This window comes from Sorex araneus, chromosome 1 (genome assembly GCF_027595985.1).
Source record: "Sorex araneus isolate mSorAra2 chromosome 1, mSorAra2.pri, whole genome shotgun sequence".
NCBI lineage: Eukaryota > Metazoa > Chordata > Mammalia > Eulipotyphla > Soricidae > Sorex > Sorex araneus.
In genome coordinates, this window is record NC_073302.1 from 246,580,619 (window position 1) to 246,724,797 (window position 144,179).

The 144,179-nt window shown below is 43.3% G+C and overlaps 2 protein-coding genes, 2 non-coding genes and 1 pseudogene across 4 annotated transcripts; 3 read left to right on the plus strand and 2 right to left on the minus strand.

The window, feature by feature from the left end:
- Positions 1–9,991: 9,991 nt before the first annotated feature.
- On the minus strand, positions 9,992–41,075 carry GPALPP1 (GPALPP motifs containing 1). Its single transcript, XM_055118790.1, has 9 exons — positions 40,888–41,075; positions 37,249–37,381; positions 36,762–36,869; positions 33,479–33,587; positions 29,756–29,890; positions 29,105–29,269; positions 23,766–23,864; positions 15,553–15,771; positions 9,992–13,574 (listed from the first exon to the last, which is right to left on the minus strand). Exons 1-8 carry the CDS (start codon positions 40,973–40,975, stop codon positions 15,553–15,555), a joined length of 1,056 nt encoding a protein of 351 aa, XP_054974765.1. The 5' UTR covers positions 40,976–41,075; the 3' UTR covers positions 9,992–13,574.
- Positions 30,451–30,557, plus strand: LOC129401276 (U6 spliceosomal RNA). Its single transcript, XR_008628207.1, has one exon. It is a non-coding gene; the product is annotated as a U6 spliceosomal RNA (small nuclear RNA).
- A 109-nt stretch (positions 41,076–41,184) lies between the features above and the next one.
- On the plus strand, positions 41,185–76,223 carry NUFIP1 (nuclear FMR1 interacting protein 1). The gene is made up of 10 exons (XM_004604665.2): positions 41,185–41,599; positions 42,632–42,714; positions 45,047–45,145; positions 46,692–46,754; positions 47,333–47,409; positions 58,890–58,982; positions 61,797–61,990; positions 69,056–69,172; positions 72,249–72,487; positions 73,864–76,223. Exons 1-10 carry the CDS (start codon positions 41,197–41,199, stop codon positions 74,017–74,019), a joined length of 1,524 nt encoding a protein of 507 aa, XP_004604722.2. The 5' UTR covers positions 41,185–41,196; the 3' UTR covers positions 74,020–76,223.
- A 20,335-nt stretch (positions 76,224–96,558) lies between these two features.
- TRNAE-UUC (transfer RNA glutamic acid (anticodon UUC)) lies at positions 96,559–96,630 on the plus strand. The gene has a single exon. It is a non-coding gene; the product is annotated as a tRNA-Glu (tRNA).
- Positions 96,631–140,554: 43,924 nt separating this feature from the next.
- The window catches only part of LOC101551904 (60S ribosomal protein L5-like), a 5,669-nt pseudogene continuing 2,044 nt past the window's right edge, over positions 140,555–144,179 (minus strand).

Consider the following 144,179-nt stretch of genomic DNA (forward strand, 5'->3'; position numbering starts at 1 on the left):
AGTTTTTAGGAAACAAGAGTCTTTCTCTGTGGCTATTCCTGCATACATACCTTCATGAGTTCTGAATCACTAATCCCTCAACCCTCCCCCCTCATTGTACTGAGCATTCTAGTAAAGTTCAATAAGAATACCACACATATTTATGAGAGAAATGTTTCTTAGCATTTCACCTAGGTATTGAACTAGCATTGATAATAGTAAAACTGAAGGAAGGATCTTCACATACTCACAAGCAGGTATGGGGCGAGGCCAAGACAAGTGACAGGCACAAGCGAGCAGCTCTGAGATGCACAAAGGACCACCTGGGAGAAAGGCAGGGGCAGGGAGTCACCAACAGGGCTGACAGAGGAAGCCATCGCGCTGGAAGGCAGTTTTGCTTTGCTTTCATTTTGTTTTTGGTCTAATTCCAGCAGTGCCCAGGCTTTCTGCTGCCCCTATGTTGCTGGGGTGCATGGAGGGGAGACCAGGTGGAATTAGTTGCCAGGGGTGAGTCAGGGGGGTCTCTCATACGCAAAGCCTGAGTTCAATCTCTCGTCCCTAAAAGAAATGTTCAGGCTGGACATTCAAGGGCCGTATCCCTCAGGATTTGCAGGATGGAATGATGACGACATTTCATCAGTGAGCAGATTCTGACATCCAAATACGCTGTGGTAGGAATGTCGGACTCCCTACCTGGGTGCTGAGACCCCTCTGTGAGAGCTGCTCTGTGACCAGCAGCAGACATAGAGCCTTAGAGCCGGGCAGGAGATGCCCAGAGCAAGGTGGCAGCCTCTCCTGGCATTCCCAGCACCTGGGGCAGTGACAGGCACCCTCTGGGAGACTATGGTCCAGCGGAGAGTGGGGTGTGTCTGTGAACAGAGGACCCCTCCCCACTCTCCAGCGGGGGGTTAGGGAGGTTGGGGCACACCTTGGGAGGGAGGCACTTGGATCTGAAGGTCAGAATGGCTGACAGGGTTTCTGGAGGGGAGGACACAACCAATTCTATGATAAAGCTCATTTTTGTGATAGTTGATTCTCTCCTAAGCTCAGGAAGGACTCCAGGGCTCTGGCCTGGGGGAGGGCTTCACTGATGGTGGGGCCTACTTGCAGAAAGGGGGGCGGGGGAAGCTGGATCATGGCAGCCCCCGAGACTAGCGTCCTGCATGCTCTCCCAGAGATATTCTTGGCTTCTGTAGCCATTTTTAGATGTCAGACAAATAATGCAAATAATGCTGTCTATTTTGGTTATATTGCTGACGTGCCTGTGGCACATATAATGGAGCAAGCTGGCAGTAGGGACTTTGAAAAAAATTATTAAAAAAAAAGTGGTGTCCTTAGCTATTTGTGGCGATCCAGAGGAAAAGGAAGATCTGAGGAGATGAGCACCATGGAAGGGAAGACAAGCTGGAAGGGCAGCTGTGGAGAAGAGGAGGTGGACAGCGTGGGGCCCACGGACGAGAACACGTGGTCTGACTGTCCATTGCTACTCCTAGAACTGCCAGCCACCGTGGCCAGGAAGGGGATGATGTTTCACTTGGGACTGATGACTTCAACCCAGCCCAACCTGCTGTGTGGCTCCTAAAACAAGCCAAGATGCATCCCTTGCGTTCCAGACACAGTTCATGGACGCGTGGTGGGCAGCCAACCTAAGCCCAGAGCCAGTCCATTCTTCCCGAGAACTTTTATTTTCTACTTGCTTAGTTTTGGAAGGCTTCCCAGGCACTGCTTAGGAAGTATGGAACCCTGTCTCAGTCACTGTAGGACACCAGGCCAGTGGTTCAATGTAAGGCTCCAAGGAGGCAGTTCTGGAAATAACCTCACACCCCTGGCAGGGGGTGGGGGGGCCTCCAAGTCCCTACATGTCCATGTCACCAGCCTCCACAAGATGATTTTTATTTAAAAGTTTTGTGTTTGCTTTGGGGTATACCCAGCTGTGTTCAGGTTCTATACCCAGGGACCACTCCTGGTGGACTCTGGGGACAATATGAGATATAGGGGATTGAACCAGGGCCCCCCTGTGTGCAAGGTAAGCTCCTTAACCCCTGAACTATCTCTATGATTGTGCAATGATAAACTTTTGTTTATTTATGTATTTATTTGCTTTGGCCGCACCCAGTGATGCTTAAGGGTTACTCCTGGCTTTGCACTCAGGAATTAGTCCTGGCAGTGCTCAGGGGTGATGATATGGGGTGCCAGGAATTGAACCAAGTTCAATTGCATGAAAGGCAAGCTCCCTACTTTCTGTACTATAGCTCCGGCTGAATTAATAATAAGCTTTTAAAGAAAGAACATGCGGGGCTGGAGTGATAGCACAGTGGGTAGGGTGTTTGCCTTGCATGCAGCCGACCCAGGTTCAAATCCCAGCATCCCATATGGTCCCCTGAGCACCACCAGGAGTAATTCCTGAGTGCAGAGCCAGGAGTGATTCCTGAGTGCAGAGCCAGGAGTAACCCCTGTGCCTTGCCAGGTGTGACCCAAAAAGCAAAAAAAATTAAATAAATAAAAAAATAAAGAACATGCTTAAAATTTTTACTGCACAGCTATAGCATGCATATACTATAGCATGCTGGGCCTAGAGGGGGGATGGGCTTTGCTTTCTTAGACTGCAAGGAGGAGATGAATGACTGAGTCAGCCTTCGATCCTAGCAGATTCTCTGAAGGCCCTGTTCCTGCTCTAAGTATCAACTTTCCAATATCAGGGCTCACACTACTGCAGAGATGCTTCCAGAGCAGCTCCCAGGAAGCCAGGCCTGCTGGTTGTCGGTTCCTGTCCTTCCAGCCTGAGGCTCTTCACTGGGGCCCAGCACACAGGGTCGTGAGTGAGCCCCAGAATGCATTCCTTTCTCCAGATCCTATGATCCCACTCTCCTAGGCTGCGTGCAAACCTTCTTCTGAGATTAGACCCAGAGGTGCTATGAATAAACCTGGGCGTATAGTTCAAAGCCAGCTGGGAGGGTAGGGCTGGAAGCTCGAAGTGGCAGGGCATGGCCGAGAAGTCCCACCTGTCCACCGCTGCATCTCCTGAAGCACATGCTGGTAGAAGGCCACACTGCAGACGTGAGTCCAGTCACGAACCAAACTGATTCATGGGTCCAACTGAGCATAGCTGAAGCGTGCCCCTCACTAGGGGTTGAGGGGGTGAGGCGCCCATAGAACTGTAGAAGGGCCAGAAGATCCTCCCTGGGTTTTTTGCCAAAACAGAGAAGCCGAGCCTGGCTTCTGGGCAGCTGAAGCTGAGAGAAATGTGTAAAAATGATTCATTCTAGCCTCCAAAAGGTTATTGGAAACCTTTAAGGACACCTTCCATTTACTGATTAGCAAGGCCAAATGGAAGGCTTGCTTTTTAACATTGTGTGGGCATTCCCAGCTTCCTGTGATTATCTATAATGGCTACAGGAGTTTCTTTTCGTTAAATTCAGATGTTTTTTAAATTACTAAGTGAAAAAGGTAGGAAAAAGCATGCCGTGAAAAATCAAGTCTACCTCCCTGGAAGACAAGGGCTTTCTCGAAGATCATCCATCTAAGGCTCTCTGTGTCTGTTTCTTTCTCTTCCCTTCCTCTCTCTCTTGCTCTCTTCCTCTATCTTTTATTTATTTTCCTTTAGGTAGCACACCATTCTGTGCTACCTAAATTTTATTTTATTTATTTTATTTATTCATTTTATTTATTTTCCTTTAGGTAGCACACCATTCTGTACTTCAGTATTTACTGTACCTTGGAAATGACTTCATATCAGAATCTAGAAAACTGAGTTCCTCAGACACCTGTGGCAGTATGTGACATAGACGTGACCCTGCGCTCAGTTCCCTACTGAGGAGCCTGAAGGCTGTTTCCAATCTCTTGCTGTAGCAGGGCCACTTTACAATGACACATTCTGCACCTTGCAAGTAGCACTGCACTGTCGCACTGTCATCTCGTTGTTCATCGATTTGCTCGAGTGGGCACCAGTAATGTCTCCATTGTGAGAACTGTTGCTACTGTTTTTGGCATATTGAATACACCACGGGTAGCTTGCCAGGCTCTGCCATGTGGGCAGGATACTCTTGGTAGCTTGCTGGGCTCTCTGAGAGGGATGAGGAATAAACCCGGGTCGGCCTAGTGCAGGCATACGCCCTACTCGCTGTGCTATCGCTCCAGTCTGCACCTTGCAAGTAGCCTTGTAAATTCTTAGCAGATGGATGGCAGTTCGGTGGTATGTAATGTTAATGGGTACCAGCAAATGGCCCTTCAGAATTCATGTCCATGGACACGGGGGCTTTTCCAATTGCTCTGGTTGACAAAGGGTGTTTATTTTATTTTTACTTCTGCTAATCAAGCAGGTAAAAAGTAATTTCTCACTCTAGTTTTAATTTGCATTTTTATGAGTAAGGCTGAACTTCTTTACACATATTTAAGAACTACTTCATTTCTGGGAATTGTGTGTTCCTATCCTTTGCCCACTTATCTATCGGTGTGCTCATTTTCTTTCCCTGTTGAATTTTTCATATTGGCCTTTATCAGCCATTCAAATGCTAAGGAAATTAGGCTTTGGCTTATGATGTGAGCTGCAAATATTTGACTCTCAATTGTGCAAATTTTATGCAACATTTTTTCTTTAATAGCGTCCAATTATCAATGCTTTTTATTTTAGGGCTTCTGGATGCTACATTATCCTTAGGCAGTCATTGCCCATTCTGAGATTTTTTATAATCCTCCCACGTTCTCTTTTATTTTTACAGCTTTATTTTTTTTTAACATTCAAAAATACTTCATCTATCTGGAGTTCATGTTGAGCTAGCGCATTAGACAGTGATGGAACCTATTTCCCCTCACATCTACGAAGCAGTCTCAACACCAGAGAGTAACACAAGCAGCCCCCCACCTAGACGAACCACCTTCTTTGTATTTGTGTCACAGAACTTCCTGTGACAGATGAGCTTTAATCCAGTTCCAGATCTTGTTTTTGGAGATGGGTTCCTTATTGCTTTTGGTTGGTTTTTAAATGTGAGAAAGATTTGAGCTGTCTGTGTGAAGAGGAAGACCAGAGGTGAAGGAGCTGTGCTCAGAGAGTGGGGCACCCAGGGCTTTGCTGGGGACATAGGTTAGGACTCTGGACAGATGCGAAGTGCTAAGTGGTGTACCTGCAAAGTGCTACTTGTGTCTGCAAGGAGGTGCCAGCTCTGAATTGTTCAAGGCTTTTGAAAAAAATCTGAGTAGCTTCCCTTTTAGTTATCAGTGCTCTCTCTTCAGTTTGTCCATTTACATCGGCTTGTCTTCTTCCTCATCCTCTGGCATCTGTGGATCAGGCTCTATCCTGGGCATCCACTTGTCCACAGTTAAGCCTTCCAGGCTGGATCAGTCCTGTGACTCACTGACCTTGTTAGCCTCCTCAAAGGCCCTCTGTGTTTATTCCAAACACCTCTGAGCCTCTGACCTTATCAGAAATCCATGACTAGGTTTGAGTTTGAGAATCTGAAATTATTTGAAAATGTTTGGGTAATGTGCATTCTTATATTTATATATCTATTTTTTGGGGGGTTCCCAAGCTGTTCTCAGGGTAGCCGGAGACCATCAGGTGCCATGTGGGAGGACACAGGTCACAGGAAGGGATTGAACCCCAGTCTTGTGCCTGCAATGTATGTATTCCAGCTCTTCGCTCCCTTGTTCCAATGTACATTCTTGACGAGACAAGCAGAGTTTCATTAGAGCCTCAACATCCCAAAACATTGAGGAAAAAATCATTTCTATATCAGCAAATTGACGATGCCAGGTACAATTCCCCTCAACTTTTTGGCCACTCTACCTAAAACCTTAACTGTAACTATAACCATCTACGCTTTCTTACTTCTACTAAAAGGTGTGGAAATTTCTCATCCTGGCTATTCAGGTTCACTCTTCCATCATCCTTTAATTCCAGCCTTCCGACTAGATTATTTTCTCTCCATCATTCCAGCTCCTCTACTCTTTCTTTCCTATTGGTCTTTCTCAGTCCTAAACCCCCACAAGGCGGCCACTTTGCTAGCTGATCTTCCTTGTGCCCTCTGCTTTGTTCTCAGTTTTCCCTCAGGTGGCCTTATGCCCTGCTGGGCGAGCTCATGCTGTCCCATCCTCATCCTGTGCTGCCACACCATGTTCTTGTAGCTCCTTCTGGGCCTCTGTCATTCCCATTCAGGCGGGAGGTTGAGGGCCCCGTCTTATCTATTCTTACATCCCTAAATCACCTTCTTACATCCCTAAACCACCGTCCCATTCACGGTGGGAACTCAATACTTCTTTGCAGACAGGTGTTAATTCATTTATTTTTCCTTCTGTAAACCTTCTGCTCTACTAGGTTGTTCCTTCCTAAAGTAATGAGTGTCAGAGAGATAGCATCAGGGTTAAGGAACTTGCCTTTCATGCCATCTGACCTCATTCCACCCCTGGCACCACTTATAGTGCCCCAAGAACCTCTAGGAGTTGTCCCTGGGCACAGAGCCAGAAGCTATCTTTGAGCAGAGCTGACTGTGCCCCTCTTCTTGCATAAAAGAAGGGGGCTAGGGAGATAGTACAGCGGTTAGAGCATTTGTCTTGCACACCACAGACCTGTTCGAATCCTGGCACCCCACATGGTCTCAAAGTGATTCCAAAGCACAGTCAGGAGAAAGCTCTGAGCAATGCCAGGTGTAGCCAATGACCCCACCCCCAATGACAAAAACAAAAAATAAAGACAAAATTTTCTAGGTAGACACAGCAGAGGTTTGTTCAAATGCGGCCTAACAAAGTACCTTTGCATCTCTTTTATATCTCCTATTGCCTGATACTCTACTAGATTTTTTTTTTTGCTATAACCACATATGGAATTGGTTTCCTGAAGCCTCATCTGCATTAAAATAGAACATTATAGCAAGTATAATTTGTGTTACTAAGATCTCAGCTAAAGGCGGCACCACCCAGGGCAGTGCCATTGCTTGTCTGCAGCACAGACCTATTCAGGAAGGTGCCTTCAAAAAGGAGGGAAAACATATTGACATTCTTTCCAAGGATACAGTGATCTGACCTCCAGGGATGGGAGGGCATCAGCAAACAAAGTAGATGGCTAATTTTCAACAACTTAGTCAAGAACAACCCCCACAAGATACCATTTTAAAATCCATTTCTAGCTACTTCATGTCAAGCCTTCAGCTGACTGCAGTTTTTTTTAAAAAAATTATTTTTATTTTAAAAAATTTATTATTTTTTTATTAATGAATCACCGTGAGGGTACAGTTACAGATTTACATATTTTCATGCTTGTGATTCAGTCATACAATGCTCGTTTACCCATCCCTCTACTAGTGCCCATTCTCCACCACTGATGATGCCAGTATCCCACCCCCCCCACCCTGCCTCTGTGGCAGGGCATTCCCTTTTGTTCTCTCTCTCCTTTTGGGTGTTGTGGTTTGCAACAGAGGTATTGAGTGGCCATCGTGTTCAATCTATAGTCTAATTTCAGCACGCATCTCCCATCCCGAGCGGGTCCTCCAACCACACTTTACCCTGTGTTCCCTTCTCTGAGCTGCCTTTTCCTCCAGTATGTGAGGCCACTTCCAAGCCATGGAGCAAACCTCCTTGTACTTATTTCTACTATTCTTGAGTGTTAGTCTCCCATTCTGTTATTTTATATTCCACAAATGAGTGCAATCTTTCTATGTCTCTCTCTTTCTGACTCATTTCACTTAGCATGATACTACACAGCTGTTAGAAAAGATGAAGTCATGAACTTTTCATATAAGTGGATCAACATGGAAAGTATCATGTTAAGTGACTGCAGTGTCTTGTTTCCAATTTTTGTCTGTATTTATGTCTGCCCCAAATACCTATCTTTTGTTAACAGCAATTAAGTTCCTTTGGGAAAGGCAAGAGACCTGCCAAACCACCGTCTACTTCTTTGTAGACAGAAGTTAATCCTCTTAGTCTTGCTTCTTGTAGACCTGCTCTACTAGGTGACTCAACAGCACCCTCCATCAATGAAGACCAGCAACTACAAATTGCCAACACAGCCCCTTCTTGGGCTTGAAGGTGGTGGTGAAACTGGCTGTGAGCTTGTATTTGAGTCCTCGAGTGGCTGACAAAAAACAAAACAAAACAAACAAAAAATCTGCCATGAGCTTGGTAGATTAAAACAGCAGGAACCCTCACTGTGGTGGGCAGAAGTTCCAATCAGAATGTCAGCAGGGTCATGTTCCAGTTAAGGCTCTAGAAGATAGTCCTGCCATGTCCCTTCTGGTGTCTGAAGTTTCCTGGTATGTGGCCAGGTAACTGTTTCCAATGTTCTGAGGCACTTCTTCCCCAGTCATCTATCTGAAATCTTCCTTTCCCTTCTCTTATGGGATACAGCCATGGGATGTAAGACCTACCCAATCAGCTCACCTTGACATCCTTACTTGCACTTACTGAGACCCTCATTCCAAGTAAGCTCACATTCGGAGAGATGGGGTGGACGTGTCTTTTCAGAGGCCCTGGAACACCTCCTCTAGACCTTGATCTCCTGGTGCTCAGGAAATGAAATTGAGAAGCCTCTATCCAAAGGAAAGCCAGTGAAGTGATAGGTCAGAATTTGGGGCACAGAAGTCAGGGAAGACACAGATCTCATTTTGCCTAAAACTAGGCTAGCTTTTAGACTTTTCATTTCATGAGTGAATTGGTTTTTTTCTTAAATCAGTTTGGTAGGTTTCTATTTACTGCCCAAAAGTCCTGATAAAAATAGAAATTTTCTGAGGTCAGAAGAAAGGAGAGTCTACAGAAGTTATGACTGGATTGACTATTCATGGTGTGATGATCATGATAGTCAACACATGTGGCCAGGTTGTGCGATAACTGCTTTAGTGTGTTATCTCATGTAATCCTCATCAACACCCTGTGACTACTGTATAGTCCGCATTTTTGAGACAAATTAACAGTGAGATTGAGAAATGTCTTAGGTTTATATAGCCGTCGGTAGAGAATTGGTTCCAGAACCCCTGCTGTCTCCAAAGTATACCTTCCTTCTATTACTGAGGGCTTATACAAAGGAAGTTCTCACTTGCTAGTTGTATATAACAGACACTGCGTTGCTCCTTTAAAGAGACACTACACCAGTCTTCCAGATGGCAGTTCACCCTGAGGATGTTAGGGGATGGGGGCCCAAGTGACATCACAGCCACTCTAAGATGATTCTGGCAATACCTGTTTCTTCACTTTTCTTGGACTTCCAAACCAACATGAGCACATCTCATTAACATCACCCAAGCCATACATATGTGCACTCTATCAGCCAGAGCCTGGGAAGGTGAGTTTTTCTCTTCCTTTGAATCAAGAGGCTAAGTGGTCATGGTATGAGGCAACTTGACATTTTTGATTCTACAAGTGTGAATATGCCATGTTTGGGATAGACAGTTCAGTTCTCACATTTTAATTTTTTTGTTTGTTTTTGGGTCTCACCCAGTGGTGCTCAGGGCTTACTCCTGGTTCTGTGCTCAGGGATCACTCCTGGTGCTCACCAACATGTAGTATTGGTGAGAGAACCAGAGTTAGCCACACGGAAGGCACTGCTTAAGTCCTATATTATCTCTCCAGCCCTTTAGTTCTCACTTTTTGGAGTGGATTATTAAGTTGTCTGGGTCATGCTAACAAAAGGCAACCTCTCTCTATATAAAGAACTTGGGAAGTACAGAAAGCAGATGAACAAGGAAACCTTAATTTATAATCAAATAATCCAGAAACTTTCCATCCATTGTTCCATAACTCCATGAGTTATGGAACAATGGCATCTTGATTATAAACCTCATATGCCATGGTGCTCTTATAAACATTCCAATTTGTTTGTCTTATGTTTTTAAATAAGTAGGTCATACTCAAAGTTATATAAGAATTAATGAAAATTTGGCAAGTGAGTTGGAGCAGAAGACATTCCCCAAAAGTAGCCCACAATGATCTGGTTTGCTAGCATCAATCCTTCTAAAACATACTTCTTGCCAATGCTGCTTGCTTCATATAAGCCAATAGATTTTAAAATTACAAAAAAAAAGACCACAACTCGCATACAAAGACAACTTTATTTACACATAAAAAATAAATGCTTCAGAATTTTTTTTCTGAAAACAGTCTTTTAACTTCAAATTTCAAAAGAAAAAATTGAAAGGGCAGTTGATAGCTTTTATACTTTGAACAATGTCACATTTAAACTTTTTTTGTAAGCTGCACAAAACATACCTCTCCTGTAGTGGGAAATGCATGACCTTTTGTAACTGCAGGCTTAAATCTTATGATGGCACAAAAAATAAATGAAAAATAAAACAATATTTCAAAATTGAAAATGTGGCTTTTATCTGACATGGTTTTTATCTTGAATACCTCTCTGCATGTTAATACTTCTTAGGAATAACCCAAAGCAGAATATTTTTTCCCTGATAATACTTATCATTACCATTTAAAAAAAGTGATAAAAGAAAGCTCTTGTAGGTCACCTAACAACTATCTTCTGTGATCATAAATTTCTGAGTAAGAGTATTAGCCTTATCTTATGTAAGAAAAGAAAGTAGCCTCATATTTTAGGATCAAATTTACTCTGGAGCATGCCAGTCTCAGTGCTATGTAAGAAATCTCTCCTTAAAAAAAATAGGTAACTGAAGGAACCACATAATTCAAATGGCAAATATCAAATGGTTAACACATCAAACAAGATGAAAAAATATTTGTATAAGATTATGACCTTTCTTTCTCTCTATCTCTCTCTCCCTCCCCCATCCCTCCCCTCTTGCTTCCCCTTTCCCTCTCTTTGAAAGCAGGGCTTAATTTGTAATGCTTTGCTCAATACAAGAAGAACTCAATCTACCTGGTAAAACCGTATATAATGGGTGTAAATACCATTTTTCATCTCCTACCCCCAGACAGGGATTCCTAAAGTCATCATTTATTTACCAGTAACATGGTGACTATTTAAGGCATCTATATTTCAGGTGACAACCTGATGTTCAACAAAATCAGGTAACTTGTAGGTATGATGAACATCACCTTGAATACTAAAGAACATTAAAGAATGCTCTATCTTGGGTAACTTATTTTTTTTTCACCTTGAAGTTTCAAAAGAGGTCAGAATTCTGGACCAAGAAAGGTAAGAAATTAAGAAGATGACATACTAGAAAATGCCAACCTCTCCAGTCTTTGGACAGCAGGAAGGTGCCTGAGTTAAAACAAGCCTTCAGCAGTGCTGGAAGAGGGGAAGGGAGGAAACCAAGAACATGCTTCCATTCTGTACAAATAGTTTGATTCTTCTCATTATCTGTGATGTTGCATTGGGTTAAATGCTTTACGGATCCAAAAAATGTTTGGATTGGCCTTATGTGTTGTTAAAATTCTTCTCAGGGTGCACGAGAATCCAAGGTGCCATCCAGTACTGTGGTAAAACCTGCGGAAAATACTAGGCACAAAGAGGAGGCTTTTTTTCCTTTTTAGTAAGGTCACAGATAGTCCAGAAGGAAATAAAAAAGTTGAAAAGGTAATTCAGAAAAATCCCAGTTCCCCTCAAGAGAGTATAGCAAAGCAAAAGTAAGGTGACCTTTTTACTCTAAAGCATTAAATTTCCCCAAAATACAGGTTAGGATCTTACAATAAGAATGAAGAATAAGGAAACATTTGTTCCGTTCACTGCGGAGGGCTGGGTGGTGGCGGAAAGCAACAACTATAACACAACTGAATGAAAGCAATGGATAGACTTGATCAATTTGTGCTCATGATTTATTACTCACTAAAGATGCCACTGTTATTGAAAAGGCAGTTCTGTTCAATTCTTCTTAGACAGGAAGTTTTAAAAATTTGCTCTTTAGAAGAATACATCATCTCTAGGATGGGGTTGATAGCCCAGTGGGTAGGGTGCTTGCCTTGCATGCAGCCAACCTGGGTTGGACCCCCAGGATCCATTATGGTCCCCTAAGCCCTCCAGGTATGATCCCTGAGTGCAGAGCCAGGAGTAAGCCCTGAGCATCGCTGGGTGCGGTCCAAACATACATTTTCTCTTTAATAGCATCACTCCACAAGTTTAAACCAATGTCATGGAAAATATCCTTGTACTATTATGTTTTGGTCTGTTTTTTTTTGTCCTCTTTTGGCCACACTTGGAGATGCTGGGGGGCTGCTTCTGGTATGGTGCTTCGGGGTCACTCCAGGCAGTGCTCATGGGATAAACACTCCACAGCACAGCAGGGGTTCTGCCCTCTGAGCTAATCTCCTGGCCCCTCCACACTGCTCTGATTCAAAGAATATTTTGTATCATGATTTGAACAATTTACTCATAAAGCTTAAGTCAGTTAAGACTCAGAATCTTTCCCCACTAAAACCTTGTGCTTTATCAAAACAAGAACAGCAAGCAGCAGAACAACTGTGCCTTATTTGTAAGAAACTGTAACCTACGAATCTGAATTTAGGATTTAACTACTTAAGACTTTTTTCTATTCTACATCTTACACAAGGTAGTACTCAAAAGCATGGCAAACTTGTAATACCTTAATTAGGAAGCTTGTGAATACAGGGGCCCTATTCATATTTCTGTATGCATAAACTATTGTCTACTTTTTAAAAGGCTAATTCATAGTTAATATAAAAATCAGTCCTTAATAAATTAGCTAAAAACTATCAAATATAAATAGGCAAAATGAGATCACCCTACAGCAAAGTTGAAAGACTTAGAAGACCTTGGCTGAGGTCCTAAAAGTTTGAATCTCAGGTTTGCCACAGCTACTGGGTAACAACTTCTCTTGTCCCTCTGACTGACTCCCCTAGAAACACCAATTGACGCGGGAAAAATCAAAAGTTTTTCTAAGCTTAACACACAAGTTAACACAGAGATCACTCTTTCCGACTTAAACCAAAGTCCCAAACAACACAAAAGCCCTGAGTGTTCAAGCAAGCAAACTGATGAACAGAATAGACAAAATGCCCACATTCCCTTTATTCAAGTAAGTGTACACTGAATGCTTGTAGTTCAGAAAGGAAAAATCATATCAGCAATTCTGACTTCATGAACTAACTGCTATGTCCGGGAGCAGATACTCAGGGCAAGTTAGCAACACTTGATGAGGACATTCAGGTTGCAGACAGTCAAGGGCTACTCCTGTCCAGATGTATGAGGTTACTTATGAGACACTGGAAGAATGAGGGATGGTGTGTGGGTGGGGGAGCGAGAGGGGAGGTGCCACAGAAATCATCAAAATAGTTTGGAAAATGGACCATGCTTCCTTAGAAGCAAAACAGAAAAGTCTATTCTACATAAGGAATATTGATTTTACATTTCCATAAGACTTAACAAGGGGTGTTCTTATGGTTTTTGAGATGGAAGTAATCTTTAACCTTAAAAAACTCAAATCAGAGGCTGGAACAATAGTACAGCAGGTAGGGCACTTGCCTTGCACACAGCCGACCTGGATTCGATCCCCGGCATCTCATCAAGTCCCCCTGAGTGCAGAGACAGGAGTAACCCTTGAGCACTCAGGGTGTGGCCCCCAAACAAAACAAATAAACACACAAAAAAACAAAGTAAAGAAATACATATATTTTAAAAAAGGAAACATATCATAGGAATATGAGTATTCTTCACGTTTTCTTCATTAGATAGGGAAGTCCCCCTGAAGTAAGAATAAGAAAATTCAGTAAGCTGGAAAATATTTCTAATTTTAACTGTATTTCCCCTTCACACCACAATTTAAAATGGATACAAGTTCCATATAATTAGAAACCGTACAGAGGGACAGAGTGGTAGAACAGAGGGTAGGGTGTCTACTTTGCAGGCAGCCGACCTGACTTTGATTCCTGGCATTCCAGATGATCTCTGAGCACTCCCAGGAGTAATTCCTGAGCACAGAGTTAGGAGTAACTCCTGAGAATCACTGAGTATGGCCCAAAAACTAAAAAAAAATTTTAAACTGTCATCCTATATTAAAAAAAAAACCATACAAATAACAAGCAGCAATCTCAGCCTTTTTCTTTTGTCTTGGGATCACTCCCAGTGAAGCTCAGGGCTTACTCCTGGCTCTGTGCTTAGGAATCACTCCCAGTGGGGCTCAAGGGACCATACAGGATGCCAGGGATGGAACCTGGGTTGGCTATGTGCAATGCAAATGCCTTATGGGCTGTACCATCGCACCAGCCCACAACTTCACTTTTAAGTACTATTCTTCCTGGCCACCACTATGAAGTACTATGACCGGTGTGAAGTCAGACTGGGCTGGAGCCGAATGATTTAACTTACAGAGAGTCCTGCAAAGCAACGATTCTCTTCCTTTCCTTCTACCCTGGTGCCAGGTATGAAGCCCAGGGCTTCAGCAATCCATGGCAGACAATCTACTTCTAAGCCATACCCTGGCGCAACAAATGTTTTCTCTTTCAATATAAAATATACCCCCAAATTGTGTATTTTGTGTTATTTTATATTAATGGCCACTAGAAAAATTTCATTAAGAATATTTTGCAAAGCATGCCTATTTAACCAACCTTTAAACGAAGTTATTTTGAATAAACTGAACTTTTATTTGCAGATTAAATAATTGTGATCATTATTTTTTTTTATGGGCTGGGATGATGGCTGAAAGGACTAGAGCACATGCTTCTCATGTTGGCGCCCTGGGTTTAATTCCCTGCATGACATGACACCCTGATGTGGCTGGGAACAAGCCCAGACAGAGCATCAAAGTGGGTGGGAGTAAGGCCCAAGCACTCCGATGTGGTCAGAATTTTTCTTTTTTTTTCAAGTCTCATACTCAGTGATACTAGGAGCCCCTGGGGGCAGTTGTTTGGATGTTCAGTCTGGCCCATGCTGCAGTACTGGGGGGCCACTGTTGAGGGCTGTGGTGTTGGGGCCAAATCAGGGCAGAGCACATGCGCTCATTCTTGAGCTGTCTCCCCAGTTCCCACATTCGAATTCTGAATGGCAGTGCCCTGCTTCATCACTGAAAAGGGGACTGCACTGTAGCACTGTAGCACTGTCCTCCTATTGTTCATCTATTTGCTCGAGCGGGCACCAGTAATGTCTCCATTGTGAGACTTGTTGTTACTGTTTTTGGCATATTGAATACGCCATGGGTAGCTTGCCAGGCTCTGCCGTGCAGGCGAGATACTCTTGGTAGCTTGCCGGGCTCTCTGAGAGGAACAGAGGAATCAAACCCGGGTCGGACTTGTGCAAGGCAAACGCCCTACCCGCTGTGCTATCACAGCAGTTTGAAAAGGGGACAAAACTCTTTTTTTTTTACTTCCCTAAGGAACCAATTTTTACTCATATAAGTTAAAAAAAATCAGTTTAGGAGCTGGAGCAATAGCACATCATGTAGGGTGTTTGCCTTGCACGCGGCTGACCCAGGTTTGATTCCCAGCATCCCATATGGTCACTTGAGCAACACTAGGGGTAATTCCTGAGTGCATGAACCAGGAGTAACCCCTGTGCATCACCGGGTGTGATCCAAAAAGAAAAAAAAATCAGTTTACATATAAAAAGATGTGTAAGCTAGTAATCTACTTTATTAGGAAAGGAAATAGATTTTATAATTATGAGTATTTTGAAAAGTTCAAATTCATTAGTATGAAAATATATCTCAGTGAAATAATACTTACTTATAAAAACATATTGTCTTTGCCATGTGAAAATCTGCTGTTTAGTTCTCTAGATTTCTTTATCAGAGCTTTTTTCTGTGCTTCATCAAACCGATTAACTTTGAGGTCCTTATCACGGTCAAATGGTATTCTTTCTTGGGGCTTATTTTTCTCTTCAGCAGCCTTATTCTTTAATTTTTTATGATGAATGTCCATAAGAGACTCTGACCTTTTTAACTCCTGGAGAGAGTAAGAAAACATACATTAAAAAAAACAATTTATCACATACAGATTATTGACAGCCAATAATCAGGGAACATTTAAGTATTTAACATTTAAGTACAGAACACAAAGGAGGGCTCTTTACAAGCCCAGTTACAAATCCAAGACAGCATCTGTGAAGAAAATTATGCATCAGAGATGAATTCAATTTCATGAAAATGAAAGGAGCTACCAGTTACTGATCATACAATTTTTGAAAAGACAGAGGAGAAACCATACTTAAAAAGCCTCAGGAAAAGCGCAGTAGGATGTGTCAGACTCGATGAGAGGAAGAGCAACAACGCTGTCACTTGGGAGCTGGTTAAAATGCCCTGGATGTGCCGTGACACCCGGATGGGTGAGTAGGAGGGAAAGAGTACTTGCTAGGCTGAATCAAAACTCAGAATATAAATCAGAAATATAATGGCATAGAGGAGATAGCATTCAAGGCCCGTGAAGGGGCTACTGGCATACGCCCGTGGGGAGAGGCCCTTCACTCCTACCAGTTTTCTATCCTTCTCACTCCCTCCCTCAGCTTCTTTCAGTCGGGTTACCTTTGTCCCTTTATATCTCTGAGTCCCGCCTATAAGAGAGATCAATCTGTACATGTTTCTAATGTGTTTCCTGGTTTTTTGGTCACGCCCGGAAATGCTTGGGGATTGCTCATGGTGGTACTTCGGGCACCAAGAAGTGCCAGGGCCCAAGCCCAGGCAACCCATAAACAAAGCGTACGCTCAGCCTCTGGAACTATCTCTCCGGTCTGTTAAAGTCTTTTTGGGGGGCTGGAACAATAGCACAGCGGGTAGGGAATTTGTCTTGCACGAGGCTAACTCGGGTTTGATTCCCAGCATCCCATATGGTCCCCTGAGCACCGCCAGGGGTAATTTCTGAGTGCATGAGCCAGGAGTAACCCCTGTGCACTGCTGGGTGTGACCCAAAAAGAAAAAAAAAAGTCTTTTTGGAACTGATTTACAAGTCAAGTGACTCCTTATTCTTCATTTTCCACAAATTTGAAGGATTTGAGAATTTATAAATTATTGTTTAAAGTAATCTATCCATACATTTAGTACGGGAGGATGGTAAGGAACTTAAGTTCTAAATTCAGAAAAGTCTGGATTGCAATGATGGTTCTGCTGCTTTCAACACTGGCAATGTGGGGCAAATAATTTTCTTTCTCAGCAACAGATTCACTGTCACTGTCATTGTCATCCCACTGCTCATCGATTTGCTCGAGTGGGCACCAGTAATGTCTCCATTGTGAGACTTGTTACTGTTTTTGGCATATCAAATACACCATGGGTAGCTTGCTAGGCTCTGACGTGCGGGTGGGATACTCTCGGTAGCTTGCCGAGCTCTCTGAGAGGGTTGGAAGAATCAAACTTGAGTTGGCCGCGTGCAATGCAAGGCAAATGCCCTACCTGCTGTGCTATCGCTCCAGTCCCAGCAACAAAATGATAGCAATAATATCTAGATGTTTGGGTAAGTGAGGAGTTAAATATTCTACCAAATACCAAGAATTTAGTACTGTGCTGGGTACATAAGAATCACTCAACTAAGTATTAAATTCACTGAGCACTTGCTACAACATAACCCTGATAATATCTCTGTAAATTAATATTATACAAATTTGAAAAGAATGAGAAAATAAATCGAACCAATGTGAAAAAAAAAACCCAAAGAGATTTCAATTTCACAGTTGAAAGATACATATATATATGAGTCTCTTGCCCGCACGCCTGGCTATCTTCCCCGGGGCCCCTCGGAGTGGATGGGCTCCAGCTTCCCTCCCCACCCCGAGCAGAGCTCCCGGCGGCCAAAGACCACCGAAACTTAGCTACAGCCATGCTTGAGGCCCCTCTCCACACGTTCGGACAGGCCTCACACATGAATGTACCAGCAGAGGAACCCAGGTGTGTCTAATTCCATCAATGGTCAGCACCCAGAGACTTAAAAGCGAGCTCCCAGAATTGCACTGCCACGAAGCGGCCACATGATATCTTGTAGCCTACTTCTCCCTCTGGGAGAAACTGGCAAGCTTCTGAGAGTTTCCTGCCCACATGGGACAGCCTTGCAAGCTTCCCATGGTGTATTCATATGCTAAATCCAGTAACAAGCTGGATCTCATTCCCCTGACCCTGAAAGAGTCTCCAGTGCGACATTGTTGAGAGGGCCAAGCTGAGAGAGACTTCTAAAATCTCAGGAAAAGGATGAATGGATAGGTTACTGAGCCCACTTGAGAAATTGACGATTAACAGGGATTTCGTGATATATAGATATATCTATATATCTATCTATAGATATATAGAGAGAGTATTCAATTTTGGGCCACGCCTAGTGGTGCTTAGTGCTCAGGGACTACCATATGCAGTGGCAGGGATCAAACCAGGGTTGGCAGCAAGCATGGGAAGTGCCTTAGCCCCTCCTCTGTATTTCAAGTGCAATTTTTGTTAACAGATCTCATGAGGTTTAAGTAAATAACTCAAAAATTATTTAAAGGTCGCTCACAAATAGCCTCTCTGGCTCCTGATCAAGTTGCTTAACGGCCATGCTCCCAGAGACTCAGAAACAAATCTTGGAACCCAGCATCTTTTGGCAGAAATGCATCCGGACTTTGCATTAGGTTTTTGGCACCGGGCCACCCCAGATGGGAAAAGGTGCCGATCCACCCCTTTTCCCCCTGATGACTTGGGGGCTGCCATCTTCCAGAGGCAGATGGACAGACAGGTTTGGGCCCGCTGTGACGAGGCACGTAGGGCTTCATGGGATGGGGGTGGGGCTGGCCCTTTCCTCCCCAGCCCCAATGAGACCTCAAGTCGCCGCCCACGAACAGCCTCTGGCTTCTGATCGAGTTGCTTAAAGGCCATGATCCCAGAGAGTCAGAAACAAATCTTGGAACCCAGTGGCTTTTGGCAGAAATCCCTCCAGATTTAATTATTGAAATTCCAGAATTCCAAAATTGCGTGGTTGCTAACGTGGCCACGTGACAACATATGCTATTCATAATCAGCAATAGAAAACAAAGTGTCTAATATTGCCTTTTCAGCAGATCTAAGTGTTGGGGAAAAATCTCAATTAACAATGGTGGGTCTGGTGTCGAAATATTGAATGTAATCAAAGTAGAGAGAGAGTAATGTGGAAATCATCTGCCATACAGTTAGGGAGAGGGTAAAGGATGAGAGGTATACTGGGATTTTTGGTGGTGGAAAATGTGCACTGGTGAAGGGACGGGTGTTTCATCATTGTATGACCGAGACTTAAAACCAAAAGCTTTGGAACAGCTCTCACGGTGATTCAATAAATAAATTTGAAAAAAAAAATTGTTTAAAGAACTGAATGACATCACTACCAAGTTCTCACCCACTTCTCTGTATAAACATTGTTTCTTAACTCATTCACTCTAAAAGCACACTAACAAAAGAACAGTTATGACATCTATATTATTTTTTAAGTTTTATTTTAATGAATCACTAAGAGATATAGTTACAGACTTACAAACTTTCATGATTATATTTCAGTCAAACAATGATGGAGTACACATCCCTCCACTAGTGCTCATTCTCCATCACCAATGTTCCCAGTATCCCTCCCGCCACCCCCCACCCCTTACCATCCTCTGCCTCTGTGGCAGGCACATTCCCTCTTTCTTTCTCCTTTTGGGTGTTATGACACCTATATTATTAAGAACATCCAAGCCCAGGAATTAGTTGGGGAAAAACAAGTCTTCATTTGAAGATTAAATTAATAATTTGCTTTATATTACTAATTATAAAAATTCACATATATATTTATAATCTGTATACAGGTAAAATTTAATATTGTTTAATGAACTGAAGTTACAACTTAGTCCAGAGGGGAAAAACTACATTTAAAGATGCAGGCAAATAAAGTATTTTCAATATCAATTTATGTGCATAATCTGGTTGCAGTGAAAGATGACATCAAATATAATCATAAAAGACTTTCAAGCATAAAAGTGAATTCCATTAGGATAAATTTCTGTAGCAGGGGAGAAATGTAGCTATGAATTCAAGGAGAAAAAGAGATGAAATACTACTTCCAACTGTTAAGGAAGTGCCTTTTATATTCTTAATGGGTAATAAGAGATACTGAGTTGCTATGGCATTTATGCTCCATTTGAAATATTTAATAAAAAGGCAAATAATATGCTATAAATTACATCTTTGGTAACTTTTGAAATTTATAAGAGATTTTGGATTAGCAAATGAAATATTTCTTTTAGGGGAAACCAAGAAAGAATACTCGAAGACCCCTGGTTTCCACCCCGACCAGTTGAAAAGAAATATAGATTTCTGAGTCCCAACCTAGATTTACTGAAAACAAACAAACCAACCAACCAACCAACAGAAAAAAACCCAAACAAACAACAACAACCTGTCAATTGTGTATGTGTATGTGGGGTGGGGGGAATCTTAGGGTAGGGGGCAGAAACCTTGGCTTTAATTTTTTTTTTAATTTTTAATTTTTTTTTTTGTTTTTTGGGGTCACACCTGGCGATGCACAGGGGTTACTCCTGGCTCTGCACTCAGGAATTACTCCTGGCAGTGCTCAGGGGACCATATGGGATGCTGGGAATCGAACCCGGTCGGCTGTGTGCAAGGCAAATGCCCTACCCACTGTACTTTCACTCCAACCCCAGCTTGGCTTTTAAAAACCACTACTTTCTTATATAGGGGACTTATAGGATAAGGAATGCACTATGTAAGTCATTCTTCTTGATAGTTTGGTATTAATAGAGAAAATAAAATATGACACAAGGAGGAATGTAGTACAGGTTAATTTTAAGATGGAGAAACATAATTAATACAGATAAGATTACATAAGAACATATAGATACAAAAAGGCTACAGTATAGAAATCTGATTTATTTTCTCATTTTTTTGGTTTTGGGGGCCACACCCAGCAATGCTCAGGGGTTACTCCTGGCTCTGCACTCAGGAATTGTTCCCGACTGGTTCGAGGACCATATGGGGCATGATGGATTGAACCCAAGTCAGCTGCATGCAATAGTACCCACTGTACTATTGTTCTGGCCTGAACCTGGTAAAACAACATTTTCTGTATTCCTTGCTTTCTCTGCTAATGAGTTACTATAACTCATTAGTAAAGTTTTAATGATGAAGGCATACATGCTATTAACAAGGAGTTCTGAAGATAAAAGAAAGAGCTGGGCAAAACAGAGACCAAAGTTTGGAGGCGATACATAAAGATGTGAAAAAGAAATTACAGTGTCCTAGTTTTCTTAAAGCCACTGTCAAAGAAAGTGACACTCCAGAGCAAAATGCACAAAAGTAACAAAAAGCAAATGAATAAATAAAGATGAGGAGTTCTAATATACCAATTTCCTATATTAACCAAGCAAGTAACAGTGAAGATGGAAAAAAATACATGAAACCACTGGGTTACTTTAGCAGTCAAGCACTCAGACTTGTAACGGTAAGAGAAACTGTTTTATCTATTGTTCTAGGTGTACCCTGGTCTGTCTGGTTTCAAATAATGTGTACACTGCATGACCAAACTAATGCTAAAACTTTTAAAGTTGAAATACCTAAAGTTGTCAAGTCACTAAAATTCCTATCTTGAAAGTAAATTCACACAGAGACCAATATGCTAAATAACCAATTTGTTTTTGTTTTTTGTTTTTTGATTTTTTGGTTCATAACCAGCAAAGCACAAGGGTTACTTCTGGCTCTGCTCAGGAATTACTCCTGGCTGTGCTCAGGGGACCATATGGGATGCTGGGAATCGAACCCAGGTCAGCCCCATGCAAGGCAAACGCCCTACCCGCTGTACTATCGGTCCAGCCCCTAAATAACCAATTTTTAAATTGAAGTATTTAATAGAAAAGTACACTTTTGTAATAATTTATAAAATCTATGTGATTTGTTCAGGATGGAATGGTCTGTTACTAGTTTTGAAAATTCACGCTAAAATTTGAGTTGTTTGAATTTTATCTTCATGATCCTAGTTTTAACTTGAGCTGGAGATATAGTATGGACAAGAGGGTGCTAGTGACCATATGGGATGCCAGTGATTGAACTAGCATTAGCTGCGAGCAAGGCAAGCATCTTACCCGCTGCACTCTCTCTGGGCCCTATTCTTTTCTAACATAACTGTAATGGCTATAAATGTTGGTCTGATCCTGGCATCACAGATGTCCCCCGGGCACCAGCAGGAGTGACTCCTGAGCACTGCTGAGTGTGGCTCAAATCCTTCCACCAATTTTTCAGTTCATCAAACTAAAAGTTATATAATGGCTTAGTCTTCAGACTATACATATCATTATATTAAAAGCAAATCTTAGAAGCAACCAAAGTTTTCATATAAGATCAGGTCCACTGTATGCCCCACACTCCGGGAAGCCACCAGTTTTCACTGAGTTTATGAGTTAGTTCTGTTGTTTCTGTTTGTTCTGCCAGTTTGTTGGCTTCAGTCACATCTGAGTGAAACTATCTGATAATTGATTTCTCTTATTTCACTAGTCAGACTCACTCAAAATCCAGAGATAAATGTATATTCACTGAGTGTTGTAATTCAGATTCTTAGCAAGATGAGGAATATTCTATCACCCCCTAAAGTTCTTTAGGCCGCCCTTCCTAGTGAATCTTCTCTCTCAAACACTAAATTGTTTCCTCACCAGGTTTATTCTGTATGCTACAGTACTTATAAATGGTATAAAATGGTATCTGTATAGTGTAATGTATATAAGAGTAATCCTAAGAATGCATTGCTGGTATGAAGCCTCTTTCACTCAACCTACTCTAACTATGTAAGCATCCATGAACATTTTTCATACAAGTCTTTTGAAGGTCAGTTGCTTGGAGGTCATTTCCAGTGGTGCTCAGGGGACCACAAGATAATGGGGATTGAACCCAGCCAAAAGCATGCACTTAACCCTCTGAGTTACCTCTCCAGCCCTAAGTTTTGTAAGAAATGCCCACTTGGAAAAGGCACAATGTATTCTGCTTCAGCTATTCTTTTCACTCTCTCTTTTTGTTTTTGTTTTTGGGCCACACCTGGCAATGCTCAGGGTTTACTCCTAACTCTGTACTCAGGAATTACTCCTGGCAGTTCTAGATGATCATATGGAATGCCAGGGATTGAATTCGATTTAGTTTCAAGCAAGGCAAGTGCCTTACCTGCTGCACTCTCTCTGGCTCCTAGTCTTTTCTAACATAACTGATTATGGTTATAAATTTTGGCTCTAAGAATGCTTTATATAACATTATACTGCTTCTTATCTTTCTTCCTTCCTTCGCTGCTTCCTTCCCTCCCTCCCTGCCTCCCTCCACTCTTCCCTCTTTCCCTCTCTCCCACTCTCCCGTTTTTACAAAATCCAACGATAGAAGCTGGGGCTCATATATTGTAAGCATGTTCTCTGCCACTGAACTGTATACCTGACATATATTCCACTTTTGTTATCATTAAGGTTGGAGTTTTTTGTTTTGTTTTTTTCCTATTTGGGGGCCATACCTGGCTGTGCTCAGGGCTTACCCCTGGTTCTGTGCCCAGTGATCTCTCCTGGCAGGGGCTCAGGGGACCATATGGAAGCTGGGGATTGAACCTGGTTGGCTATGTGTAAGGCAAGTGACCTACCTGCTGTATTATCTCTCTAGGCCCCAGATTTAAATCTTTTTATAAAAAACTTCCCAATCTGTTTGTGATTTATAAACTAGTCAACTAAAGACCTCTAGGACTTGGCAAAGCTCTTAATTTCTGACTTTTAGGAAATAAATTTTTGATATATGACATTTAGTAAAATAGAAACTAAAAATATTATATGAATGCATCAAAATACTCTACACTAAAGGATTTTATATAAAACATACACAACAGAAATGAGTATTTTAAAAGAAGATGTATAGAAAAAGACTGAGGTAAAGAGGAAGACAAAAAAAAGAAAGTAAAAGAAGAAAATGAGATCATTAAGTCATATATTCTGTTCTCTTACTTACATTGTACGAGGACACCTGCTCAGCCAATCTCTTCTCCCTTCCTGACAAGACGTGTTCTTCATCCTTCTTATTAAACAACTTCCTTGCTTCTTGTGTCTCCTGAGAAATGAACACAGATAATACATTACTGAACCATATAATTAAGAGAAAATAAAAAGAAGCCCCACGACTTTTCTCCTTGAGTAATGAGATGAAATTAAGCCATGCTTGTTGCATCAATCTCCTCCCATTCAAAATGATTTTCCTGAAAATAAGAAAAATGACCTAACCAACTAGTTGGAAGAAATTACCCTATTTATCAAACCCAGACATGATGAAATGTTGGAGAGATAAGACTTGAAAAGAAATCCTTCATTGTCTGTTATCAAAAGTTGTAAAATTACTGCTAAGGGGCAGAAATAATGACTTATGAAAAGGTGAGCAGATTGGAAAGGAACAAATAATACTATCTTAATTCACAGATGACTATATAAAATTTCAAAGAATCCGTGTGTGTGTGTGTGTGTGTGTGTGTGTGTGTGTGTGTGTGTGTCTATAAAATCCTGGAACTGAAAAGGAAGTATGGCAAAGGTAAAGATACGAGTTAATGAATATAAAACTAATCAGCCACAAAGAACTGGGACTTGAAACTGGACAATGATGAAGCCGGGGTCGAGGCGCTGCCTCCCATCACCAGAACGCCTGCCTCTGTCCAGTCGGCGGCGTGTGATCCTGTCTGCTGTCTGGACTCCGAATGCCTCTGGTGATTTCCAACCACAGAACAGCTGGGTGTGTATGAGCACTGCAACTAAAAAGATTGTGTGGGCACCCTAGCCAGGTCTATAGGACTCCAAGTCCAGGGAGGGCATGTGTGAAACCCACTGCCACGTCGAGCGAGCACTACAACCAGAAAGTGTGCACAGACCACAAGTAAAGACTGTGGCCTCAACCAGACTACTTTTGGTTCCAGAAACTGCTTACAGCCATGTCCCTAGACTGTGAACTAAGCCATAGCCCCACGCCGGCTGAGGACGGAAAATATCCTTTTTTCTTGCTGGGCGGCGTGGAGTCAACCAGATTATGAGGACTATTTATTAAGCAGGCATGAACTTGGTGACGTGGGAAAGAGGAAGAAAAAAAAATTATGTACTTGAAACAGCGGGACTTCATATCTCCCATTCTCAGCAACGGAAAACTAATTATCAAATGCTTCCTTGGCGGTAGGGCTGTCTTTCCTGGGGGGAAACTCCAACAATAGTGAGTTTTATGTTGAAATATGGAATGTAGTCAAGGTAAAGAGAAAATGAAGTGAAATTTATCAATTACGCAGGTGGGGATGGGGGGTGGGGGAGGCAGGGGCTGGGAGGCGATTTTGGGGGGTGGAATATGGGCACTGGTAAAGGGATGGGTGTTTGAGTATTGTATAACTGAGACATAAGCCTGAGAACCTTGTAACTTTCCACATGGTTATTCAATAAAATAAATGTTTAATAAATAAATAAATAACAAAAAAACAAACAAAAAAAAGTAAAGAGTGTGGCCTCTGGTGGGTACAGCAAAGTGATGTGTGAATATCCCTTAAGTCACTTCAACATCGTCAAAAGAGGGAAAGGAAAGGGGCTGTGAAGAGATGACAACAACCTTCCCAGAACAATTGAAAGTCAACCCCTATTTTTATCCTGCTGCATTTGCAACAGAGAAACCAGTACAACCTCACCTTATACAACTTTGATCTAAAGAATGGTGGAAAGTAACAATGAATGCAGTCAAGTTTTTTGGCTTCAATAAACTAATGCTCTGGGGGCTGGAGCGATAGCACAGAGGGTAGGGTGTTTGCCTTGCATGTGGCCGACCTGGGTTCGATTCCCAGCATCCTGTATGGTCCCCTGAGCACCGCCAGTAGTAATTCCTGAGTGCATGTGCCAAGAGTAACCCCTGTGCATCGCTGGGTGTGGCCCAAAAAGAACAAACAAACAAACAAAAAAAAAAAACAACTAATACTCTGATATGAGAATTAGATTTAGTCAACTTGATGAAATGAGGTCATAACATCTCCATCAGCTTTTGATATATCTAAAGCTTCCATTTCCTTCTGCAGGGGAATCTTACTTCCCTCAAGTCACATGGCCACGGTGAATGGGAGAATGCTAACAGTGTGAGAGAAATAAATATGCTAGGATAGAGAGAACCTATTAACAGGAAACCTGGCTAAGATTGTCAGAAAAATTAGTCACTAACTTTACAGAGGATCAAAGACACCAGAAAACAAATAGCTCTATGATACTTTGTCTGTGCCACAAAGGAAAATCTATGATATGTTAATACAGAATAATATGACATTCATGGATATAAAGAATCCCTTTTTGGGGTCAGAGAGAAAATACAGTGGGCAGGGCATTTGCCTCAACCTGATTCAATCCCTGGCATCCCATGTGGTCCCTGAACCTGCCAGGGCTGGCCTCCAAACAACAACAAAAAATCCGTTTTTAAGTTCACGTGAGAGGCAAATCCATACAATGGTGCTGTGGGCTTACTTCTGGCTCTCTGTTCATCAGTCACTTCTGGCAACACTCAGGGAACCTCTGTGATGCCAGGGATCAAGCTGGGGTTGGCTGCATGCAAGGCAAGCCCCTTTCCCACTTGTAACTGCACCTTGTAACTGCAAAAACTCTAAACAAAACATTTCCAGCACTGAAATTAATGACCAGTACTAAAGAGTACAATCACAGGATCTCATTTGACTTAAGTTCAAACTGTACTGCCTAGTTTCTATTTGTTCTTTTTTCCATGGTATTTTCCCCTTGAAGAAGACTGACTCTGCCAAGAAGGGAAAGGAGCACAGGGAAATGTAGGCACCAATAAAAACAACCATGTAAGTAAAGGAACTAAGATCTTCTGAAGACCATCTTAAAGGCTTAATGATAAGAAGGCTAATGCACTCACTGCATAAAGTATCAGTGAAGAACGAGGAGTCGGGCATTCCAACACTAGTGTTTCCAGGTACATGGTTTGCTTTTATACCACATCTGCTGTTCTTTGCCCACGTGTGGGTTCACCTTACCTTTCACATCTCAGATTTCCTTTAATCTTCAGGGCAAAGACAGCTGATAATTACCAGGCATACTCAGGATATGGTGCCAAAATGTGGAGACTTCAACATACATCCACGTTTTAAGAACAGCTTTATCTTACAGCTCTTCTCTGCTTAAAAAATAAGCTCCCCCGAGCCAGGAATTGTAGCTTAACATTAGAGTATTTGCCTTGCATGGGTGAGGGCCTGACTTTGATCCCTTGCAGTGAAAACACAAACACACACAGTGCCTCAAAATCTCCTTCTCTTTAATTTTTTATTGTGGGGGATGGGGTTAGGCCATACTTAGGGGGTGCTCAGGGCTTACTCCTGTCTGGCTCTGTGCTCAGGGGTCACTGCTGGGGGTATTCAAGAGACTTTATGTGTTATCAGATATGCCACATGCTAGGCAAATGCCTTAACCTCTGTGCTCCTTTCCTGTGTAGGGATTAAGACACTTGCCTAGCACACCCTCTTTCCTCTTTCTAAGAGAGAAAACCAAACAAAATGCCTATTCAAGCAGGTACAAATTTTGCACTTAGACAATGAGAACAAAAATCCTTCATAGGTTAGGTACTGAAGAAAAAGAGTTAAAGGAACTACTTATTTCACAGACATGATTTGCAAAATGTTTACGTCAAAACTCAAAACTATCAACTAAGGTACCACTCAGTCAAGCATTTTAATTTGACATCGAAGAGAACTGAAATCTGAGTGTATAAATTTACAGAATGGAGCTAGTGACATAGGCTTATTTCCTAATATACAATGGAGTACTTCGGGCTAGGCCACATCTAGGGGTGCTCAAGGCTTACTCCTGGCTCTGTGCTCAGGGGTCACTGCTGGTGGTATTCAAAAGACTGTATGCGTTACCAGATATGCCACATGCTAGACATGTGCCCTAACCCCTGTACTATTACCTTGTGTAGGGGTTAAGGCATAATGTATACACGTTAGGTGAGGAAGCAGCTCTGATAGAGAAGGGATCACCAAGCAAAGGGTGCTAGGCGGGACCACTAGGGATGGGAGATACAGGCTGAAAAATAGACTATAGACCAAACAAGATGCCTACTTAATACCTCTGTAGCAAACCACAACACCCAAAAAGAGAGAGTGAGCAAATGGGAATGCCCTGCCACAGAGGCAGGGTGGGGTGAAGGGGACAGGGTGGGGTGGTGGGAGGGATGCTAGGACCACTGGTGGTGGAAAATGGGCACTGGTGGAGGGATGGGCACTCGATCATTGTATGACTGAAACGTAAGCATGAAAACCTGTAAGTCTGTAACTCTGTCTCATGATGATTCACTAATAATAATAAAAAAAGAGGCATAATGTATATAGTATGGGATAACTTTTGTAACATTTTTCAATTAATGAAAATACTTCTTACCTATTTGGCAGTAACACAAAGCTCAGTGTTCCTCAGATATGGTCATTTTCCTGAGCATAAATCATTTAACTCGCTAGTTTAATTTGTGGTTTTGTCTCCTTCAAGATATTTTAAGGACAGGGGATATTGTTTAGTCAAATAAAGAGAATTTTCCTTGCATGTGTGACACCCTGGGCCTGATTCCTTGATTGCATGATCTCCCAAGCACCAATGGGAGCGATCCCTAAACACAAGCCAGGTGTGGCCCCCAAACAACACAAAACAAAATGTATTTTGAGAGGTATGCATTCGCTGAAGATTGTATGATGTCATATAAAGATAAAGACCAGGGAATTGGGAGTTAGGTATAACATGGAAATACTGCATCTACTTACCAGTACTATGCTTTCAGGAAAGTTGATCCCATAGAGGCTAGTTTCACCTGCTTTGATTTCTTGAGTTAAATGCGATGACTGAATGGGATATGAACTGGTATCACCCCCCCAGTTTATTGAGGATTTCAAGAAATAAATATAAGAACTTTCAATAAATAAACTTTAATGGGGACTTTCTTGAGTTAAATGAGATAACTGATTGGGAAATAAACTGGTATCACACCCCCTATCCTGAAAATTTTCCTTCAAGGAATCAGGATTTTACAGCAGCACCTGGGCAGAGCGACATCTCCTGGCTCGAGTGCATGTTTTACATGCAGGGGGCTCTGCTCCGGTGCCCCACACTGCAGGGTCCCCAGAGCTGTGAGCAGCCCCTGAGCACTGCTGGCTGCGGCCCCAAAACAGAACCAACACAATACCCTTAAGTCACTTTGTCTTCTATCTTTTCAAAACAAAGCCAGTATGACCAAACAAACAAACAAACAAACAAACAAAAAATCATGAGCAAAGAATTCAAGTGTCTCACCTTGGCCTTCCGCTCCCTGTCAGCCGGGGTGTCTGTCCAGACTGACCGGTCTCCAGATTTGTCGTCAGCTTTTCTTTTAAATGTCCTGGGCCCCAAACCAAAGTCTTTCATTTCTGGAGGAAGCTCAGTCATCCACGATTCTCTCACAAATGGTTTAGATGAATCCTTTAAGAGGCATAAAAAATTAAAATAAAAACGTAGTCTAGAAAAACATAAAATACTAAAGCACATGACAAAATGCTCAACACCACCAATTATCAGGAAAATCAAAACTACAATGAGGTATCATCTGACACTGGTGGTAAAGGGCTATATGTACATTTTAAAACATTTAATTTAAATTTTTGTTTTATTCTGTTTTGGGGCCACACCTGGCAATGCTCAGGGATTACTCTTGGCAGTGTTTGGGGGACCATATGGGATGCCAGGGATCAAACCCAGGTCAGCCACATGAAAGGCACAAGGCCTACCTGCTCTCCTATTGCTCCAGCTCCTAGAAATCTTTAAGTAGGTAACTTGGCCAGTGTTTTCCTCACTACCCAGCTCCTAAATCTGTTTACATGCCTACACATAAATGTATTAATATAAATTTTTTAAACTAGCAGTTTAAATCGGGTCTACTTCTCAGAGTAAAACTTGTTTTAAACTTACGTCATCCCCCTTGGTAAGCTTTTCTTTCATTCTCTGGGCCCTCTTTTCAAACTCGGCCGTTACGCTGTAGTTGACTGGTCCCTTTGCCGGCATTGGGCCCACGATGTCCTCCTCTTCGCTGCTATCTGTTTCCTTCTGCAACAAGACATTACCTTCAAACCAAGAGCTGCAGCTTATTGGAAATGATCCCAAGTTCCAAATTTTAGCCCAAACCAATGACCAGACAAACTCACAAAAGGAAGAGCGTGTTGCTGGAGAATCCAGCAATGACCCCTTACCCCTTTCCCCACCTCCCTGCAGTACATGGAGCAAAGATGACAAACCCATGCAAGGCCCGACCTACCGCCCCTCCCGAGCCCTCAACTACTTCAGCTCTCTTCCTGATAAACACAACCTCACCATTCTTTGACTGTGACATTCCAGGTAATTATTAGAGGTTGGCAGGAGATGACACATGAAGGGCACTCTACTTCCTGGTAATTTAAACACCCTCTGGAATAAGAAGAGCTATTGCAAGGAATTCTTGGAAGCTGTCATGATTCAGGCTAGTCCACTGAGATGAAAATTCTATGTAATAGCTTACAAATACTGGCCAAATGGGTTCATTTGGTTCTCAAAAATGTCATACTTCCCCCACAGATTAGTGTTGCTTTACGAGAATGCTGTTTGCTCAATTTAAAAATCATTTTAAAACAGTGCTCACTTCGGCAGTACATATACTAAAATTGGAACGACACAGAGAAGATTAGCATGCCCCCTGCACAAGGATGACATGGAAATTCGTGAAGCATTCCATATTTTTTGGTTCTTCATAACAGATAACACAAAATACATTATTTCAGTTGCGCTTTGGGACAGGGATCGGTGCTTGAGATGGAAACATGCCAAATTTAGTGATGGAAAGGTATAACGTGAGGATTGGTGTTTGAATATTAAATGTAATTAAATATTGTAAACTACCTTATAGAATAAAAAAAAATTTTAAATCATTTTAAAACACATTTTCATCCAAGATTCTGTGTTATCTGTTAACAGTGAAAGGCTCAAAAACCCAAATCCAATTTTGGTATTAAATCATTTTGTTGTTCTGGGTATTTATTCTTTTACATATTTAGTTGGAGTCCATTCCTTATGGTGCTCAGGGCTTACTCCTAGCTCTGCACTTAGGGATGACTCCTGGTAGGCTCAGGGAACCATATAGGTTGCCAGGGATCAAACCTGAGTTGGCAATGTGGAAGGTAAGTACTTGCCACTCTACTCTTGCTCCAGACCTATAAATATTTTTTCATTTTGTTTTGGGGCCACATCCAGTGGTGCTCAGGACTTCTTTCTGGCTTTGCACTCAGGAATTACTCCTGGCCGGGCTCAGGGGACCATATGGGATACCAGGGATCAAACCTGGGTGGTTTACCATCCCATGCACGGTAAACTCCCTACCTGTTGTATTACCACTCTGGCCCCAGATATTTTATTATTATTTTTTAAGAAGACTTATTTTACCCAAAAATATAACAGAAATTATGTTCTCTAAAACTTTATATTTTGGGATGCAGTTAAAATTTAGTTTCAAGGGCTGGCGTGATAGCACAGCAGGTAGGGCGTTTGCCTTGCATGCAGCCAGCCCGGGTTCGATTCCCAGCATCCCATATGGTCCCCTGAGCTCCGCCAGGAGTGATTCCTGAGTGCAAAGCCACTAGTAACCCCTGAGCATCACCGGGTGTGACCCAAAAACCAAAAAAAAAAAACCAAAAAAAATACAAAACCAAAAATTAAGTTTCAAGACAACTCACCACTCTTAGCCTATGAATGCAAGCATGTTTTTTAATCTTTCTGGACGTGGGTTTATCTTTACAATTCCAATCAGGAATTATATCACTAACTAGTCCGTTACTGAGACAATCCTGGGTTTTCTGGGTTTTACCCATTCTCTTTGGAACAAGTCCCTTTTAGGAAACTGAGACAACCTTCTCTGATCAGTGGGGGAAATGTTGATAATTCTAAGCTGACCACTTTCGTCTCCTTATTCCTGTCTAACTGGTGAGTTTAGGCTGGGCATAGGATACGTTTTGGCCAAAGAAATTCTTATTTTTCTTCCTCGTATGACAGGTGACAGGACATATCTTGGTTTCACTGGGCCCCTCAAGCTGCTTTATTGAAAGATGTAGTAGAGGAACAAGGGCTAAAGCAAACAGAACAAGTGAAGTAGTAGAAACCTGGTGATGCCTTGGGCCAGGGTGGGAGTGAAAGTGGTGGAAGTCAGGATGGCTACTAATGGGAGGAACAAGAGAATTTGTTAATTCATTTCTGTGATAGCATGTGATATACTGCAGGTACTCTCTAAGTATCTGCTGAAGGAAAGAGTAAATGACTGAAATTTATGATCTTAACCAGTGATCACATTTCATTTAGGAATGACTTCAATAGAAACGCAGATCTCAGTGAAGAGGTACAGGAGTCTCTTGCTTTCATCAAGCCACATACAAAAAGGACTTGCAGAAAAATGAACTGAACAGGTGGGTTGAAGTCCTAAAAACTAGATTTGGCTTGATAAGTGTAGATTATTTGATCTTGAGTCAGTTCCCCAATTTTGTAAGGTCAGGAAAAATTATATTATTCTACGGGGGAAATGCATTGTAAACTATTAAAGTACTGTACTATATAATCTGTAGAATATAAAGTAACAGAGTGGGAGACTAACACCCAAGAGTAGTAGAGATAAGGACCAGGAGGTCTATCCCACAGCCTGGAAACTAGCCTCACATGCTGGGGGAAAAGGTGGCTGAGATAGAGAAGGGAACACCAAGTAGAGGATGTTGGGAGAACCCATTCGGGTTGAAATATGTGTGCCAAAAGTAGACTAGACCGAAAACGATGGCCACTTAATACCTCTATTACAAACTACAACACCCAAAAGGAGAGAAAACAAAAGGGAATGCCCTGCCGTAGAGGCAGGGTGGGGTGGCGGGGGTTAGGGTGGTGGTAGCGGGAGGGACACTGGGAACATTGGTGGAGGAGAATGGGCACTGGTGGAGGTATGGTAAACAATCACTGTATGACTGAAATGCAAACACGAAAGTTCATAAGTTTGTAACTGTACTTCACGGTGATTCACTAATAAAAAATTTAAAAAAGAAAAGAAAAAAAGTAATTGAAAACTAGGAGTGGTAGTTTTAAAACTAGTTTTAAAACTAGTGGTAGTTTTAAAAGATATAAACAAACAAAAAAAGTACTGTACAAATCTCATCTGTTGCTAAAAAAACCAGGCCTCTATCAAGAAAACAGCCTTTACATTTATTATCTATCTTGTCCAAAAGTCATGTATCCTTCAGTGCTTTGTTACAGACAGGCCCCACAGTTGGCTAGAAGAGAATTCATTTCCAGAAGAAGATAAGAGCCATCAAGTTCCTCTGTTTTCTTTTGTCCAGATCACATCAAATGATTCCTTCAACTTTTCATCATATTCTATTTGCTAGCCTTTAGCGATTCCCTTTGGTAATGAGGACTATTAATATGTTATACCATGTTTGAATATCAACTACCTTGTTATTTTTCTAATGAAATTTCAGATCTGTGATAAACTTTTGATTTCACTGAACCTAAGTTAGAATCTTAATCTGAACAGGGCTGAACTTTTCATTACATGTGAATCAAAGGAATACCATCATCACTACATAAAGTTCTGAGTTTGCTACTTATTATCCTATAATCAAGATCCACCCAAACCTCAGAGTTGAGATGTGATGATAATTGTTGTCCAGGATCTTCTCTGCTTTTCTCACTTTTCTGTGTAGATTTAATAAAACCAGGAGGTAGTGCAGGACCAATTATAGGCCTGAAAAATAAAATGTATCTTTATCATTCTCTTTGACTTTTTTTTTTTTTGAGTTATTATCTTTTTTTTTTTTTTATTGAATCACCATGTGGAAAGTTACAAAGCTTTCAGGTTTAAGTCTCAGTTATACAATGCTCGAACAACCCATCTCTTCACCAGTGCACATATTCCACCACGAAGAATCACAGTATACCTCCCCCCACCCCCTCATTTCTCTGACTTTAAAAAGCAGTTTTCAAAATATGAATATATGAAAATAATCAAAAGTCACATAACAAATCAAGCTTTTATTTAACATGTTATTTTTGCTAAATACTTTGGTATTTTTCACTGTCTGAAAAAGACTAATGTTTCCCTTTTTTTTTTTTTTTTTTTTGCTTTTCAGGTCACACCTGGTGATGCACAGGGGTTACTCCTGGCTCTGCACTCAGGAATTACTCCTGTCAGTGCTGGGGGATGATATGGGATGCTGAACTCGAACCCAAGTTGGCCGTGTGAAAGGCAAACGTCCTACCTGCTGTGCTATCACTTCAGTCTCTAATGTTTGCATTTTAACTTTCTACTTGTTATTAAATAATCAGATACTAGTCAGCAATTCTCAGGCTTTGTGGCATTGGCCTGTACTAATCTCCTCAAAGAACAATGCTAAATAGAAATTATCATGTTTAAAATAATGAAAACCCTGAGAGCAGGGCTGAGATGTGCAGAAAGAGGAGAGGCTGAGAGTGCTACATCATTAAACACCAAGCATGCAGGATTCAACACAGAGACATCGGCACAGCTGACTCCGTGGAGCCTCAGTGAGAAAGCCTGCTGGAGCAGCCAGCCCCATCTGCAGAGATTCCTATAGTGGAACATGAAGCCTGGCTCATTCCAGAGCTAAGGAGCCAGAGCCCAGGGTCTGGGAGGGGCAAAGCAGTTTAGAAAGCCTGGCACTTTGCTCTGGTGAGCTGAAGATGGACAGTGGATGGAAATCTCCTCTGCCCAACCTCAGAAAGCAGTAAGGCCAGCAAGATATTCATGGCTCTCTGCAGGCCTTGGAAGCTGGTTCTGAACCATTTTATTTCATTTAAAATTTCCTTTAAATTTTATTTTTTTTATAAGGTTGTTCACAATAGTTCATTAGAGATAATATTCAAACACCAATCTCACCACTGTGCACTTTCCCACCACCATCAGAGGAAAGTGTGTGAAGATTGTTGTATTTCATCCTGGAGCCATTAAGCCCTTGTATAACAGATTATAAGCATGTATGTTAAACCCACATAAATGTGTGCTACTTTTGGCATATCAGTGGGCTAGAGTATAAGAGATCCTATGTCTGCAAATATGGCCTGTGCTCTAGGCAGTTCTATGTTGCTCTCTGTCAGGAGCTTTACTTTATAGTCTCTGGATCTTGGCTCTGGATAAGATTATATGGCGCTAGAGGCAGTTTGTGGGTGTGACTGCCAAGCTACTGGAAAACTGGGGAGCTGGGGGGAGGAGGGCCAGTCCCATTCCAATCCTGCTTAAGGATCTCAGCCACGGGTCCTGCACACCTGGGTTTTCCTGCAGGTTCCCCCATAGGTGAGGTTCATCTGAGACTGTGGGGAGCGGCCTAAAGCATGACTGTGCAGTTGGGTTCTGGAGGTTTTCAGCTACCGGGGTTCTGCTGGGGGGGAACTCAACCCGCCCCCCTCCAAGTTGCCCCAGTGAAGAGAGCCTGGTCTGAACTTTTAGAGTAGCCAGAAGATAGATGGAAAATTCTTCTACTCTTAATATTTTAGAAGAACATGTTCTTTTAGACAAACTATCCCTTAATCTCCCAAAGCAAAAAAAAAAAAAAAAAAAAAGAGCCACAAACTAACCTCAACCTTTGTTAGTTTGAGAAAGTCTGAGCCCACAGCTGAAGGAATTTGGGCAGTGGATTGAAAGGAGATGCTCCACAGACACTAGGGGAAGGTGGCAGCAGACCTACCTCTGCCTGGGAAGTCCCCTTTTGGCAGAGCCCAAAGCAGGTCAAATTTAGGGTGATAGCTCATGACTTCCCCAGGCGGGCACGATTTTGAAAATACAGTATACTAGGTGCCAGCAAACACCAATACCCTAATTAATAGCAGAGCCACAGGGTAACAGGTGCTGTACCACTGACCCGCCCAATTACAGGGAAAATGGTAATATTAGCTGTTATACTTGGCTGAAAACTCTTAGCAGCATTGAAGCTGTGGTAGGTCACTTACTTTCTGTGCAATCTCTTCTGGTTTTAACACCATTTCAACTAATTCTTTAAAGACTTAAGAGACACCTCTTGCAATATTTAGAAAAGAACGACCTGCAGAATTTCTCCCAGACCCCAGGCACCTTGAAAGTGGGGTGAGTGACCCCAATGCCCACCCAAACAGAGCCCTGGCAGCCCAAACCCTCCACAGTCTACAATCACCACCATACTCCCAGCTGGACTCCACTGCTTGGACGAGCCTCATCCAGAAATTAATCTGTTAAAAAACTCAGGTATGCGGGTTTTGTGACTTAAATTTCCAGGCTTTCATGGAGTCAGAATGGGCTACCTCCTCCCATTTCCCTGTACTTCTGGAAACCCAGCAGTCATATACATGCCTTAAGTCACTACCCAGTTAATAATTTTACTCCAGCTGTATCACCCCGTTAAAAATTCTGGACTTTGTGGAACAACATCTCCACCTCTACAACACTCATATACCTGGAGCAGCACACCAGATTCGATGAGATATAATGTAGAAAGCAACCAATCTTGATTAACAAAATATAAACACAAAAGGCTTAACCTGTAATAATATTTTAGTATTGTTATAATAGTATCTTGTACCAGGATTTAATGGCTCCAGGGTGAGATACAACAGTCTTGATTAACTTTCTTCTAAGGAAGCATTTTTTATCATAATTTTAGCAAACCATTTATAACAATATTTAAAAAATGTTGAGGGCCTGCTATGGAGGCAGGCATAAGGGGTGGCTGGGAAAATTGGAAATAATGGTGGTGGGAAGGTGCAATGGTGGTGGGATAGGTGTTGGAATATTGAATGTCTGTAAAAAATTATCGTCAACAACTTCATAAACCACAGTGTTTATATAAAGTATAAGGGGAAAATAAAATTTAAAAAAAAAGAAAGAAAGAAAGGAAAGCAAAGAATGGCCTGAAATAATATACATTATTACCTTGGAGGAGAATCATCCTGCTTTTTAAATCCAGGAGGAAGGGCTGGTCCAAAAAACCCTTCATCGTCGTCATCATCATCGTCACCACCATGATTTCTCTTCTGTTTTCTGGGGAGAGGGAAAGTAGGAAGGTAAAATACCCCATAGTGTGACTTTATGCATGTGCATCAGAAATCTTTCCATAGGAAAATTTTGATCTTTTAAAAATAGGATATATTATTTTGTTTGTTTTGTGTTTGAGTGCCACACCCAGCCACTATTCACTGAGCTCACTTCTAGAAGTGAGTTCTCAAGCACCGCACTGGGAGCAGTCCCTGAGCACTGCCAAGTGTGGCCTCAAAACAAAACAAAAAAGATACAGGAAGTGCTCTCTGAAACGACTGCTCCCCATACTGTACACACGCAAAAAGGATACCTCCTGACTAGTGATCAGTTCTGGCCAGTGTGTTCTGAATTTGAAACTTGGTTCACTGTTTGAAAGACTGACCTGGGAGTTGGGCCACTGTCATCTTCCTCGGATTCTTGATTTCCGTCTTCAGATAGAGAGCTGCTGTCTTCATCACTGTCTGATGATTCTGAACTACTTCTTTTGTAATTAGGGGGAAGGGCTGGTCCTGCAACTAAAGAATTTTTGAACTGTTATAATTAGCCACTGTTTCAATGAAGGGCCGAGCCTGCATTTTATGCTTTCTTTGCTGAAATTCACAGCCCTGGTTGTCTATCATTATTATGGACTTTATATTTCATCACGGTGGTGGTGGTGGTGGTGGTGTGCTACGGGAAGGGGACCCTGCACTTGCTGTTGTGCTTGTACACTTGCTTATGATCTACTGGGGGCTGAACACCTGGTTGCATTATACTGAGGACTGCACTCAGCGATGTGGTGGCAGTGCAAGGGGTCAGCTTGTGGCCTCTCACATGAGGCAGGTGCTCTACCATTGAGCTCCAGCTCCAGCCCCTACTATGGACTTTAATATCATTTAATATCAGTCCTGTTGCATGAACAGTGGTTTTATCTTTACAACTTCAGGTAGGCAGGAACAATGTCTTACCCAGGATGAAAGTGACAAAGACTTGAATAGTTACAATTATAACAATAACATGCAATTTCCCTGACATCATGCAAATTTTACACGGCTTGCAAATTTGGTTTTGCAACTGCTAAAACTTTTTTTCTTTCTTTTTTGGGCCATTCCTGGCTGTGCTTAGGGCTTACTCTGGCTCTGTGCTCAGAGATCACTCCTGGCTGGCCTGGGGAAAACCACATAGGGTGCTGGGGATTGAACCCAGGTTGGTTGCATGTAAGGAAAGTGACTTTCTGTTGTACTATATCGCTCTGGCCTCGAAAACAGATTTTTCCCCCCCTTTATAGGCAGAATTTATGTGAGTCAACCAAACAACAAATTCATTACTCCATGCTGGAAGATTTCTAATTTCACATGTAAAAAAACTTTAAAAGTCTATTCTGGTTCCTAAGAGTCACCACTTAATGGTATCTTCATAGTTATCTTTTTAAGCTGGAACAAAATGTCAGCCTAAGTTATACTGCTTACTATTAGAGTTACTATAGAGGTGAATATGGCTACAGAGGGATGGATGAAAGGGGCCAGGGTTTTCTAGGTCACTAACCAGAGTGACTTGTACTCATTTTATATTTCAGCAAAATAATTTCAGATATAATTATCTACGCTGATACGAGCACAGATGTTCAAATCTGCTGCCACAGTCCCCAAGCATGGATGCTCAAACTGCCAAAATATTGAAAATAAATAAATAAAAGAATCCTGAGGGAACTGGGGATACCTTAGTGGCAAAGCACTGAAGCTTGTAAAACTGATCTTTGATGCATTTAGGGAAATGCTTATTCTTTAGCTGAATGAAGGTTAGAGGGGGAGGTTGTGAGTAGAAGATGCCAACAAAGGGTATTTCTTTGCTGTGATATAGTGAATCTCAAGATATTGGTACTGACAAACTTTTTAAAAATCCAATTAGAAGAATGATGAGATAAAACATATCTCAAGATTTTTTTTTTTGCCAAGTACTTAAGACCATCTATCTAGGAGGTTATTATAAGAATGGGTTTATGTGTTTTTCTTTTTTAAAATAAGTCATTCATGAGATACTATGCTTACTGAAGAGGCAGTCATTCACCAAAACCCTACCAAGGATCTTTATGTGCTGGGCAAGCTGGATCAAAACTTGGTCAACGCAGAGAAGGAAACACACAGGTACAGTGTTAATTGCTGAGGGTGAGCAAACGCACAAAAGGAACAAACAAAAGAGAATGGAGAGATAAAGGAGCATGTAAAGTAAATGCCAGTAGACAATGAAAGCTATCATAGTTGCTCAGAAGCACTGGTGGGGTCCCCCAACGTCTTGAACACTACTGGAGAGCCTGCCACAGTAAAATAAAATACTGGGGGCAGAGAGTTGGTACATCATGTAGGTCATTTATTTTGTACATGGCCAACTCAGGTTTGATCATCAGCACCCCATATAGTCTCCAAGCCCCACTAGGAGAGATCCAGGAGCACAGAGTCACGAGTAAACTCTGAGCACCAATGGGTGTTGTCCCAAGACAGAAACAAAATAAAGAATAAAAATAAAATTATCTGGTTAGAGAGAGAGAGTACAATGGCCAGGGTGCTTTCCTTGCACAAGGCTGAACTGGGTTTGATCTCTGGCACCCCATATGGTCTCTCTCAACACCCCCTACTTCCGAACCCCATCAGGAGTCATCTCTGGGGCAGAGCCAGTAATAAGCCCTGAGTTGAGCCAGGTGTGGCCAGAAAAACAAACAAACAAACAAACCCCAAAAGTGGTAAACCAAAAACAACACATTCACAGGATCTCAACTTAAAAAACAATAATAATAAAAGAAAGGACATTTGCTGGGAAGGTGGATGCCATATTAACCAGTCAAAGAATGAAAAAAAAACTTTCAGAAGTGGGAGTGTTAATTACTCTTTCAGTTTCACATTTTTCTAACTTGCCTCACTTCAAACTTGAAACCTCCTGCTCCAGAGCCAGGCGGTCTTCACCAGGGCCACCCTGGAGCAGGGTGGGTTGAGCTTCCCTCTCTGCCCCAAGCAGAGCCCCGGCAGCCGAAAACCTCCAGAACCCAGCCGCAGCCATGCTCAAGACCACCCTCCACAAGCTCAGGAGCCTCAAGCATGAAGGAACCAACACATATGTGGGACCTGTTGCTGAGATCTCCAAGCCTGCTCAGATCGGGACTGATCCACGCAGATCCCCCATTTTCCAGTAGCTTGGCAGTCACACCCACAAACTGCCTCTGGTGCCATGTAATCTCATCAATGGCCAAGACCCAGAGACTATAAAACGAAGCTCTTGGAAGAGTCTTGCAGAATCTCGCACAGCAGAGCCTGGCAAGCACCCGTGGCGTATTCGATATATCAAAAACCGTAACAATAATGGGCCTCAGTCCCCTGACCCTGAACCCTACAGGGACGAATGGAGACGTTACTGGCGCCCCCTAGAGCAAATGATGAGCAACCGGAGGACAGTGATACAGTGTCACTTGTAGTCTACAAAGTAGTACAAACATTAAAGCATAGCAATGCTTGAAGTGCTTGGAAAGGCCTTCATGAAGTGACATTTAAATTCTTATTTAAATCTAATATAAATATTAGCGTCCTTCAACCTTTTTACCTCTGTGGACCGGCATCTGTCCTGTATTTACCAGTCCACAGACCAGCAGTTATCATCAAGGCGGCGGACCAGGGGTTTTCCACCTCACTACACCTGCTGCTGACCCGCCCTTGTCCGTGGACGGAGGGAGTTGAAGACCACCGTCTTAGACAGTTGCTGGAATAACTATGGATCGGATCGATCGTTGACCACAACGTGCAACTGAGGTTACATCATTATAGGATAACCAAGCCTAAACTCATTGACGAGTCCCCCACCCCCACACGATGGTCCCCTCCCTACAGGCACGTTCGCAAAAAGAAAAAAAAAAAAAAAAAAACTGGCTCCGGCCAGGCCGCGCCTTCTCCCCCACGCTGCAGGCCACCCGGGCCTGGGCCCTTTATAGAAAGCGAGCAGGGCAGGGCCAGAAAAGGAGTGGGCGGGTCTAGCGGTTGGCAGAGACGCCGCTGCTCACCCGGGCTGGGGTCCCGCTCTTCGTCCTCCGCTGTCCCGTGGGTCTTGAAGCCGGGGGGCAGGGCCGGCCCGATCAGATCCCTCGCCATCTGCGGCGCGGGACAACGGTCACGTATATGATCGATAAAAGCCGATAAAAGCCAAGTGTAAGCAACCCAAAAGGAACCACCGCAAAGGCTGGGAGTTTTGTTCCGGCGCCAACTGATGACGCATCAGCCTCTGATTGGCCGAGTCGTCTGACCCCAGAGAGGAAGTGACGTCACTGGTGTGTTCCGCAGTCGCACGCTGCGTTCCCTTGCTGGCGGGAGGCATGGGTGAGCCGGCTGGGGGATTTGTGACTTCCACGCCGTGGTTTCCCACCCCGGAGATGACCCCTACGTTGAGACCTCGAAATGACACAGCCGCGCTGACGGGCAATTGTGTGTTCTGGGCCATGAAGTCGCCGCCGCCGCCTTCGTCGTCGCCTTCGGCTGCCGGCTCAGCTTCCAAGGCGCAGCCCTCCTCGGAGGCCCGTCTTCTCCCAGAGGCGCCGCCACCCTTCGATACCCAGCTTCTTGCCGGGGCACAGCCCCCCTTTGACGCTAAGTCCCCCTTGGACACTCAGCCTCAACTCGGTGGCCATCCTCCCTGGAATTTCCAGGCTTCGACCTCATGGTACTGGGGACGCTCTCCTGGTGTTTTCCCGCAGCATCCGAAGTCGCACAATTCTCGGGGTAGGTTGTTTGTACTTCTCGGGGTTGCTTCCCCCGCTCCTCTCCCATCTCCCCCTCTTTGTGTCTAATTTTACTCTTGGAATCAGGTCACTGATGTCTCATAATTTTATCGGCAGATCTGTTTTCCTTGCGAGAGCTTGGGAACATAACCGAGCAGAATGCACAAAGTCTTCATTTTCGCCTGGGGCTTAACATGTGGTGTAGGAGGACAGTCAATAAGCAAATAGGCAAAGAACAATGATAGTGCAGTTTCAAATGTCGATGTCAGTCTTAAGCTGAAAGCAAAAGATTTGAGCCTGGTGTGAGAATCAGAGGAGTGGATACATCTTGGGTAATAACAATACAGGCAAATGCAAAGACCTTGTGGCCGAAGCTGTCGGCCAAATGGAATCCCAGTGATTACAGAGCACTGAGCCAGGAGTGGAATTGTAGAAGTTTGTGGGGAAGATGGGAGACCTTTTAGGGCCTGGGAGATCATGGGATTTTGACTTTGATGTGGCAGAGGCAGTGCAGGAGAGTGCCTGGATTTGATTTATGGATTTACGGAATAATTTGGAACCTTGGGAATTAGCTAGAAGGAAAGTCTGATAGGAATTGTGTTACAGTTACAGGTAAGAGAGGTGGGGGACTTAGACCAGGGTGGAGGGCAGGAGGTGATGAGTTTCTGGATAAGTTGTGGAGTTTTGGTGGGGCTAACAGGATTTGCAAGTTTCTGTTTTGCTGATAATAACTGGTGTTGGAAGAGCTTTATTAGGGATTTTATAGCTTACATTTCTAATGCTTGTAAGAACAAGCAATATAATCAGGTTAACTTTTTCATTCCTTTACCTAGATGCCTAGGGCATCATGGGCACATAATCTTAGCAGTAAGTATAATTTAACAAATATATATTTAGTAGTCATTTATCTATGTTAATATGTTTGAATTACTAATCTTTCCTAAGTAATTTACCATTGTCTTTACTCAAATACTGTAATATGTCATAGCAAATAAAAATTTAATTGTATAATTGCAAACATTTTGTTTTTCAGTTAAACACTCTAATTTTCAAAAAAATTATGAAGCACAGTCAACTGACTACAACTTCCCAGCAAATAGAAAACAGAAAAAAAAGGTATCTTTAAAGTTTTTTTTTTGTTTGGTTTTATCTTGGAGCCACACCTGTTGGTGCTCAGGGCTTACTCCTGACTCTGTGGTCACTCCTGGCACACTTGGGAGACCACTATATGGTGTCAGGAATCGAACCTGGGCCAGCTGTATCCAAGGCAAATGCCTTATGCACTATATAACTCTCCTGCCCCTGAAGTTATTTTTGAATGTGACCCTTTGATTCTGTGTCATCATTCCTTATGTTGAGTTCAGTCATAAGTGAATCCGTGCTGGGCTGGAGAGATAGTACAGCAGGTAGGGCATTTGCCTTGCATATAGCAAACCCAGGTTCAATCCCTGGCATTCCATGTGGTCCTCCGAGCACCAGGTGTGATTCCTGAGTGCAGAGCCAGTAGTTAATCCTGAGCACCGCCAGATGTGGACCAAAAACAACCGTGATTCATTGCTTCATGTCCATTTCTGCCACAGAAGAACCTTGCAGAATAGGGTTTTTTTTTTTGCTTTTTGGGTCACACCCAGCGATGCTCAGGGGTTACTCCTGGATTTGCACTCAGGAATTACTCCTGGCGGTGCTTGGGGGACCATATGGGATGCCGGGGATCGAACCCAGGTCGGCCGAGTGTAAGGCAAACGCCTTACCCGCTGTGCTATCGCTCCAGCCCCGTAGAATAGGTTATTTAAGGGTAACCTATATAACAGAAATACTTCAAACATCATCTTTTTTTGAGAGATAAATAGAGAAATTGTAGAAAAAGAAACATTGACTCCATTTACTATAGTAGCAGAAGTAAATATATTGATTATTGATACAAGCCAGTGCTCTCTTTAGTCTTGTGGAGTTAAAAAAAAGTGTGTGCAGCCAGGAAAAATGGGCTAAGAGGACTGATCAGTGGTTGGAATCAACCACAAGTGTGTGTGGGGTGGAGAGTAGATAAGCTAGAAAAGGGACCTGTTGACAATAATGCTGGAAGTGATCACACTGGACAAGAACTGAGTGTTGAAAGTAGGTAAAGGGATATACCTGGTAACTTTTCAGTATCAGTATGCAAACCACAGTGGCCAAAAGTGGGGAGTGGGGAGAGAGAAGAGAAAAGGGGAGAGGGGAGAGAGACAGAGACAGAGAGAGAGCCTTTTGTAAGGGTCTATGTCAGTGATTCAATAAAAGATCTTTTAAAAAAAAATACAGGCTTTCAGAAATTGTTAGTGTAATAAATAGTGTGTTTATATGTGTGTGTGTGTCTAAATAACTGACAATCATGAAAAGGCTTCCTTTAATATAGTTTACAAATCTCTGATCTTTCCACTTGAAGATTTGTTAATGTTACTCATTTAGAATGAGGTGAGGAATGTTTACAGTGTAAAATTTGTAGCTTTCATTTTGGCATGAAAACTATGTAGCTAATATATGTTGAACAGTGGAATATAATCACTGTCATTCCGTTGCTCATCAATTTGTTCGAGCAGGCACCAGTAATGTCTCTCAATGAGAGACTTATTGTTACTGTTTTTGGCATATCCAATATGCATGGGTAGCCTTGCCAGGGTCTGCCATGTGGGCTCGATACTCTCTCGGTAGCTTGCCGGGCTCTCCGAGAGAGGCGGAGGAATCTAACTCGGGTCAGTCGCGTGAAAGGCGAACACCCAACAGATGTGCTATCGCTCCAGCCCTGGAATATAATAACATCAAACAATCTGAAGTTTTTTGTTTGTGTTTTGTTGTTGTTGTTTGGTTTTTTTGTTTTTGTTTTTTTTGCTTTTTGGGTCACACCCGGCGATGCACAGGGGTTACTCCTGGCTCTGAACTCAGGAATTACCCCCGGTGGTGCTCAGGGGACCACATGGGATGCTGGGAATCGAACCCGGGTTGGCTGTGTGCAAAACAAATGCCCTGCCTGCTGTGCCATTGCTCCAGCCCTCTTTTTTTGTTTTATGTTTCAGTATGAAAGTTGCAAATTTAGATTAAAAATAGTTCATTTTGATAATCGGCTTTCCTAGGTCTTTATTAGCTTACTAGTGTAGACTTCTACTTGAAGTTTATGTTAGGTCTGTTTAGATGTTTGGTGCCTGGGGTAAAGCCCATGTGTGAGGCATGCCTCTGCTGCTGAGTCGAATCACTGGCCATGCAGATTGAATTTTTATCACATCCCTTTTCCTAATACCTTTGCTAAAATAAAAGGAAAAAAAATTGTTCTTGCACTAGAAGTGTATTCACAAGTTTCTTTTGTATGTAAAGGTATTGTGAAAGATCAGAAGTATATATTGCTAGAAGGATAGTTCTATCTTTGTTATTAAAGGTTTTTCACCATAAGACTAATGCCTGTTGTTTTTGTTTGCAGAGAAGGAAGGAACCAGTTTTTCACCATTTTTGTGATACCTGTGATCGTGGTTTTAAAAATCAAGAAAAGTATGATCAACACATGTCTGAACACACAAAAGTATGTTTGTTTGTTGGTTGGTTGGTTGGTTATCCCAGTGTTTATTTGCTAATGCAAAAATGCTTATATATTTTAGAAATTCTCAAATTTGTTTTCTGAAAACTGTTCGGTTTTCACAGAAATATTACTTGATGACTTGACAAATAGGAATGGTGGCCCTCTGGTTTGAAGTTTGAGGGTGGTGAGAGCTCTGCTTTGGTTGCTAATCTGAGGTCAGGCCGCTGTGTGGTATGTGTGTCTCCTCTGCTTCCTAAGGATTGCTCCTCCCCAGTTGCCTTAATTATGTAAATACCACACTGGAATTTGACATGACTTTCACCTTCAGAAGATGAATAGGACCTTAGATATGTGGTATAAAAAGAAGCCAGAATTTTCTTTTTTTTTGGGGGGGGGGGTTTACACCTGGTGGTGCTCAGGACTTAACTTTTGACTCTGCTTAGGGTACCATATGTGGTGCTGGAGAGGATTGAATCAGGGTTGGCTGCGTGTAATGCAGGTACCTTACTATCTCCAGGCCAAACCAGAATGTTCTTTTTATTTATTTAATTAATTTATTATTGAATCTCCATGAGCTACACTTAAAAGCTTTCATGTTTGAGTTTCAGTCATGAAATTGAATCTACCAGTGCACATTTCCCCCACCAAGGTCCATAGTATCCCTCCCCAGCTCCTACCCTTCCCCCTGCCTCTATGGCAAACAGCTTCCCTCTTACTCTCTCTCTACATATGGGCATTATGGTTTGCAATGCAGATACTGGGAGGCCATCATGTTTGGTCCTTTATCTACTTTCAGCACACATCTCCCATCCTGAGTGATCCCTCCAACCATCATTGACTTGGTGATCCCTTCTCTATTCCAGCTGCCTTCTCCCCAGCTCATAAGGCAGGCTTCCAACCAAGGAGCAATCTTCCTGACTCTTGTCTCTACTGTTCTTGGGTGTTAGTCTCATATTATGATATTTTATATTCCACAAATGAGTGCAGTCATTCTGTGTCTATCCCTCTCTTTCTGACTCATTTCACTTAGCATGGTACTCTCCATGATCATCCACTAATAAGCACATTTCATGACTTTATCTTTCCTTAACAGCTGCATATTATTCCATTTTGTAGATGTAGTTGGGTTGTTTCCAGATTCTGTCTATTGTGGACAGTGCTGCAATGAACATACAGGTGCAAATGTCATTTCTACTGTGCTTTTTTTTTTTTGCACCCTTGGGATATATTCCCAGAAGTCAAATCAGAATTTTCTTAAATTGAAAAGCATTTATCAGAGCATTCCTTAGCTTTATAGGAACTAACATTTTTCAACATATTGATACCACGTATTCTTGTAAGTGGTGAAGTAAATGTATGTGTATAGAGATTGTCATTCACCAGTTTTAGAATGATGTTTCACTTTTGACATCAGTGTGCAGTGATCACACCCATACCACATGAATGAGATAGCTATGAAACATAATCGGAAAGTGTCTGTATTTGTTCTAAAAGTGAATTTTAATATAGCGATGTTACATAATTTTCTCATTACAAAAAACTCTTACAGTGCCCTGAAGCTGATTGCTCTTTTAGTGCACATGAGAAGATTGTCCAGTTTCATTGGAAAAATGTAAGTTTGTGGGTTTTTTGATACATCATGTTTTTATCTCATTAATCTGTTACATGCAGTGTTAGATTAAATATGCTAATAATGTTTATAAAATGTTTGTACATTTTTTTAAACATTTCATTTAGTTTACCCTTAAGATACATGTGAAGTTGATAAATATCAAATTTGTTTAACAGATAAAGCACATTATTTGCATCAGACATTAGAACTGAGTCAACTTGCCCTTGAATTTCTTGAATAACTTCTGTGTAATTTTATAACACTGTGCTACTTTAAATCATTATGTCCATTTGCTTCTTTAGCTTCTGCTTTCAACTTTGATTGGAAAATCACTCATTTGGTTATTTAAAATTCAATACAAAATTACTGATATCTACTTTTTTTCTTATTTATAGCACTTACCTAAGTAGCTGAAAAATTAACCCTTTTTTCCTTTAAAAGCCATAGTAAGACTGGATATAATTTTTAGTTTTAAATGATGTCTATTAGTAAATTACCAGGAACCTTTCTTCATAATGTTTAAGATTTAGTCAAAAGCATATTATACACTATCTGATATGCAGCACATTTTCTTATAGATGCATGCTCCTGGAATGAAGAAGATCAAGTTAGACACTCCTGAGGAGATTGCAAGGTGGAGGGAAGAAAGAAGAAAGTGAGTAAAGAGTGAAGTAGTAAAATCGCTTTCTTATTTATTTCTTATTACTATTTTTTAGTTTACTTGGGCCATACCCAGCAGTGTTCAGGGCTTACTTGTGGCTCTGTACTCAGGTATTCCTTCTGGCAGTGCTTAGGGAACCATACATAGTGCCAGGGATTGAACCAGGACCCGGGTTGACCACATGCAAGGCAAGCACCTTAACCCCAGTACTATAGGACTGAATACTTCAAAAATAGTACTGTTACAATCATAGTGAATAATTTTTGAAAGAATATTTGATCTTTTATAATGCTGCAGTACTCAAAATGATTCACTATATCACTGTCATCCAGTTCATAGATTTACTCCAGAGGGCACTGTTATGCTCTGTTACACTCAGTCTCTGCTATACTCAGCCCTGAGATTTTAGCAGCCTCTCCTTTACTCCTCTTTCCCAATGATTGGAGGCTCTTTCAGGGTCAGGAATGAGACCTATCATTACTGTTTTGGGCATATCGAATAAGCCACAGGTAGCTTGCCAGGCTCTGCCGTGTGGGCGGGATACTCTCTCGGTAGCTTGCCGGGCTCTCCGAGAGGTATGTATATATCTTTTACTGTATTTGGGATATGAATATACCATGGGGAGCTTGCCAGGCTCTGCTGTGCGGGCAATAGACTCTCGGTAGCTGGTCAAGTTCTCCAAGAGGAAGAATAAGGCTATTAGATGTCGAGTGGCCTGGACAAGAGACTCTGCATTGCTCTCTTCCGGGAGTATGGTTTTATAGTTGGTTTATATTGGTTTCAAAATGATTAATTTTAATTATTTTCTTCAGCACTGCATCCTGAATTTAGTAAGTAGTGCATAAATATTTGACTGAATTAAGGTTTCATGGTGTAATATATGGAAGCCCTCATCTTAGCATCGATCAAGAGGCTGTAACCAAGTACAGGGTCAAATTTGAAAGTAAAGGAGTTGGGTCCATAAAGAGGTCTTACTTGAATTTTATACTGTATGTAAACTTCCTGCCTCTTGGTATCTTCTATACAGATTCAGGTTTTTCTCCTTACAATTCTACTCCCTGAGTATTGGGTTTTTTTGTTTGTTTCTCTTGCTTTTTTCCCCTTTTCTCCCCCTCTCTCTACTTCCTCCCTCCCCCAAACTCCCACCGATTAAACTTTTTTTATTATTATTATTTTACTGTTTTACACAGAGAAGTAATCAAGTAAGAAAAGTTGAGATCACTTTATTTCATGTTACATAAGAGCTGACGGAGATGGTATCGAAGACCAGCCAGCAATATGGAGTGGGAATGGGCTAACTGCTAAGTCACTGGTTTTACTCAAGGACAGAATGAAGGCTTTTTCCCATCTCTGGAAGTCAGTAGAGCTCACTAGTGCCAACCCCATTGACAAATTGTTTGATTCCTTTGAAGAGAATGGTGGTTACTAGCCAACAGTGATTATAAAGCAACTAAGAAGTTAACTGAATATACTTAGTTGTTGACTGTTTCAAGTTTAGAGTTGACTCCAGGCAATAGGAAAGGTCTGAAATGAGTTCATGATTTGCCAGCTTTGGTTCTTCATCTCCAGCGAGCGTGTAAGTTAAATGTTGCCTACGCTCCTGAGCAGTTGAAGTCACTATAAGTGAGGGATAGCTGTCTTCAGCATTTCTGCTCTGCTGTTTCTGTGGCTGTTTCACTGCCCTTCCTAGCACATCAGAAAGAACTCTTCTAATCGAGAGGAGCTGGGTGCTCCTTAAAGCTGGAAGTCCATGCTCAATTCAGGCCTAAGTGAGAAAAATAAGGGGAGACGTGGATTAGTGTCTGAGTAGACGTGCCTCTACAGGCATGACAGACATGTTCAAGGAACTTGAGTTCTAAGAACTGAGGAGACAATAGGAGCTTTCTCAAAAGTTCAACTTTATAATCATTCAGTTACCAAAAAGTGTTCATTTATATCTTCTAAATGCCCAGTATCAGCTTAAGTTACATTCCCACTACTGCCATCATTTTCTTTTACAGGGGTCGGCCTCCTGGGTAATGCTCAGGGGCTACTCCTGGAGGTGCTTGAGGAACCCTATCAGTGCCAGGGGTTTGAACTGGGGTTGGCAGGACGAAAGAAAGGCCTTAAGACCTCTACACCCACTCCCATTCCCACTGCCATCTTTAAAAAGCTTCTGGCAGGCTCAGTGGACTGTATGGGTACTGGGGATCAAACCCAGTTGGACACGTACAAGGCAAACACCCTACCTACTGTACTATTGCTCTGGCCCCGAAGGTGGTTCTTCTCAAATCATGAAAGCATGGATGTTGAGCACACAGCCACAGAAAGAGGGTAGAGTAAAGAGGGAAGATAAGCTAACAGTGGAGCTAGAGACTTTGAAGAAAGCTAACATACATATATAGAAGCCAGTGAAGGAGAATTTACAAAGAATTGATTAGCAGTACAGATTGCTTTAGACAGGTCAAATAAAACAGGAACAGATAGTGACTGTTAGGTTTTGTGTCATCTGGGCCCTCTTTGGTACAGGTTCCAGATGAATCTTTCTCTGCACTTTTCCTGTGAGTTCCTGCCATCTGTCTGCACAGTTCTCAGCTCCCACACTCCAGTGATCCTAAAGAGACACACTGAGGTTATCTTTGCCACTTGCTCGTAGCATGTTAGATACACCAGCTGAAGCATGTGTACTTTGAATTTCCTTGACTCTTGAGACACAGTGTGAATGGTTCATTCAGTGGTTTACATTCACATTCTCAGTGCAGTGGGAACCATTTCTTTCCATACCCCGGGTCTTCTGGACTTTGTGTCCCATTTCTTTTTTCCTCCTTTGTGTATATCAGAACTCTCATTTTTGTTTTTGGGCCACACCCAGTGGTGCTTAGGGGATTACTCCTGGCTCTGCACTCAGGGATTATTCTTGGCAGGCTCAGGGACCATATAGAAGCTGGGGATCAAGCCTGGTTGACTGCAGGCAAGGCAAATGACCTACTTGCTGTATACTAATGCTCTGGCCCTATACCATGACTTTTTTTTTTTTTTTTTTTTTGATCACACTTGGCGATGCACAGGGGTTACTCCTGGCTTTGCACTCAGGAATTACCCCTGGTGGTGCTCAGGGGACCATATGGGATGCTGGGATTTGAACCCGGGTCGGCCGCGTGCAAGGCAAACGCCCTACCCGCTGTGCTATTGCTCCAGCCCCCATGACTTTTTTTTACGATCCATTTATGTCATTGGTCATTGGGTTGATTCCATATCCTAGGCTATTACCCCAGAACTCATAAATTTGGTGGGCATGTTCCTCTTTAGTCATAACTTGTGTCCCATTTAGTTCTTGCATGGTCTCCTCTGCCCAGTATTGAGCTAGTTGAGATCTCCAGTCCCTGAATTCCAATGCCTTCTTTTTCTGTCATTCCCCTTATATTGTCACTTTCCCACCCAGTTCACATCATGTCAACCCCTTTTAATAGCTTGAGTCCTTTGTTCCTTCAGCCTTTGTTGCATCCATCTGGCAAAATCATCTCCAACTCAGTTACTGCCTGCTCTTTGGGAAACCACATAGTGGAAATGTACCCTGCAAGGGAACAGTTAGTGCTGTCACAGTTAACCAACTTGTGTAATAAGGTTAGGCTAATATTTTTGTTGTTCTTCTGTTGTGCAGTCTTTAGTTTTTGATACACGTGTCTCTTAGGTTGGTAGATGACTATGTAGAAAAAAATGTACAACAAAATTTTCAACTGGTTTTAATTTGCTAAGCAGAAATGCCAGTGAAAACAGTACCTTAGAACTGGCGATCAGGATTCTGTAGGTGGCTTACCATATCGCTTCTGAATATTCCCCCATAACTTGCTTCTAGGAGCTTTTTGTCGTTTCTAAATTTATGGTAGATCATATCCAAACAAGCTTTTTGAGCATTCAACCTCAGTTTTTAAAGCATCTTTAAATTTTTCTCATCTTTGAAGTTCTGCTCATTGCTTTAGTCTAAGTTGAAATCCTACTTTGATAATATTTTTCATTACCTGTTTATTTGTGGGAGGATATTACTTTGCCCTGTTTTAATCTTCCCTGCTTTTTTTTTAAGCATAGATGTGCCTCATTATGAAAGATTATGTTGTTTTTGCATTCATGTCTTTTTAAAATTGCAAGCATCACAAACAAAAGAATCATCTTCATAAGGCTGCTTATATCCTCTGGGTCCTTAGAGAAAAGGGATACTGGCAAGTGTTGATGTTTGTAAATGAAGCTTGAAAATGTTTTTATAGTAGTTATAATTCGGTTTTGGTACACATTAGAAAGTGGTTGAAAAAATCTTCTTAAAACTAATTTTTAATTCATGCTGTCCGTACCATTGCTTTTAAAGAAATTGGAAAGAAATGTGATGATCTGATTAAAAACTATGGTTAGAATCAGAATATAACTAATAGTACTTGAGCTATTGTGGTTTGAAGCATTAAGTTCTTTTTTTTTTTACATTTTTTTAATTAATTTATTTTTTTAATTAGTGAGTCACCATGAGGGTACAGTTACAAATTTACCCATCTTCGTGCTTGTGTTTCCCTCATACAATGTTTGAGAACCCATCCCTCCACCAGTGTCCATTCTCCACCACCAATGAACCCAGTATCCCTCCCACCCTCCAATCCCGTCCCCCCCACCCCATCCCACCTCTGTGGCAGGGTATTCCATTTTGTTCTCTCTCTCTCCTTTTGGGTGTTGTGGTTTGCAATAGGGGTATTGAGTAACCATCATGTTCAGTCTCTAGTCTACTTTCAGCATGCATCTCCCTTCCCGCTCGGGAAGCATTAAGTTCTTACCACACAGAATAGACTATCATCCCCAAGACAAGCCAAACCCAAAGATATTTAAATGTGTTGATTTCTAACTGACTTTTCTTGTAGCAATGTGTACTATGCCCCCTTGAGATTTTTGTACAAGTCCTCTTTTTCTTTTTGGGTTATAGCCATCGATGCACAGGGTTACTCCTGGCTCTGCACTCAGGAATTACTCCTGGCAGTGCTCTGGGAACCATATGGGATGCTGGGAATTGAACCTGGGTCAGCCACATGCAAGGCAAATGCCCTACCCACTGTGCTATCACTCCAGCCCCTGTAGAGGTACTTTACAGGGGAAAATTCCCCTAGCTAGTGGAATTTAAGATGCAAATTTGAAGAAGCTTGAAGATGCAAAGTAGCATCTTAGGTAGTGTTCATATAGAGGACCTAATAGTTCAATTTTCACTTGATAGAATTGTCAGCAGCCGTGGATTTAAGTGAATGTAGCATTGTAGCACTGTCATGCCATTGTCATTGATTTGCTCGAGAGGGCACCAGTAACGTCTCCATTGTGAGACTTGTTACTGTTCTTGGCATATTGAATACGCCACAGGTAGCTTGCCAGGCTCTGCCATGTAGGCAGAGATAATCAGTAGCTTGCCATGCTCTCAGAGAGGGACAGAGGGATCGTTTCTGGGTTGGCCGCGTGCAAAACAAACACCCTACCCGCTGTGCTATTGCTTCAGCCCTAAGTGTGGTATATGTAGAATCCATGTTCACATGTATGTGAAAAAGCACTTTGAATAAGTTCTTTTTGGAGGGGGCAGCACACCCGGCAGTGCTCAAGGGTTATTCCTGGCTCTGCACTCAGGGATCACTTCTGGTTCTGTTCAGGGAACCATATGTGGTGCCGGGATTGAACTGGGGAAGCTATGTGCAGAGCAAGTGCTCTCTCTGCTGTATTACCATTTAGGCTCCATTTTTTTAAATAATCTTATGAAAATGTATTTACTTCCTTGATATTCTCTTTTGGGGGGTAGGTAATACCTCTTGAGCAGTGCTCAGGGAGACCATTTGCAGTGACTCTTGGGCTGACCGAGTCAGCCAAATGGGTCTGTACACAGCCCCCAAGTGCGGTGCTTTTCACTGAGGTGCTGAGGATGGAACTTAGGGCCTTACATGTGGCCAGTCCCTAGAATCACATTTGCAATTTGGTTTTGTTTCTTTGTTTTTATTGTGGGGCCACACCTGACAATGCTCAGGAATTACTCCTGCTGATGCTCAGAGATTGAACCTGGCTCAGCAGTATACAAGGTATGCCCTACCCTTTGTACTTTCACTCCAGCCCCTCATTCTCAATTTTTAAAAAATCTTATTTGAACTCCTAAAAAGTGTACATTTCACACTGATAAAGCAGAAAACTTGAATTTGATCTTTACTGTGAATGTAACAGTCTTCTGAAAAGCTGCCACTGCGTTCTGTGACTTGCAGATAAAATAAAGCCATTGTGTAATTGTTAGAAAATGTAATAAAAAATTTTCACTCAGTAAATTGGAGAGCCAAAGGAAAGTTCTTTAAAAAAAAGAACAAAAAACCTAACTAAAGTAAGCTTAAAAGGGAAGCAGAGAGATTTTTCAGGATTTAAGGTACTTGATTTGCATTTGGTTGACCCTAGTTTGATCCCCAGCACCTCATGGGCTCCTGAGCACCACTAGAATTAGCAGAGAGCCAAGAAGAGCCTCCAAGAACCACAAGATGTGGCCCACTCCCACCCTGACTCCTCCAAAAATTTACTTGACCTATTGCTCTCCTTTATCCTTAAAGAAAGTGCATCATAGGATGGCTCGGAAGGACCGTGATTAAGACTGCTGCCTGGCATACAGCTGGCTCAGTTTAATGCCTGGCAACACATATGGCTGCCTAAGCACTGCCAGGTCTAAGCCCTGAACACAGCTGCATATGGCCTTAAAGATTAAAGAAATGGTATTCACTCTGTGATAAATAAAAAAAAAATAAGACTTCCATTGATTTTTGTGCAAAAGCCATCAGCCTTCATCTGCCTACAGGTTTTCTTTCTTAGTTCCTCATAGCGTCTCAATGCTGTGTGATTGATTGACTTTAGGGAAACTAATGCTAGAGGTCAGCTTGCAAAATCTCTTCTTCAGAATCTTTGAGGCCTATTTCAACAACAGACTAGACACCCACTAGGTGGCGCAGTTTTGTGACATTTGTTTCAGTTGTTACTGTGACTAAGGAAATCCCTTTTTTTAAATCAAAAAATATATATATATTTTTGATATTTGGTAACCTGGTTACAGTGGTATGATTTTCATGATATTGATGTGTAAAGTCACCTTCACCACCACCTGGTGCCCAGTGCCCTCCACCACTGTCACTTGGGGTCAGGGAGGAAATCCTTTGAAATTCCAATCCCAGCCCCACACCCCTTTTTGCAGGAGCCTGCACTTTGCAGATGCTGCATCTTCTTGAAGTTCAGGAAAAGTTGGAAGTGAAAATAGAATGGTGTGTCTTGTGCATTGCAGTGCGGGGCGGGGAGTGGGAGAGTGGGGGAAGGGGTTGTTGTTTATGTAGAGATGTGATGGGCTGTAGGGTGAGCATTAGACACACATGCTGTGACCAGGGTGATGGGCGCCTAGATACCACTTGGCCCTGGTTGCCTGCTTGCTTGCTCCCCTGCTGACGGATTGCCAGCAGAGGCTGACCACATGCACTGGGGAAGGCACAGGGAAGCAGAAGGGGAAAGAGGAGAGAGGGAGAGCCGGCACAGGGTCCCCAGGGCCAGGGTCTTTTGGTGGCAGGGAGTATCAGGGAAAGATGGAAATTCACGGAGAAAGCTGGTTTTAGCAGATGAAAATAGAGGAAACTGGTTCCTAACATCTGTTCTCCGACAGTAGATGCTGAATTCAGTTTTATCTGTCTGAGTGGTTTATGTAAGATACATCATGCCTTTCCAAAGCAATTGTCTTGGATTTGTTGTTTCGGGTGCACTTTGGGAACCCAGACTGTACCCTTGTTCAAAGTGCCAGGCGTTCCTCTTCCTTCTATCTGGGGAGGATGTTTCTGGTGCTTTTTGTCTGTTCTCTCGTTTGGGGGACAATTTGCCTTCCAGCACCTATATGTCATCTAGCTTTCTGTCTCTAGATTCTAGGTAAATAAGAATACCATTTGGAAGAGAGAATTTAAAGTTCTCTAGCATTTGTAAACTTCAGAGTTTGGAAGGCTTAATGAAAGCACTCTTGCCTTGAGGGCAGTGACCTGTTTAAAGGGTCTTCCATGAAAGACGTTTCATGTCCTTGATGTCTCACTTAAGGAACTCTTTGTAATATCGAGAAGCACCTGTGTAGCAGCATCTGCCTGCTGGGCCGTGGTGCGTCTCAGCATCAGAGTTGTGTTACTTCACTGAGGGTCTCACTGGGTACGGGGCTGCAGTCCGTAAGCTGGCTGGAAACTGCTCTGCAAAGGAGTGGAAGGCAGCCGTGACTCGGGGAGCTGTGGAGAGTGTTGAGGAGTTGTGAGTTCCGTGCATGGATACTTGCAGGCCTGCGCGTCATCACCTGTGGAGAACAGCTGGCTGCCAGCCTGTAATAGATCATACTGTCGCTTCTTCTCTTTTAAAGGCTGCAAGTAGTCGCCCGTCTTTCTTCTTTTCCCCAGAGGCTTTATTTTATCATCCTTCTAATCATCTTTCAGTCTGTTCTGGATTGTTACAGCTTTTCTTTTTCCTCAGCATGCCTCTTTTGGTGTAGAAGTATAAAACTTGACACAGTACCCTGAGTTTTTGACAGACACTTTTCGAGTATCACGCGAGGGAGATTTCATACTGCTACATGTGCCAAAGTTCATTTCACATAATCTTAGATTATATTTGCTTTCCAAAAGTGTAGTTATACGGTGCTGAGTGACTGTTAGATTTTTATCTGCTGTGACCTTGATCTTTTCCTCTTATGTTTATTTATAGCTTGTACATTCATCATCTTTTATTTATGGGGTTTATTTTTCTTGGCTGGCTAAATTGCTTTGCACTGTCCTCATTGAAATTCGTTGCCTTTTTTTTTCCTGATTGCTTCACCATACCACTTGCTCAATGTCATTTCCATTGTTGTCTTCGAGTGTAACCTATAAACTTCCCATAAGCCCGTAAACTTTAATGCTGTCTATGCCATTTGGGACGATGGTACAGATGTTAGAAAAGTAAAGAAAGGGAGGAAATAAAGTTTGCAAAACATAATTTGTTCATGTTTCTCAAAATTTGCTCTCGTGAGCAGTTAATGGAGTTGTAGAACATTGTGTCTCCGTATAATAGTCCTGAGATCTCTGCCCTCATGCCCTGAGCTTGGTGTCTGTGTCACCATACAACTCTGCCAATAAACAAAGCTTTATCAGGGCAGTTTATCCTGCACACTGCCATGAGATTGAGTCTCGGTCACTGCCTTGTACACTTCCTTTCCCTGCGCACAACTCTTAGTGGCTCCCCACTACTGCTAACTTAAGCAAACACTTTCTGATCTGGCCTTTGAGGCACATTTGCTTTCAGTTTCCATTTTAGTCTGTTTGCCTTATCTGTATCATGTTTTCTACAAAAGAAATCACTTGCCATCCCCTCAATACCTCTCACTTTGAGACTTGGGTTTGTGTGCATTATTTTTCTCTACTTAAAACATTGAAGCTTGTCCACCTTCCTTTCTGAATTTCTCTAGCCAGATCCATGTGCCACTTTCCATCTTATCCTCTTAGCCCTTCTTTTTTTTAAGGTACTTACTATATTTTTTCCCTGCGTTGTAGCAATGAGTGATTCTCCTTAAGCTCCTTTTTTTAAAAAAAAAACTTTTTAAAATTTTTACATGAATCACCATGAGGTACAGTTACAGACTTAGAAACTTTATGTTTACGTCATACAATGATTGAATACCCATCCCTCCACCAGTGCCCATTCTCCACCACTAGTGATCCCAGTATCCCTCCCACCACCCCTACCTCTCCCCCCCACCCCACCCCACCTCTGTGGCAGGGCATTCCCTTTTGCTCTGTCTCTCCTTTTGGGTGTTGTGGTTTGCAATAGGGGTATTTAGTGGCCATCATGTTCAGTCTATAGTCTACTTTCAGCTCTCATCTCCCTTCCCGAGACGGCCCTCCTAGCAACCTTTACTTGGTAGTCCCTTCTCTATCTGAGCTGCCTTTTCGCCCAGCATATGAGGCCGGCTTCCAAGTCGTGAAGCAATCCTCCTGGTATACATCTCTACTATTCTTGGGTGTAAATCTTGCATTCTGTTACTTTATATTCCACAGATGAGTACAATCTTTCTATGTCTGTCTCTCTCTGACTCATTTCACTTAGCATGATACTTTCCATGTTGATCCACTTATATGCAAAGTTCATGACTTCATTTTTTCTAACAGCTGCATAGTATTCCATTGTATAGATATACCAGAGTTTCTTTAACCAGTCATCTGTTCTCGGGCACTCGGGTTTTTTCCAGATTCTGGCTATTGTAAACAGTGCTGCGATGAACATAGAAGTACAGATGTCATTTCTACTATACTTTTTTGCATCTTCAGGGTATATTCCCAGAAGTGGGATTGCTGGGTCAAATGGGAGCTCAGTTTCTAATTTTTTGAGAAGCGTCCATACTGTTTTCCAAAAGGGCTGAACCAGTCGGCATTCCCACCAGCAGTGACGGAGGGACCCTTTCTCTCCACATCCACGCCAACAGTGATTGCTTTTGTTCTTTTGGATGTGGGCCAGTCTTTGTGAGATGATGTGAGATGATATCTCGTTCTTGTTTTGATCCACATCTCCCTGATGATTAGTGATGAAGAGCATTTTATCATGTGCCTTTTGGCCATTTGGATTTCTTCTTTGAGAAAGTTTCTGTTCATTTCATTGCCCCATTTTCTGATGAGGTTGGATGTTTTCTTCTTGTAGAATTCAACCATTGCCTTGTATATCCTTGATATCAGCCCGTTATCAGATGGGTATTGAGTATCCTTTCCCATTCTGCAGATTGTCTTTATATTCTGGTCACGGTATCCATAGAGGTGCAGAAGCTTCTTAGTTTAAGGTAATCCCATTTGTTTATCTCTGTTTCCACTTGTTTGGTCATTGGTGTGTCATCTTTGAAGATACCTTTAATTTTTAAGCTCTTCTTATTCTCCTTGGTAGACATTTTTTAAGTACCGCCTCTTCCTCATGTTAGTAAATATGGCGGTACATAGTCCTTGTACTTGAGTAGTTGCATGATCTTAATTTTTTTTCTAGCAAAGTTTATGGGTATCTACCAGAGCTAGGAATTAGATCAATTTGAGCTTATTACATGATAAATTTAAATTCTACTGTAAGCCCCTTAATTTTATACTTGTAGAAGTTTGTGCCCTGGCAGCTTAGTAATAGGCCATTGTTAATGATCTGTTTTCTTTGCTTAAAAATTTCCTAGAGGTTGGAGCTGGAATGATAGTACAATGGATAAGGTATTTGCCTTGCACGCAGCTGACATGGGTTCAATCCACGGCATCCCATATGGTACCCCAAGCAATAACAGTAGTAATTCCTGAGTGCAGAGCCAGGAGTATACCCTGAGCATCACCAGGTGTGACTCCAAAAGCAAAAAAAAAAAATTCTAGAATCAGTGAAATGTTTATATTTATTTTATTCGTCATTAGTTTCTTATGCTTTTTTTCTAATTTTTAAAAACTATTTTTTCCTAGAAACTACCCAACTCTGGCCAATATTGAAAGGAAGAAAAAATTAAAGCTGGAAAAGGAAAAGAGAGGAGCAGTGTTGACCACAACCCAGTATGGGTAAGTTCTTAAGGTTGTGCCAATCTGAAAACTTGGGGTAGGGGTCTGCATGGGGCCAGCTTCTTCCCAAAGAATGCTCAGCTGCAGTAGCAGTTCCTGCTGGTCTTGGGCCTGGGCTCAGAGAGAAACAAGGCAGATTTTAAATTTATTTGTGTATAATAGAAGTATTGCCCCTGGGATGAGGAAGTTAGCTCAAGTGGTAAACAGGGCCCTGAATTAGATCCCCAGCACTGGATAGTCCGCTGTATACTACTCAGTCTGGCCCCCGTTTCCTGGGGTGAGAGGGATAGTACAACAGGTAGAGCGTTTGCCTTGCATACAGACTTGCACATGTTTGATCCTCAGCATCCATGTTGTCCTCCAGGCACTGCCAGGAGTAATTCCTGAGTGTAGAGCCGGGAGTAACCCCTGAACCTTGACCAGATGTGACCCTAAAAAACAAAATAAAATAATAATAGTAATAATATTAATAAATTGACTACCTTTTTGCTTTGGTTTTTGGGCCATCCCTAATGGTGTTCAGGGTTCTGCAGGCTCCTCTTTACTCTCCTGGGGATGGTTGCCCAGAGGAAAAACGTGTGTATCTTTCTTACCTGTGATGATGCTGTTAAAGTATTTATCACTTGTGGGTGGACATTGGGAATTGCCCCTTGGTTACCAGCAGAATTCAGAGTGTGCATATGTGTGCCTACTGCTGTGGGCACCTGCGTCTTTTGAGGTGGTCTGAATGTCAAGGGGACTGTAAAGGATTTGTTATTTAACTTGTGAGCCCCACCCAGGATCTTAGGGCAGGGGATGGCCCACTGTGTGCTGGGGGGGAGGGGGGTCACTCCTGGCAGTGTTTAGGAGATTTTGTGCAGTGCTGCGGATCAGACCTGTGCAGTGCTTCGGCTCGGACCTGGCTCCTGCATGTGATGCCTGTGCTCTAGCCCACTGGGCGCTCTCCCTGCCCACTATAAAGGAAGGCGGAGACCCAGATGGCTTAGATAACTGACCATGTGCATTTCAAGAATTAGTTGACTCGTGATAATAGCTGCTATGTATTCAGGCTTACCTTGCTCTTTATATTAATCCTATATCTCTGTGAATCCCTTTTTTTTAAAAAAAAAATATTTTTTAATTGAGTCACCGTGAGAACAATTACAGGGCTTTTAGGATCGAGTCTCAGTCATACTATGCTCAAACACCCATCCCTTCACCAGTGCACATGTTCTACCACCAATAACCCCAGCATACCCCTCCTCCCACTCCCCCTTTGCCTGTGTGGCAGATGATTTTCACTTTACTCTTTCCTTACTTTGATTACATTCAATTTTCAACAGGAAACTCACTATCATTATTTGGAGTTTTCCCCCAACAGTCAGACCTGTCGGAATGGCATCATTAGATTATATGTTTTCTATTGTTGGTAACAGAGAGCATAAGATGTTGCACGGTTGCGAAAGTGGCTGCCCGGATTTGGAATTCTGGTATTAAGTCCAGAGGTATTTCTGCCAGCAGTCGCTGCATTCCGAGATTGGTTTCTGTGGCGCTGGGATCATGGCTGTTCAGGAGCGCAGGAGCTGTACGTGGGTGACCGCTCGGGGTCTCATTTGGGCAGGAGGCAGGGCTGGTTCTGCCTCCCCCATCGCAAGATTCCCCATGCATCCCGTCCCATCACTGCAAACTCCTACCTCTCTGTCCAATTGATTCTGAACAGTGGAGGTCACCATGCTGTCCAGGGGGGAAAAGGCCGAGGTACAGAAACCCTTCCCCTCCTGGGGCTACGTGGGGCAGTATCTTAGTTCAGAGTCCGGGAGTATAACTGCCAGCAACCGCTGTGTTCTGAGATTAGTTTCTGTGCCTCTGGGATAATGGATGCTCAGGGGTGGCGGAGCCATTCCTGAGCATGTATTTTGTATATCAGGAAAGGTCAGTTTGGAGATGTCCCAGTCCCGCATACTGGAGCCATGTTAGTAGAAGCTCAGTGTCGCTGGGGCTCCATCTGGAGAAGGCATGCTGGCTGTACCTTCTCCGTCTGGCACCCCAGTGTTGTGGGCCCGGTCTGGGGTCCGGAACAATCTCCAGCTGGCGGTGCCTGCCGGAGCGGCCTAAATTCTTCACTGCTGGTTGTGGCAAGATGGCGCTCAGGGCGGGTCGAGGGCGTGACTTCCGGAGGCCGGGGCGAATTGGAAACTGGGCTGGTGCCGCCCCAAGTGAATCCCTCTTTTATGGGAGAGTAAACAGACTCAAGATACTCATATTGTCCAAGAGACATGGCTCATGTCAGAATTGGCATTTGAGTCCAGATTTCTGATTTCCATATTCCTGACTGTAGCCTCTATTATTAGTGAAAGGATGAAGTAATGTCCGCTGAATACAAAAAAAATTAATGTATTTTTATGAAAACTTGGCATCACCAAAGGATACCTCATATTATAGGGGATATATGTAATGAGCCTTCTAAAAAGTGTCCCTTTTTTTCCTATTTATAATAATATTAGAATATGCTCATATAAATGTTTTATTTCTAAGATAAATAATTACAGCGATTGAGAGGTTTCTAAATTTGAGCTAGCTGTGAAGTTTTATTTGGTTTATGATCTTCGAGTTTATCCTGGAGAGTGAACTATGTCTGTCTAATCTAGTTCAGAGAGTTGTCATGCAGGTTGGAGAAGGCAGCATAGATAGACATGGTCCAGTTGGTCAGTCCTTAAGAAGAGTAGACAGGAGTTTACCTGCTCTATAAAAGCTAAGTTATTCTGTGGATAGAATACAAGTTTCTTGAAAGGGTAGTACTTCTGACACTTATGAGTTGCATTTTTCTTATTTCAGCAAGATGAAGGGGATGTCCAGGCATTCACAGATGACAAAGATCAGAAGCCCCAGCAAACATCAGAAATGGAAAAATCACCAGGCTGGGCAGAGAGCAGCCAATAGATCGGGTGATCTTGGCAGTGATTTAAAACCCTTAGATCCACCTGAAGCGAACTCAGACCCTCTGGGTGTTTTGGTCAATACTGACTCTGGTAAGAAAAACAACCAGTTTCTAAGAGTATCAGTAGCAGTGCTGAAATGTATTATATTTCAGGGTATCTTATTTGAATCTTAAAGTGTGTGTGAGAGGCAAGCAGGCTGTGACTTTTGTTGTATAATTTCCATATGTTGATGTAATCTTGGATATTTTCATTGTTTTTTAACAGACCCTCCCCCCCAAAAAAAAAAACACACCTTAATGTTTAGTGTGATATTACAAGCTGATAGTTCAGTGCTTAGTTCCAGAGGACAGTCCTTGAAGTACAGGGGCGCCGGCAGTTCCCAGGGCCATGCCCAGTGGTTCTTGGGAGACCACAGAGTGCTGGATGATGAGCCCGGCTCCCACATGCCGAGCTTGCACATCAGCCCTCGGAGCCATCTTGTTCTTAAGACTGTCTGAACATACTGAATTTGTAAATTCAGGTTTGCCCAGTGTGTGAATTTTCCAGTATCTATAAAGTGGTACATCCAGCAGGTGCAAGGATATATTTATGCTGGTAATCATGAAGATAATCTCTGAGGAAGTCACCTATTTTTGGTTTTTGGGTCATACCTGGTGGTGTGCTACTCCTGGTGTGGTGCTCAGGGGATGACTCCTGCAGTTTTTGGAGACACACATGGGGGCATGTGGTGCCAGGGATTGAACCCAAATTTATTATATTAGGATGGAAAGGCATCTTGGCATAAAGAAATGTTGGGCTAAGAATGACACCAATCAAAACATCAATGATTAAATTCCATTTGTTTTATTTTATTTTCTATTTAAATTATTGTATTTTTTTCCTGGACGTCTACATTTTCCAGTCTAAGACAATTTAAAACAAATGTCCAAAGCAGCAGAACCGAGAACGGGTCTAGAAAATTGAGCTTATCTTGGTGGGTGGACCTGAAGTGGAATGGGTAGACTAAGTGGGGGACATTGGTGGAGGGTATGGTGTTACGATATTGCATGCATAAAACTCCATCATAGTATTATATAAAGCATGGTGTCTTAAAAGTAAAAAAAAAAAATTGACAGCAACATACTGTTAGTTCTTAAACATTTCACTCAGATAAGGCTACAAAAACCTGTATGTCCCATTTTTTTTTCACCCGCCCATAATATTCATGTCATCTCCAGTCTCTGATGTATCAATCATTTGTTTCAAAGCAACTTCCGTCACTGTAGCCTTGTTTATATTCTCACATATAGTGGACACTCAACACTAAGTTCACTTTCAAAATAAAGATCTCTCAGTTTGCTTGTCCTTGACATTCTTACAGTTTAGAATCTAATCTAGGCATCTGCACTCACATTTTGAACAAAGTAGCGATTATCTTTAAAGATCATCTCCTGTGATAGTGGGTACTGTGAACTCAGCGATTGTGTATATGTTTTAAATCGGGGGGGTTGACATCGTTTCAGAGGGGAAGGCTATCATTTGGAGTCCCCCAGTTTGTCAGTTTTGAGTATGCCAGTCTTTGCCATATTAACTATAACTGAATTTTATTCATTTTGTGCGTGTGTTTGTGTGTCATTAGCTAGAGCCAAGCTAATTTTGTTGCCATTGTTTTAAATAGATAAAACATGTTTTTTGGCTTTCCTGGCCTGTCTGTGATCTTAGTAAGTATTGTCTGAGCAAAAAGAAAAGAAAGGAGCCCGTCAGTCATGTGGCAGCCTGACTGAAATTCCCCAGCATCCACAAAGCTAAAGAGCTAGTTGTTAGTCACTTACTGTAATAAAAATAGAACAATTGTCATAGAGAACACGGGCATCAGCCATTGCTCGTCGGCTTCTGTTGTTTCAAAGTACAAGCAAAAGTAAGAAAATAAGCTGACAAAGCTTATCAGCAATCACAGATTTCTGTTTTTGAGAACTGGAAACTGTAAAGCAAAGTGACTTCTTTTTAGAATGGCTTTTTAAATACCTGGCATCTTCTCTAGGCATCTTTAATTTATAGCTATTCTTGGAGGTAGACCACAGTATTGTGTTTTGTTTTCAATAAAGCCAGTAGGAAAGAGTGGGAGTAAGGAGTGAGGAGAGACAAAGAGACAAGACGAGGAGCGACGCCAGACCGGGGGCTGGAGAGATAGCTGAACGAGCTGGGGCCATGGTTTGCATGTGTGAGGCCTGGCCTTGGCCCTGGCCCTGCCAGCAGTGAGATGAGCACCACTAAGCATGCCGCGCCCCCTGGAAATAAAATACTATAAAAGAGAAAAGAAAGAAACCAGATGGGAAGTTTTTACAACTAACTTTTAGGATTGGGCAAGTTGTCCAAAGTGTTTTTTCTTCTTTTTTCAATTTCAGTAAGACTTTATTAAGATTCTGTATTGTGCTTGCCAGCACCATAATAGAATCCTCTCTGCCTTCAGGGAAGTCTTAACCTAATGATCGTTTGTATCTTTGTTTTGGGGGGGTGGGCTTCCAAGCTGTGCTCAGGAGGCCCAGGGGCTCTTGGCCAGTTGGACTGGCAGTTGGCGGTTCGCTGCCAGGGCCTGGGAATGGGGTGCTGCTAGGACCTCGTAGCACCAGGATTACCCCAGCTGCCCTGGCCGTGCTGGGAGGTTAAGGGCTGCACCCGGTGTTCCTAAGGGAATCATACCGTGCCAAGGATTGAACCTGGGCTGGGTGCATGCTAGGCAACTGCCCTAACTGCTGTCTCCTAGTCCTGGGATTAGAGGTTTTCAAAAGTCTAGGTACCATGTTTTCCAAAGTTATTCATAGTTGAGTTTCAGTCATACAGTCTCCCAGCACCAGTCCTGCCACCAGTGTTAGCTTCCCTCGCCAAAACCTCCAGATTTCTCCCTCCTCCCTACCCTGTCTCTTGGACAGGTACAATTTTTAAGTTTTTGTAGTTTGGGTCACATGCTCTTAATGTTGACTGTGGTTCAGATATAATTGCTATACTGCTCCTCTACACCACCAATGTGCCCGAGGCCCTTAGCCCTGCCCTCCCTTCTCATCTACTGTTTTACATAGGGATTAAACCAGGCAGCTTTCCCACCAGCAGTGGTTTACAGTTCTGTTTTCACCACATCCCTGCCAATACAGATTGTTCCAGTATTTTTGATAAATGCCATTGTCAGTGTTGTGAGATAATCCCTCATTGTTATCTTGATTTGAACTTTCCTAATAATAAGTGATGATGACAGCTCTTTTCTCTGAGGGATGGGGCACACCCACAGTACACAGGGTCTACTCCTGGCTCTATGTTCAGGAATCACTCCCCGGGACACCATATGGGGTATTAGGATTAAACCCAGGTCTGCTGTATGCAAGGCAAGCACCCTACCCACTGTAGTATCTCTCCAGCCCCAGTGATGGGAACCTTTTCCTGTGCCTATTGGCCATCCGTCTGTCTTCAGAAAAGTACCTTTCATTCCTCTTTCCATTTTTTGATAGGGTTTTTGAAGTTTGATGTTCTTTGTGAGTACTTTATATATCCTGGATTTTAACCCTATACCTCTTGTGATGAGTACATGTATTTTCTCCCATTTAGTTGAATGTCTTAATTTTAGCTCATGCTTTTTGGTCATGCAGAAGCTTTTTAATTGATGTAATTCCTTTTGTTTACTTTTGATCCATTAGTAGTTGCCAATGGCATCTTAACTTTTAAGACTCCTTTGAGGCCCGAATCTGGGAGCATTCTGCCTGTATTTTCCTCCATGAACCTTATAGATTTTGGTCTGATCACAAGGTCTTTGACTCACTTTGAATTGGCTTTTATATGAAGTGTGAGATTTGGATTCAGCTTTAATTTTATACATCTAGTTATCTAGTTTGCTCAGCACCATTTGTTGAAGAGGCTACCTACTCCATTTCATGTTCTCAGCCCCTTTGTTGAAATTTTGCTGTCCATAAATACAGGGATTTGTCCTTGGGAACTTGATTTTGATCTATTGGTCAGGGATCCTCTCCTTATTTCAGTACCAGGATGTTCTGATCACTGTAGCTTTGTAATATTGTTTCAAGTTAGGTAATAAGGTATCTCCCAGTTTCTTATTTTTCGTTTTGGTTTTGGCTATTTGGGTTCCTTTATGATTCCTTCCAAACTTTATTACTGACTGTTCTAAGCTGAAAAAAAAAGTCAGAGTTTGGATGGGAATTGAGTTGGATCTCTATAATGAAGTAGGATGATCATTTTTTTTCTTCTCTTTTTGAGTCACACCCGGTAATGCACAGGCCTTACTCCTGACTCTGCACTCAGAAATTACTCCTGGCAATGGTCGGGGAACAATATCGGATGCTGGGAATCAAATTGTGGGTCGGCTGAGTGCAAGGCAAACACCCTACTTGTTGTGCTATCGCTTCAGTCCCAAGACTGATCATTTTGAAGTATTGATTCTTCAATCCATGAGCTTGTAGTACTTTTCCTTTTTTAAGGTCTTCTACTGGAGCGATAGCACAGCGGTAGGGCATTTGTCTTGCACGCGGCCGACCCGGGTTCGATTCCTCCGCCCCCTCAGAAAGCCCAGCAAGGGCTGGAATGATAGCACAGCGGGTAGGGCGTTTGCCTTGCACGCGGCCGACCCGGGTTCGAATTCCAGCATCCCATATGGTCCCCTGAGCACCGCCAGGGGTAATTCCTGAGTGCAGAGCCAGGAGTGACCCCTGTGCATTGCCGGGTGTGACCCAAAAAGCAAAAAAAAAAAAAACAAAAGAAAGCCCAGCAAGCTACCAAGAGTATGTCGCCTGCACGACAGAGCCTGGCATGCTACCCGTGGCATATTCAATATGCCAAAAACAGTAACAACAAGTCTCACGATGGAGACGTTAACTGGTGCCCGCTCAAGCAAATCGATGAGCAACGGGATAACAGTGACAGTGACCTCTTCTTAAGTGATTTCAAGTTTTCCTGGTAGAGATCTCCCATTTCTTTTTAAAGTTGATTTCTAGATGTTTTTGGATACTGTTTTGAGTGAAATAAACTCTAAAAAATTCACTGTATTGTTTGGGTTGATGGGAAATGATGTGCATGTATGAGAGGGGTAAGATTTACTTTGATAAGATTGAGTTGGTATTTTATAAACATGTAACAGTTTGATTTTGTCATCTACATTGCAACTATTGTTTCAGTTAGGGAGATGCCTGGCTGTTTTCATTCAGCACAATGCCTGCAGTGAGTCTTTCCAAAGCAGTGACTGGAAATGTCTGTGGGAGACATGCTAGAGGAATCCAAGGGGCTTTGGGAATAGTTTTGTTGTTGTTGTTTGTTTGTTTTTTTATAAAAATTTGTCATAGAGGATGTGACAGACATGACATTGTGCCCCCAAAATGGTGACCCTTTCAAAGTGTTACTTTAGAAGTGGTGGAGCCCCAGAACAAAACTGGGGGGGGAACAAAATAGGGAAAGAGTTGTCCTACAGATTAGATCGTGTGTGTGTGTGTGTGTGTGTGTGTGTGTGTGTGTGTGTGTGTGTGTGTGTGTGTGTGTGTGTGTGTGTGTGTGTGTGTGTGTGTGTGCGCCCCTGCTAAAGCTCTTCATTCAGTGCCAATGCTGGGACTGAGTGAGCCTGACTCGCCTTTGCGGAGGGAGAGGGTTGCCAGGGTCTCAGCCATGCTATTCCTCCTGGTGATGAGCACACAAGATCCCGGGTTGTGGTCATTGTTGTAAATCCTATTTGTCCCACTAGGAATTCATATATGTAAAGTGGCCTATTTTACTTTCCTTTTACTAATAACAGGGACAATGTTAAAAATTAGCAAGGAGCAGTTTTTAAAGGGTGTGATGTATGCTGAAGTAGTGGTGTAGGTCAGTAAAAGAGGGAGAATTGAGCTTTATCTTCCACAACATGGTAGGTTCATGTCTACATTAAAGCATCTTTGTGTTTCTAACAAACTGGTGGTTTCTTTTTTTCCTCCATCAACGTGGTGAACATTGAGTGCAGTCTTAAGTGGTTTCTATTAGCTGGCATTGAGTTAGTTTATTATACAGACAGGTTACTTAATTCTCTTTATTTTTAAGCCAGATTTTATTTTTATTGGTTGTTTAGAAAAGATGTAAAGGCATATTCAGAGCTGCCAACAATAAATGTAAAGGTGGTGTCTCTTGGCTGCAATTATGCTTTTGGGCCCTGATCAAACACTTTATCTCTGGCAGACTCTCTAGTTAGTACTTGCTAAATACTCATGCTTGGCTTATTTACCTAAGTTCTTAGAAGTCTTAAGTAATAAAAGCTTGGGGATTTCAGCAGAGCTTTTTGACTGAGTCTTTCTAGAATAGTTTAAACATTCATGTTCCCCGAACCATCTCATAGACATAAAAAAGGTGTGTGTGTGTGTGTGTGTGTGTGTGTGTGTGTGTGTGTGTGTGTGTGTGTGTGTGTGTTTGGGTTATACCCAGTGTGCTCACTGAATCCAGGAATTAAACCTGGAGGTGCCCTGGAGACATTACAGGATGCCTGGCATTGAACCTGGGTGGGTGACATTTAAGGCATGCACCCGACCCACAGTGCTGTCACTCTCACCCCAAAGTGAATATTTTTATATTTTATTTATCCTTAAATCTGATTTTCAGAGTTAGTAATCCTTAGTTCAGCTAAATGGTTAATAAACATTTTAGTCTTCCTATAATTTTACTGAAGTTAGGTAGCATCAATAAAAGTATTTTAAATTCATTTCATCTCAAAAAGGCCTAATTTGTGAAGCCTCATAGTCACTGAGTTGTGTGTGACTTCATTTTGCCCCTCTGACTTCTCTTTGAGACAAATAACTTCTGACTATGAAGATTTAGTCCTGAGTGTCCCAGATTTGACTTACTGCCCACTTTGTGAGAAAATAAAACCACTGCTTTTATTTATTTTATTTAAATTGCATCTGAGTCTGCTAACACTTCCTCATCCAGTCCCCATTCCCCCTCATCATTCCATTGCCCCCTGTTATGGGGTGGGGGAATCAGAACGTTACCCAGTTTGAGAAACACCGGTTCAGGATCGCCTGGATCTCATTTGGGGGAGAAGAGAAGATTAAGGAAGTGATTGTATAATCTTTCACTAGCACAGAGAAGTGCGGGGCTGCCAGCTTTCTTTTTTTATAAGGTGAATGTTTTGATACAGTCTTTTTCCCTTTTCTCTTTCAGAGTCTGACAAAGAGGAGAAACCCCAAAGTACTGTCATACCCAAGGAGGTGACGCCAGCCCTGTGCTCTCTTATGAGCAGCTATGGCAACCTGTCCGGGTCCGAGAGTGAGCCAGAAGGTAAGCCTTGGCCTCAGCTGGTAGTTGTTTCCACCCTGTACCTGAGGCCTCAGTAGCATCCATTTGTTTGGTTGTCTTTAACGACAAACTGTGTTGTGCGCTTATTCTTTATTTGATCTTCTCAAGTGGAATTCTCAATGATAATTTTTTTCTGTTTCAGAAATTAATGCAGGTTAGAGGAAAACTAAAAACTGTGGGGAATGTGTTTGGTACTCTGAAGCAAAAGGCAAAGACAATACCATTAAAGTTATAGGAAGGAGGAGGTAATATCCACTAATGGTATTGAAGAATGGAGCGAAGGAATTTAATTTCTTTCCTCCTGTCATGAACCTTTTCCTAACATTTCCTAGCACCTTTTGTAGGCAGAAAAAGAATTCCATCTGTGTAGATCGGGCACAGATCTCTAGGAAGCATATTTGGTGTGTGCTCCATAATGCCGCCATGGGGAGAGTAGCAGCCCTATACTTGTGTTTCCATTAGTCCTTGCGTTTCAAAGATTGGAAGGGATGGAATCCTTCTAAGAATCTTTGGGAGAAGTCAAAAGATTTCAGGTTGCTGGATGATAATTTCATTTGAAGATGCATCACCTTATCTGTAGCACCTCTTAAGACTACTACCAGAGCTGTGAGTAGACTGTTCATCAGTGGCTTGGGCAGTATTTTTTGTTGCTGTTGGTTTGGGGTCATATCTAGCAATGCTCAGGGGTTATTCTTGGCCCTGCACTTAGGAATTGCTTTTGGCAGTGCTCAGGGACCTACCGGATGCCGGGGTTCAAACCTGCAACAACCACATGCAAAGCAAGCACTCTACCCGCTGTACTGTCACTCAGCATGTTTTGTTTTGGTTTTGATGTATATATATATTTCACAAATGAGTGCAGTCCGTCATTGTGGGCAGTTAATTTACTGAATAGACATGTGTTCTACTTTTACAGAGACTTACTTTTCATGGTAATTTATTTAGGTATTACCAGCTGTGAGAAGTTGCTGTGTAGGCACAAGGCATGATGTATGATCACAACAGTGACTGTTCTGCAGAATTTGGGGCTTAAAAATTTTATAACGAAGAGAAGACCTCATGTAACTGGATGACACTGGTAGTACTTTTAGCATTGACAAGCTTCAGAAAATCAGTGTTTATTTTGTTAGGAAAGCTTGGAGGGGTTTGTGAAAAACTTCACATGCTGAAGGGTGTGTTCGAGGGCTCTCTGGGCGGCTCTGTCTCACCACCCTTGTTCGGTGCTCTCGAGCCGCTGTGTATGGGCTGGATGGGGATGGCTGTTGGCCCAGGACAGGCAAGGAAGAATGAGGACCAAGCTGGTTGCTGATTAGTTACTGTTTATTCAGTGTTTGTCTCTCTCATCTCACACACTCGCACTCTACCTAGCTCCTCATTCCCTGCTCTCTGGATTCTGCTCCCTCTTCACTAGTCTCTCCCCCTACTGGTCTCTCTCCACCTTGCCCTCTAGGCTACACACAGTCAGGTAGCAAAATCAACATAAGAAAGCCCTTCCTGACTGCCAGCAGGCAAAATACTCTTAAGGTGTTTTTCTCTTTTCCTCGGTCCAAAAACTCCATCAACATCTTAATACTAGTTATTTTTGTGTGGACACAGTCAGAGATACATTGAGGCTTGTAGGGAAGCTTTCCTGGCAACATTTTGCCTTAGACTCAGACTACAGTGCTCAGGCCAGATTAATCATTCCTAACCCTAGCAGGGTCCAAATCTAGTTATTACTTTTTGGATCATGACAGCATTTGTCCATGACCAAGCTCTTAACTTATAGTTAAGCATTAGGCAGTTTGGCCAGACCCATCTCGATGGTCGGGTAGCACATAACTCACCGCTTGCCCTGGATTCATCCCGTACCTCGTCAGGACCCTGCTTCCGGGGGTGCTAGGAAGTAAGGGCAGCTGAGGCTTGTGTCTAGAGAACAGATGCCCAGGAAGAAATATCATGTAGAGTCAAATGACTCCCAGGTTACAAAAGTATAGCATTCTCTACTGTCTTCCTGTGCCCATACAAAAGGACATGGCTCTGAGTAAACTATGCAGAGGACTCGAGGAGAAGAGAAAAACAAGGTTTACAAGTGAACAGAGCACAAAGAAAGAAGTTACAAATAAACACAGAGGAAAGGGAGCACTGTGGTGGGAGTAACCCAAATAAACCTAAACTACCTGAGGCTGTGTTATCCTACAGGGTTAGTTGAGCTTTTGTATGAAAGATGTTTAGTCTGTAACAGGGTTTTCTAATTTAAAGAAGAAATCTGTGGTGGCTAGTTAAGTATGACTTGAATTTTGAAATACAAACTACTTTGGCTTTATCAGGATTATTACCTGACATGATTGCCTTCATTTTTTTTCTTAGTTAAAAAATAACAGTATTTTTTTTTTTCTTTTTTGGGTCACACCTGGCGATGCACAGGGATTAACTCCTGGCTCTGCACTCAGGAATTACTCCTGGCAGTGCTTAGGGGACCATGTGGGATGCTGGGAATCAACCCAGGTCGGCTGCGTGCAAGGCAGATGCCCAACCTGCTGTGTTATCGCTCCAGCCCCCCAAAAATAACAGTATTTCTTTACTCATATTTCCAATACAGTGATGTGAAGGCGAAGTTTTTAAACACATATGTTTCCTGCTTGTCAGTTGTATTTATGACAGATAATAGCGAAGAAAACTATTATTTGATTATTCTAGCCCATAAAAACAAGCTGTAGAAATGGCCTCTACAGATAACATTTAATACATTTCTACGTATATCTTCATTTCTTGCTTGCAAAACATATACCTAGCCCTACCCTTTGAGCCATTTTCCCCGACCCCTTTTTTCTTAGGTTTAAAATCCAAAACCACATTGTGAATTCTTAGCTTCATTCTGTTACAGTTGTATTTCTCACCTCTTTGCTCCATCACTTCCAGTGTCATCCAATTATGTCAGATCTTCAAAAAGTATTGTAGTACTTGTAAGTGCCTAGTTTTAATCAGTCAGTATTGTGGCCGGGGTAAGGGGTTCTCTTGGAAGTTTCACCCTGTTTTTGTGTGTCATCTTCTTCTTCTTCTTTCAAATCACATTTAGAAGTTCCTATCAAGACTGAAGCGGATGTTCTGGTGGAGAACCAGACTCTTCATAGCAGTGCTCCTCAGAGTCCAGAGCAAGAGGTCCCACAGGCCAGGACTGTTAAGAACGTCTCAGGAACAAAGAAGGAGAGCCCAAAGAAAAGTTTTAAAAAGACAAATGCTAAGAGGAAAAGAAATTGTCCCAACTATAAAACGTTATTCGAACCGAGGACACATCACCCATACCTCCTGGAAATGGTGAGTGATTTTTCTTCTCAAGTGTTTTTTCAAATCTTCTTGTGTCACGAAGATAGAGCTTTGGGGTTGTGCGGGACAGGATGTGTGCATTCATGCATTTTAAGGCTCTTGGGGCTGTATGCTTGATGTCTCAATGCCTTTTTTGTATTGTAACCCTGTGGCTGCTTTGGTACATAGATAGATATAGCTGCTATATAAAGAAGATTAATGATTAGGATAAAATAATCCAAATTTAACTAGTGGAAAGAAAAAATACATATTGAGCTGTATTGACCTTTGGAAGTTTTATGGTAGTCACACGTACAAACTGCCCCCAGTGCCATATAGTCTCATCAATGGCCAAGACCCAGAGACTATAAAATAAAGTTCCTGGAAGAGAGCAACATAGGACGTCCTGTAACTTGTGGCCGCATTTGCAGCCATGTGACCTCTTATACTCTAGTCCACTGATGTGCCAAAAGTAGCACACATTTGTGTGGGTTTAACATACATGCTTGTAATCTCTTATACAAGGGCTTAAATGCCTCCAGGACAAAATACAACAATCTGAGTTGCCCTGGTGAAGACATCCTGGCACAGGGTCAGGAAGTTCTATCTTGTTTTAATTTTTTCCTTTGCCCTTTGTTGTGTTCCAGGCTCAGCAGGGGTCGGGAACTTTAGTTGTGGGCTCAACACACTGGGTTGTGATTTCCTGAAGATCACATGCAGCCGTGATTTGTCACTGGGGATCCTAAACAGCCAAGCCTCTGGGATTATAGAGAGCAGTGCTAGGGATAGAACTCACACTTTCACCCTTTCAAGATAGGTGCTCTACTGCTGACTTTAATGGGCCTTAAAGACCCCCTAATTTGAATTTTAAAATTGTAGCCTTTATTTATTTATTTTGACAGTGGTGGGGCTGCTCCTGTGCAGTGTTGCTGCACTGCATTGGTCCCCCAACCCCCCCTAAGCAGTACTATGCTTGATAATGTATGGGCCTGACAGACGACTCAAAGCTCAGATCAGCAGCATCATGCTGGGGGCGTCTGGGCCAGGCTATACCCTTGGTGTGGCACTAGGGTGTAAGGTTTGTACTTCAACCCTTTTATTGATCACTCTGGCCCCAAGAATTGCAAGCTTTTGAGCCTGTGTTTTCTGTTTCTTATTCCATAAGCTCTTAGAGAATACTCCAAACACGCACATTTGTACTGTCTAAAACAGCTGGTTTGATATAAATTAAAAGAAAATGTTCTTGCATTGTATTTTAACAAAGTAGTAAATTTGTTCTTCAGTGTTACTGTGTTTATATAGGGAGGACACATAATGGTTTTAGATTATGTTTCTTGGATATGTTTCATCTACCACCTAATCTTTTTATTTTATTTTATTTTATTTAGCTTTTAGCTCCGGACATCCGACATGAAAGAAATGTGATTTTGCAGTGTGTTCGGTACATCATCAAAAAAGACTTCTTTGGACTTAATACTAATTCTGTGAAAACTAAGGATGCATTGGTGCCTGATGTTTCAGCACATGAAACTGAAGCAGTGTAATATAGTAATGTCTTCAAGTTGGCGGAGGAAAAGCTTTAAAAAAAAAATAATGGATTAGGAATTAAATAGTAAACCTCAGAAGATATGATGTTGAATTTTAAAGTCTGTCCTATGCAAATAAATATGACTAGTTTTTAAGAATATGTTATCTGGATCATAGGATATTTGCTGGCAGAATTTTTTTATTTGTATTTATTTATTTGTACTGCTGTTATCTGGAAAGTATGCTTTGGTGCCGTATGGAAAATTCTAGTTTAATGACTATGGGGCTGGAGAGAATATAGCAGGTAAGGAACTTGCCTTGAACTTGGCTGACTTGGTTTAGTCCCGGAGCACAGAACCAGGAGTAAGCTCTCAAGCACTGCCAAGAGTGGCCCAAAAGCAAAAAAAAAAAAAAAAAAAAATTCATCTGAGGACGCTGTGTATTGGGGAGAGAAATGTAATCATTTTGTTTTAATGAAGAGAGCCATTCTAAATAGCACAGACCCCTACCTGGCAAGAGGATACAGTGTTTTAAAAAATGATCTAGATCATATATGATCAAGAGGTCTTAAAATTTTCTACATTTATTCCAAAGCATGTATTGAAATTCACCTTTTGGCATTATGATACTTAAATACTGGACGTAGAAATATTAATACAATAGGGTCAGGGATGTGATTTAGTGGTAGATCACATACCTTGAATGTCTGAGGCCCTGGGTTCAATTCCTGACATGGCAAATAAAAATAATGATAATATTTCACTTCTTGAAGTATTAATGTAGGTGTGGCCTCTGTACATGCCACACCTACATTAATTTAGTTGAATTGCTTCTCGGGGCATGGCTTAAAAATGAACTTTTTTATTTTCCTGTGAAAAGTTATGTATAATACTTGATAAAGTTCAAGTACTGATTTTTTTTTTTTAATTGAATCACTGTGAGATGCACATCTACAAAGTTGTTCATGATTGGATTTCAGTCATACAATGTTCCAATACCTGTCCTTCACCAGTGCACATTTCCCACTACCAGTGTCCCCAGTTTCCCTCCCACCACCACCTCCCACACCTACCTCTGGCACATTCTCTCTCTCTCTCTCTGGCACATTCTCTCTCTCTCTCTCCCTCTCTCTCTCTCTCTCTCTCTCTCTCTCTCTCTCTCCTCCCTCCCTCTCCCTCTCCCCCTCTCTTACCCTCTTTCCTGTCTCTCTTCCCCGCCCCCCCACACTCTCTCTCCCTCTCTCCCTCACTTCCCAACAACCATCCTTTGTGGTACAGAACCTGAGGTAATCATATATATCTGTTTACCTCCTTCGAGTACTGATTTTTATAACAGGCAGTAGTAAATTAGTGCTGATTCTTTATTTTTTACAATTAAATAAAAAATTCCTCCTTTAAAGAGCATAATGGAGCCCTTTATAGATAAATAAAAGCTACTGAAATTGTTTCGCTTTCCTGTTAACACCTGAGATTTTAATTTTATGCTCTTGTCACTTATGCTTATGCTAAGAACTCGAGCTTTTATCGCTGTGGTATAGAGCTAAAAGGGAGCTATGTTTTTAAGAAGTTTGTTGTACTCGAAACATTAATTTTCGCTGACACTGTGATTGTTGAAGTCTGTGACTTGCCTGTAAGAAGGATGGGCGTGGCTCTCAGGGCGGACTCTGTTCCTATGGGGAAGATCCTTTCTAGAAGGCTGGAACTCCTGACCAGCACCACTGTTCTATCACAGACCTGGGAGGTGAGTGTTGCCCAGTCTTGTAGTCATTTAAAACACTTTCAATTATGATTTTCTGTGTTCCACCGATGAGGCCTGTATTGGAAAACTACCTGTCCAGTACGTTAATTTGGTTCCTGAAATACTGCCGTGTGCCCACATGGCACTGTTGTGTAGGAATTAAAGATATAAGAGTGAATCATGTCTTGCCTGATGTCAAGAACTCAGATTATTTCTTATACTTTTCAAAGAGGTAACTCTAAGTTCAATTCATTTCATCAGGTTGATGTAACCAATCTTAGACTCTGAGTTGGTTTTCTAAAACGGTTTAGTTTGCAGTTTTATTCCATAGACTTATACACATGTAAATCGAAGATTCTTACTGTTTTCACTATTGGACTATTTGATCTCCAGAGATGGTAATAAGCACCACTATGTAAGGTGTATTGTACAGTTTTATTTTTAATATTTCTTGTTTTTTAATAAATGCATTAGTAAAAATGTTTTTTTGCTGCTGCCTTTGCTGTTTGAGTCTTTAGATGTGGTGACTCGTTTGTTTGTACAATTTAACTAAATAGCTTTTATATTTAACCTAGGAACTATTTAATAAGTGTGTTCAGAATTCCCAAGCAGATAGAATGAAGCCTTTATGTTTTCTAATTTAGAGAATGCATGAATTATTTTTAAAATATTCATTGAGTTTAGGGAGGGTTGCCTGTCTGAGCTTATACAAAGGTTTTTGTATTTAGCTTATTATTCAAACTTCTACATTCTTACCTTATTTTTCATTTAGTAGATTTATTTCTGAGATGTAAAAGTATTATATGAATATTGGTATCATGCCTTTTATAACTCACATACCCTTTTTTGTCCTTGATACTTTATACATTGACTTGTGTTTCCCCCACTTAATGTGGCCAAAACAGCTTTTGACGGTTCAAGCTAAGATACCTGGGGATTTAATCCATTTGTGTTAATTGAAACTGTTGGGGTATTTAGGTTATGCCTGCACCTTATTTTCTATACCTTGCTTTTGTTTATATCAGCATTTCATTTTCTTGAGCATTGTTTTTTCTTCATTTTCCTTCTTGCTTTTTCTTCACAAGCCTATTGTCCTTCCTTGGTGAATACACACTCTGATCAAGAGTTCAGTGGTGTCTATACCTCTAATCTCCCGCTAAAGTCGAGGCCTCCACCTTCTTTACCTTTTTTTATCGACTTCTCTTGGTGTGATGATGTGGCTTTGTTTTGGAGTACTCTGCACTGTTTCCTGTGTGTCTGCGTGTGCTTCGACAGTCACTTAGACTACTGTTGGATTTACTGTTTCCTTTACACTGCTTTTCTTGCACCCCGGATTAGGGTTTCCTCAAATTTGTTTTTCTCTCCAGCCTGTCTTCAAGTAGTCAAATGCTCAATCCTCCATTTGAAATTTTTTAAATTGAGTTTGGGGTGTTAGGTTAAAAACCATTCCTGTCAGGCCTAGAAGTAGGGCATTTACTTTGCACATGAGCAATCCGGGTTCAATTCCTGCTATTCCATATGGTCCTCTGAGCAGGCTGGGAATAATTTCTGAGTGTAGAAATCAGAAGTAAACCCTGAGCGTTGCTGGGTTTGGCCCCAAAACTAAACAAAATATATTTCAGAGTTCTGAAGCTATCAACAGAATTTTTTCTAACATCCGGTATTACTAATTAGAAGTCAGACATCAATCACATTATTTCTTTTCGTTAGTAGTTAAAAGAATGAGCAGGTGCTTGTTTGTGAAAAATAGTCTGGTTTTTATTTTGTTTATGCTTAGAGTCGTAAAATTGTACCATTATGTGTGTGGGTATGTGGGATATTTGTGTTTCATTATGCTCGTCCTGTGGTCCTTCCACACTGAAGAATCACACCATTCTTGAAGTAAGGCAGCTCCTCCCTTTTTCCTTTCTCCTTCCAGCCTCCCTCCCTTCCCACACTGTCTGAGAACCTTGACCAATGCCTCCTCATTCCTCATTACCAACCCCCCTCCCCCGTGCCCCTCCCACCACCCTGCAGTCCTGCCCGTCATCCCCATTTCTGTGATCCAGGGCCAAGGGTTTGCCTTCATTTGATACATGCCACAGATAAGTTAGAGCATCTGGTATTTGTCTTCCCTCTGGCTGACTTCACTAACACAACACCTTCCAGGTCCATCCAGGTTGCATTGAACTTCATGATTCCATAAACTAAGGACAATTTATAAATTGATTTTTTTTAAATGGTATTTTCTATTCCTTAAGTTACTTCTGTTGTGCCTTGTAACTCTAAGCTGCCACACTGGGAAAACTATATTTGGATATATTTTAAGACTCAGCCCATTTGTTATATTTATCATAGATCTCATCCTTGTTTCCCTTAAAACCTAGACTTTTAAATTCTGAAATGCACAATATATTTTTATTTCAATGTGGAAAATGGTATTGCCAGCAAAAAAGCTGCTTCCCAGTGATCGGGCACAGGGAAAGCTCTCTACTTGTAATCTAGACCAGGGAAGTTTTTCTTCTTATGGTTTGATTTGGGGGACATAGTTTGTTTAGGGCCAGAGTATGGATCCCAGGACCTTGCACACTGAGTCCCCTCTCCTGAGCTTCAGTGAGCACCACAGCTGGTTTGATAGTTTTCTTTTCTTTTCTTTTTTCTTTTCTTTTTTTTTTTTACCTGCTACACCCCCGTCTTTGAACCAGTGTTTGAAAGCTTCCTTACAGCAGTGATTTTACTGATCCACTGGATGGAAATGGACTGGATGGTCCCTGGAGAGGAGAATCTGCCTGAACTGGGGAAGCAAGCTTCAGAGGGCCGACGTGCTCCAGAGCAATCTCCCTTTGGCCTCTGGGAAGTGGCAAAGGGAATAGAAGATCGGTGAAAGTGAATAAATGGAGTCAGAGTGAAGACAGATACACCAAGTGTACAGAGAAGAGAAGACGCCAAACTGAGTTGTGTTCTTCACGGCTGTGGCGTAGACCCTGCCCTTCCATGCAGTGCTTCCCGCAGAGCCCCGCTGTGGCTAAACTGGCACGCTTTCGGGGGCCTTCTCATAAGAGATCAACAAACGTCTTCTGCTGATCTTTTTCAGTTGATTCAAATCCATCTTTGTCCACACCCACATCTTCACTTCAGGACTGACCGTGGGCTCTGTGAATACTTTTGCCTTTCTGTGAACAGCAGTCTTATCTCTGGTCGTGAGCAGGGAGTGTGTTTCTTGGGCCCTGCACTTAGTATCTGTTTGACTCATTACTATTTAGGGTTGGTTTTGGAGCCATCCCTGTGCCTGGTAGTACACAGAGACTGCTCCCAGCTCAGTGCTCAGATGACTTATGGCGGTGCTTGGGGCCAGGTGTTGGTGAGCAAACCCAGACTGATTTCACCAGTTTCTTATAAATGTCTTTCTGGTCATTTAATCCAAGATATGACTAATCCTTATGACAGGCATTCAGTCTCTTCTTAATTTGTTTTTTAAGAAGAAATGACAACAGAATTGTGCTCTTTATGAGAATTAATTTTATATAAAATAGGGTTGTTTTGTTCTATCCTTTGTTTTCATATTCCTCAGAGAAAATACAGCCTGGTTTGTATTTTCAGCCTTAAAAAAAAATATCTAGGGGCTGGAGTGATAGCACAGCGGGTAGGGCGTTTGCCTTGCACGCGGCCGACCTGGGTTCGATCCCCAGCATCCCATATGGTCCCCTGAGCACCGCCAGGAGTGATTCCTGAGTGCAGAGCCAGGAGTAACCCCTGTGCATCGCCAGGTGTGACCCAAAAAGCAAAAAAAAAAAAAAAAAAAAAAAAAATATCTAAGCTGCTCATATAGGTTTGTCTTAAATAGAAAAAAATCTACGTATAATGCTTTGCAAATTTTTCACTTTCTCAAATGGATATGTTATGAATATTTGTGTTTGTGTATAATTGTGTGTCTGCATGTATATATGCATATTTGCTTTCTCTTATCAGATCATTTCCCTATGGAGAAATTTGTTTCCAGTGTTTTCTAATATTATGCTACTATAATGAACACTACTGAATAAACAGAAGCATTATCTAAACCTGTGAACAAAAGGCTGAGGATCCAGTGGCCTTTATAAGGCTATGCCGAATTGCTTTTTTTTTCCTTTTTGGGTAAAACCTAGTGATGCTCGGGGGTTACTCCTGGCTCTGCACGTAGGAATTACTCCTAACGGTGCTTGGGGGACTATATAAAATGCCAGGGATTGAGCCTGGGTTGAACCAAGGTAAACGCCCTACCCACTATACTATCGCTCTGGCCCTCCAAATTACATTCTTGTCTAAAATGTTTTAAAACTATCACAGCTTGAAATGAAAATAGATTATCCCATGCCCTTACAAATCTCTCCCTAGAGTTGTGGTTCTCAAAGCCTACCTCTCGGGAGTTCAAGATTTTTGATTTCTGTGAAATCAAAAAGCTATTACCTCATTCTAGGAGATGTTTGCCTTTTTCGGTTGGAAGAGTGCACAGTGGAGTTTTCCCAAAACTGCATCCTCACCACCTTGACAGCTCAGGAGCCATTGGCTTTTCTAAAATTTTTACAGGATAAAGATGAACTGTGAGTTTGCAGAGGTAACTCAGGCTGTTCTCAGTCCTTATATGGTCCCCTTACTATTTTAACAGAGATAATCTCTAAATTCTGTCATTATTGTCAGTAGTTTTTTTGAAATCCCAATATTTGCCATTTCAAATGATGCTACTCCCTAATAATTTTTTACTGGAAAATGACTTAAGAAAAAAGTCAACATATAAATGAGTTTTTAAATGAATCAATATGTTATTTTCCTTTAGTTTCTAGGGATGTGAATAGTAAGAGTTAACTCACATAAACAGAACTTTCGGGTGAACCCCAGCCATTTTTTGTTTTTAATCACACCCAGGGGTGCTCATGAATTACTGCTCCTGGCTGTGCCAGGTTTATCACGTGGGACACAAGGGATTGAATCTGGGTCAGCTGCATGCAAAGCAGACTGACTCTCTCTCCAGGTTCTCCTCACCTCACCCCAGTTGTTTTTAAGGAGTGTGGAGGAGTCTAGACAAATCGCTGACCCACCTGTTGCATGATCATCCCCCTCCTTGGGCTTTGAGATTGACTAGAGTCGCTTTCTGTAAAGCCTGACATTCACTTTTACAATACTGAGAACCTACGGAGGACTTATTTTTTAAATTTGTTAATTTTTTTCTACTGGAAAATGTGTTAGTTTGTCAACCGTGACAGCCATTTTAACATCAGTTTTGCAGTCTTATTCTAGCATTTTTTTTAACTACCCTTTGTCCATATAATATCTGTTATTGATTTGTGTGTAATATGTCATTTGCAACTTTTTTGAAAATTATTCTTTGACAAGTATGTAAGAATTTATTTTCCTTCTTAGCAAAGTGTTGCAAATCTTTTTAACTGGGTTTGTTGATGCATATTTTGTGTAAGAATTACCCAGCTCTTAGTTGTTCTGGTTTAGGCACCACACACAGTAGTGCTCAGAGCTTACTCCTGGCTCTGTTCTCAAGTATCACTCCTAGCGGGGTTCAGGGGACCATAAGTGATACCCAAGATTTAACCAGCGTTGATCATGTGCAAGGCAAGCACCTTAACTCCTTGTTTTTAAAATAAGGTAAACATTTTCCCAGAGTTGCTCTGGGTTTACCCTTCAGGTTGCGAAGGGAGATGTGTGACTGGACAGTAGAGTTTGGTGCCCGGCTTCCCTTCAGAATGCCCCCAGCTTTGTGTGTTGACCCCATCAGCAGCCTCCAGACCAGAACAGCAGTAAGTAAAGGAGCCCCCAGTGCTGAAACTTGCAGAACTTGTTGGTTCTATTAAGATAGAACCCACCATGGAGCCATTCGAAGCAGTGCTCCATGCTGGTGTCTGGTCTGCCCTTTGGGTCACACCCCTGATCTCTCTGTATCCACTGTTTTTCCTTTCATGACTTGGATTTTGTGCCATTCCCAAATAATAGATACTATTTCCTCCTTCTAGTCCTTTTGTGCTTTTATGTTTTGACCGTTAGTCTCTTTGTTATGTGTAGGGATCTTCCTTCCTTCCTTCCTTCCTTCCTTCCTTCCTTCCTTCCTTCCTTCCTTCCTTCCTTCCTTCCTTCCTTCCTTCCTTCCTTCCTTCCTTCCTTCCTTCCTTCCTTCCTTCCTTTCTCTCTCCTTCCTTCCTTCCTTCCTTCCTTCCTTCCTTCCTTCCTTCCTTCCTTCCTTCCTTCCTTCCTTCCTTCCTTCCTTCCTTCCTTCTTTCCTTCCTTCCTTCCTTCCTTCCTTCCTTCCTTCCTTCCTCCCTCCCTCCCTCCCTCCCTCCCTCCCTTCCTTCCTTCCTCGCAGCCAACCTGGGTTCAGTTCCTCTGTCTCTCTCGGAGAGCCCGGCAAGCTACAGGAGTATCCTGCCCACATGGCAGAGCCTGGCCAGCTACCTGTGGCGTATTCAGTATGCCAAAATCAGTAACAAGTCTCACAGTGGAGATGTTACTGGTGCCCATTCGAGCAAATCAATGATTTGCAACGGGACAACAGTGCTACAACAGTGCTACAGTGCTATTGCTATTATGAATGTTATGAGAGGTTGAGCGGCCGCGAAAGCAGCCACATGCTTCTGAAATTCTAAAATTGTAAGTGGTTGAGGTCCAGAGACATCTCTGTAGGGAACTAATCCATTTTGAGATTCATTTGGGAGTTCTGGATCAAGGCCATTGATGCAGTGAGATGGCACCCAGAGGCGATTTGTGGGGTGACAGCCAGGACCCCAAGCTGGTGGGAAGATGGGAAGGGATGCCTGTCTGCTGCCGCCATGTAGTCTGGAGTCTTAGTCCCTGAACCCACATACTTGGGTGTTTCTTCTGGAAGCTTTGTGGCCACCAGGGTTTCATCTGGAGTGGACGGAGAGGGCACACCCACCCCATCTGAGGTGCCCTGGTAGAATTAACTCCATACGGGGTCGGAGAGATCTCAGGTGAGCTGCTGTCTTCCGGGATTCACTGCTGTGTCTCTTTTCCACTTGCTTAACTACTGAAGCTGCTTCCTTGTTTTTGGTGATGGCAGCAGCTACTTAATGGATTTTGGTTTTGCACAATCAAAGCTTGTTGACCTTAACCACTAAATTGAAGATAACCAATAATTGAAGCCTCTTTTGCTCTTCACTGTAAGTGTAGCCTTCTTATATCTTACATCTTGTTTGAGAGTTGAGACATGTAGAATCTTCTATGATAGGCATGCCGATATTTACAGATGTGCTGCATAAGACACAATATAAAAGAACTCTATATTGGGAAAATGCTTGAGAACACTTTGAAAGTAAATCTAGGATAACTTTTCTTGCATCTAGGAGTGTTTTCTGGGTTTTGTTTTTGACTTAATATTGTCTCAGTTCCTCCCATATTTATATGTTTACTTAAAACAGTGCTTAGTCATAACAGAAAATATATTTCCTTGCAGAAACAAAAAAAAAATGTTTCCTGTTGGGGACATACTTGTATGACAAGACTGGATATTTGCCTTTTGGATATTTGGAAACTTAGAGACATTTCCAAGAACAGTTTAAGAACATGATAAAAATATGGCTAAAAGTTGATCTGATATTTTGTGTAAGAATTACCCAGCTCTTAGTTGTTCTGGTTTAGGCACCACACACAGTAGTGCTCAGAGCTTACTCCTGGCTCTGTTCTCAAGTATCACTCCTAGCGGGGTTCAGGGGACCATAAGTGATACCCAAGATTTAACCAGCGTTGATCATGTGCAAGGCAAGCACCTTAACTCCTTGTTTTTAAAATACAAGGAGTTAAGGTGTATTTAATTAGCTATGATAGGGGGCAAGTTCTCTTTTTTTGGAGTGAACTTTAGTCGATGGACTTCAGTTCCAATGGAAAGTTTGCAGTGGGAAGATGTTTGCTTTTCAGGACGACTTGGAGGCAGGACTCAGGAGTTGTGCAGACTGACCCACAGCCCCATTCTCAGCCCTGGTTGCTGGGGATTTGGGCCCATTGCCTTTCAGCCTGGGTGCTTGGTCGAGCGCTCAGCCCCACTCCTCACCAGGCTTCTCGACAAGCAAAATTTGCACTTCTTCATGTCTGCAATATTCTTCCCTTTTCCTTCATGTCCTGTTGTTGCTTCTGTAAATTTAAATCTGCGTGCTTCATCGCTTCCTTGGGAAAACCTTCCTCACCTCCCTGAGTAGGTCAGGTGCTCCATTGCGGGGTACCCTGCACACCGCATACCTGCCCTTGGTGCCTCCGCAGCAGCAGGATAACACTCTGTGTGATGATCTTCCCCTGGATTCTGTGCCTGGAACTTCTGTTATCAACTTAGTCTGTTGTGCTCCAGCTGTTAGCACTGTGCCTGGCATAGAGCTGTCAAATAAATAGAATCTCATTATCCCAAATAGTGATGAGGTCATAGAGTCATTCAGAAATTGGCTGTGTGCCTACCTGTGAGTCTCTAGAAGGCACTCAATATTCTAATAAGTAAATCCCCGTTTAGCACAAGTGTCCTTGTTGGTTTGTGTTATCTGCTAAGATCCCTGGCAGTATGATCAAGTGTTGAATGCTCCTGTGTATATCATCTGCGGTGATCTTATATTTGACAGTGGCTTAGGTATTAATGTACTGATACTTAGGGCATTACCTTTTCTGAGATTCTAAAAGACTATGTACTGTGAAGATAAAACCAGCAGAAATGAGTAATGAGAAGAAAGGCCAGGGGCTGGAGCAATAGCACAGCTGGTAGGTCATTTGCCTTGCACGGGGCCGACCCTGATTTGATTCCCAGCATCCCATATGGTCCCCCGAGCACCACCAGCAGAAAGCAAGTTGATGCTCAGACTACTAGCGATCTTACCGGTTTCTGGGATTGGGTATAGATACAACAAGGAGTGTAAGGTAATTTCCAACTATTTGCAGGTATAACTGCCTTCCCAGTAGAATAAAATCTCATGATGGGTGACAGCTGGAGAATGCACTCAGGTAGTAAAGGATGGTTTATTTATCCACCTAAGACTGTGTAGTATAGGTGTGTACTATATTTAATGACATTCAAAGAAGAAAAAGATCAGCAGCCGTAACTTAGAAAATTAGGCTTCAGAGAGACAAAATGGTACTAAATAAGAAAAGAGGATCTGGCCCAAAGAACTGTCCCAGATCCCGTAGATTGCTTGTGTGAAAATGTAAGCAACTCAGTTATCCAGTTAATCATAATTCTTGCTCTCTGTCTACATTTCTGTTTAAGCTTCAGATGAATTTTGGGAGACCTTTCTTGCAAATATTTGTCCTGTCCTGGACCACCTTTGGGCTATATGAGAATCCTTGAGAAGGGAGTCTCTGGAACATGGAGATGCCACGCTTACCAGAGCTTCAGGTTCCTAAGGTCGGGAGTCTTTCACAACCCACTGCATGTGCACTGTCACCTTAATGTCTTGGGACATGGCTTGAGGAGCCCGTGCAAAGCTAGCCTTCTGGCTGTCTCTATGGCCATGAGCAGGAAAGTCCTTTGTCTCTGTCCAGGCGTTTGTGTCTTTCAGCAGTCAGGAAACTGGCAGGCTAGCCTGTGGTCCTGCTGGCCAGATGTCTCTGTCCTTGGGGCAGTGACATGTGCTTCAGATTGGCTGAGATTTGCTGACAGTCAATTCTGAGTCTACTGAACTTAGAACTGCTCTCTGATTTTGGACCATGAATTAGTCAAAGACTGAAAGAGAGCAAACAGCACCTCTGTTCTTAAGGAATGGTTAACACCAAACCGGGCTGAAATTGGGTTTGATCATTAGAGTCCTGTCAGGAGACAGAAACCACTACAGATCTTTTAGCAAAGAACTAAATGGGGCAAATTATCAGCAAGGGAAGAGAACGGCGAAGAGGAGACCCTGGGGTGTCACAGAGGTAGGAATGATCAGAGGTAGCTGTCACCCCCGTAGCTTGAGAAATGAAAGCCAGGGTCATCTTCCCCTCACATTTCCCCAATAAAAAGGGAGAAAATCTGAGATTTTTTAGAACTTGGGAGCTCAGAGCAAAGCCCTACAAACCAGCTCCGAACTCTGGGCTGGAGGAGATGCTCTGTCTGGTCCTGGCTTCTCAGAAACTTCGTGGAGAGGCTGTAGGCTGGCACTCTGGCCTTTGGAGGCTGGAGACGGGTTGGCGGCTGGTTCTCTGAGCAGGGGGAGGGACTGTGTCTGGAAGTAGTAGAAGCAAGGGCTACTGCCAGAATGGAGGAGTGTGGGGTGACTGTGGCCAAACTTAAGGAAAGATTTCTACACACTACACAGTAGAATGTTACTATTTGGTATGGTTTGGCAGGTTATTTGGGGGCCATGGGAATACCATCACCATTACTTTATGTGAAAAAAATTAACATTCCCAGACCTTGAAAACAACTGACCAAACCATAGGATAGAGTAAATCTATTTCCTCTCTTGGTAGCATGGACAAGCTTTCTTTTTTTGGTGGGTGTGGGCAAAACCATATGGATGCAGCAAAAGCATTCCCATATAACCCAGTTAGATGTGCTCATTGGCATCTATTAAGTTGCATACAATTTTATGCTTTTGTAGAGCTTGTGAAAATCCCCACATGAGCCTCAAACCTGGTAAGGATTGAGATCGTTTAAGAGAGAGAACACCACAAATAGTTCCTATGATCGTACCTACAATTTGTGGTTCACAAGATTTCAGAATATGAGCTGATTTATAAGCTTAGAAGCATGGTACAGATAAGAGCTGCTATTTATTATTTGTCTCCTCTCTGGTCTTTGACCAAGTTCTAGGGAGATGGTGGATTTCTGTATTCAAGGGAGGCTTTCAGAAGAGATAAAGAGATTAGAGTGCAAAAGTTCAGAACTTATTAAATTAACAGCATGGTTTCACACTCTTAAGATTTGGTGTTTAGCACTGGGGAGATGACTCAAAGAGCTTAAATTCATGCTTCTCATGCCAAAGCCCTGAAATTGATCCCTGATACCACATGGCATCCCAGCACTGCTGAAAGTACCCGCATCATAGGACCATGGTCCAGTAACATCAGCCGATACCCCCCAAAAAAGGAACAACAAAAAAGATTTGGTGTTTACAAATAGTTGTCCTCCTGGCCATTCTTTTCAAAGCCAGGATTTGAATCCAGTTGAGGAAGACAAAGATCTTGAGAGTAGTCATTGTTTTAAAATAGCAGTGACTAGCTCTGGTCATAGAAGTATTTGAAAGGTTTATAAGGGCTGTATGTTGTTTCAAGATTGCCTATTTTAATTGTAGTTTAATTTAATGGAAATTATTTACACTCTGGCATAAGAATTTAGACAAGCACATTCCACATCCGGCTTTCTCAGGGATAAGTGAGGAGTGGAACTGTGTCTCCGGAGAGGCATTGTCATGTTGGCAGGCCCTTCTGTCAGCTTTTATTATCTATACCCACTTGGTCCTGTCATTCAGACTGGGGATGCAGAAGGCCTTGTTTCCATATGACTTTAGTTTTGTTTGTGTTGCTTTGTTTTCTCTTGTTTGTGTTGTTTTGGGAGGCCACACCCAGGGGTGTTCAGGGCTTACTCCTGGCTCTGCTCAGGGATCACTCTTGCAGTGCTTGGGGGAAAGCCAGCCTTCTGTAAATTAGACTCATAGGAAATCAGGCAGCTTTCTCTCCTAACTGCCCAGGAAACCAAGGAATAGCTCCTGTGACCAAAAACTCCACCCATAGTGAAGACTCTATTTGGGGTTGGAGGGGGGGGGCAGTTTGGGCCATATCTAGTGATGCTTTACTCCTGGCTCTGGGTTTACTCCTGGCTCTGCGCTCAGGAATCACTCTTAACCGTGCTTAGGGGACCTTATGGGGTGCCAGTGGCCATTTGCACTCTACCTACTATGCTGTCACCCAGGCCCCCAACTTCTCTTCCAAGTAAGGACCCCTCAAGAGAAGGAACCAATCACACAATCACAATTTCTTCTAGTTATTCCATCTTTAGCCTTCTCGTGCCAATAGTCACATAGGTTTTAGTTGGGATTTTTGACTTCTCTTTTGTAGGATGCTAATTGGAAGGTCTGAAAAGTGACATGACCCAGTTTTTTTTCAAGAAGTGTCTAGGGCTGCAGTGTTGAGAGTTGGTTGTGGGCAGGAGTGAGACCATATCAGTAATATAGAGGAGACATAGTATTGGCTTGACCCAGAGAAATGGGTGAAAAATGATCAAATTTGGTGTTTGATCATTTTCAAGAAAGAGTCCATGTTATTTCCTGAGAGACTGGTTGAAGAGTGAGAAGAAAGAAGGAAGTCAAACACTTGCCATAACTATGCTGCTGGACCCACATGAGGCTGTTTCACTCGGGGCACCCCAGAGGGGGGGCGTGAGAGCCCTGCCCTCCCCAAGGGACCCAGCCCCAGTAGCCAAAAATCTCCAGAACCCAACTGCCACCCTGCTCCTGGATGCTCTCCACACACTCGACTGAGCCTCACCCTCGAGTGAACCTATTCCTGGACACTGCATACCACACACCCTACCCATACTCCAAGAGTACTGCACCATATTAGATGGGGTTCAAAGTAAGAGGCAATCATTCTTAGAGGGATTTTTTTTTTTTTACAGATCATCATCATCATCTCATTGATTGTTGATTTTCTCGAGCTGTCTCAGTAATGTCTCCATTCGTTCTAGCCCTGAGATTTTAGAAGCCTCTCTTTACTCGTCCTTCCCAACGGTGTTGCATTGGAGGCTCTTCCAGGGTCAGGGAATGAGACCCATCATTGTTACTGATTTTGGCATATGAATACGCCACGGGGAGCTTGCCAGGCTCTCCCATGCGGGCAGGAAACTTGGTAGCTTGCCAGGTTCTCCGAGAGGGAGAACAAGGCTATAAGAGTCTCTTGCCCCCGAGCCTGGCTGTCTTCACTGGGGCCCCTCGAAGGGGGTAGGTTGAGTTTCCCTCCCCACCCCGAGCAGAGCCCCGGCAGCTGAAGACCTCTGGAACCCAGCCACAGCCATGCTCAAGGCCTCTCTCCACATGTTTGGACGTTCGGAGAAGCCCCTTACATGAAGGAACCAGCAGAGGAATCCAGGTGTGCGGGACCCGGGGCTGAGATCTCCAAGCCTGCTCAGATCGAGACTGGGCCTCTTCTGCCCAGATCCCCCATTTTCCAGTAGCTAGGTGATCACACCCAGAAACTTCCCCTGGTGCCATTTAATTCTGTCAATGGCCAACATCCATAGACTATAAAACCAAGTTATTGATTTTAGAATTTTTAAAAAGTCATTCCTTAAACTATAAATATCTTCAAAACAATAACTGCATTTTTGTTGCATGAATCAAGGTGTCTAATTATAAGAAATTAAGAGAAGGGTACACCTATGAAAGGTCCAACTGCTGTATATGTATCTATTTGAGGAGACTAATAGCTCTGATGGCAGTATCATTATTACTCTGAATCACAACCTAGGTTCAAAGAAAGTACTTATCAACATGAAAGGTAAACTTTAGCTAACCTTTTTAAAGTTTTTTGTTTGGTTTTTGTCTTAGGGTCACACTTGAAAATTGGGAGCAAATCTTTTTGCCTTACACTTCTGTTATTTTGTTCTGAGTTCAAACAGCTTTGTGACACCACAATATATAAAACATGAAAATATGGCTGCTCTGGTGGAAGAGTGGAGGGACCCTAATGAGCCCTGAACATTCAGCTTATTTGGTATCTTACTTGACACCTAATTCAGGGTTCCTAACACTTTGTAAGCTTCTGCTGTAAATCTAAATTTCCTATTTAAGTTTTACTGAGACCCATAATCTTCTCTCACCATTTTTTGGGGGGTGAGTGGGCCCACATCTGTGGTGCTCAAGAGGTACTACTCTTCAAGGTATATATGTATAAAAGCATACAAGGCTCAACTTCTAACAACATGTTAGTGATCTCTATAGAAAGGTTTAAAGGTCCCTGGGTGGAATACAACAATCCTCACCCTCTTTCCTCTAAGAATATTTTTTGTAGCATTTTCAGTGGTTTTTCATAACAAAGAATACAAAATGTATTATTTCATTCTGCTTTGGGGCAGGGATGGGGGTTCAGGATAGAAACACCCGAAATATAGTGGTGGGAAGCTGGAATGGTGGTGGGATTGGTGTTTGAATATTCAATGTAATGAAATATTGTAAACTACTTTATAAAATTAAAAAAAAAGTCAAAGGTGAAAACAGGATTGGGGTTGAGGCACTTGGGAGAAGGGAACTTCCATTAATGTGCATGGGAAAGATGGTGCAGCAGAGTGGGACAGGTTTAAGGCAAAGTTTATTTGTGGTTAAAACATTAGGGGCTTGGGGGCAGCCAAGGACTATTCTCAAGCATCACTCCTGGCAGTGCTTGGGACCATATGTGCTACCAGTATCAAACCAGGCTCAGCATGCAAGACAAATGCCTTAACCTCAGTTGTTCTGTCTCCCTAGCCTCAAGAGCTTAGTTTTAAACATATGGAGCTTGATGTATCATTAATCATCATGTACAGGTGTCACATAGGTTGTAACTTCAGAAGGATAGACTGCTCCTGAATTTTCCATGAATTTTCGTGCCTAGTTTGACTGCATGAATCAATCAACCAACAGAGGAACAAACTCTGTTGTTTTCTAAATGGCGTTAGGAGAAAAGATAGGCTATTTCTAATGCTAGCATGGGTTGGGAGAGGGAAAACAGTAACGTATTTGGGGACAATCATGAAGGACAATTGTGTAATGGGTGACTGAGGAAGAAGAGAACATTGGTGTCTTCTTTGTCTCAAGGTTAGTATCTATGAGTCTTGGGAGGTGAAATGTTTATTGGGAGAGACTTGGATATAGTACAGTGGTTAGAGCACTTGGCTAGCATGAACATGACCTGGGTTTGGTCTCCCAACAACCCCTGGGGGAATCAGGAAGTCCCTGACCCCACAGGCCTGAGCAGGTTTCACCCTCAGGCTCCAGCAGGCTTTGGCTCCTGAGCAGCTTAGCAGGCCTCTCCCAAAGAGAAATATTGTTTTCATTGGCTTTAAGAACAGTCATAATGACAATTCCCTCTCCCCTGGAGATGCTGTCAGACCTCGGGTTAATATATTGCCATTGTGGGTGAGGCATTATCTGTACTTATCATCAATGACAGTCCCCTAGTTTATACAATATGTATAATAGTAGAGACAGTCTGATAATTTTAGCTTAGATTCCAGAGACAAAAATGACAGGCTTTGAATTTCTGATTCTACAACTTATCAATGTTAAGACTCCCACCATACTCTGTGTTTCATTCTTTTATCTGTATAAATGGTCAGAACTTTAGTGCCTGTCTCACTGAGTCACTGTGAGGATGAAATCAATATATTAAGAGGTTTAGAATTTTCTGGCGCAGTGGATTCTACATGTGATAGTTATTATAGCAAATACTGTCAGCTATGTGCTGGGTGCTGCGATGAACATTGAATCTGACATAATCCCTGGCCGCGGACTCACTGATAGTAATTGAGATGGATTATCTCACAGGGAAGGAGGGAAATGGGTTCCGAAAGCTCACTCAACTCTGGACTGCTGATGGGCAGTTCTGAAATGAACAATGAGCCAAAAATATCCCCCCCCCCCATTTTAATCAAGGTAACGGGGTTTATGACAGTTCTCGTGTTATTGTTTAGTACTTGCAATGGGACTTCCCCTCCACCACTAGTAAACCTGCCTGTCTGTCCCGCGGTCCCTTACCCCCTATATGAACTTACTTCTTATTGTTGTCGTTTATTGTGTGTTTTTTTTTTTTTTCTGGCTCACACTCACCTTTGCTCAGGGCTTACTCCTGGCTCTACACTCAGGAATCACTCCTGGCAGGGCTCAAGAGACCATATGTAGTTCCAGGATCAAACCTGGTTCTGTTGCATGTAGGATAAATGCCCTACTCTCTGTATATTGCTCTGGCACTAATGAACTTTAAGACGGGAAAGAATTAGATCTTTTTCCCTTAAGGTGAAAATGAAAACTATATACAGTGAAGGACAGGATTGTTAATTGATAATTCTTCTGAGATGTATTCATTACTGAATAAATGAATAAAGCAATCACTTAAATATTTGCTGAGTATTGCTGATGTGTCAGAGGAGTCCTTCAATACTCATTCACTTTTACCTGGATGAGGAATAATTCCTTATGTAACTGGCATATTTGAGGGGAAAGTTAGCTTTTTATCAGAGGGTTTCCAAAGAAAGATATTTCAGGAACTTAATTCATTCAGTAAATAATCATGGGTGCTGAGTACTGAGCCAGAATCTAGAAACACAAGAGAGTAAGACCCCCGGTTCAATCATCAGGTGGTCGTCTACCCTGCAGAGACACACAGGGGAGTCCATCCATACTCCCAAACTAAGCACTTAACCCAGTTTCGAATAAAGTTGGGCTGTGTTCCCTGAGTCATCGGACGGGTAGGAGCTGCCAGATTCAAGGTAGAGGAGCAGAAGGACAGAGTTCTATGATTTAAACAAGCCCCATGGAAGCCGTCATCCCAGAAGCCTTCTGAGCTCAGAGCCAGTTTTTAGAAACTGGACCTAGTGTTAGTCCACGAAGATGAACTTATCTCAAGTGGTCAGCAGAGGCAAATGCTGTTACCCCAAAATGTTTTGAAGTTCACAGTATAGCAGGCTGGGTCTGTGCTGGCCAGAGCTCTCCCTGGGAGAGTGGGATTCAATGGGCACTTATTTTCAATGCCCTTAGCCAGGGGGACAGTTGGGCCCGTTGAAATGGAAACCATCTACCCCCTACATGAGTGGCAGCCAGGGCCCTGACTCACAGCCATCGCTTTGGCTAATGTGGATGCCCAGCAAGTACAATATGTTTGGGGCTTTTTTCCAGTGTCAAAGAGTGGATGAAGTGGGAACGTTGCCCAGTGAGAATCAGCCTCAGATGCCTGGGAACAGGAATAGCTGTTCCTTGTGTCAACAAGAGGCTTTTTTATGTGTGTGTGGTGGAACTAAAGAAATGCAGCTCACTTACTGGTTTGGCTAAACTTCAAAATTCTGTGCCCCCTTCCCCCCCACCTCTTCCCAGGAACATTTTGTCCATGTTGGTGGCTAAAAGGTGACGGCTTTCACATAGAAGTACAGCAGGAATTATTTAAGTGATATAAAAGGAAGAAGTACTCGGAGAATGATTGAATGCAGGGTGGGATTCCAGTGTAGGGGCTGGGGTGAGGATTATAAGAATCCATTTGGGTTTAGGTGCTGTCCTAGGAAATAGCTGAAATGCCTCATTTTTTTTTTTTTTTCTTTTGAGATCTGTGCTTTGGGATTCAGAAGGAAAGAAGAACCTGAGGCAGCATCAGGGGCCTTGGGTGGGTGAGATGAGAGAAGAAAGGTGAGGGCAGCCCAGAGAGAGATGTGCAGGATTGTGGCAGTGGTGGGGTGGGGGGGTGAGGAAAGTGGAGTGATTTGGAATGAAGCCTCTTTAAGAGGAGTCTCGGGGAGCAGCTTCCTGGAGGAGGGCTAGGCTGTGAAAAACCATGAAGGCTAGGACTGAAAAAGTTAGACTTTCCTCAACAGGCAACCAGAAACCATTTTTTCCCCTAGGTTCCGGAGCCTGGTGTCCTGCTGCAGTGACAGGACATGGCGGTAGAGAGAAGACTCATGGATGGACGTGAGCGTCAGCATTTCCCAAGCTCTGGGAATACTCCGATAGGGTGGCTGGAGAGAGGGGGAATGCTTATAAAAATTCACATCTCTGGGGTCAGAGAGTCCAACGGGTAGTGCTCTTGCCTTGCACACAGCTGGTACCACATAGAGTCCCCGAAGTCCCACAGGGAGTGATCCCTGAGTGCTGAGCCCGGAATAAGCCCTGAGCACTGCTGGGTATGACCTGAAAACAAATAAACAAGAAGATCCAGACCCCCCTCCCCCCAAATCTGCCCCCAGTTGTTTTCCTCTGGAAGATCTGGGGGAGATGGGTAACATAGCCACTAGTAGTTTTTCCCACCAGACTGTGGGACTACACTGGGGATACCTGGCTGGGCCCCTGAGAACATGTGTAAGGGACTGCAAGAGGGAAGCCTGTGTGAAGGACAATAGCTGCAAAGAACCACTGAGAATGTTAGCGCTGTGACACTCTCTCGGGCTCAGGAGACAAGGATGCCAACCCGGCCTGGCAGGGAGAAGACATTTTCTGTGCCCTTTCTTTCTGGTCTGATCTACATCCAAGGTGTGTGTGTTGTGGGGGTGTATGGGTGTGGGAGAAGGGTCGCCAATGCAAGGCAAGTGCTCTGCGGAGGAGCTCTTACCCAGCCCCCTGTTCCCATCCTGAAGGGCTCGAAGCCTGGAGAATCAAAAAGAAACGAAAAGTGGATGGAGGAGAAGAGAAGCGGTTCACAGGCATGAGAAGGGGATCACTATCCCGCACAGCAGACCCTGGCCCACCAAAGTTCCCAGCAGGAAAGCCCAGGGTGCTGGCCACTGGTCTCTGTCCCCTGGCATCACTGAGGACAGTGGGGGGCATGGGGTAGGGACGTCATGTTAGCTGGAAAGACTCCCATGAGTCCTTACCACCCTGCCCTTGAAATTCATGCCTGAGCTGGAACTTGAGCAAGAGTGATTGATAAGGATAAGGAAGATTGAGTGGTTGAGCAGTAGTTTTCTCTACCCACTTAAGATGATCTTCGGGATTCCATACTGTTGAAATTTTTTATTTTATTTTATTTATTTATTTTTTAATTATTTTATTGATTCACCATGTGGAAAGTTACAAAGCTTTCAGGTTAAAGTCTCAGTTATACAATGCTCAAATACCCATCGATACTGTTGAAATTTTATGTAGTGGCAAGAATAGAAAACAAACCAATTTCAGGTTGGGGATAGCAAAAGATAAAAGATGTGCTTTGGTCATGTCCTAAGTAAAGATGGTACCTATTTAACGTATGGATTATATATTGGGCACCTATCTTTGGAGCAGGTAAAGTATATTAAAAAAATAATAATAACAACTACCAATCGGAATAGTTGAAAGTGAACTTGGGCTCCCAAGATGAGAACCGCAGTCATGGGGTAGGGTATCCGGTAGCTGAAGTTTGTTTTGGAGAGTTTTTCTTTAGTGTCCCAAAGCAGATGTCCTCCAAACAGGCGGCAGCGGGTTTCGCTGATTAAAATGAAAACAAAGAAACTGTTCATCATCGGAGCTGACAGTTCAGGGAGAACCACCCAAGATGTAGATCAAAGGCGCCCAGAAATAGGAAGGTGCCTAATACAGATCTGCAGCCAGTGCCTCTCGTGTTGGATTCGATTAGCTACTCAGCGCAATACATTTTTTAAAATTTCATTTTGCTGATGAAAGTCACCCCGGAAGCCCGAGCCAGCCCTGTCCATGCCAGGCGAGTGAGGACCCGGGGGAGCCTCGGGCAGGTGGGGAGCCCCGAGCACGTGGGGCGGGTTCACGAGAACCAGAACCAGCGTGTGGACCGGGCGCCCCGGGCCGGCTACGCGCCACCTGCGCGTCTGCTTGGTTGACGCCGCCGCGAGGACCATCGTCCCCCCGCTCCCGCACGCGCTCCCCGGAGTAACCGATTCTTTGTCCTTAGCTAAAGCCAACAGCCGACGGCCCCCGCCGAGGGATGCAGCTCGGCCGGGACTGGGGTCCGAGGGCCGCGGGGAAGGGCCCTGGGCCAGGGCTTCCCCCCCGCGCTCGCGGCTGCACCGTCGCCCACTCGCAGGGACACACACACCCACGCCTGGGTGCAGGCGCGGCGCCCGCGGGTGCGTCCACGGGTCGCCAACGTCTTGAGAACGTTGTGCCCTCAAGAGGCTCAGACTCAGAAAACAGAAAAGTTGACCGGAAAGTGCAAGAGAAAGAAGCTCCCTGGCCAGGGGAGGAAACTTGGTATCAGGATTAAGTATGGCTCCTTTTGTGGGGATTTTGCAGGAAAACTGGATCTTTGTGTTACTTCTCCAAGAGCCTCAGAGGATTCCCATTTGTTTCCCAGAGGTGCCTTGTTAGTTTAGGGTCCATTTGTGTTGCAAAGACAAGATGAACATCTTGCATTCCCACTTAGGCCTGTGGGGACTGTCCAGTTAAGGCCTTTTACGTGTTAGACTTCAACAAATGCCTAATTATTGCCCCACTGTCTCTTGGTCTCCTGTGCGCCCGAGGTCTGGGAAAGAATTTATGGTCATGGGAAATTGTAAACTTCTCCAGGTTCAGAGACGGGCCCAGAAATTTTGCAGGGAAGTTTACGCTGCAGACGGGGACAGCTAAAATAGAACTGGCAGAAAGGGGGCTTCCTCGCTCACTGCGATGGGCCATTAAGTCAGCAGAACCTGGAAGGTTTCAGCCTTGCAAGCGACCCTCACGCCGCTTGGAGTTTTATGCATGAGAAAGGAAATTTCTGGGGCCGCGGGGAAAGGCGTTACCCGGGCCAGGGTCGGAGGCGCTCGGAGTGACGGCCCGGCTGCCGGTGCATACATAGCTCGGTCGGAGGCCAGGGGCTGCGGCGCCAACCCCATTGTGGCCTCCGCCTGGCTGTCCCCCGAGTCCACCCGACACTTCTTCCTTACTCCGAAGTAAGGAAAAACCCGATCCTTTTCGTGCTCGTGCAGGTATTCCTGGGACGCGATGAGACTAAAGGGCGCAAAACAGTTCTGAAGCTGCTTCGGGGTCGGAAGCTGGCGTCTCAAGATCCGAGGAAGAAGAGGGTGTGTGCAGAAGGGAGCGGCCAGGAATCTCTACTCGGAAAAAGGAAGGAGAGAGGGGAAAAGGCGCGTAGGACCGAAGGGGTTAAACAGCGGCCATTGCGCAGGCGCAGAAGCGGACCTGATGCCGGAAGGCGAACCGGGCGGCGCGGGCGGAAGCCAATGCAAAGGACTCAATTAGCCTAGACTTGCATCTGCTTTCGTCGTCTCCCACATGGTCTAGCGGTTAGGATTCCTGGTTTTCACCCAGGCGGCCCGGGTTCGACTCCCGGTGTGGGAACGCCACACTTTTTAAAAAACTGAATTCCACGGAGGGCTCGGGTAGAAAGGCAAAGACTGATCTCTTTTTATGTTTTGCTTTTTAAATATACTTTAAGCTCGTTGAGAGCACAGAGACCGGGGTTGAAAGGAACTTAAGATCTTCCCCTGCAGCGGGCGTGAGATTCAAGTAGTTCCCCCCAAACTCGGTGCGGCTGAGATGCCACACTAACTGCAGTGGGAATCTAGCGTTTGAAAGAAAGGATTGCAATTTAAAGTGAAATACGAGGAACCCACCTGCCCTAGGCTGATCTGTCCGCAGTAATTGCTCCTTGGCCAAAGTGCCGGCTCTTTGAAAGTTAAATATGCATTGCAGGACTCGATGAGTTGCCTTTTAAGTGGCCTGACACCAGTTATTTGCAAAGGACGACAAGCTTTCCAGAAAAGACATATTCTCGGGAGCAAAGTACTTTGGTGTACAATCAGTCTATTGTGTGCGATTCAAAGAGCTCAAAAAACCAATCGGGGAGAAAGGGGGAGGGGACGGGAAGCAGTTTATGACAAATATCGTGGAGTGAGTAAGGGTTGACAATATTCCCTTCCCACCCCCTCCCACCCCTCCCAAATTCACTTTTTTCTCACCCCCTGCCACTTATTTGACACATTGCGTGGAAGAAAACTTGAAGAATTCATTTTTAGGCTCAACTAGAATTAGATCTCTCTGGACTGATGTATGGCAAGACAGTTTCTAAATGTTACCAAGAACACTGTAATCCCCTACCCGGTACCTTACCTCTGCAAACGCTTGCCGTTAGGCCAAATCTCAAGACGTTTGAGCCACACCAGGTCTTTCCCACGGGTGTGGAACCCTTTGAAACTTCTTCAACTGGCTGCCAAAAACACCAAGAAGGGACTGTGAAAAAGACTTGGCGCCCAGAAGACTGTCTGAAACTTCTTTTCCGTCCCCCTTCCAGGTCCTTCAGGATTTTAAGGGGCACACACACACACACACACACACACACACACACACACACACACACACACACACACACACACAAAAAAAAAAAAACCTGTCATTTTTCATGAGAAAAATTCTAGGCTATTATTAAGAATTATGAATAATGATTATTAAATTATTCAAAAATTCCTAATAAAAAGGTTTTTTTGGGGGGAACCTATGAAATCAGCAGGTAATCGGTTTTTATAAAATCCAGCAAGGCTGAATTAGCAGAAAAAGAAAAAGCGTATTTTAAAAAAATTGGTGATTTGCATTGGGCATGGCACTGCTGAAGCAGATTAAGTGCTCTACACACCTTTCCAAAGTGATCCTTATTTGGTTATTAGATACTATAATGGATCAGTCCAAGGCCTAGTAGGAAATCGCCTACCCTGTCTTAGCAGAGACCTTTCCTGGAAAGAGTAGGGATTATTTAGGGTGGAGGGGAAGGAGGGAGCATTCAGGGGGAAGGCTCCAGTTTTCCCACCTGCCCTTGGGAGGCCGGGAGCCGGTAAAGGGCGGCTGCGGGAAGAGCCGTGTGTCTCTCTCCAATTGCTTTGACATTTATTTTCACACGGTAGGTGAGTTCCATTCATCTGAAGCACCAACCCTACTCATCCTAGCAATCATTAAAAAAAAAAAATTATTAGTGAATTACCGTGGGGTACAGTTACAAACTTATGATCTTTCATGTTTGTATTTAGTTTCTGTTCTTAACAATCATTTTTATAAAATAAATTTTTGGCTTCAAGGATTTGACAAAAGCTTTGTGTTTTATTTTTGGTTTTTGAACTACACCCGCAGGAACATGCTACCCTCTGTCCTATAACTCCAGCCCCCAAATAAGTGAGATATTTGTTTTTGCTTGGGACCACACCCGGCTGTGCTCAGGGCTTACTCTGGGCCCCTGGTGTGGCTCAGGAGAACCTTATGAGGTACTGGAATCAAACCTACCCACAGCCTATCTCTCTGACAACAAAAGCTTTTCTTAAATCTTTACCAAAGATACACAGAACTTCATTCTAGGGACGAGAACTTCATTCTAGGGATGATTACTTAATAAAACGAGAGTTGACCTTTGAGGGGAGATGGTTGCTTTAGTTATGTCAGGCATTTAGTTTAAAGTCTTTTTTTTTTTTTTTTTGGCTTCTTGGGTCACACCTGACGACCCACAGGGGTTACTCCTGACTCTCCAGTCAGAAATCACTCCTGGCGGTGCTCAGGGGATCACAATGGATGCAGGGAATCAAACCCAGTTCAGCTGCGTACAAGGCAACCGCCCTACCCACTGTGCTATTGATCCAGCCCCTTAAGGTCTTCTTTAAAATACTAAAGTAGTATTGTTTCACATCACAAAACATATATTTGACATGTATGCTTTAGGATTACAAGTTTACTTTTTTCCCCTGGAGTTTCTTTTATTTTTCTTTTCTAAACCGAATCACTGTGAAATAGAGCATTACAAAACTGTTCATAACTGCTTTTCAGTCATACAATGTTCCAACACCCATCCCTCTACCAGTGTCATTTTCCAGCATCAGTGTCCCCAGTTTCCCTACCTCCCCACAACACTCCTCCCCCAACTAAATTTACACATTTCCCCATGTGAGTTAACCCCTTCTATCAAAGTGCGAATAACCCTCCCTCCAGTCAGTCCCATCCAGTCCCGTACATCAATCCTCTTCCCCTTCATCCCCTGTGATCTGAGTTCTGATGTCAGTATCCAATAATTTGTTTCCTTTTTGTTTTGACCATTCTTTGCCTTGTCAAAATTTGCCGGGAGGTTGGGGGGAGTCATGTGGGAGGGCATTTGGGCCACACCCAGAGACGTTCAGAGCTTACTCCTGCTCTGAGCTCAGGGATCACTCCTGGCATGCTTGGGGGAACCATGTCAGGTGCTTGGGATGGAAGATGGGGCTGGCCACGTGCAAGGCAACCCCTACTTGCTGTACTATTGCTCCAGCCCTTGCTTTGTTAGTTTATATTTCACATACAAATAAAAATCATCTAGCAGAAGCTCCTTGAGTTCTCATTTCTCGCACAGATTAATAGCCAAGTGATATTCCATTCTGTGTATATAGCCATGTATTTGGGGGCAGGGGGTGGTTCAGGCCATACCTGCTTGTACTCAGGGGACCATAAGCAATGCTGGGCATTCACCTGGGGTTGACCACATACACCTTACTCCTGTGTTGTCTCTCTGGCCCAAGCTTTGCATTTTATTTTTTTTGTGTCACACCCAGCGATGCTCAGGGGTTACTCCTGGCTCTGCACTCAGGAATTACTCCTGGCAGTGCTTAGGGGACCATATGGGATGCCGGGGATCGAATCAGGGTCGGCTGTGTGCAAGGCAATCTCCCTACCCTCTGTGCTATCGCTCCGGTCCCAAGCTTCTCATTTTTAATATTTTTGTTTGCTCTCCCAGGAATCTAGCCAGGGCCTCATACATGCAACACATATGCTCATTGCTACTATAGCCCCAGCTCTTACCTAGCCTTGCATTTTTGCAAAAATATCTAACTGCAATTTTCATTAATCATATTCATAATCAGTATTTAGATTTTTGGGCTGTTTGAGCTGTAAAGGCCCTTAGCAGTCACTTAATCAAGCCTCTCACTTTACCCTTGAAGGGTTGGACTGGGTCAGGATTTTATTCTTTGGAGTCCTTGATTATATCCACCACTACCACAACAGAAAGGAATCTTTGCCTGATGTCCTGAACACATATTATTCCTTATATCCTGGCTTTGAAGAAAAGGGTTGCAGGCAGAGTAGATAAATTTAAACATTTTTGTTGGATTTTTTTTTTTCATTTTGGGTCACACCCGGCAATGCACAGGGGTTACTCCTGGCTCTGCACTCAGGAACCACCCCCGGCAATGCTCAGGGGACCATATGGGATGCTGGGATTCGAACCCGGGTCGGCCGCATGCAAGGCAAACGCCCTACCCGCTGTGCTATTCCTCCAGCCCCCTGGATCTTGCTTTTGGCCAGTTTGCGCATGGACACAGTTGTGATACTTCCTTTTGGTTGAAGGTCTGAGGAATTTTTTTTAACTAGTCACATAAACATTTCTGGCTAGTGATCATCTTTATTGAAATGTTTGGCTTACTCATAGGTTGTCAATATTTTGGGTTAGAACCATAAATCCAGAGGGAGTCTTTATGAGTATCACTTCATACATGTGTATGTATAGTTACATAGATTTGTAGTATGTTCCCTCAGATAGATGTTGCCTAAAAATATTAAACAATCAGAATATTGAAACTTCACATTAGTACAGGAAAGGAAAAGGAAATGGGAATTTTATCCATGTTGTAAAGCTGAATAACTCGGAAAAATACTCAATACTTGGAAAATCACTGGAACAAATAATCAAAAAATCAATTTGCAAATACCTAGAAGACCACAGGGTACTAAGTAATCACCCCACATAGCTTTGTGGAAAACAAAGCTTATCAAATGAATCTAATTTCCTTCTGTCACAGAGGGACAGGAATGGCAGATGGAGAAGCCAAATTACTGATCCTGATTTCAGAAAACTTGTCACTCTGTACTTTGTTATGTACTTGTGAAGAAATATAGTGAAGACCATTGCCCTTTATTTTTATTTAATTATTTTAGGCATTTGGGTCACACTCGGGAATGGTCAGCAATGCCTACATTTTTTTTGGGCATTTGGATTACACCCTAGCAAACTTGGGGAACCACACAGGATTCCAGGGATTGAACCTGAATCAGTCATTCAAGGCAAATGCCCTATCTGCTGTACTCTCTGTCTGGCCCTGGCTACCATCCTTATAGTAGGCGCATATTCAAAACAAAGTGTAAGACTCAGCTTCACCCAACCTGTGTAAATTATGGCGTTTTAAATTGCGTCTTCCCAAGTCTCCACTGCCTCAATTCCTTATTTTAAGTGTCCTTCAGGTTGCTTTACACAAGTCATTTCATCTCCCTTTTACTCACTTTCCCTGTAATAACCCACCTACTTCATAGGCTTGTGAAGACGGGATGAGCTAATGTTTGTGCTAATGTTTTCCCCTGCCTTTGTGCTGGGTCAAATCACATTGCTCCTTAGATCATAACAGTAGGTACTGACTTCTCAACCCCTATATCATAATGCCCTTCTTTTTTGCGGAGGAGGGGAGCGGCATGCCTAGTTGTGCTGTTTACTCCTGGCTCTGTGCTTAGGGGTCCCTCATGATGGTGCTGGGGGACCATATAAGGTGTAGGGATCAAACCAGTGTTGGTTGCATACAAGGCAACCTCCTTAACCCTTGGACTATCTCTCTTTCTACTGCCTCACTTTCTACTGCCTGTCCCAGGCCAGAACTGAGTAAGCTGCTCCCCTAATATAAAAACCTTTCAGGACTTTGAGCTGCCTAACTTTGATTTTTTTTTTTTTTGCAGTCAAATTCCTAATTTTGCAGTCAAATTCCTCCTCCTTCCCACTATTCACCAGATGCCAGTTATTTTTTTAAAATTGTGTCTATTATCTGGTTTTTATTAATTTTTCCTTCTCCCGAAATGCTCTTTCATTCATTTTCTAAATATATGCATTTCATCCATCCCTTAAGACTCAATTCAAATGTCACATTCTTCATAGAACTTCCCCAGCCCCTCATACTTCAGGGAATCTCTGTTGTTCCCTGCGGTGCCCTGTGCACTCCTGATACTTCTCCTCTTTCCCTTCAAGGCTTCAGGGCTGTTTCCTGTCAAGTCGCTCCTTCTGCTCCTGACAGTGAGTGAGATCTCCACATGTTTCCCTCTTGTAGTTGCCACACTTGTCCTGGACCCAATAGTTTACACCCAAGCCAGTGCTCAGAGCAAGTATTTAGTAAATGTGTGTGGACGGGATGTATGAGTGGGACAGGCTTCTACCATCCTAACCTTCTCAGTTACAGAGAGCATTGGGACCAACTTGGACCTGAGAGAATGTCATTAGCTTATAACACTGTGGAAAGTGGGTAGTGGGCGTACCTGCCTTGGGGATCACTGGAACCAAGGTTCCCTTTATCTGTCAGATTAGTTCTCACCTAAATCCAGACCAGCAGTGGATTTGGGCCCTACCAGTTCCCTGCTTCCTCAGATTTTCCTCAAGAAAGAAAGAAGGCCTTTTCTTTTCTTCATTTCTTTTGGAAAGTCATGGGAGGAATGTGATGGAACCTGGGCCCTGGGTCCTTCCAATGTTTGTGTGTCAGGGGAATGGTGATTGACAGCTCTTATTAGGACCACATGGTGGACAGAAAGGAGATACTTAGTTAAAATGAAGTCAGAGACATTAAATCATGGTGAAAGTTGCACCAACTTGGAAACACACTAAAAACTTGGAAATTGTACAAGACTAAATTTTGTCGTCTTTGGATTATATTCTTCCATACACAAAGTGAAAAATGCACAAAATTAAGCCTGAGATAACACCTTTCTGGTAAAAGTAAGCATTTTGATATTCTTTTTATTTGATCTAGTCATAGGTTGAAAAAATTTATAGTAGGCTCATAATATGGCAACTCAGATCTAGACTTCCATTTTCAGTTGAGGGATCCACATACAATGGAAGCACATAAATAAGGCAAGCATGAAGTATATTTCATTTGAAATGATGCAAGTCTCTGATGGTTTAAGAGTAGAACTTAAACCAGCTTATCTGGTCCTTCACTGACTTCATCCCCAGGAAGATGTATTTATTGTTTCCCTTTATTGTTGTGATGACAAGGACAGGGGAGGTAGAGAGAACACACTTGCTTGTTATGTGCAATGTTGTGGCTTCTGGGACTCCACCTAGCACTGCCACTGGGCTTGCACCAACTTGTGGGGGTTGCTAAGGATTCAACTTTCAGTGTCCTGTTTGCAAGGCAGCTGCTTTCATCACTCAGATAACTCTGAGTCCAAAGTGATAATGCACAAAGTCTTATGAGATGGCATCCATAACTAATTTGTAGAACTTGACAACTTTGTCTTAAGATAAATTTCCTGTATATTTGCCTAAAATTGGCCTAAAATTGGGTTTTGGTTTGGTTTTATGTGGTTTTTTTTGGGGGGCTACCCCTGGCGGTGTTCAAGTCTTGCTCCTGGCTCTGTGCTCAGATGGGGCTTAGGAGACCATATGAGGTGTCAAGAGTCAAATGTGGGTTGGCCATGAGAAGGCTAAGGTCCTACCTGCTGTTCTATTTCTCAAGCCCCAAATTGCAATGTTTTAAGGCACAATCCCCAGCACTACCTTTGTTTTGGCGGTGTGTGGGAAGTGGTGGTCTCCAGGTTGGATGCTGAACTCAGAGAACAGGGAAAGAATTCTCAAAGAATGCTCAAAGAAGAAGACTCCTTAAAAATTATGGTACCCAGATACAGTTTATTATAGGAAAGGATGCAGATCAATCAAAGAGAAGAGGCACACAGGGCAGAGCCTGGGAGGGTGCCAAGCTCCAAACTTCTTTTGTCCTGCCCCCATGCCCCTGCCTCACTCTCTTGGAGTAGGAATTCAGTATCTTCCCAGTTTTGATGTGCAGCAACATGCACGGATGGACGGATGGACGGCAACAATCAGAGAAGTTCATCTAAGCTCTTGTTGGGAAGGAGTGGCAGGCCTCTCTGGTCAGGGCTCACTCCTAAAGGTGCTTAGAGGGATCACATGAGGTGGTGAGGCACAAATTAGGCTATGAGCAAGGAAAGCCCCTTACTTATGGAAGTACCTCTCAGTCTCACGTTGGGGTTTTCTGCTTGGGCTCCATTATTAAGTCCCGGTTAACAGCTTAATGACTCATTTGGCGGTTCTTAGTTGCTAGTTGGACCAAGAGCCCAAAACCCCCAGAATTAGTCCCATGGCTGGTCTTTCTGGCACAGCCAGATCCCTCTCTAAGACTAGCAGGTGTGTTGAGTTTTTGCCCTAAATATAAGCAGCCCCAACAGCCATGACAGCGGTGATTGCAAAATAGAAGGTCCCCAAAGTAGAAGGTCAAAACCAGATCCCTTTGGACATGACCAAGTTCTTTATTCAGCACCATTTCCCCTGTTTTCCCTGTTAATGGAGATAGAGGAGATAAGGTTGGTCACTGTCACACACTCTGTACCAAAACCCCGGGCAGGAGCCTGGGGCCACAGTCCATTTAGTGCTGTTCTGTTTCTTTCCTCCAGACATTCCCAGAGGAGGGGCAAAGAGAGGGTTCTGGGGAGTAGCAGAATTTCTCTGAGGCCCATACTCCAGTTGGAATCTCCCAGCCTAATGCTCTGATCTTAAAATGGAAGTGGTGGGCTGATAGGGAGTTTCTGAGGCGTATGGAAGGGGGGTTTCTGCCTCAGGAGAAGTGTGAGTCAGCTGAAAAGATCAGTACTTGCCCTAGGATTTCCGCTAAAAGCACAAAAGCAAAGTTACAGAATTGAGCGCAAAGGAGGCTTTTGATTTTGTCTGAATTTTAAAGCACTTGAGAGGGAACTGGGGGGAGTTCATCTTATCTTTATTTATTGATTGGGTTTAGGGCACACCTGGCTCTAGCTCCGGGCTTACATCTGGCTGTATCCAGTGAAGGCGTTGATTGCATGCAAAGCAAAGGTCTTCCAGGTTGTACTACTTCCAAAGGAGTTCATCTCATCTCTGGGCGTCTTTTTGGGCCATAAGGGCTGTACCTCTGAGGCAACGCAAGTACATTCCCCTGTTTTTTTTTTTTTTTCCTATTTGGGTCATACCCAGCAATTCATAGGGGTTACTCCTGGCTCTGCACTCAGGAATTACCCCTGGCGGTGCTCAGGGGACCATATGGGACGCTGGGATTTGAACCCCGAACCCCGGGTCGGCCGCGTGCAAGGCAAACGCCCTACCTGCTGTGCTATCACTCCAGCCCCACTTTCCCCTTTATTCCCAGGCTCCCTCCTTGTGCCTAAGCAAACCCATCTTCCCAAAGCAGTGACTTCCATTGATAGCCTCTGGTCCTCACTAGCGTTGTTTTCTATTCTCGGCTCTTCTCGGGGTGGGGGGGGCGGTAGAGGGAGCAGGAGTTCAGTGAGTGACCCATGTGCTCATTGAGCTCCTGGTAGGAGCACAGCCTGACAGCGATCAGAAGCGGGAGTAATTTTCCATAACTTGTGCTCGTTAATGTCCTGATTGGGGTTAATGGATTCAGGGGAGGCGGTGTGAACACACACGAAGTGAAGTGAAGGAGGAATCATCAGAATTTGGCAACAGCTCCGAGGTGGGCGTGAGGGGAAGGGATGATTTGTTGACAACCCCAAGATGGTAAGCCTCTCCAGAGAGACAGAGAAGTGGGGCAGAGAGAATGGGATTTGTCTCCTCTGACAGATCCGAGGCACTGCAGGGACATCTAAGTGGAGCAACCTGAGCGTGCAGGACCAGGGGCCGGAACACCTGTGCAAGCACAAAGCACTCACCCAGGGCCACTGTCATTTTCCACAGCTCGGGGGCGGAGGGGTTTTCTCCGGGAGCCGCTCCTGGTGCTGGCAGGCGGAGTGGGCGGTGGAGGGGCAGAGCAGCCAGCGCGCTGTGTGCAGGCACTGCGGGAGGTTGCGGGTATATCCTGCCAGCGGCTCCACAAACACAAAACACACCTGCCACTGACCCTCCTGACCGCTGCGTGGGGCACCCGCTTGCAGGCTCCGCAGAGCTCAAAGGGCCTCCAGGTCCGCTGCACTTGTCACGGGCTATTTTTTTTTTTTTATCATCATCTTCACCTTCTGGCAGGTGGCAGCCAAGTGTCCTAAGGAAGGTGGGGATTTTTCTAATTTGTGCAAAGGTACTATCTGAGCGAGCAGGGGCTCTAGGGTGCTTGCAAGACGTTTTGAAAAATAAGTCGTGGTTAGGACTGGAGAGATAGTCCAGCGGGTAGAGCACTTGCCTTGCATGCATGCAGCCCACCTGGCTTTGAGCCACATCACCCCTGCCCGCCTGTGAGGAGCACACCGCTCCCCTGAACCCTGCCAGAAGTGATCACACATAACCTAGTGGTGCTTATGTTGTGGTGCTCCCTGCGGCTTGGAGTCCTTTAGTCCTGGTGCTCACACTGGTTGAGCATTCCTGGTTTTAGTGCTCAGGAGGAGGTCACTGGGGTGGGGGTGGGGGTGGGGTCTCACACTTCCTGGTCTTGGTGCTTCCCCTCTTGCAGTGTTTGCACTGGCTGTGGTGTGGGGTTCAGTTGTGGGCATAGGGGAGGGGGGTGGTGCTGAGATCACAGACTGCAGAGCCCACAGGATCTCACGCAGCATGTGGGAGGCATGTGGGCATTGATTTAACCTTGTTACAGGTAGGCCACTGAGTGCCCCCCCCCCAGACCCCTCCTCTCTCTGTGCATCTTGTTTTCTTGCTCTCACCCTTGAGACTCAGCATCCTGGGCTAACTGCAGTCATGGCAGGATTGGCAATGGAGGGATGAGGTTGCAGGCCAGCTATGCCACCCATGTGCTCAGTCTTGGATGATGCGGTGCATCTGTCTTGTCCAGAAATGTAACCTATCGACATGGGTCTTGCATGGGAAATGACATTTCAGCTCTCTGTCACAGTCCGTCGGGGAACTGAGGTTGTTTGTCCTTGTTCATCAAAAGTCCTCTGGCGTTGAAAGACTTAAGCATAAGCATGGTGGAGATAGTCCCTTTATTCCTTTCAATGTGCCTCTTGTCAGAGGATTGCCTTTTCTTCTTATTGTGCTTTTGCAAATGAAAATGAAAGTTTTATTTAAAAAAAATTATTCTTTCCAGTTGGAGTTTTGATCCTTAGCTGGATGTGGAAGGCCCTGGGGAGATTGATCAAATTAAAATTTCCGTGTTGAGAATCACAACAATTTGAATCTTTATTTGATGGATAGCAGAAATAACCAGTACTTTGACATGCTGGAAAGAGGCCAATGTCAGCTATGACAAATAAAATAACAGAACGGGAGAATGCGATTTGTTCCGTCTTAGACTTGACACAATAAAAGCATAACAAAAAGCTTGTCTATTTAGAGAGAGCTCTTTACCTTTTAAGTGTGATCTTCCGAGGACATGACATAACTATGCAATTGCATGTAGGCGCATAGAAAACTACACCTTCCAAGTTAATGAATGTCTAGTGGACATCTGGTTCTTATCTAAGTCTTCCTTTCCTCAGGCCTGAGGGTCAAGAACCCTCCACAGATGGCCACAGCCAGGAAGACTACTGTGCCTCCTTCTGGCTATTCATGATGAAGCTTTCCATGCTTTTTGCAATTTCTTGTGGGTCTGTAATTTCAAATAGGAAGTGAAAAGTCATGAAGTGAGAAATAAACATAAGGAGCCCAAGGGCTGTGGACGTTCAGTGCTCAGGGCTTACCCTTCTGCGCCTTCTGCAGTATCTGCTGGGGAGGGGAAGTCAGAGGCTGGTGAATGGGCAGGTTTCTGAAGCGGGAAGGGAAGATGCAGAGCCTAGAAGAGGAAATCCAGGTCGCTCTGCCTCTCTGCCAAAGGAGGCCATAGATATATCTCCTTAAATATTGAATGGGGGTTGCGGTGGAGGGGTGGGAGGCATAGAGATGGGAGAGAGGGGAGCTGTGAGAGCAAGTCCTTGGGCCTGTGTTTATTTTGCTTGGGATGCTCGCTTTTCTTGGAGCCAGGGAGTACCTGTGCCCTGGCCTTGGTGTGGAGATCTGCTGTTCCTTTGCTCGGTCGAGACTGCTCGCTTGCTTAGCTCCATGCCCATTTGGGTCAGATCCATTCAACAACTCATGCTGATGTCCCAGGGTTCAAGTGGCAGCCCATGTAGATTTTTACTGGAGCTTGGGGCATGGATTAATTGTGTCGGTGCTTGGGCCACAAGCCTTAGTGAGTGAATGATCTTAAGGACGGGAGGCTGAGCTGATGGAGCTGCACACTGGCTCTCTGTGTGGGAGTCTGGAGCGACACCCCACTTTCTCTAGGGCAATTCCCAATCAACACAAGGTGTCCCTCCCCCTGCCCCCCCCAAGCCCTCAGCTTAGCAGGTCTGGCCAAAGAATGTTGGCTACTTCCACTAGCCTTTTTGAGCTCCAAAGCTGGTTCAGCCCAGTAAGTGGTTGCCCAGTCCACAGCTCTGAATGGGGCCTTTCGAAAATCCTTTTCACTTTGCCTCGTAACCTGAGCTCATTCTCCCTTTCTGGCAAGGAGGCAGTGGAAAATTCCCGGTCCGTAGAGAGCTGGCTTCATTTCCCAGCAATTCTACGAAGTTCTGTCTTTGTAATGGCACAGAGGAGGCAGCCTGAAGATCTCCAAAGGCCCGATATCTAAAACTCAAAGTACCTGAGGCGCTGATGGCAAAAAGCAGAGTCCTGTTCTTAGTGCTGGGGCTTTAGTTTGGAATACATCTGACTCTGAAGGTTTGGTCACGCCGACGCCTTCAGTTGGGGGCCTGTGGCAACCTTAGCAGGTCTCCAAATATTGTGTTTCTTGACAAAGGTATCTTAGACTGCCTAATTCATCCCTTTAACTTTAATTTTTTCTTTTTTTTTGGTTTTAGGCTATACCGGCAGTGCTCAGGGCTTACTCGTGGCTCTGTGCTCAAGGATCATTCCTGGCAGAGTTGGGGGACCATATCTGGTGCCTGGGATCAAACCAGGTTGACCACGTGCAAGGCAAATGCCCCACTCACTGTACTGTTGTTCTGGTCCCTCTTTATTTTGTTATCTGTAAACATGCCAACAGCTTCTAGCTTGATAAGGGAGTAAAACTAGGAGGAGGAGTAAAACTAGGAGGCACAGAGCCCTGGGGCATGACTTCAGGGTGGTTTTTTTTTTTTTTTTGTAGTTTAGTTTTTTAGTCACACCTGGCAGTACTCAGGGTTTGGTCCTGGCGCAGTGCTCAGGGATCACTCCTGGTGGTGCTTGGCCGACTGGATGCAGTGTTGAGATTTGAACCGGTACTGGTGGTGTGCAAAGCAAGTGACTTAACCCCTTGTCCTATTTCTTCAGCCCCTATAGTTTCAATTTTGACCCTTGGCTTTGGAACCCAAAGGAGAGGGTTTCTGTATTTTCTTCAAATCCCAGCTTTTCATATAAAAAATAGAAATCAGGAACCATGGATTGGTAGGTTGATAGGTTTGAGGACTCTACCTGTGCAGGCAGAGGGCTGGAGACAAGTTAAGTGAAGAAACAGGAAAGGTTTTTGGGGTACGCTCCTGGGCAGGCCATAATTCAGCTCTGGTGAGATTGGGGAAACAACAAGCCTAGGAGAGGCTTAGCAGAGCTTTTTTTTTTTTTTTTGGGTCACACCAGGTGATGCACAGGGGTTACTCCTGGCTCTGCACTCAGAATAGCTCCTGGAGGTGCTCGGAGGACCATATGGGATGCTGGGGATAGAACCCAGGTTTGCCATGTGTAAGGCAAATGCCCTACCCACTGTGCTATTGCTCCAGCCCCAGCAGAGCTTTTTAAAGTCTCTGGTGTGATGGGGAACAAAGTGGTTTCTCTGGCAGAAAAGCGACAAAAGGAAGGTGCGCTCTTTGGTGGGAGGGAGGAGAGGATGGTGTAGTTGGTCTGGCATTCCTTTATCCACAGGAGGCGGATGGAATGCCACCTGGTGGAATGCCCACTTGTCTTCCTTGCACGGGGAAGAGGCAGGGTGATCCCAAGCAAAGCTAGATGAAGCTCAACAGGCAAGTACCTGACTTGCATGTACAAGGCCCTGGGTTTTGTGTGATGTAGGCAGGTAGATTTGGGAAGTGCCACCCCCACCCCTCATGGCAAAGGAATTCCTGGGGTGTAGTAAAACCACCTAGCCCTAAGGCTGTCAGATCTTTACCTGGCACTATCCTGGACCAGAGAAGGCTGAACCTACCCTCCAACAGAAGATCATCATCAGCTTGATCATCATCATCCCGTAGATCGTTGATTTTCTTGAGCAGTTTCAGTAATGTCTCCATTTGTCCTAGCCCTGATATATATATATATATTATATTATATATTACTTTGCACACATTTTACTGTTTTGGATTGTAAGAACAGAAGTACAAATTACTTCTCAGTTCATTTAGTTTAACAAGGAAAATTAATGTCAAAAGTAATGCTTAGGGACAGAGAAAATAGGGCGTGGTTCAGTGGTAAAGTACATGCCTAACATATATTATTCCAAGGATTCTAACACACACAAACACACAAAGCTAAGAGCTAATGTTAAGGTTCACTTATAACTTTCCTTCACTTATGACCATCAGGTTATACATTGAAAAATCCCCCAGGGATACAAAGAAATTGAAGCTTCCATACTCTGCTTTAGATGGAACTCAGTTGCATTGCAGCTATTAATTTTACTATACTAATACCATGATATGCTATATTATATTATTAATATATAGGTAATATGAAGTTCACATTTGTACCAAGTGGCAGGCCCACATCTCCTGCCATTGGCTGTGATAGTCCAAAGCCCACCTCCAGTGCATAGCTATTGGTCTCAGTGGTTCCTCCTGGTTTGCAGGCAACTCTTATCTCACTCCAAATGCTGGAAGTGAGAAAGAACCTATCAATTCCTGTGGCATCTCAAAAACCTCCCTTCACTGCATTGCCACTGGCTCATCTTGCTGCCTATTGGGGACTTCAGCGTAGCACCCAGTGAACTGCTGTGATGACCTGGGGGAGTTAGGTCTCTGGGAAGACCCAGCTAAGCCTGTGTTTTAGTAATGGGTGGCTGAGAGGAAGGTGGTAAGATGGATGCTAAGAGGTGGCATTTCTCCAGTGATGGCAGGACCTGCCAGAGTCTTGGTATTGAAAAATGAGAGTGGCAGCTTCAACACATAGGACTAAGGTGGATTCAAGGTGCCCTTGTCCTGCAATCTCGTTACACATTTTTTGTTGAACTTGAATTCCTGTCATGTTTTCTCCTTTGTCCCTCAAATTAGAAGCCCTGAGATTTTAGCAGCCTCTCTTTACTCGTCCTTCCTAGCAGTGCCGCATTGGAGGCTCTTTCAGGGACAGGGGAATGAGACCCATCATTGTTACTGGTTTTGGCATATGAATACACCATGGGGAGCTTGCCAGGCTCTCCCATGCGAGCAGGAAACCCTCGGTAGCTTGACAGGTTCTCTGGAAGGGAGAACTAGGCTATAAGAAGATCCAGCAGAAACAAAGTTCAAGAAAAGAAATTTTCAAGGAAGACCATCCCAACTCTATCCTCTTTGGCAACCACCCTGGTAACACACTTTTATCTTAAGTAGAAGCCCCACATGGGGCAGCTTGGGAAAAAAAAATCCCATAAAAGCCAACTTAAACAAAGGAAGTGAGTTCATACTCTGTCCGAGCCCAGGTGCTGCTTGTGCCCACGTGGCCGAGCACATGTGCTGCCCCATCTCCCCACTTGAGATGTGTAGTGGGGCTCTCTCTGTCCTTGGAGAAGCCCCTGTTCTCTCTTGAGCATGCTACTCTTACTTTTTTCCTTCTCCTTCCCCTTTCTCAAAACCTTCAAGTAAAATCTGTAGTGTTCTTCACTGCTCGTGTCTCCTCCTGAAATTCTTCTCTGTGAAATAGGACGAGGACCCGAAAGGCCTGCTAAGGCCTAGGACTGGTTCTCCTTTCCTGCAAAAAGCACTTCCTCTTTCCTGAGTCCCCAGGCTCCCTGAGAAATCGGGTGGTGAGGATTAATGAGATCAAGCAGAGACCAAGCGGTCAGGTGTGGCTTGCTGGCCACCTCATGGGGCTGGCGGGCTCTGGTCTGTGCTGTGCAGGGGCTCATCTATAGCCTTTGTCAGACTAGGTCATCTCAGTAGGTCTTGAGGTGGCAGAGGTCCATCAGGAGGAAGTGACCGTCTCCTTTCTCTCCACCTCACATAAGCCACCCTTGGGAGCCCAGCGACTTCACATGCTCTGCACCAAGAAACAAATGAAGAGGCAATTCAGAGTCTCTCTGCTCGGTGGAGGGCAGAATGACTGAGGGAAGCAGCCCTGGTACCACAGACATTCCCTCCCCTCCCCTCCTTTTCTTGCTGCCTGGTTTCTTGATTGAGAATTATAATCCTCAAACAATGTTAACAGCTGGAACTGCTCTCAAAAATCCTACCTGGAGATGTTTGGGTACCCTAACTCAGTCAGGCAACTAAGAGAAAAGCAGAGAGCAACCTTAGTCACTGAGTAGTGGGCCAGAGGTAGTGCTATTGTGAAGAGAACCTAAAACAACTCTGGGGGGGGGGGTGGGCAGAAAGATAGCACAGGGGTTAAGGCGCCTTCACTGACGAGATCAACTCCAGTTCTATCCCTGGTGCCACATATGGCCAGGAGTGATCCCTGAGCACCACAGGTTGTGGCCCCAAAACATATGCCTTTCTCAAATGGAAGTCCTTTCTATTTTTACTCTCAACAAACTTTCATTCCTTTGCAACTTTGAATCCCCTCTGGTACCCAATGTTCAGTGAAGCCACTCTCACCACAGAGACCTGCCAGGTCCCTCTGTATTGACAACCATGTGCCAGAAAGCAGTGGGGTGTTGGTGCCTTCAGCCCTTCCTTGGGCCTTGTGTATTTAACAGCTCTGTCTGGGCTTGTGGAAAAGACAACTGGAATTAAGCCTGTGGGGGCAGGAAGAGGGTCCAGGAGCAAAGCAAAACCCATTTGGCTGAGTCCTGGGCTCCAGCAGGCTGGGCCTCCTTCTCCAGAGACGTCACCCTCAGGAAGAGGCCAGAGGCTGTGGTGGCAGGAAAGGCCCCAGCGCAGCCCCCGCCCCGCCCCCCCTGCATTCAGCCACTCACACTTGAGTTGCCCTGGCCTCGTCTCCTTCTCCTGCTGGCCGCTGTGTCCTCCCCAAAGGGAGCATCCAGAGAATTGGGAGAAGAGGCACATCCCTCCCTGCAGGGAGGAGGAACAGCGAGGCTGAGAAAGGCCTTTGCTCTGCTGATGAGCGTGCGGGCAGCCTGCAGTGCGGCCCTGGGCCGGGAGTTGGAGTGGACAGCCGTGCTTTCAGGATTTGAGTCATCAGTCAGCAGGGCCATTATGCTCTATCTGATGTGTCCTCTTTTTTTTGCTGGGTGGCCTGTGGTTGCCATGGATATGGCTTTGTCACTGGAGGCCCATAACCAAGGAGGATTTAAGTAAATCCCCATGGGTCAATATCTCCATTAAATAAAAGAACGAAAGGAAAGAAAGAAAGAAAGAAAGAAAGAAAGAAAGAAAGAAAGAAAGAAAGAAAGAAAGAAAGAAAGAAAGAAAGAAAGAAAGAAGAAAAAAAGTAGGACTTCCTTAAACAGCTTCAAGAGAGCCTTCAACAGTCATCACCAAGCAGTGACAACTGTCGATTTTCATGCCAGGTCCAAAAAGGGCGCATTTCTTTTTTAAAAAATTTTATTATTTTTATTTAAAAATTTTTTTTATTAGAGAATCACTGTGATGTACAGTTACAAACTTATGAACTTTTGTGCTTGCATTTCACTCATACAGTGATCGTTTATCTATCCCTCCACCAGTGCCCATTCACCTCCACCAATGATCCCAGTATCCCTCTCACCACCCCACCCCATCCTCTGCATCAGGGCATTCCAAAAAGGGCATATATTTTTTAAAAGTTCTCCAGACTTGAAAGCTGGGTTCCAGGAGTGGTTCTTCTGATTGCAGCCAATGAAAACAATAATGCTTCCCAATGTGGTGTCGGGACAATAGAAAATTATGTTGCATTTTCATGCCTGTACTTATTTTTTGGAGTGCTTCTTGATTGACCATGCCTCAGATTGCAGCATGTAAGCAAGCAAACCTGTGTCTAAAGCAAACAAGAGTTGTCTCTGACACGGGCAATTCGGAGGCTGCTGGTAAGGATGGTGGACGATGGAGATGGATGATGGACAGACAGCTTTTGAATAAAGGAAAAGAAGGGAGACTTGGTCCTCCTGCCCAGCAACGAGGGCGCTAATGTCTTTGGGGGTGTCCCCACACCCTCCAGATTTCTCTAAGTCATTGCAGAGGAAGGTTCTGCTGCCTGGCCAAGCAGAGGTCAGAGGTGGAACCTGAGCACAGCCCAGCCACTGGCCTCTGTACCCCATTCCTGGGCTTCTTTGAGGGTCACATTTGATGGGGGGGTAAGAGTGGGGGAGAACTGTGCTGTGCTGGAGATTGAATAAAAATGGGTTGCATACAAGCCAAGCACGATACCTTCTGTGCTGTCTCTCAGGTCCAAGGGCTGCAGGCTCTTGAATGTGAATCTTTTTTTTGTGTATTTTTCCTTGTGTTTCCAGGGAGTCACACATGCCTGGCCAGGGGGGTGAGCTGTGGGTTCCAATGAGCCCAGCTGAGCTGCCCACCATTTGGAAGAGGGTTTCTAGAGCAGTGCTCATGCCAGCATCACCAGGCTCTCTGTCCCCTTAGGGCAACCACACGGGGCTTTGCTGTCCTTCCCACCTGCTTCTTCTCCAGTTGTCATTGGCAGAGCACAGTTGCCCTGAAGACATTATATCTGAGTCGCAGTTAGCCAACAACTTTTTTACTGGAATGGGGAAAAGTGATATTCGTTTCGCAACTGTGTGCTTGAATTCTATATAGTTAAAAAAATTTTAATTATGGCTTAAGTAATGAGGTTATAAGGTTTTTTTTTGTTTTGTTTACACCTGGTGATGCACAGGGGTTGCTCCTGGCTCTGCACTCAGGAATCACTCCTGGCGGTGCTCAGGGGACCATATGGGATGCTGGGAATCGAACCCGGGTCAGCCGCATGCAAGGCAAACGCCCTACCCGCTGTGCTATCGCTCCAGCCCCCTATAAGGTGTTTTAATGTACAGAATTGTTGTACAAAGTTATTGAAGGCTTGGACAACCTCATCCATGAGTGAATCTGCTGAAAAACCCAGCTATTCGAAACTTGTGACTGAAATCTCCAGGCTTGCACAGAGTCGGGAATGGGAAACCTCTCCCCACCTCTCTGTGTTTCCTATAGCCTGGCTGTCATGCTCAGAAACTGTCTCTGATGCCCTCTGATGCCCTCTGGATCATTAACAGCCACGATCCAGAGATACTCATCTAAAGCTCTCAGAAGAGAGCAACACAGAATGATATGCTACAGAGATACCTCTGAACCCCAAAGTCACCATCTTTGGGATTAAAAAAAGAAAAAAGTTAAATTAACCTCAGCTGCATAACAGTATTTAAAATTTTGGATTTCCTAGACATTTTTTATGTTGGTAATCTCTTATATTGCTTATATTGTATTTCACCCTGGCTGCAGGGTGAAATACAATCTTCACAAACTTTCCTCTAAGGAAATTTTTTGGATCATTTTTAGTGGGTTATTCATAACAAGCAATACAAAATAAATTATTTAGGTCCTGCTTTGGGGGCAGGGTTTGGGGGTTGGGTTGGAAACATTTGAAATATGGTGGTGGGTAGGGATAATGGTGGTGGGATTGGTGTTGGAGTATTGTAGCACTGTAGCACTGTTGTCCCATTGTTCATTGATTTGCTCGAGTGGGCACCAGTAACATATCCATTGTGAGACTTGTTACTGTTTTTGGCATATCAAATATGCCACAGGTAGTTTTCCAGGCTCTGCTGTGTGGCCACTCTCGGTAGCTTGCCTGGCTCTTCGAGAGGGACAGAGGAATCAAACCTGGGGCGGCTGCGTGCAAAACAAATGCCCTACCCACTGTGCTATCGCTCCAGTCCATTGGAATATCAAATGTAACAAATTATTGTGAACAACTTTTAAAAATAAAACAAAATAAAAAAAAACAAATCTCTCACAACAACTGTCACCTAACTGCCATGACCCTTTACTTCACCTCTGTCCCCATGACACCTCTAGTCTGACCTTCCTTTTTTCCCCTATACTTCCACTATTTGTTGATTGGCTGTTCTGGTTCTGGGTGCATAGTGTTTTCTCCCTTAGCCACTGACCACGTGGTCCAGCTCCTCTGCTTATGCTCTTGTGTTACTTCTAGCCAACATTAATCTTCCTTCCATTCCTCCCCCAACCTGGTACTCTCAGGTCTGGAAGTCAGTGTCCAAGGTTCATTGCCAGTTGATATTGTCCATGCTCTTGATTTATTTCTCTATATACTACAAATGAGTCAGATTATTCTGTATTTGTCTTTCTGCCTCTGGGTTATCTTGCTCAGCATGATACCCTCTTCTTCTATCTAAGTTGCTCCAAACTGCATGGCTTTATTATTTTTTTATTGTGTCTGAATAGTGTTCCATTGTGTGTGTGTGTGTGTGTGTATATATATACATATCATAATTTCTTTACTCATTCATCTATTATGGACATTCAGATTGTTTCCTCATCTTGGCTACTGTACTAAGAACAGCAATGAATATAGTTGTACAGGTATCTTTTTGAATTAATGTTTCTGTGGTTTCTGTGTTTGGGAAGTGAATACTTAGAAGTAGGAGAGCAGGCCAAAGGGGAGTTCCATTCTTTATTGTTTCTTTTCCAGGCTGAAATGGGTTTATTGAAATGTCCCTGGGTGAGATTCACTCATGGTCTCTGAAAAGGCCAAGTGAAATTATACTGAGAGTTCCATTCTTTATATATGTTTATAATAATTATTATTATCATTAATCTTCATATCGTTTTCTATAGATTGGACCAAATGACAGTTTCACCAACAGTGATGAGAGGGTTTCTTTCTCACCACATTCCTGCAGATGGTTGTTTTTGTTCTTTTTTAATAATATGCCATTTTCATTCTGAGGTGATAGAGACATTTTGGTTTGTGTTTCCCTGATACAAAATGGTAAAGAACAGCTTTTCATATGCTCATTGGCCATCCATATGTCCTCTTGGGGGCTCTCACATGCCTGTTCTTAAACCTTATATTAAATCAGAGCCTCTCAGGAATCTCCCCAAACCCCACTATGATATCACCTGCAACCTGGGCAGCTACCCCACTGCGGGAATTATGACACTCAGTGCCCCGAGCACAACCTTCTGTGATTATAAGCAACAGAAATAGCAGGCTGTTGCCACCCAGGAGCAGTGGTAGCCAGTCTGAAGGATGAAGGGAAGCTTCTGCCTCCCAGACCACATGTGATGTGGTCCCCCATTGGCCCCCCCATCCTGCCAAAGCATTTGGAAGGCTGAGGGGATGTTCTTTCTTTTTTTTTTTTTTTTAAGATTTTATTATTGAATTACTGTGATATTCAAAGGACGCTTAAAAAGCTGTTCATAATTTGGTATCAGTTATACAGTGTTCCTACGCCCATCCCTCCACCAGTGTACATTTCCCAGAACCAGAGTCCCCAGTTTCCCTCCCATTATCTCCCCCTTTCCCAGCCTGCCTCTATTACAATTTCCTTTTCTCTTTCTCTTTCTCTCAGGCATTGTGGTTTGCAATACAAATACTGAAAGGTTATCTGGTATATCCCTTTACCTACTTTTTACACTCAGTTCTTGTCCAGCATGATCACTTCTGGTTAATTGTTATCCTGGTCTTACCTACCCTCTTACCTACCCTCCGCCCCACACACACTTGTGGTTGATTCCAACTATTTTTTTTTCTTTTTCTTTTCGGGTCACATCCAGTGATGCACAGGGGTTATTCCTGGCTCTGCACTCAGGAATTACTCCTGGCGGTGCTGAGGGACCATATGGGATGCTGGGAATCGAACCTGGCCGCGTGCAAGGCAAATGCCCTACCCGCTGTGCTATCACTCCAGTCCCTGGTTCCAACTATTGACCAGTCATTCTGGATCCTGTCTTCCCTGGCCGTGGATATGTCTTCAACTACATATATTATTTTTATACCACAAATGAGTGCAGTCATTCCATATCTGTCCCTTTCTTTTTGACTCATTTCAATCAGCATGATACTCTCCAAGTCCATCCGTTGATAAGCAAATTTCATGACTTCATTTTTCCTAATAGCGGAGTAGTATTCCATTTTATAGATGTGCCATAGTTTCTTTATCCATTGGTCTGTTCTCGGACACTGAGGGGATGTTCTGTTTGAGCATGGACCTAGCCTCTTGGTTTGATGAAGCCCATTGGGAAGTGGGTCTGGGAGGCCTAAAAAATTTTAGGATTTGCAAAGTACCCAGAGCAACAGCCTGAAGTACCATATCAGAAGGGAATGTTGCTGAGCCCAGGGCTTCCAGGGTTAGCTGGTGCCTCTAGGTTCAGCATCAGGCAAGACAAAGTTCCTGGACCCACTGAGGGCTATCCCATCTATTCTGGACACCAGGCTGAGGCAGAGAACTAAGATCAGGATTATAAGGAGTTTTCTGACTTTCCTAGTTGGCAAAATGGAGTTGGGAAACATTTAGGATTTAGAGGAATACTCTGTATTGGGGGAATTCTCTGAAAGACCCAGGACAGTTATGAAACTATAATCGACATCTTGTCTGTGCTATTCCCCAAAAATCACCAGGAAGAAAAGGTGGCATGAGGGAAAGCCATTATAGCTCTGATTTTAAATGAACACAAACAAAAGCTGGAAGGAGGGACACGTAATGAAGGGTGTCACAAAAGAATAGCAGGAATCTGTATATTAGTGTCAGGAAAAGCTGAAGTCCAGAATATGCTAAGACTTGTGAAACAGCAGCTGACATGAGAATAATGCTCCATAGTTTGCAAAGCATTTTCATGTAAATGATCCCATAGATCCTCACAATAATCCTAGGAGGGGGTAGGAGTTATTATCCTGAGTGTGTGGGGACTTCTCAGAGGCAAAGCTGGGATTTGAGCCCAGATCATCTCAGGCCAAATGCTGGGTCTTTCTATCACCCACATCATTTTCAGTGACATTGCTCAAAAGTATATTTAGAGAAAATTATGTGTGTGTGGAAGGGGGGTTAGAGGCTTGGCATGCGTGGGAAGGCAGTACAATGCAAGCCAGAGATAGAAGGAAAAACTAGTTCCCCTTATATTTTCCTCATGCTTCAGCGGAAAGAACAGTCTTCACATGATGGAACTGATTTCTCAAGGTGGATGAGATCTTCACGGAGAGTCTAGTTCTCAGGGCCCAGGCCTGAACATTGCAGATGATTGTTTTCTTTTTGTCTTTTCCTTTTTGGGTCACATCTGGCGATGCACAGGGGTTACTCCTGGCAGTGCTCAGGGGACCATATGGAATGCTGGGATTCGGGTGCGTGCAAGGTAAATGCCCTACCCACTGTGCTATCACTCCAGCCCCGATTGTTTTCAAGAGATCTGGATTTCTTTGTTATGGTTCTCACTCTCTAGAATGATTTGCTTGGTGATATTTTTATTTCTCACTAGATTTTAATGTCTTGAAGACAGGGACCATGCCCTCCTATCTAGCATAGAATCCTTATTGGCCACTCAGTAATGAGTAAATTATTGACCTTAAGCTTGCCAGCAGTCACATTTGTGAAGTTATAAACAAAGGGAAGGATGCCGAAGAGGGGGCAGAAGTCATGATGTATCAGAAAAGATAAAAGATGGGGCTGGAGTAGTAGCACAGTCGGTAAGGCATCTGCCTTGCAAGCAGCCGACCCGGGTTCGATTCCCAGCATTCCATATGGTCCCTGAGCACCACTAGGGGTGATTCCTGAGTGCAGAGCCTGGAGTAACCCCTGTGCATTGCCAGGTGTGACCCAAAAAGCAAAAAGCAAACAACAACAAAGAAAGAAAAGATAAAAGATCAGTCCTAGAATCTATTTACCAACTAGCTGACATTAGTCCCTGAGATACTTAATGGTCATTTCAAAGATACATCAGAGGCCTAAAGATATAAAGTGAATCAAATAAAATCGTCACAGTTCTTCTGGAGCTTCTGGGCCACAGAGGCAGAGATGGGGACATCTGGGCTGCAGTGTCCTAAGTACATGAGAGAAAACAAGATTTCAAGGGAAGAATTTTCTTTCTTATGCCCTAGGCCCTACTTTCAGGATGGGCTACCTTCCATTAATTATTTAGGCTTGGTAGAAGAGGAGATTTTATTTACCGCTTGTGCTACTAATTTTATGGGGGTTGAAAAGAGGATCCATTTAATACTGAAATTTAGCCATCTAATCAATGGTCAATACTGAGTATTTTTAAAGGACACCGAGGTGTACAGAGATGGGATACATATTCAAACAGATTTCCAGAAGGCTCTAACTAATCGAGGATTGTGCTAGCACTCCTGCATTCAAAACGTGCACTCAGCCAGAATATCTTGCTCTCTAAACCCTTCCCCCATTATATTTACTTCATAGCACTTTTATATCACATAAAATGGCTTGAGGGGACGAGTGACAGCTCAGCATCTGGAGCACATGCATTGCTTGTGGGAGACCTGGCACCAAAGGTTGCCACCAAAAGATTTACTTAACTGCTTCTTTTTCTCTCTTCTTCTTTCTCTTTTCCTTCCCACCATTTCTTCTTCCTTCTCTTCCTCACTAATAAGAGGCAGGAATGTTTTCTGTTTTGCTCAGTGATGTACTTTTAGTGTTCAGGAGGATGCTTGGTAGGTATCTGATATGCAAGTTAGCTTACTCTACTTTCTTTCTTGGTCTCCTTCATTTAAAACATGCAGGGACACTGAGATCATCTATTTTTCAATAAACGGCGAATAGGGGCGGGGGCAGGGAAGGTAAATGGAGACCTCTTGAAGGAAGCACTCTGATTTCAAGTATTCATGTTTGAGGGGTCTCTGATAACCTGAAAACAATCCTTAGCCCCAGACTCAGATCACAAGTTCTAGAGACATCTCTCCACTGAAGGAACGGTACCTGCATCTCGGTGCAGTAAGTGAAACCTCGGGGAAAGCTGAGTCAAAGGGCTGGGGCAAATTCCACGTGGGAAGGTAAAAGCAGTGCTGGCAGGGCCTCGGGTCTCTCAAAATATCCTTGCTTCAGATCAAGCTGAACCACCTGATCAGCGCCCCAGGCCAACGTTGGCAGGAGTTGAGAGGAAATCAAGGATGGGCAGTAATGAGAAGCCTGGGTGACAAGGAGACTGAGAAAGCTGTGTCTCAGGAATTGCTGGTTCAGCACTAGCTTTCTGCTGAATATAATAAATGATGTGGGCACCGTCCTCTTTCCCCTGGTTTGGCAATATGTGGGTGGCACTGCTGCCTTTCCTGGAAGACAGGTAGGGCGAGGCTATCAGATCAGCGTTTAGAACAAAATCCTACTCAACAGGCAAAGAAACAAGCCAGAAATTATTTCTTAGTTAAAAAAAAATCAGAGTTGAGGAAATTCAGGGTAACTAGGAGGTCATTGCCCCAATTTCTTTTTGCCTTGTTGTTCTGCTGTCTTTGGACATGGTCAATCCTACCTTTTCCACATGTAAGTCAGAGGAGGGAAAGAAGGGGAAGCACTCACTGAGCTCACCACTAGGATGTTGTTACATATCCACTCCCCAATGGTCAGAACTTTAATCATGGTTGTATCAAAATACTTTGTATTATTATACCAAATATCCCCTCTGTGTGTGTGGGGAGGGGGTATAAAATAAATGAAATGACTCCTCATTGAGAACTAGTCATCTTTTTTAGTTTGTTTGTTTTTGGGCCACACCCTGTGGTGCTCACAAGTTAACTCTTGAATCTGTGCTTAGGAACGACGACCATGGTGTGGTGCTAGGGGACCATATGTGGTGCTAGGAATTTAATCTAGGGTCAGCAGGATGCAAAATAAACGGTGTAACCCCTGTATTTTTCTCTACCCAAGAACCAGTATTATTTATTCATTTCTTGCTGTGATGACTGGTGCTTGTGCACTGAATTGCCGTGCTCACTGGGATTCACACACTCTGGTTGTGTTGCCTCTACACACTTGGCTGAGGTGGCCCTGAAGTGGCTCCCTTAACTGTGGTGCTGGGGTCTCAGTGAATGGGATGTGCAGTGGTGATGGGATGGAACCTTTGGTCCTGTATCTGCAAAGCAGGCACTCAACCTCTGAGCTTTTCCAGGGCCCCACTTGTAGTTATTATTGAGTTTTAAAAACAGAGATGTTTTTACATTTGTGTCCTTAGATTCTGGTCTTTGAGTGTCTTGGTAACTGTGGCACCCCCTTTCACTATGATCATGCGCATATTTGTGGGGAAATTTAAGTGAGTAGAAGGCTATGATTAGCTCTAGTTAGTGAAGATTATTTTGACTATCTTAAGAAAATGGCTGTGGCTGGGTTCTGAAGGTTTTCAGCTGTGGGGCTCTGCTTGGGACGGGGAGGGAAACTCAACCCCACCTCCGAGGTGGGGACCCGTGGCTGAGATCTCCAAGTCTGCTCAGATCGGGACTGGGCCTCCTCCACCCAGATCCCCAGTTTTCCAGTATCATGGCAGTCACACCCACAAACTGCCCCCATGTCATGTAATCTCATCAATGGCCAAGATCTAGAGACTATAAAACAAAGCTCCCGGAATTGAGCGATGCAGAATCTCACACGGCAGAGCCTGGCAAGTTACCCAGGCACTTTTGATAAGCCAAAAACAGTAACAATAATGGGCCCCATTCCCCTGACCCTGAATGTGACAGAGACGAATAGAGATGTTACTGGAGATGTTACACTCGAACAAATCCATGAGCAATGGGACGACAGCGATACAGTGAACTTAAGAAAAACTCATAAAAAGTTTATACAAATAGGTGTTGATTCATGCTAAAAGGAGGCTTTCAAAACCTTCAAAGATCTTTCTGTTTCCCTTCATCCCCTTGCTGCCCCTCTGTTCTTAGCCTGTGCAAGCGTCAGACTAGAGAGTGTGGAGCAGGGCAAGAGCCCTTGTCTGATGAAAAGTGTAAACATGAAATGGGGGGAAAAACTATGGGAGGTGGGTTTGGAAATTTATTTTCTTAATTTTGTGGGAACTTTTGAATTATACCTGGAGACATTCATGGGGCTACTCTTGGCTCTGTGCTCAGGGTCATACCTGGCAGTGCCAAGGATCTGACTGCAGTGGCCCTCAGACAAGGCAAGTGCCTTAACCCCTGTTGACCTTGCTACACCTCAAAATTAATTTTCTTGAACCATATGAATTTAAATTAGGTTTGTTGGTTGGGATAATTTGAGACAATGTTGGAGTGAAGGTGTAATGGTGTGGGATTGGTGTTGGAATATTGAATGCCTGTAAGATATCATCATGAACAATTTTGTAAATCACAGTGTTTATATAAAATGTAAGGGGGGAAATTAGGTTTGTGTGAGCATTCTTTGAGATCAAAGAATATGAACATAAAAATACATCTGTTCACTGCTTCTTTTCTCTTTGTATTTGAAAGATATGTCAAAGAGTTTAGGGAAGTTCAGGGAACATGCTATTTATTTATTTTATTTTTGGGGTTGTTTTCAGGGCACACCTGGTGATGCTCAGGGGTTACTCTTGGCTCTCTACTCAGTAATTACTCCTGGCTGTGCTCAGGGGACCATATGGGATGTCAGGGATCAAAGAACATGTATTAAAAAAAACCCCGATATCTTTTAAGTAGTGTGCTGGGTTAAAAACAAAATTGAAACCAAAACAGGATACTTGGTTAATTAATAAATCCACCCTCCAAATTCATGGGATCTCAGATTTGGAAATAGCCTTGTGTAGAGATCCTGCTGGATTAAATTGAATCCTAAACCCAGTCACCTGTGTCTTTGAAAGAGGAGGTGAAAACATGTCAGAAAGAATGAAGAGGAAGACAAAATTGAAGGGATACAAAATGAACTGTCACACACTCAAAACATTGCCTTGGCTTGCCTGGGGACACAAGAAGCTAGGAAGAAGTAGACAAATCTTTTCTCTAGAAGCTTCCAAAGGAGCCCTTTGTGCACCACCTGGATTTCTAGCCTCCAGAACACATTTCTGTTGTTTTAAGCCAGCGGGGTTGTGGCATTTTGTAGTAATTGCAGCTGTGGGAAACTAATACAAATGGTAATTTTATAATTGCTTTGCTGCATTAAAAAAAATTCAGTGTCACTTGGATTTGCTAGTTTTTGCTTCCTGTTCTTCAGAGTTGGTCTTGGCTAGCTTCAAAGGTTTGTCTTGGGCCCCAGGCTTCCCCACCAGCAGACACAATCACCTACAATTCAGATTGTAGCTATTGCACCACAGAAACCTGAGCATTGCAGAGTATAGCCCCAAACTACAACAAAGTCAAACAAAATCAAAACCACAACAACCGAGGCCTGCCCCCCCCACCTCCTCCACCCCGCCCCAGAATTCTGAGCTGCAGACACGTTTCCTACTGGAAGCCTGTGCTAGACTGGGGACCACCTTTAGACCAAAATCCAACCTGAGAGTGTTGGGCAGCTCTGGGGGTGGGAGGCTCTATGGATGGTGATGGATAACACCCCCCAGTTTCTTTTATTTTTTAAAAATTTTATTAAATTACCATGAGATAGTTACAAGCTTTCATGTTTGGGTTACAATCACACAATGATCAAACACCCATCCCTCCACCAGTGCACATTCCCCACCACCAATATCCCTGGCATATACCCCTTTCCCACCTTCCTCCTGCCTCCATGGCAGATAATATTCCCCATACTCTCTCTCTACTTTTGGGCATTATAGCTTGCAACACAGACACTGAGAGGTTATCATGTTTGGTCCATTATCTACTTTCAGCATGCATCTCCCATCCCGATTGATTCGTCCAGTCATCATTTTCTTAGTGATCCCTTCTCTATTCCATCTGCCTTCTCCCCTTTGCTCATGAAGCAGGCTTCCAGGTATGGTCCCCAGTTTCTTACATAAAGAGTAGTGGCCCTTCAGGGAAGTTGGCACAACCCTAAAGTAGAAGGGGAAGGAGAGGCTTCTGGTCAGATCCAAGAAAACAACACTGGGAGGTGAGTGAGTGGGTCCTGGGTGTGGAAACAGGAGGTGAAGCAAGGGGGTAGAGGCAATGCGGGGAGAGGAGTGGGATGACAGGAGGGGGGATGGGAAGACAGTGAGAGGCAGGACAGCTGACGCCTTTGGGGAGGAGCGGGAAATGATCTTCATTTACCACAGGGAGGACAAAAAAGGAAGATTATGGGCATTTTTAATGGCAGTGTTTCTGTCACTCACCCTGATGGTAGTAATTATGTCTATTATGCAGATTTGGTGGTGAAGGTGCTGTCCGCTGAGTCTTTTCCTGAGGGGATTAATTGGTTTTCATCACCAAATCAAGCCTGGGAGGTCTAAAGTTCTCATTTATAATCTTCCAGATACATAGTTGCTTATAAAATAAGTTCTTTGAATTAATTACGGCAAGCAGGCATTTCTCCTCTAAGCACTGTCCTTTACCACATCTTTCTGTTTAGTTTTCTGCTGAGCGGGGGTGTGGGGGGACATTTGCCTGACTTGGTCTTTAGCCAAACCACATAATTCTCACTTCTTTATTTTCAGAGAGGAAATACGTTAGTATATTGCTTGTTCAGAAATTCATTAAAATTTTAGCAGAGAGTTGGGGATGGTGGTGGTAGGTGGGAACAATTGGTTCCAGGGAAGCCAGGAGCCAACATTTTGGCTGAGGAAATCTTTGCCACATTCAGAAGGATTTGTTCAGCCCCTACTTGTGTGAAGGGATTGGAATAAGGGCTTTAAATGTACAGTTTTTCTTTTCTTTTCTTTCTTTCTACAGTTTTTGGTGGTGGTGGGGGGGATACACACAGCAAGGGTCAGGGTGACTCCTGGGAATGGGGGTGATGGACCTCATGTGGTGCTGGGGACCTCATTAGGGTTGGTCACTTGCAAGGCATGCACCTTAAGCCCTATGCTATCCTCTCTGACCTTACAAATGATTTGTTTAAAAAAGGGTTCTGCGGTTTAGCAGAAATATTGATGATCTAATCATGGTTAGCTATTTCATTAATCATATGTTCATTGAGTCTCTTCTATGTCTCTGTTTTGGCACTTAGGGTGCAAAGGCAAAGAGAACCTAGGTTGAACCCTCTTGTCTGGGTGAAAAAAAAAAGGAAATGTTCCAAAAGGTGATGGTTCATTCCACACAGAATTGTTGACAGTTCTTTGAATACTGACCTTGGTGTTGTTTTTAATTTAAATTTTATGGTAGTCCTCCTCACTGCACTTCCTAACACTCTCATGTGAACTGACACCAGGAACACAGTATTTCACGGAGGATCTTTATGTGTCCATTTTCTTAGTCTGCAGCTACTGTTTTGCAGATTCAGCTGCCTGATGATCCCTGAGTCCCAAGCTTTTCTACTTACCTGTCGGTGTTGGTGACTGACATCTCCCAGATGCCTTGCTTGGTGTAACAAAGCTCTCTTCTTACCCCTCATGCCAATGATGGTTTGCTTAAGTGTCTCCTCATGGTTTGCTTGTGACCAATTCTCCCTGACCAGAGACCAGAGCAGAAACCTGTCCTTAGATTTTGGGAATTGATATTTGTCCAGGACTTCGGTCTAGGGAAGGTCCAGGTGCTTTCCTAGCATTCTTTGCCTCCCATTCTGCCTTGGTTCCCACATATAAGGTGCGAGACGCATGACGCAAGGTGGATGCACGATGCCAGCGCACAGCGGGTAAAACCCGAGGCACGGGCAGGAGGAGGAAAACGTGCCTTATCTTCATCTTGCCTTGATTGCAAGCTTTTCTTCCTGAACCTTTGACTATCTCTTACTACTAAGCTCAGCTGGGCTCCCCTTGGGCCAGTGGGTCTTCATTCCTACGGGTGGGCTCGCTAGGGCGCCCACCTGGCTAACCCTCTCCTATTTTCTGAGCCAGAAATGTGTGGCTGTGGTCTTGTTCCACTTAACTTGATCGTCGTAGGCAGGCGCCGAGGCTGCTGCACCGGAACCCTGGGGAGGGGACACCAGAGCCGGGATCTCTGTTTACAGCTACTCTTGGTGGAGCCTTACTCTTGGCTGGCCCCTCCTCTGTGTTCCTGTCTCTGCACCATCACTAATTCACTAGGGGCCCTCTTCCAGCCCGTGCTTACATTTTTAATGAACTTTTATACCAAGACTCAGGTGGCAAGTCTTGCCCCAAGAAACACAGCTGAAGTCACTTATTCTAAGCAGTGCACTCTGGCTAGGCTTGGTGGGCTCTGGAAACCTTATGGGATGGTGGGGGTGGGGGGATCCTGGGTCTACAGCGTGCAAGGCAAGTGTCCTACCCGCTGTACTATCTCCACAGCCCCAATCCAGGTGTTCTGGGTCATAAATGACGTCGTATCTAAGAGAAATTGGTGAATGCATAAAGTGAATCTCAAAAATGACTTCATATCTAAGAGAAATTGTGATGTATGATCATTTGAGAATGAGCCATAGTTACTGTTCTTGGTTTTTAAATTTATTATTTTTTTTAAATTTTAGATTGTTGTAATAGATTCCTCCATCCCTCTTGGAGAGCCTGGCAAGCTACCGTGAGTATCTCGTCTGCACTGCAGAGCTGGCAAGCTACCTGTGGCATATTCGATACGCCAAAAATTGTAACAACAAGTCTCAAAAGAAAATGGAGACGTTACTGGTGCCCACTCTAGCAAATTGATGAGCAACGGGATGACAGTGACAGTGACAGTAATAGATTAAAATCTCAAAGCAGAAACCAAGAGTGTAAAGAAAAGAATGGGAGTAAATGTGAAACACTTAAAGGAAAGGAACCTGGAATAGAAATCCTAAGTTGCAGTGGCAGCTTGGAGGCAGACGGTCACTACAAGCTGGAAAGGCAGAGGCCCTGGAATGTATGAAGAAGTGTGTGGGGACTCTGGAGTCTCAACGGGCAGAGCTGTAGCCAGCAGCTTTAGCATTTGCTGAGAAAAGGCAGTAACGGCTTGCATTCTGCAGGCACTCAGTGAGCGGCGAGCCTTGGGATTATGTTTGAGTTTAGAGGAGACTCTCCAGCAGAGTTCTGAGTGGGACTGGAAGATTTCCCCTAATGTCCAGTACCCCAAATTCCTGACCAGATCCCAACTGTGCAGGTCCCAAGATGACAAGAGGAGCAATGCTCAGCAGAAGATGGGAAAAAGTAGCTTGACTTTATTTAGTTTGTATTGAATGATGACTTAAGAAAATTATTAATGACACTTCTATTGAAACCTGTGGAGTTCTTCTAGGCTCTGGTTTGGTCCTTTAATGGATGTCTTTGCCTCCTCCCACTGGTCATTGGTTTTGATTATCCTTGAAAAACTCAGCATTCTTCTCTATCAGAGCTATCTTCAGGTGTGAGAATAGGGGTCGTGCACTGCCTGCCCATTGCAATTTTTTTCTTTTTGGGTCACACCTGGTGATGCACAGGGGTTACTCCTGGTTTTGCACTCAGGAATTACTCAGGAATTATATGGGATGCTGGGAATCGAACTTGGGTCGGCCGCGTGCAAGGCAAATGCCCGACCCGCTGTGCTATCAGTCCAGCCCCCATTGCAATTGGTATGGAGTTGACTACAGACCAGTTAAAACCAGGAGAGCTGTGATTCCAGATCTTTGGCACATTCTGGGCAGACACTGGCATTCCTCTGGCTGCACTGAGAGGAGATGATACCTGCCTCAAGAAGTAGGAAGGCATCTTGCCGTGATGACTGGGTGATCCACAATAATGGTGGTGGCCTGCAGGGAAAACTGACCATGGAAACAGAGAGGAAATGAACTCCAATAATATCTATCATTTACGTCTTGAATCTAAACAGGCTTGCACGTTATTTATTTGAGCCAACAACTACTCCCTTGAGTTTTCAAAAGCATAAAGTTGCTTTAATTTTTAATTGCTTACAGAAGAATCCTGATTAAGGGAAATCAGAATGTTAAATATAACAGCCTTGGAAAAAGAAATAGCCCTCAAAGCACATCTTAAAACCCAAGTGTATAGGAATTTTACGACTTTAGAAGCATTTCTCATCTGTGAGCCCAATTTACAAATTTAAATTGCCCATATTTTAAAGCATCACTGGAGCCATTTCCTTTGGGACTGGTAATAGGAGTGGACTTTCTGGAAAAGTGATGTACATATACACTCTTCCTAAGAGGGTGAGGTTTGGGTGTTTAATCCTACCAATCTGATGGTTCCTTTCAGAACTGAGCTTAGATTAGCAGCAAAGATAAGAGTTACTTGTATTGTTAAGAACAGCAATGGCAGTGATGAAACCATATCTGGCTCTGGTGTCCACTTAGTGTCTAGTGTCCAGCTGTGCCTAGAAAAAGGAACTCTCTAAGAGGTTCCTGTAGTATAAATTTGATTTGGGCCATGGTCTAGCAATCTAGTTTCCCTTCTTCTGCTTGTCTACTAATTTTTTCCCATCATTTTCATTAATTTATTCATATTTGATAATTTTCCCCCTTAACACTTTATATAAACACTGTGTTTTACAAACTTGTTCATGATTACAGACATTCAATATTCCAACATTAACCCCACCACCTTTATACCTTCCCTCCACTGAAGTCTTGAATTTTCCCAAGCATCCCTTAAGCCTGCCCTCATAGCAGGCCCCCAAGAATTTATTTAATATTGTTGCTATCAATAATTTGCTAAGAGAACGATAAAAATATGTTTCCTTAGAAGAAAGTTAATGAGGATTGTTGTATCTCACTTTGAAGCCATTAAGTTCACATATAAGAGATGATTACTAAAGTGTTGTTACAGGTTAAGCCATCTGTGTTTATATTTTGTTCATCAAGATTGGTCACTTCTATGTTACAACCTATTCACTCTAGTGTCCAACCACTAACTTCAATGTTGCAGTCAGTGTTGCAGACTTTGAGGTGTTGCATGGCTGCAAATGTGGCCCAGGCCCTGTCTCTTTTCTTAAGGTTGTCTTTCCAGCCTTTACTTTGATTATGATACCCTGTGATTTCCTTTAGCCTTTTGATGCCTTTTGATATTCTTTCAATGGATTATTTTCTGCTTATATCAACTGATCTCTTCCTGTTGCTAGAACCACAAAAGTTACTGATGAGGGATGGTGTGTATGTTTTCTGTATCAGCAGTGATTACTTTGAACACTGTAACTCAGTGGCTTCAGAGATAGTTATCATTGCTCAGTGATTTTGTGGCATGAAGAGAATAAACTTCTTTCTCAAATAGCAGGATGAGGTGGATGTCCTAGGATGGCAGTGAGTTTGCTCTTCCTAGTCATTCAAAGTCCTACCGAACTTCCACTTGACTTCTCCCTCACTTTTAGGATGCTACCCTTACATGCAAAATTGAAATATGGTTGAGTCTGCCTCCTTGTCAATGTCCAGCTAGCAAGGAAGAAGGGAAATGTGATTGAATGTGTTCGGAGTCTCAGGATGGGAGAACCACGTGTCACTTCTCACATGCCCACTTATAGCAAGAGGAGTGAGGGGTCTTTAAGGGAATATGGTTATTGGTTATAAAATAACATGCATACTATAGTGAAGCAGAATAGTTTTCACTTAAAGGAATTTACTTATATGTGAGGGAAAAGAAAGAAAATTTTATGTATTTAGGAGAGAACAGAGGCTTCTTCAGAGGAGAAAAACAGAAGAGAGAAAGATATGTTTGACAGAAAACAGGGGCTTGGAAAAATATAATGCAATAACATTCAAATATAATATGAAGGCTGTATAATACAAAATAATAAAATAGAGTAATATTTCATAATCTTGTAATTGGAAAGGAATCAGATGATTAAAATTTGAGGCACAGTGTTTGTGGGCAAGTGGTAAACTTATTTTTCTAATTATATAGGCCGGCACTTCTCAGCTGGGGGTGGTCCCATAGGTTTCCAGAATATTCCATGAAGGATACAGGTTGCATAAATGGAGGGCCATGACATGAAACTAGGGGACTAGCTTATAGGATGGGAAGGAAGCATGACCAAGGGACCAGAGAGATTGTACAATGGGGAAGGTGCTGGTCTTTTTTTAAAATTAAAAAATTAAGATTCTGTCATTTATAGTACTATCAATAATGATTTCCTATAATTCCAATAGCCACTTACCAGTATGACCTCCTTTTTTGCCCAAGTACCCCAGTGCTTTTCCCTTTCAAATGCCCCTCCCCCAACACAATTGTGTGGATCAATTCTCTCATTGTGTTGTAAGGCACTTGTCTTCTATGTGGCTTGCCAGGGTTTAATCTCTGCTACCACTTATTGTCAGGTCTGAGCACCACCAGGAGTTATTCCAAACATAAAGCCAGGACTAATCCCTGAGCACTGCCGGGTGTGGTCCAAAAATAACCACTCTACCCCCCACCAAAAAAGGCGAAACACGGTTGAAAAGAGATCATGGTCGAAGAAAGGTTGAGAAACATGAATAGAAGTTATTCAATCATTCAGTAATATGAGATAGCACTGTAGCACTGTCGTCCCATTGTTCATCGATTTGCTCGAGTGGACTCCAGTAATGTCTCCATTGTGAGACTTGTTACTGTTTTTGGTGTATCGAATATGCCATGGGTAGCTTGCCAGCTAGCTTGCCAGGCTCTGCTGAGTGGGTGGATACTCTTGGTAGCTTGCTGGACTCTTTGAGAGGGACAGAGGAATTGAACCTGAGTTGGTCGTGTGCAAGGCAACCGCCCTACCTGTTGTGCTATTGCTCCAGTCCAATATGAGATAAAGGTATATATGAGATAAAGACATAATATGATGTGAATAATATGAATAATGTGATAAATATATGATAGATTCAATTCTTCCTAGAAGTAGGGAGACCTGAGTTGTATCTTAAGTTTACTTTTCTTTTGGTCTCAGTTTTCTTTATTTGTAAGATGGGAATTATACTAACTACCTAATAAGGTAGTTGCAGGAATTTGGAAAGGTGAGTCACCTGCCCTGAATATGCCTGGTTCTTTATGTCCCTCCAGGTACTCTTGATGTTACATCATATGGTAGAGTGTTTGAGTATCAACAGAGAATTAGAAGTTAATTTTGATTCTAGTGTAGGGAGTTTAGTCTAGGGAGCTTAATCTTTCCAGGTCTTGAGAACTTCTGTAAGAAGGACAGCAACTTTTCATCTGCCATTTGTGGCTCCTTTAACAATGTTTGTAAGTGGAATTTTTCCCAGTCTTATTTTATATATATATATATTATATATATTATATATATACATATATATACATATACTTATATGACACATGTACTTATATATATATATATATGTTTTGGGACCACATACAGAGATATTCAGTGATTATTCCTGACTCTGTGCTCAGGAGTCACTCTTGGTGGTACTTATGTGAAGTGCCATATGTGAAGCCAAGAATCAAACCTGGGTCAATCATGTGGAAGGCAAGTGCCTTATCCACTGTACTATCTCTCTGATCCCATAATATTTTTAATATCTTATGCTATAGGTCCTTTTGTAGGAAAAGTTAGTCCTACCACTCGCTCTTTGTAACAATTCTGGGCTATTTATTTAATCTTTTTATATCTGCTTTTTCATGTGGGTGAATTGTAAATTATTCCTCTGACGAATCACTACAAACATGAATTGGGTTCATGTAACTGAAGAAATGCTCAGTGAAATGCTTTCCAAGAGGTTTGAGAAATGTTGGCTGGCTATTCTATCATTGTGACTAAGGCAGGTTTATGTTTGCTGCTTTCTTTAAAAGCAAAATTTCCAGAAAGAGTGATATGGAAACAGGGCCTTTCTTCTTCTACAACTAGAAATTTAAACCTTTGTGATACAAAATACCTTTTGACCATGTTTTCCTTTTCATGTCACTGGAGACCGTTATAATGCTACAGGTAGAGGATTAGGACTTGACTAAGATGCGACTGGAAGCCAGCATCATTTAAAAGTTATTTATAGAGTTTTGCATTTATTAATGTTAATTCTCTCTTGCCTTTCTAAAATGACAGTCTGTTAATGAGAGATGGCTCTCTGTGGTCTGAGGTCTTGCAGAAAGAGTTTAAGATTTGAGTCAGAGGAATACCCCCAGCCAAAGGACTACACAGATATAATGCCTTAATGAATGTTAAATAGAAACAGTATACATGTTCCAGAAGTAAAATATGGAATGCTCTGCAGTGCTGTGATGAGAATTTATGTATTCATCTATGGTCGCACAACCCAAGAGCCAAGCTTTTAGTTTTTCCCCTGAAACTTTGTTCAAATTCTACGTGATATGCAGAATAATTTAGGACAAAGCATTGATAAAACTCAGTTTAACTGGAAACTTTGGGTATATTGTAAGATCTAAGTCTTGGAATGAGAGTTTATTTATTTATTTGTTTGGGTCAAATGTCTTAGGTCTTATTTTTTTCTATTTTTTAAAATTATTTTTATCTTTATTGATTAAAGCACTGTGATTTACTATTAACGATGGTTTCATGTGTACATGACTCCATACCATACCCATCACTAGATCACCAGAGTACCCGCATCCTTCCCCAAGATCTTAAAGGCCCCTCTCCCTCTCAGCCCCTTCACCTCCACTCTGTTTTCTTGCCTTTGGCCCTTTGTTGCTACCTTACTGTTTTTTCTTTTTATTTTAAAATTTCTATCAGAGTCACAATTTACAAAGTTACTGATGGTGAGTTTTAGGCATACAATAACTCAACACCAATCCCTCCACTAGTGTTCCCAGATTCCCTCCCCACCCCAGCCTCCACTTCACTCCCGCCTATCAACTTGACAGGTACATTTACAAAGTTTCAGTAGTTGCTACTTAGGTCTCATGTTTTCAGTTCTGTTGAATTGGTGTTTTGCAGATATCGCTATACCCTTCCCTCATATATATACTGTAGCACTGTCCTCCCATTGCTCATCAATTTGTTTGAGCGGGCAGCAGTAACATCTCCATTGTGAGACTTGTTGTTACTGTTTTTGGCATATTGAATACGCCACAGGTAGCTTCCCAGACTCTGTCGTGCAGGCGGGATATTCTCGGTAGCTTGCCAGGATGTCCTAGAGGGATGGAGGAATCGAACCCGGGTCAGCCACATGAAAGGCAAGCCCCCTACCTGCTGTGCTATGGCTCCAGTCCCTCCCTCATACACTGATATAACTGAAGCCCTGATACCTGTTAACCCATAACTTCTCGTTCTCTTCTTTGCCCCTTGATTTCTTTTCTTCTCTGTCTCCTCTCTAACCACTGGGCTCAAAGATGATCTAAGCACCCCCCTTTGACTACAATACATTTCCTCTTCCAGTATTTTATATTCCACAGGTAAGTGAGAATCATCCTGTGTTTGTCTTTCATTTTCTTGTTTGTCTTACTTCATGCAAAACAATTCTTCCAATTCCAACCAGTTGCACCAAATTGCATGATTTCATCTTTCTTTGCAGCTGCATAGCATGGTATAGGATTTTAAATCTAGCTCTGCCATTAACTAGCTGTATCCTACGGCAATGTTTAGAAATTCCTCATTTAGTCCCATTCTTACAGAATAGAGGACACCGGACTAGACTCAAGCCATCACTCGTAGGTCCCTGGCTCTGTGTTCTATGCTTCTGTGACTGCCTTTTCAGATCTCAGCAAGCCTGGTTTGTTTTGGACTCAGTGAGGCTAAATGCCCTGTTTATTAACCTTGAATCCTTGATTCTGACATTGGATTAAAAACAGCTCTGTGAGAACACGTTGTGCAAAGGGACAACAAGGCACAGAGGGAAGAAAACAAATTGTTTTCCTACAGGCAGTACATTCATAATCAGATCATATGAGAATGTCTAGCTAACTGGAGTAAGAGGAAATGCAGTTCAACATATTGATTGAGAGAGTGACTGGAGATCAGGAGGGAGAGAATCTACATTCCCTTGTATTCCTTGCTCTTCCCTTGATCACATTAAGGACTTTGGGTGACAGTTGGAACTTTGATTTTTGTCCGCTTATCTCTAGTAACTAGCACAGTGCTTTGCCCACATTAGAATCTTAAATCTAACATGTACTGCTGAATTCTAATTTGGACTTGCTACTTATTTATTTACTATCCTAGAGAAAGAGCCACCCATTTGTATCTCTTACTTATGTGCTCATGACACCTTGTATTTAGAATATTTATAAAGAACTCCTTGCCTCTTCCAAGAATCTCCTAAATCTTGTTATTCCTTGAGATATCCTGATCTCAGTGAGTTGCATTTCTGCCTGCCCCCCAAATTTTACCATATTCTACTTTTCCTTTGATTTTTTGGTAGTTAGCTGGTCAATAAATTCTAATGCATCCATCCACATCAACAATTTCTTAGCTCAGCTCTCCTATTTCCAGTAAGTGTAATTTTCTAACAAGAAATGTCAGTTTTTTTGAGAGGTTGGGGTGCCACAGGCTTCCCAAGGGGTGCTCAGGAAAGTGGGAGGGCCCTTTTTGCAGATCTCAGTCAACTTGGTCAGGGGCCCGATGCAAGGGCCCAAGGATGTGGTGCTGTTCCAGCACTGCAGTGCTGAGGATTGTCCATACCACCTCTGTGGAGCTCAGGGGCCTCTAAGGCTGTACCCTGCAGTGTTTGGGGGACTCTATGTGGTACCAGAGATTGAACCATATGCAAAGCATGACTTAACTCCTGTACTATTTATCAGGCTCCTGAGTTGTAAGTATTATCTCCATTAGTTAATTTTTTAAATTGTTTTCTTGATACTATATTCCTCAACTAAAAAATTCAACCTTACCGTTTAGTGTGCGAGTGTGTGGAGAGAGAGAGAGAGAGAGAGAGAGAGAGAGAGAGAGAGAGAGAGAGAGAGAGAGAGAGAGAGAGAGAGAGAGAGAGAGAGAGAGAGAGTGTGTGTGTCTGTGTGTGTCTGTGTGTCTGTGTGTGTAGACTAAAGTAGAAGCTATAAGGTCTATAATAATATTAGTAATACTTTTGGTATACATTTCATCACCACTAGAATGCCAGAAATTCTCCATCATGGTCCCTGACTGCCCACCCCTTAGTATGCAAATTATTATAAGTAGGCTCTAATGCAACCTAATGAGTTAGAAAATACTATATGAACACTGTTATTTTGAAATCCTTTGGACTGCAAAAGAAAATCCAAATAATATTGACCTAAATGAAAAGGACATCCTGGTTGAGGGTGGCGTAGGAGTATTTTGTAGTTCAAAGACTATAGAACACAAATATGGTCATTGTGCTTTCTCTTTTTTATCCACCTGTTAGCTTTAATTTTCTCTGTCAAATTATGAGTTTTGCCTTTACAAGTATCATTGCTTTTTAGAATGTAAGCAAATGTGGGGCTAAAGAGATAGTACAACAGGTGAAAGGTGCTTGCCTTGCACATGGTTGACTCAGGTTCGCTCCCTGGCACCTCATGTCTTCCCCTCAGCTCCACTAGGAGTGATTCCTGAGCACAGAGCCAGGACTAAGCCCTGAACACTGCTGGGTGTGCCTCCCTGTCAAAAAAAAAACCAAAAAAACAAAAAAACCAACCAAAAAAAACCCCCCAAAAACAAAAACCGAACAAAACCGAACATAAGCAAAAAACAGAGGCAACATTTCCAAGATGGCCACAAAAATAACTCCTATTCATGTCACGAATCACCAATGACGAAATCACCAATTTCTCGGGCGGGCTCAGTAACATCTCATTTTGTCTTTTCCCTGAGATCTTAGAAGTCCATCTCGACTTGGCCCTCCTAATGATGTTGCACTAGGGGCCTTCAGGGTCAGGGAATGAGATCCAGCTTGTTACTGGATTTTGCATATGAATACACCATGTGAAGCTTGCAAGGCTGTCCCATGTGGGCAGGAAACTCTCAGAAGATTGCCAGCTTCTCCCAGAGGGAGAAGTAGGCTAAAGATATCGCTTCTGGGAGCTTGCTTTTAAGTCTCTCTCTCTGGATGTTGGCCAATGGGATTACACACACCTGGGTTCCTCTGGTACCTTCATGCATGAGGCCTGTTCGAACGTGTGGAGAGGGGCCTCCAGCATGGCTGTAGCTGGGTTCCGGTGGTCTTCGGCCGCCAGGAGCTCTGCTCGAGGTGGGGAGGGAAGCTGGAGCCCATCCCCTCTGAGGGGCCCCGGGGAAGACAGCCAGGCGTGCGGGCAAGAGACTCTCTGCCCCTGTGATGTGAGGGTGATCTGACTGCAATATCTGTCACCCCATTGATCGCCAGGGTTGATTCAGCTGATCTGGCTGGCTAGGCGGGTGTTCCCTTCCTCCCTCACCACTCCATGCGCGTCCCTCCCAAAACTGCACGCTCAGTCAAAGAGGCCGGCCTTCCCCGAATAGAGACGGACTGGTCTTCGGTTGAGGGTATACGAGTAGCTGCGCTCCCCTGCTAGAACCTCCAAACAAGCTCTCAAGGTCCTATCCATGTATTCCTCTTAAATGTGACATAGTCACACCTATTTAAGGGGCAGGGACTAGGTTTTGTTCTATTGGGTCTGACTGATGTATGGCATCATTATGTATGGCATAATATGATGGATGACAAAGTGACGCTGCATAACTTTTGGGTGTGGGTCATGAAAGATGACAGAACTGCTGCTTTTTCCTCATGAGATTCTCACTTTTGGAACCCCACATCCACGGTAGGAGGAAGACTGATCCGTCAGGGGATCTCCGTCTCTGGTCCAGATGTATGAATGAAGGAGGCTTTGGGTGATTTTATTATTTTTAAATTTAAAAAATATTTTAGGGGCCGGAGCGATAGCACAGTGGGTAGGGCATTTGCCTTGCACTCGGCTGACCCGGGTTCGATCCCCGGCATCCCATATGGTCCCCCAAGCACCGCCAGGAGTAATTCCTGAGTGCAAGGCCAGGAGTAACCCCTGAGCATCGCTGGGTGTGATCCAAAAAAAAAAAAAAGCAAAAAAAAATATTTTAAACTTTAAAAAATTTTTATTTTATTTTTATAAAGTAGTTCACAATATTTGATTATATTTGATATTTGAACACCAATTCCACTACCATTACACCTTCCCACCACCATATTTTGGATGTTTCCATCCAGAACCTTAACTCTTGCTCCAAAGTAGAACTGAGATTATTTATTTTGTATTGTTTGTTATGAATAAACTGCTGAAAATGCTCCAAAAACTTTCCTTAGAGGACAGTGTGTGAAGATTGTTGTATTTCACCCAGGGGTCATTAAGCCCTTCTATGAGATCACTAATATGTTGTTAAGTGTGGCTTCAGGTAATTTTAGTGCCATTCACTGAATCACCTTGTGTAGAAAGGTGTGAGATAATCTCTTGTGCTCCCGTAGTTCTTGTATGAATGAAACATCTGTTTTCTGACTCTGAGCCTTAAGATGATAGTTGAAAACATTTCAGAGTAATGTTTGTAAGGAGTGTCTAGAATATCTAGGCTTTATACCTGGATTGTGGCTAGATCTAGGTGACATTTCTCATGCCTCACTTATTCATAGATTCTAGAACTATTAACCATAAGCTATCTGAAATGAGGGGTATTGTGTTTATTTCTTCCTCAAAACATTAGCTGTCCGGTGAATAGCCATTAGTATACTTAAGGACGGTATTAGACCCAATTACTCACTTTTTCTCCCCCCACGGAGTTCCTCTAATATTTTGGAGACAAATGACTCACAAGACACTTTGTTTGGGCCATATCTGGTAGTGCCCAGGGAATGTTCTGGGTTCTATACTCAGGAGTGACCCCTGGCGGTGTTTAGGAGATCATCTGTTGTGCCAGGACTAAACCAAGGCTGGTTATATATAAGTCAAACTTCTTAATCCCATTGCCATTTCTCTGGCCCAGGATAGCTTTTTAAACTTCTTTCTCTTCAGCCATTCTCCTTTCAGCTGTCTCTCTCTCTCGAGATGCTGCCCCGCTCCTGTGATCTCCACTCCCACAGTATCTCTTCTCAACAATCCCATCAGAAAATACTCTTCTCTCTCACTCTCCTATAAAAAAGTCCCCAAATAGCTCTGATTAATTCTTATTGTGCAGACTCATCTTTACAACTATGATGAGTTGGTCCCCCTAAAACTACACGAATCAAGGAAAATAAAAATGTTATTAGAAGAAGGAAAAACAAATGCTGGACCTGCAAGAATAGAAGTTGACATACTGTTATTCATTGTTATGACAGAGTAGTCATCCTTCTGAAGTGGTCTCTCTTCAGTCTAGTCTCCATTTTGGTGCTATAAAGATCGTCTGAAACATTTTGGCTTGTTGGCATCTTGGGGATAGAGACTTATCTTGTTTATTATGAAAGTTATGGGGCTGGAGCAATAGCACAGCAGGTAGGGCATTTGCCTTGCACATGTCAGACCCGGGTTCTCTTCCCAGCATCCCATATGGTCCTCCGAGCACCACCAGGAGTAATTCCTGAGCACAGAGCCAGGAGTAAGCCCTGTGCATCGCTGGGTGTGAGCCCCCCAAAAGAAATTTAGAGTAATGATGGCTGCTCTATTTCCCCAAGTGTCAGTGGTCAAAGCTTCATGGGATTTCACTTCTCAATCACGTGGTAGGCCAAAGTGGCTATTTCTGGCTGATGGATAGTTTTCTCCTCTACATGATAATTCATCTCTCAGACTCCTGTTGAGTGACTTTCCAAGGCCCTCTGACTTAGAAATCTCTTCTGTCTGACCAGTGGGTAAGGAAGGAGAGGGTAGGGAAGTCACACTTCTTAACACTTGGGTTCAGAAATGACACATATCCTCTGCTTACCTTCCATTGTTGAGAAATGGTCTCATGGCCCCATCTAAATGCAAGTGGGGCTGAGAAGTGCAGGTCCAATTTGGAAAGTCCACTTTTTCTTTAACTATATGAAGGGTGGACACAAAATTTGTTGGTCAGTTAGCTACCCCTGTATTGAGTATATCTGTATTCAGCAAACCCTCCCCCATGGCTAATTGGTCAGTAAAGTTATTATTCTCTTTGAAAGAGCTCCATAAAAATTATGATTTGATTTATTTTTGCTCTCAGCCATCCACTCCTGAGCTCTGAGGAAATGCCTTCTTCTGAACTACCCAATTATTCTTTGGGCCAGAGACATTTTGGGGCCTTTCCACCTCTTTGTTTAACTTCTCTCTAAGGATTTTTTTTTTCCCTCACAAATAGGGTTGTCCTATAGAGTGATTTGGTCTTTCTCATACATCATCTTCATCACATCTCTCACATCTGGAATTACGCTGCTTTAATTTTTTTTATTAAGTCTATGTGAGATGAACGATAAACAGTTGCAAAGTTGTCCACGACTGGCTTTCAGTCATACAGTGTTTCAACACCGTCCCTTTTCCAGTGTGCAATATGCTGCTTCTTATGTAATGAGAAAACTGTTTCTAAGAATCACGATCGTCTCCTTCGGTTAGGTACTGCATGTAGTCTGCAGTGTTCTGTCACATTGTGTGCTTCTGATGTACTTAATTTTGTACTTTATGAATCATTACCAGGGAATCATTTGCTACTGTGAGCAATAGATAAGCCTCCATCCACAGTGCCTTGCAGGGCCCTGAAAGCTTTATTTCTAGTAACGGTTCTGGCCAGTCCTACATCTATAGTGCAGTGAAGACCCCAGGTGGGCCATCAAGGCTTTCTGTATCGTATTCACTGCTGGTGACCTTCACTGGCCTTCACAAGTCTTTTTCACTCGAAGCCTATTGAGAAGCCAGAGGCCCGGCAGCACAGCAGCTAGAGCGGAATTTGTCCGGCCAACCTTCACACCATACTTTGGGAGTTCACGGGCATAAGCTGCAAAACTATCATTTATCTCTACAGGCAGAAGCAATCTGACAAGTGATGTCTCTGTTGGCTACATGGACTGTCATCCTGTATTTTGGCGTGTTGCGTTTATTTTTATCCTGGATTACCAAATGTTTCCAAGCATAGTAATCGGTTTTACCCTCTCATCATCTTCTAAATGTCACTGGGTACCTCTTGAAGTAGATCTTATTCTTGACAACTTTCACAAACCCCACCCTGCTGAAGAGCTTATCACTGATCTACAATGTGTTATTATTATTTTTTAATGTTTTAAAATTTTTAATTTAATTTTATTTTAAAAAATTGTTCATAGTAATTTATTACATTCAATACTCCAACACCAAACCTGACACCATTCCACCATTCTACCACTATTATTTCAAATTTTCCCACCACCACCCAAACCTGCCCTCAAAGCATGTGCTAAATAAGTTATTCAATGTATTATTATTGTTGTTGTCATTATTATTATTATTATTATTATTATTTTTTCAGGGACTGGAGTGAAGTTGGGTCAAACTCCTGTTCTGCACCCAAGGATCACTTTTGGTGGTGCTTGAGGGATCAATCAGGGATTGAACTGAAGTTATATTATGACCCTTTGGTCTAATTATGGCAAAACCATAAATTTTATGGAGATTTTTCTATGAAGATTAAAAAAAATTTTTCTGTCTATGCATTTGGTAATTTATGATAATTTAGTGCAACGCACATAGCTCCCTTATTTCCCATGCTGCAGGGTGTTGCTTAGACTTACAGCGTCTTGGCATGGTGTGTGCGGGGACTTCTCTACCTACCCATTGCCATCATCTCAAGAGAGATACTCTGGGGATGGAAATAGGAAATTACCAGGCAGGCATTTCAGGGCATTTCAGGGCCTTCCCACCCCCGACCTGACCGTGGCTGTTAGCTCACAGATATTTGGTGGCCTTTAGCTGGACTGATATGTACTCTGATCAGTATGAAACTTTCAAGCATAGAAGTGAGAGTCAGTAGTCTAAACAAATACCCAGAGACTACCAAACACAGTGGGAAACTGAAGGTAGAGTGGCTTAATTGTTTGAGCAGTGTGGTGCAAATTTCTGGAATCAGGAACTAGAAAAAGGGCATTTTTCGTGTGTTCTCCGGCAGTTTCCTATTAGCCGTTAGTCTCACAGCTCCCTGAGGACAGATACTAAGTCTATTGCTGGTACCCAAAGTGCAAAGACTTCATTAAAACTGAACCTTGGGGCCAGAAAGAAAGTATAGTGGGTAATGAGCTTGCCTTGCTTGTGGCTGACCTGGATTTAAGCCCTGGCATCCCTGTGGATCTCCCAAGCACCACCAGGAGTAATTTCTGAGTGCAGAACCTGGAGTAAGTAACCCTTGAGCTTCGTTGGGTGTGACCTAAAAAACAAATGAACACCCCCTGAACTTCTGGACTTGCCTCTCTTGTGCTGTGTTTCCCTTCTAAGTACTCTTCCCCTGAGTGTGCAGCTCTGTGTATTTTGGGAAAGGGCTAGCATGGGGATTTGGGGCTTGTTAGACTTGTGTGGGAGCGATTAACTTGTCACTGATAGCTCATCAAGTGATGAGTGATGTGATCAATTACCTGTCACTGAAAACAAGAGGAATTAACTTTGTAAGAAGAGATACACTCAAAAAACCAAACAGAGAGTGGTGTCAAGTGACGTCGTCTTTCTGCTTAGCACAAGTGAAGTGGGGACCATTTTCATTGTCATTCACCAGGATCCTTCTGGAGGCTGAACACTGAGTCTGGAAGAAGAGGATTAATGGGGAGAGGAGAACAGATTCTCTCTCACAGTGGATTCATTTCTCTTCTGCCAGATCTGACTCACTCCAGGCGGAGGGGTGGGGGTGGGAGACCACTTGTGCCTTGGAGTGAGGATGGGAAAATGTGATGCTAATTTTACTACCAGATTTTATTTCTGTTTCGGGCCATTTTGCTCTTGCCAAGTTTTCTATTTGCTCACAGGGGTGTTAAAATAGAAGCAGTTGATGATACATTTAAGAGTTTAGAACCCTCTCAGAGTACCATGCCATTCTAATTTTTCCCCAGAGGAACATGATACTCCTGGACGCACACACAGTTTGGTGGCATAATACTCAGAGTGACTTCTATTCATGGAGCATTTACAAAGTGCCAGACAATGGGCTCAAAATATCGCATTGGTGTGTCTCATTTTTGTGGACAGTTTTACAGATGAGGAAACTGAGGCAGAGGGAAATTTAGAGATTCTGTAGAAGGTGACAAAGCCTGTAGGTCTAGGACTTGAGTGGGCTTGTGATTTTGCTGGTACCTACATGATAGGGCATGTGGGTTCTGAATGGGTTCCCATAGCAATTTTAGAAGACTGAGAATTCCCATTCGTGTTCTAGGCTGAGTAGGTGTTTGCTTCACTTGAGGAGGGTCTGTCTCTTCCACGTCATGCTGGCCATGGCCACAGAGCTCTTGATTTTGCAGTGGAGAGCTGTGGACAGTTGTGCCTTCTCCCTCCTCTCTTCCCATGCCATCTCACGGCCTCTTGGCCTCACCTGTTCTGGCCCCTGTGCTATGCCTTGGTGCATTGGTTCAGTTGGCTTCAGCGGGGTCTAGTGGCTGCCATAATGCACGCTGGTCTTTCTTACATCCCCACTCAGGGCATCCTGGCTGAGCACCCGGAGCTCTGCTTGGCATCTACCCACTTGCACTTTAGAAGTGGGGGAGAGCCAATGTCTTGTAGGGAGAAACATGGCCAGTGGGAGGTAGGAGCTGGCTGGTAGGCTGTTGAGCATGGACTTTACATGCCACTTACATTTTTTCCCTCTGAGGACAGAGACCGACTCTGTGGCTTTGCTATTGTGCTGAGGTGAAAGACGTGGTTTGTGAATATTATAGGGCATGCTGTGAATGGCTGTCATAGGTAACCATTGTTGGCACATAACGGAGGTAGGAGGCTCCGTGACTGGTATTCTTGAATGTGTTCTTCCTTTCTTCTTGGCCTCTCTCTCCTTCTTCTGCCCTCCTGCTCTCTTTAGCTCTTAGGGGATTAGATTTGCTGACAAAGTTTGGAAGGATAGGATACCTTAGCCTCTGATTCTCTTTCCTCGGGAACACAGACCGCGGCAGGGGTGAAGTCTGAGTAATCCCGTATTTACCCTCAACTGTCACAGGCAGACCCTCACCTGGTGGAAGTAGGCTTGTGGTGTTTCTGCTGTAAGAGCAAGACATGCTGAAACACAGGGAAACTGCAGTTCCGTGCCTGAAGGCTGCAGGCAGCTGTGGCCGAGTTTCTCCACCTGTCTTCCTCTGAGCCTT

Bases quoted from the DNA above. Each gene is read 5' to 3' on its own strand.
- GPALPP1 (XM_055118790.1), bottom strand. From the start codon at position 40,975: ATGGCGAGGGATCTGATCGGGCCGGCCCTGCCCCCCGGCTTCAAGACC. The intron at 37,382-40,887 runs GTGAGCAGCGGC...AAAATTCTTTAG, and splicing joins AGAGCGGGACCCCAGCCCGG to TTGCAGGACCAGCCCTTCCC. The intron at 36,870-37,248 runs GTCAGTCTTTCA...CCCTCTCCCCAG, and splicing joins GACAGTGGCCCAACTCCCAG to AAAACAGAAGAGAAATCATG.
- NUFIP1 (XM_004604665.2), top strand. From the start codon at position 41,197: ATGGGTGAGCCGGCTGGGGGATTTGTGACTTCCACGCCGTGGTTTCCC. The intron at 41,600-42,631 runs GTAGGTTGTTTG...TTTGTTTTTCAG, and splicing joins GAAGTCGCACAATTCTCGGG to TTAAACACTCTAATTTTCAA. The intron at 58,983-61,796 runs GTAAGTTCTTAA...TTCTTATTTCAG, and splicing joins TTGACCACAACCCAGTATGG to CAAGATGAAGGGGATGTCCA.